Raw genomic sequence first — 144,179 nt, forward strand, 5'->3', positions numbered from 1 at the left:
TCTCTTTGAGACTCAATCTTTAACTTAAATGCCTATAAAATAAAAATGTAAAAAGCTGGAGGTGGGGGTGTGGTCTTTAGAATTTGGACACCCAGAACCCATGTTGATGCTTGGTGAATGCAGCAGCCCAGGTGTAACTCCGGTGCTCAGAGGGTGGGGATCCTGGAGCAAGCAGGCTAACTAGGTTAACTGGACCCACTAGCTCTAGGTTAAACTGAGAGAACCTGCACCAATGAACAAAGTGGCCGATCACAAACTAAGAAATTGTCCTACAGATGACTTTAGCCCATGTCAAGTTTACATAAAACTAGTCAGCCCAGAACGCTGCACAAATGCTTCTAGCCCAGTTCCCAGCAGATCCTCTATTCCCCTCTGAAACGGAAACAGACCTCCCGAATCTGCTTTTGCTGGAGAGCATCTACTGTTCAGGTTGGCCTACCAGGTGGGTGAGACTGTGGCCTCACTGCCTCCATTTTCCTCTCCTCTGTCTCTTTTACTTTTCCTGAAATAGCGAGATGTCCTTGTCCTTTACTTCCCCCATGAGTCACCTTGGCACCCTTGCCGCACGGGGTCATCCTTCAGAAGATAGTGATGATCCGTGACAGTTGCACCTGGGGCAGGAGTGATTGATCACCTTGTAGGTGTCAGGTCCCTCTAGTCAAGCATGGCGGTGAGGCTGGCACCTTTAGGACTGCTTTGCAGAGTGAGAATCGAGGCAGCGATGAATGGGACCACACCCTGGCCAGATTAATAGTGCTATAATTGTGCCAATTTTGCCTCCCTCACTCTGTTGTTTCCCCATTTAAACCTAAAGCTAAAGTCAGCATGCCAATGACAGGCTTAGAGGACTCTTGAAACCTTTATTTGTTCTTCTTTCCAAACTCTCTCACTTTCACAATTACTTGGCTCTTTAATTGATTTATTGTGGAACAGAGGCTGAGCCTAGCTCGCTCTTTCTCTCTCTCTTTTCTTTGAGACAGGGTCCCACTCTGCAGCTCTGACTGTCCTGATCTCACTCTGTCAACCAGGCTGGATTCAAACTCACACAGATACACCAGCCTCTTCCTCTTGAGTGCTGGGGTTAAGTGTGTGTGCCCCTATGCCAGGCTGAACCTAGCTTTTGGGGGCTGCTGGAGCTCAGACTTTGCCATAAAGAATTTCCTAGAGGCTGTGGAGATGGCTCAGTGGTGAAAAGCGCTTGTTGCTCTCGCGGAGGACTCAGGTTAGGTTCCCAGCACCCACACGGCAGCTCACAACCGTCCATGACTCTAGTTCCAGAGGATCTGATGCCTTTTTCTGACCTCCATGGGAACCAGGGCACAGACACATGAAGGCAAAACACCCATACATAAAATATAAGTAAACATAAGAAAGTGAAACAAAAAACCCAAACCAAGAGCTTGGTAGCAAACCTTTGTGGACCCAGCCTCCTCCATTACTGTTTGCGTTTCCTTCCAGCAGTTTGATCTCCAAATTCCCTCCAAGAAGGCCCTGCTCCGGGACCTTCCGCATTTCTCCCACAAGGCAGTGCAGAAGGCCCTCGAGCCACCTGTCCCAGTTTGTCACAGCATCAGCCCTGCTCTGTGCTGCTGGCCTTTTGTCTTCTGTTTCTTGTTTCCGTGACCAAACATCTGGGAAGAAGCCTTGGATAGAATGGCAAGGAAGAGTATTGGGAAAGGCATGCACAACAACGAAGCAAGCCTTTAGGTCTTAGGATATAGCACATTCCAGTTTTCTGGAGGGGGAGATGGTGTTGGACAGATGTCCTCCCTTTGTCCGTAGTGTGCCAGCTCTCTGAATGCGCTAAGATCAGTGGTTCTCAACCTTCCTAATGCTGTGACCCTTTAACGCCTCTTGTTGTGGTGACCCCCAACTGTAGTTAATTTTGTTGCCATGTCATAACTGTCATTTTTGCTACTGCTATTGTTCAGGTAGAAGTTTCACCCCAGCCCTTGGCATCCGTATATCCAAAGAGTCTGGAATGTTCAGGTGGAGGCTCCACTCCAAGTCCCCTCCCCTCTCCAAGCCCTGTTGTTTCTTTGAAAACCCACCAAATGATGACCCCTCGCTCTGTCTCCCTAATGCTGGGATTAAAGGCGTGCACCACCACTACTCAGCAAGTTACTTTTTAAAAATTGTTTTTATTGAGCTATATTTTTTCATCATTCCTCTCCTTTCCTCTCGCCTCCCCTCCTACCCTTTCCCATGGTCCCCATGCTCCCAATTTACTCAGGAGATCTTGTCTTTCTACTTCTCATGTACATTAGATCCATGTATGTATGTCTCTCTTAGGGTTCTCATTATTGTCTGGGTTCTCTGGGATTGTGAATTATAGGCTAGTTTTTCTTTGCTTTATGTCTAAAAGCCACTTATGAGTGAGTAATATGATATTTGTCTTTCTGGGTCTGGGTTACCTCATTCAATATAATGTTTTCTAGATCCATCTATTTGCCCACAAATTTCAAAATGTCTTTATTTTTTTCCAGCTGTGTAGTGCTCCATTGTGTAAATGTACCACATTTTCCTTATCCATTCTCCGGTTGAGGGGCATTTAGGTTGTTTCCAGGTTCTGGGTATGACAAATAATGCTGCTATGAACATAGTTGAGCACATGTCCTTGTGGCACGATTGAGCATCCTTTGGATATATACCCAAAAGTGGTATTGCTGAGTCTTAAGGTAGGTTGTTTCCTAATTTTCTGAGAAATCACCACACTGACATCCAAAGGGGTTGTACCAGCTTGCATTTCCACCAGCAATGCAGGAGTGTTCCCTTTTCCCCACAACCTCTCCAGCATAAGTTGTCATCAGTGTTTTTGATCTTGGCCATTCTTACAGGTGTAAGATAGAATCTCAGAGTTGTTTTGATTTGCATTTCTCTGATGACTAAGGATGTTGAACATTTTCTTAAGTGTCTTTCAGTCATTTTAGATTTCTCTGTTTAGGTCTGTACCCCATTTTTAAATTGGATTATTTGTTTTTTTGATGACCAATTTCTTGAGTTCTTTGTATATTTTGGAGATCAGCCCTCTGTCCGATGTGGGATTGGTGAAGATCTTTTCTCACTCTGTAGGCTGCCATTTTGTCTCGTTGACCCTGTCCTTTTCAGCAAGTTACATTTTAGTAACGAACACTACAGTCGAGATTAGTCATCAGAGCCAGGCATGGTGGCGCACTCCTTTAATTTCAGCACTTGGGAGGCAGAGGGAGGCCGAACTCTGAGTTCTAGGCCAGCCTGGTCTATAGAACCAGTTCTGGGACAGCCAGGGATATATAGTGAGACCTTGTCTCAAAAAACCAAATCAAATAAACAGATAAAAAAAATTAGCCATCACGTCTTCTGTTGTGTGAATATATCTGTCTGAAAGAGGTGCAGGAACAGCCTCAGGTTAAAGTCCACTGTCATGTTTTGGAAAAGAAGAAAAAAGATGGACATAGCCCTGGATGACTCAGACCGGGCTGAGTGACACAGCCTTCTTTTCATACTTCTTCCCCCTCCACAAAGCACTCTGTGTCCCTGAGCCCCTCAAGATGGAACTTTGAAGCCACAGCGCCCCTTCTTCTCAACATTGCTGACCCTTGAATAAACTTCTACCAACTATTGTCTCCTGATACCGGAGACAATATTGGTGTGGTAGGAAGTCAGGTTTCTAATTCCAGAATAATAGATTTCATTAACCAAGGTCTCTCTCTGTTGTTCCTGTGACTTCTTGTCTCTGTCTGTTTTAATGCCCCCACCAGTACTAGGTATTGTACCTAGAGCTTGAATGAGCTTTATTACATGGTCACCCAGCTCCTCACTGGTAAACTCTAGACAAGCACTCTATCACTGAGCCATGCTTGGGCCCCTCACTGGTAAATTTTATATAAGTGCTCTGCTCTTCCACTGAGTCACACCTCTAACTCCTCACTGGGGGATTCTAGGCAGGGCCTCTACCACTGAGCCACACCCCAGCCCTTCATGGTGGGGGGAGCCTTCTAGGCAGGGGCTCAGCTCTCTTTTTACATTTTGTTTTGAGACAAGGTCTCACTAAGTTGCTCCAGTCTGGCCTTGAACTTGCTAAGATCCTGCCTCAGCCTCCCAGATATCTGGGATTGTAGGTCTGCACCAACAGACCTGGCTTCTGAGACTGAGCCTCGCTCGCTATCGCAGCCCATGCTGGCCTTGAAGTCAGAACCGCTTGCTCCAGCCCCCCGCGTGCGAGCAGAGGTTCAGATGTGTTCCATCACGCCTCGGTCTCTTTTCAGCATCTTAATGTGTTTCTCTTTGCCTCTCTCCCTGGGCTTCTTCGTGCCTGTTCAGGTTCTGAACTGGACCTGTGATCTCCCTGTAGGGATTAAGAAGTTAATATCCCACGTCAAGATTATCTATAGGCCTCACCCAGACCAGCCTCGGGCTCTTCAGAGCATGTCCCAACTGCTGATGGCTTTGGGGAGACTCTTTTCAAGGCAGGCCTCTCTCCCTTAGTGCTGCCTGTGGCTGGGAGCCAGATTCACTGTGCCTGCAGCTTGGAAGGAAAGCTGTCCTCAGCAGAATGTCAAGTTGTCAGGGTCGGTACTGAGCTGTGAAGCTTCATGCCTGAGATGATTTCCCCACCCTATAGGGAGAAATTGCAGATCAAAGGAATTGGCCTGTGTTTGTGTGGGTAGGGTATGGGGTGTGGGTGTGTGAGAAGTGAGAGTCTATCTTCCTACATCTTACTGCCTCCACATATGGTTCTTATCTTTACTCATTATCTTTATATTGCTGTTGTTTCCAGGAATTATATTTAGAGGCCTGCACATGCTAGGCAGGTGCTCTACCACTGAGCCACACTCCAGCCCCTCACTGGGGGATGCTAGGCAGGTGCTCTACCACTGAGCCACACTCCAGCCCCTCACTGAGGGATGCTAGGCAGGTGCTCTACCAGTGAGAGAAGACCCCAGACCCTCACTGGGGAATTCGGGGCAAGTCCTTTACCACTGATTCATGTCATCAGCCCCCACTCCCTAGGTAGATTCTGGGCAAGTACTCTATCACTGAGCCACACTCCAACCACTCACTGGGGGATTCTGGACAAGCTCTATACTGTTGAGTAACATTTCAAGCCTTTTTGCCCCCCATGGAAGGTGGGGACAGGGTCTCATTATGTAGCCCTGACTGGCCTGGAACTCACTCTGTATACCAGGCTGGTCTTGAACTCATAAGTATCTGCCTCTGCCTCCCGAGTTCTGGGATTAAACACATGGGCCACCACACTTAGTTTCTAATCCTTTTTAATTTTTGAGACAAGATCTCACAATGTCATCCAGGATGGCTTTTGAACTCACTCTGTAGCCAGGCAGGTTTTGATCAGTGATCCTCCTGCCCCAAACTCTGGAGTATCTGAGATTGTGGACCTGGATTTCCAGGTCTTTTTCTTTGCTCTTTCCTCCTCTACCCACATCTTTGCTGTTCTCTCTCTCTCTCTCTCTCTCTCTCTCTCTCTCTCTCTCCTATTTCCCTTTCTCTGTATTTCTCCCTTTAAATCTTTGCCTTTAATACCAGAACTCATGAGATAGAGGTAGGCAGATCTCTGTGAGTTTGGGACCAGCCTGGTCTACAGAGTGAATTCCATCCAGGACAGCCAGGGTTACACAGTGAGACACTATCTGGAAAAACAAGCAAACAAACAAAAACAAAAACAAAAGAAACTAAAAAAGCAAAACAAATAACAATAATAAAATCCCAAAAATCTTTGTGTTATGTGTATGGCTGTCTTGCCTTCATTTATGTCTGTGTGCCACATGCTACTGCCTGTGGAGGCCAGAAGAGGGTGTTAGATCCCCTAGAACAGGAGTGAACAGTTGTGAGCCACCATATGGGTCCTGGGACTCGAACCAGGGTCCGTTGGAAGAGTAGCAAGTGCTCTTAACTGTTGAGCCAACTCTCTAGCCCCCGTTTTTCTTTATCTGTCTACTTTCTTCCGTGGCTGACACTGTTTCCCTCTGTCGCTCTGCATACTCTGTCTATTAAAAGGTGGTGGTTAGAACTGCGGTTTCGATGGTCATCGCATCAGGGTTTAGATCCCAGATCTACTCATTTCTGATGCTGTGATCTGGGAAAAACCACCTCAACTTTCTGGGTCTCAGTTTGGTCTGTGAACAGATAATGACAATGCCTCTTTGTTCCATAGGGAGAGTTTCCTTAGGAAGCACTGTGTAAGCCATCACAATTGTTTCTCAGCCCCTTAGTTCTCTGACTTCAATCCCACAGGACCCCTGCTTGCTATGTCTCCTGGTAACTTTCCCCATCTTTCTTGGTTTCTCTGCCTCTCTATCTTTAGGCCGCCACATTCTTTGCTTTCAAGCTAGCCTTCCGAAAACATTAGCCCTCCCCCTTTTGTTTGCTGTACTGGAGACTGGATCATGTGGGCATCATACACATGGGCAAGGAGCATCCGCGAGACATATCTTCAACACTTTAAAAAAACTTAACTAAGGACAATGTCTGGTTAGGCTGGCCTTGAACTCAACCTGAAGCTCACACAAAGTCTTTGATTTTACAACTGGTGACTCCAGGAGGGGTTTAGAGTAGGCAAGACTTAGGAAGGCCGGGCTTAGGATGGGCATGTCTCCACCCCTCTCAGCATCCAGATCTCATCTTCACCATAAAACAATGGTTTTCAACCTTCCTAATGCTGCGACCTTTTGATACAGTTCCTCACGTTGTGATGACTCCCAATCATAACATTATTGTCATATAACTGTAATTTTGCTACTGTTATAGATCATAATGTAAATATCTGATATTCAGATGGTCTTAGGCGCACCCCCTGAATCGGTTGTTCAACCCCCAGATTGAGAATCACTGCCATAAAGAGCTTTTCTCCTTTATTAATTTAATCAAGTCAGGTATAAATCTATTGTCAAGATATTTATTAGGAAATGATACAAAAAGCCCAGGAAAGGGCACATTACAGAGTAGGTTCTATGGGTATAAGACTGCATTTCCCCTTTGCCACGTCATTTTTTCTTCGAAGATAGGTTTAAGATAGGAGGGTAAAGGGGTTAGGAAAGAGAATGTGGTAGAGACCCTGATGGAGGCCCACGACAGTGAAACCAGCTGAGAGAGGGACAGAGCAGTCCCTGGGAGCGGTACTCAGCGAACCTGCCCACATAACTGGAAAGGCCTTGGCATATTGCCCAGCCCTGAGCTAAGCGGGGTCAGGTCGATGTCCTCAGGCTCCACCAGCGGTTGCAAGGTGAAGTTCTGCAGAATGGAGGTGAGGTATATGAAGAGCTCCATGCGCGCCAGAGGCTCCCCCAGACACAGTCGGCGTCCTGCGTGGGTGGGAGGGCCAAGAGCAAAGGTGAAGTAGAGTGTGGGGCTGTGCTCGCATATGCTCAGAGGAAAATATGTGGGTTTGAAGATAACGGCTGGGGATATCACCGACAAAGTCATCAATGTTTTGGGGGAAATGAAGCCGAAGTGGCTGCCAATACGAGTGCAGCTGGTTGGGTTCAAATCCTGTATTTGAACGTTCCTACAGCTGGGACACAGCTGGGGTGCAATCAATCCGGTATCATCTGGCTATGGAGTCCAACTCTCAGCCACTGCCCCTTCCCAGAGGCAGCAGGGCACATAAAAGGCGACAGGGTCACTTATCTGACATTTTACCTCATTTGGTCCTCTCTGCTGAGTAAATAGGAGTACTGCCCTCTTTCCCCTTCCCCGCCCTCTTCTTCCTCCCCTGCTGCTAGCGGGCAAGGCAGAGTTAAGGAAAATCAGAGCCAGGCTCGCCACCTAGTGGAGAGTCTGAAAATCTTTTTAAATTCATGGGCTTCCACTTGGGGGTTACAGGAGCCAAACTGGAAAAGGGGAATCTCTGTAAGGAAAGCTAAGAATGGGATGGGATCGAGAGGGTTTTCAGAGTCGGATTAGGAGTATGGTTCAAAAGAGCGACTCCATCCTTACCTGCCGAAAACGGCATGAAGGCAGGGCCCTTCTTGAAGGATTGATTGGCATCCAGAAAATGCTCGGGATTGAACTCCCGAGGCGTCTTGAATTGTTCGGAGTCATAGTGCACGGTGTTAAGAAGCGTGATGACATCTGTGCCCTGTGTGGATGAGGAGACAGAGTCAATGCAGACCTCCTGAGGATTTTACTATTTTTATTTTATGTGTCTGAGTGTTTGCCTGCATGGAGATACGTGTGCCACGTGGGTGCAAGTGCTAAGGAGGTCAGGAGAGAGAAGCTGGTCTCCTGGAACTGGGACTGGGGGTTGTGATATGGATGCTGGGAATCCAATCCGCATCCCCCGCATCCTCTGGAAGAGCAGCCAGTGCTCTTAAAACTGCTAAGACAGCTCTCCATTCTGGAAGAGGGTTGTTCTGTCTCCTTCAAACTCAGATTTCCATGCTGCAAAGATGGAACTTCTAGGGGCTTGAAAAGGGTGGGCACAGACTCCATCCAGGGTTCCTAGAGAGAGGTGCTGATAGCTGCTGTTGAGGTCTGAGAAACCATTGGCCCAGAGCTTTGAACAGATGTAGGGTTTCTGAGGGAGGGGTCCTCCAAGAATGGTGGTTTGGCCTCAGAAGATAGATGTTTAGATGAAGTCCCAGGCCCTGGTGATTCTGGGGAGGGTCCAAGGTAGAGGTTTGAGATAGGGAAGGAGTATGGAGTTCTAATCCCTTCTGGTGTGAGAAGGGTTTCTGGGAAAGGACTGTGTTTCTAAGAACCTGAAATGGCTAAAGCGGCCAATGCTTCCAATCCCAGCACACAGGAGGTAGAGCAGGACCATCCGGGGTTCAGGTTCACTCTTAGTCACATAGGGAGTTTGAGGCCAACCTGGGCTACAAGAGACTTTGTCTCAAAATGTACAAAACAGGGCTGAGGAGATGGCTCCGGTGTTAAGGGTACAGGCTGCTCTTGAAGAGGACCTGAGTTTGATTCCCAGCCCCAACATGGTGGTGCCCAGCCATATGTAACTCCAGCTCCAGAGAACACAACGCCCTCTTCTGGCCTCCTTGGGCACTGCATGCATTTGGCGCACAGACATACTTTCCAAATAAAACACCCAGCCATACACATAAAAAATCAAATTAAAAATTGGAAAAAATGTTTAAAAATTTTTAGAAACAAGCAACTTCTCATGTCTGCAGCTTTACTCTGGGTGTTGATTGCTAAGGTTAAGGGTACCCCTTAGCCAATTACAAGATCCTGAAATACCTATTCCTAGGTTACCCCTGCACACCTTGGGTATCGGGAAGCCACGGAAATGCATGTCCTGAATGACGCGGTGAGGCAGATTCATGGGGATGACGTCTGCGAAGCGCTGTACTTCATGGATCACTGCATCTGTGTAAGGCAGACAGGGTTATGCTGGTGGGGGGTTATCAGATGTGCGTTTGTGTGGGTGTTGTTGGCTTTCTTGGGTTGTGGTTTTCCTTCTAGTACTTTCTGTAAGGCTGGGTTTGTGGATACGTATTGTTTAAATCTGTTTTTGTCATTGAATATCTTGTTTTCTCCATCAGTGGTTAATGAAAGCTTTGCTGGGTATAGTAGTCTGGTCTTGCATCCATGGTCTCTTAGTGTCTGCAGCACATCTATCCAGGGCCTCTGGCTTTCATGGTTTCCATAGAGAAGTCAGGTGTAATTCTGATAGGTTTACCTTTATATGTTACTTGGCCTTTTTCCTTTGCAGCTATTAATATTCTTTCTTTGTTCTGTGTGTTTTGTGTTTGATTATTATATGGCAAGGGATTTTTTTGATCCAGTCTATTTGGTGCTCTGTAAGCTTCTTGTACCTTCATAGGGATATCCTTCTTTAGGTTGGGAAAGTTTTCTTCTAAAATTTTGTTTAATATATTTTCAGTGTCTTTTTTTGCATTTTTTAAATTGATATTTATTGAGCTCTACATTTTTCTCTGCTCCCCTCCCTGCCTCTCCCCTCCCACCTTCCATCCTCCCCCAAGGTCACCATGCTCCCAATTTACTTAGGAGATCATGCCTTTTTATACTTTCTACTTCCCATGTAGATTAGATCTATGTAAGTCTCTCCTAGTGTCCGTATTGCTGTCTAAGTTCTCTGGGATTGTGGTTTGTAGGCTAGCTTTCTTTGCTTTATGTTTAAAAACCACCTATGAGTGACTACATGTGATAATTGTCTTTCTATGTCTGGGTTACCTCACTAAAATAATGTTTTCTAGCTCCATCCATTTCCCTGAAAAATTCAAGCTGCCGTTATTTTTTTCTTCTGTGTAGTACTCCATTGTGTAAATGTATCACATTTTCCTCATCCATCCTTTGATCGAGGGGCACTTAGGTTGTTTCCAGGTTCTGGCTATGACAAGCAAAGCTGCTATGAACATGGTTGAGCACATGTCCTTGTGGCATGATTGAGCATCCTTTCGATATATACCCAAAAGTGGTATTATTGGGTCTTGAGGAATTGCCACACTGACATCCAAAGGGGTCGTACCAGCTTGCATTCCCACCAGCAATGCAGAAGTGTTCCCTTTTCCCCACAACCTCTCCAGCATAAGTTGTCATCAGTGTTTTTGATCTTGGCCATTCTTTCAGGCATAAGATAGAATCTCAGAGTTGTTTTGATTTGCATTTCTCTGATGGATAAGGATATTGAACATTTTCTTAAGTGTCTTTCAGCCATTTTAGATTCCTCTGTTGAGAGTTCTCTGTTTAGGACTGTACTCCATTTTTTTTTATTGAATTATGTGATCTTTGGTTAGAGTTACTCTGAGATATTTTATGCTATTTGTGGCTATTGTGAAGGGTGTTGATTCTCTAATTTCTTTCCCAGCCCTTTTATCATCTGTGTACAGGAGGGCTACTGATTTTTTTGAGTTAATCTTGTATCCTGCTACATTGCTGAAAGTGTTTATGAGTTGTAGAAGTTCCTTGGTAGAACTTTTGGGATCACTTATGTAAACTATCATATCATCAGCAAACAGTGAAGGTTTGACTTCTTCTTTTCCAATTTGTATCCCCTTGATCTGCCTTTGATGTCTTATTGCCCTAGCTAGGACCTCAAGAACTATATTGAATAGGTATGGAGAGAGTATACAACCTTGTCTCGTTCCTGATTTCAGTGGAATCACTGGGAGTTTCTCTCCATTTAGTTTGATGTTGGCTCTTGGCTTGCTGTATATTGTTTTAATTATGTTTATGTATGTATTCCTTGTATCCCTGCTCTCTCCAAGACCTTTATCATGAAGGGCTGTTGTATTTTGTCAAATGCTTTTTCGGCATCTAATTAGATGATCATGTGGTTTTTATTTTTCAGCTTGTTTATATGGTGGATTACGTTGACAGATTTTTGTATGTTGAGCCATCCCTGCATCTGTGGGATGAAGCCGACTTGGTAATGGTGGATGATCGTTCTGATGTGTTCTTGGAATCGATTTGCTAGTATTTTATTTAGTATTTTTTGCATCAGTATTCATGAGTGAGATTGGTCTGTAATTCTCTTTCTTAGTAAGATCTTTCTGTGGTTTGGGTATCAGGGTAATTGTAGTCTCATAAAAAGAGTTTGGCAATGTTCTCTCTGTTTCTATTGTGTGGAATAATTTGAGGAGTATTGGTATTAGTTTGTCTTTGAAAATTTGTAGAATTCTGAGCTGAAACCATCTGGTCCTGGGCTTTTTTTGGTTGGGAGATTTTTGATGACTATTTCTATTTCTTCAGTAGTTATAGGTCTGTTTAATTTGCTTATCTGGTCTTGATTTAATTTTGGTAAGTGATATTTATCCAGAAAGCTGTCCGTTTCCTTTAAGTCTTCCAATTTGGTGGAGTACAGGTTTTTAAAATATGACCTGATGATGCTCTGTATTTCCTCCATGTCTGTTGTTATGTCCCCCTTTTCATTTCTGATTTTGTTAATTTGAATATTCTCTCTCTGCCTTTTGGTTAGTTTGGATAACGGTTTGTATATTTTGTTGATTTTCTCGAAGAGCCGACTCTTAGTCTCATTGATTCTTTGTATTGTTTTCTTTGTTTCTATTTTGTTGATTTCAGCTCTCAATTTGATTGTTTCCTGCTGTCTAGTTCTCTTGTGTGAGTTTGCTTCTTTTTGTTCTAAAGTTTTCAAATGTTCTGTTAATTCACTAGTGTGGGATTTTTCCAGCTTCTTTATGTAGGCGTTTAGTGCTATGAACTTGCCTCTTAACACTGCTTTCATTGTGTCCCATAAATTTGGGTATGTTATGTGGTCATTTTCATTGAATTGTAGGAAGTCTTTAATTTTCCCCTTTATTTCTTCCTTGATTCATTGATAATTCAGGTGAGCATTGTTTAATTTCCATGTGTTTGTGGGTTTTCTGGAATTGGTATTGCTGTTGACTTCCAGTTTTAAAGCATGGTGATCTGATAAGGTACATTGGGTTATTCCATTTTTTTTTATTTGTTGAGGTTTGTTTTGCTACCTAGTATGTGGTAAGTTTTTGAGAAGGTTCCATGAGGTGCTGAGAAGAAGGTATATTCTTTTCTGTTTGGATGGAATATTCTACAGATGTCTGTTAAGTCCATTTGAGTCATAACATCTGTTAGTTCTCTTATTTCTCTGTTCATTTTTTGTCTGATTGACCTGATCAGTGGTGAGAGGGGGAGTGTTGAAGTCCCCTACTATTAGTGTGTTGGGTTTAATATATGATTTAAGCTTTAGAAGTGTTTCTTTGACATATGAGGGTGCCCTTGTATTTGGGGCATAGATGTTCAGTATTGAAATTTCCTCTTGATGGATTTTTCCTGTGACTAATATGAAATGTCCTTCTTTGTCTCTTTTGGCTGATTTTAGCTTGAAGTCTATTTTGTTAGATATTAGGATAGCTACACCCACTTGTTTCTTAGGTCCATTTGATTGGTATATTTTTCCCAACCTCTTACTCTGAGATGATGTCTGTCTTTGAGGTTGAGATGCATTTCTTGTATGCAGAAGAGGGATGGATTCTGTTTTTGTATCCAATCTATTAGCCTGTGCCTTTTTATGAGTGAGTTGAGTTCATTAACATTAAGGAATATTAATGACCAGGGGTTGCTATCTCCTGTTAATTTAGTTTTCATCGTTGGTGATGTTAATTTGTGCATTTTTTTTTCTCCTTCAGATTTGCTGTAATGAGACCATCAATTGTTTGTGTTTTTGTTGGTGTAGCCATCTACCTTGGGTTGGAGTTTTTCTTTTAGTATTTTGTGTAGGGCTGGATTTGTGGCTAGGTATTGGTGAAATCTAGGTTTATCAAGGAATATCTTGTTTTGTCCTTCTATTGTGATTGACAGTTTTTCTGGGTATAGTAGTCTAGGCTGGCATCTGTGGTCTTTTAATGTCTATGTAATGCTTGACCATGACCTTCTGGCTTTTATTGTCTCCACTGAGAAGTCGGGTGTAATTCTGATCGGTCTACTTTTATATGTTACTTGCCCTTTTTCCTTTGCAGCTCTTAATATTCTTTCTTTACTCTGTATATTCAGTGTTTTGATTATTATGTGGCAAGGGGACTTTTTTTTGGATCCAGTCTATTTGGTGTTCTGTAAGCTTCTTGTATCTTCATAGGCATATCTTTCTTTAGGTGGGGGAAAGTTTTCTTCTATGATTTTATTAAATAAATTTCCTGTGCCTTTGAGTTGAACTTCTTTTTTTTAAAGATTTTTATTTTCTTTTTAAAATTTATTTATTTCTTATGTATGCAATGTTCTGCCTGCCTGTATGCCTGCAGACCAGAAGAGAGCACCAGATCTTATTATAGATGGTTGTGAGCTACCATGTGGTTGCTGGGAATTAAACTCAGGGCCTCTGGAAGTGCTCTTAACCTCTGAGCCTCTCTCCAGCCCTGAGTTGAATGTTTTCTCCTTCTTCTATACCTATTATTCTAAGATTTGGCCTTTTTATTTTGTCCTATATTACATGGATATTTTGGGTTAAGCTATTTTTAGATTTAATGTTTTTTTTTTAACTGATGAGTCTATTTCCTCTATTTTATCTTTAGCACTTGAGATTCTGTCTTCCATTTCTTGTATTCTGTTGTTCATACTTGCATTTGTGGTTTCTGCTCTTTTTCTCATGATTTTTGTTTCTATAATTCTTTGACTTGTGTTTTCTTTATGTTTTTTATTTCAGTTTTCAAGTCCTGAATAGTTTCCTTTATATGTTTGAGTTCTTTTTCTTAGTTTTCTTTACTTGATTTGCTGATATCTTCCATTTTTTTGTTTGTTTTTTCCTCCATTTCTTTAAGGTAATTTCTCATTTCATCTTTAAGAATTTCAAACATTCTCTTGAGGTTATTTTTTAGATCATTTTCTTCTGGTTCATCCATATTTGGTTGTTCAGGTCTTACTTTTGTAGGGTCTTTAGGTTTTACTGATATTGTGTTGCTCTTTGTGATGTAGCATGTGATCTTACCTTTTCTACTCATCTTTTCCTCTAATAGGTATGGTTGGGGCAGTCTGAGATTCTGTTGAATAAACTTCTAGGTGCCAGTGAATCCAAAGCTCAGATGGTTGTTCCTTGTGGTACAGTCAGTGTCACAGTTCTAGTTACCCCATTGGTTATTTCTGTTCCTGGAGGTAGCTCAGTGTTCCTGTGCTTTGGTCTGCTTCCTTGGAGTTTGCTGTCTCAGGCCTACTTTGGCCTAGGCTGCTGGCTTTGATCTGTTTCTGTAAATCTTGGTCTGAATCTCCTCTTGCACAAATCCCTGGCTTGGAGTTGAACCTGTTCTGGTGGTGATCACTGGCTCTGGATTTGGTTGCTGGGTCAATCCTAATCCTCCCATGTCCTGGGACTGGGTTTGCTCCTGGCTTCTGCTCCAGGTGGAGCTTGTTTTCTCTGTGTCTTAGGTAACTGGTTCAGTCCCACTCTGGCACCCTCCATGTGCATTTGTATTTTGCCTGTATGTATGTATGTGTGAAGGTGTCAGATACCCTGAAACTGGAATTACAGGTAGTTATGAGCTGCCATCCATGTGGGTGCTGGGGATTGAACCCAGGTCTTCTGGAAGAGCAGCCAGTGCTCTTAGCCGCTGAGCCATCTCTCCAGCCCCAGCCACACAGTCAGCCGCAGACTCTATTTTCTGTGTCTTTGAGCTGGACTTCTTTTCCTTCTTCTACCCCTATTATTTTCAGGTTTGGTCTTTTCATGGTGTCCCAGATTTCCTGAATGTTTTGTGTTAAGAATTTGTTGGATTTAGTGTTTTCTTTGATCAATGAGTCTTTTTCCTCTATAGAATCTACAGCACCTGAGATTCTGTAGGTTATCCTTGTCTCTATGGTTCCTGTTCGTTTACCCAGATTTTTCACTTCCAGAGTTTCCTCAGTTTGCGTTTTCTTTATTACCTCTATTTCAATCTTCAAATCTTGAACTGTTTTCTTCACCTGTTTGATTGCTTTTTCTTGGTTTTCTTCGGTTTCTGTGAGGGATTTATTAATTTCTTCCAGCTTTTTGTTTGTCTTCTCCTCCATTTCTTTTAGGGTGTTTGTCACTTCCTCTTTAAAAGTCTTCATCATTTACATTAAGTAACGTTTAAAGTTGTTTTCTTCTATATCTTCTGGGTTAGGATGATCCAGTCTTCCTGTTGTGTGTCTGCTGGGTTCTGGTGGTACCATGTTGCTTTTTAGGATGTTTGAGGAGTACTTGCATTGGCGCCTTCCCATCTCTTCTTTCAACTCTTATATCTACAAGAATTGGTCTCCACTGAGCTCTCAGGGAACAATGTGTTCAGGGTGGTGTAGATGGCTGTCTTGCAGATAAGCTCCCTGCTGGCTGCTAGGAATGTGTAAGGCACCTGGCAGGGAGCCTTGGCCTTTCTCCCATGTGGAGGTTTTAGGGAGTGGGGGGTCTGGGGTCCCAGGGCCACTTTTGTCTCACCTCTTATGTTCACCAAGAATTGGTCTCCGCAGAGCTCACAGGGAAGAATGCGTTGGGGCAAGATGTTACATTTTCCTTATTATTTTTTAACTTTAAAAACTTTATGTATTTATTATGTTCCCCCTTTTATTATATAAACTGATGGGTTTTACTCAGGCATTTTCATTTTACTTTGTTTTTGAGATTTATTTATTTTTATTTATGAAGACAGTGTCTCTCTATGTAGCCCTGTCTACTCTGGAACTCACTATGTGGACAAGGCTGACCTTGAACTCATGGGGATCCTCCTGCCTGTTCCTCCCGTGTGCTGGGATTAGAAGTGTGCACTACCACACCTGTCCAGAGATTAATTTATATTTTACGTTTATGGGTGTTTTGCCTCTGATGTATGTAAGTACCTATAGAGACCAGAAGAGGGCGCTAGAACTCCTAGTACTGGAGTTAAAGACAGTTGTGAGCCCCCGTGTGTGTGCTGGGAATTGAACCTGGGTCATCTGTAGGAGCAGCCAGTGCTCTCAGCCACTGAACCATCTCCCCAGCCAGTTTTTGTTTTTGTTGATCTTCTGCCCTAATTCCTTTCCTCCTATTGGCTCCCTTTTAGCCCCCATTTGTCCCCAGTGGTCCCCTTTTCCTTCTCTTTTCTTTCTCCTCTCTAACTCTTCCTTAAGGCCTCTTTTCCTCTTCATCGTTTCCTTTGTAGGTCCCTGACCTCCACCAGCTCAACAGATAAATGAAAATTAAAATCTAGGATATGAACTGGTATTTATTTGTCTTTGTGGGTCTGAAATGTTTTGCCTCATGTGATCAATTCTAGTTACATTCATTTTCTGCAAATATCATCATTTCAATTTTTTTATTTAAACAAACTTATTACATTTATCTAAAATTTTTATTATATTTATTTATTTGTATATGTGTGCGTGTGTGTGTATGTGTATGGGCACATATAAAGAAAAAAACGAAAAAAAATTTAAAACATTTGGAGAGTGAGGAAGAGACTGTATATAAGCCCCTGGCTTCCAAGTGCATGCACACACATGTGCACACCCACCCACACCTACACTTATGCCCATACCCATGCATTTACCCACACACATATATCCCTACCCCACACCACACACATATACTTGTAAAAAAAAATTAAAAAAATTTCAAGCTTCTCAAGGGAAGGTTCTGGTAGTCTGATTGGAGTATGTGTGGACTTCTGATCCTGTTAAGAAAAATAAGACACGGGTTTAATGTTTCTCAACACCCTCTACCCCACCCCAACTTGTTAGAAGACAGCCAACATCTAAGTTGTGTTTGAAACCTGAGATCCATGGTTTGTTATGAAACAGGCAGTGGTGCTGTGGAGTTTGAATTTCTTCCTGCTTGGCCTTCATTGCCTGTCTGCAGAAAGGGGAATAGGGCAAGGAGAAGTGGGGGATATGCGGGGTGGGGGAGCAGAGGGCAGGGGTGGGAGAACCCTAGAGCACAGCTAGGCAACTGCAAGCCATATCTGCTGGGATTTTATTTGTTAGTTGAGCCAGGGTGAGGAGTGTGCAGCTCCACAGGGAGGCTTGTATCACAGCAGCTGGAAGGGAGAATGAAAGAATGGGGTGGAGGTGATGAGGGAGAGAGAGCCAGGAGCAAGATAAAGTCCTCCAAGTGGACCCTCAGGGACCCACTCCCTTCTAAAAGGTGCCATTTCCTAAGTCTCCATCCCTCCCAACAGCCCATCAGATTGTGAATTCATCAGTGAATTGATCTGCAGATGAAGGCAGAGTTCAGTGAACCAGTTGTTTTCCTATCTTTGACTGTTGCTTTCCTTACCCATAATTAACATGTATTAACTATCCATATAATGGCTTTATTATGTTTTATTAAACAAATATAAAAATTATTTTTATTTTATGTGTATGAGTGTTTTGCTTGCATGTATGTCTGTGTGCTGTATATGTGCCTGGTGTTCATGGAAAGCCAGAAGAAGGTTTTGGATTCTCCTAAGACTGAAGTTATAGTTATGAGCCACCAAGAGGGTGCTGGGATTCAAACCTGGGTCCTCTGAAAGAACAGCCAGCACTCTTAACCACTGAACCATCATCACTCCAGCCCTCTCATGATGACATTTTCATAAATATATACTAAGTGTTAGGATCATTCTGCCTCATCACTCACCCTCTCTTGTCCTCTCCCCCTGATCTTCCTCTTTCCCATTAGTCTTGGGGACCAAAGTCTTAACACATAGGCCTTTGGGAGGAACATTGTAGACCTAAACCACGCAAACTTGCATACAGATTCTATGTAGGTGCTGTGGAGGTTCTGTGTTCACAGATAAGCATAAGTGAACCAAGAATGTTAAACTCACACCTTGCATTATTCTCAGAACACCCAGTTTTTCAGAGCAGGAAAGAGAAGCACAGAGCGGGCAATTATTACCTTGAAGATATAGCACTGTCACTTAGAGGAACTGGTATCCAACTATGTCAAATTGAGCACTAGAATTCACACTCAACCAACCAAGGACTCATCTAAGTTGTTTAAGTTGTTTCTTCCCCAACTATAAACACCTTGGGTTTGGAAGCCTTAAGATCAAGAGGGAGAATAGGAAGAAGATGAGGGATTGACTGTGTGTGTGTGTGTGTGTGTGTGTGTGTGTGTGTGTGTTAGGAAGAGTGAGTGTACACTGTGATGAGAAGAAGAGGTTATTGCTGACATCCTGCCAAAAGAAGGTGAAATAGTCACTTTTGGTGTGCACAGGGTTGATCATGAGCCAGGAAGGTTGCATTTAGAAGGGTGAGAAGGTGGCTGTTACGGGATCAAATTTGCTCCTGGATCTTCCAGCATGAGCATCACCTGGAATGTGCAAACAGTGATGCTGAGTTGGGATTGCTCTCGCTGATCCTGGAGGGGCCCATGTGGGCTTGGGAGGCACTGATGGTCAGGTCATCAGAATTACATGCTCAGAGGTATGCCAGGCTAGCAGTCTTAGTGGTTACACATATTGAAAAGAACTCAACACCTCTGGACACTGAGACCTTTAGGGAGGAGCAAAGAGCAGAGGCAGACACAGGAGGATGTTTGTGAGCTTGCAGTGCAGAGTGGTTGGGTGAGTAGAACCTGGCAGGTATTGGTCCAGCAAATGCTGCCTTCTGGCCAGTGCCTGGGATGCTGGTGGTCCTGGGTTCCTGCTCTCTCCTCTCCTGTATTGAATAATAAGGAGAAAGCAGCTGGGGGAATTTGTTTCTCAATGCAGGTGACAGCAGCAAAGGTTCTGAGTGTTCAGACTGGCTCCTATGATCCTGCACAAGAGGACACAACATTAGAAGGGGAAAGGGAGTTTGGAGACAGAAAGAGGTGCTCTTGGCCTTGCTGGTTTCCATGTGAAACGGTGGAAACCCAGTTTGACTTTACACAAGAGGCTGTGTAAAGTCCTGTGACATCTTGGATGAGACAGTTGTGAACTCAGGAGACCCTTCTCTTTGATGGACTCAGTGTCCTATGAAGCTGGCTGGATGTTATTGGCTGGAAGGTGAAGAGTATGATTGAGGCGAGGGTTAGATCTTAATCTTATCCAGATGTTGTGACATGACCCTGAACAGGTGATGCTATTGTTTGAGCCTTCTGGATCCTTTGACATCTTCTCCCTGGCTATTTCAGTGGAGCGTGTCCTAGTAAAGGCATGAAGCTTACCAACAACAGATGTGCTCAGTAGACTGCAGCTGATTTATTTCTGGGGCTATGGAGTTTACGAACGTAGATCTGGCTGGGATTTCCTTCATGGTGTCCCCTGACTTTCACCTCCTCTAGTCTAACCATCCCAGAGTCTCCCCTTTTGGAAGGGGAGAAAGGAGAGGGGGGCATTTCAAGGAGGACTCACACCGACTCCTTCTTCATGCAGCCGAGGACACCTCACTGCAGCCAAGGGCAGGAAGCTTTCCTTCCCGATGGACAGACAGGAAGATGGACAGCACGGGAATCAAGAGGGAAATTGGAGAGGAGGGAAGAAGACTAGCAGGTGTGGGAAGGGGAGGAGAGAGAAATGGAGACTACGGGGTAAATACGGAAAAGACGTGATAGGTATGATAGGAGTGAAAGGAAGAGACTTCATGGAACTAGGAACCCTGTGCAGCTAGTTACCCCAGCTCACGGAATACAAAGCTGAGGCCACATTGGCAGCTGACAGCTGCGGGGAAAGAGAGCTGTTCTCTTTAAGGGACTGGCTCTCATAGGTCGACCATGCTCCAGAGAATTCCCATTCATCCAACATAAATGAGAAGCACCAAGATGGATGGCCTAGAGGCTAAGAACACTTGCTGCCCTAGAAGAGGACCTGGGCTCCACTCTCAGCATCCACACGAGAGCTCACAACTGACTGCAGTCTTCTCCCAGGGGATCCAGCTCCCTCTTCTGACTTCAGTGGCCACCAGGAATGTACATGGTACATACACATAGTTGCAGGCAAAATACTCATACACATAAAATAATCAGATAAAAAGTGTTAAAAGAGGACACAGAGCTGAATGGGTAGCAGAGCTGAGGTGGATCTGGGAGGAGTTTGGGAGAAAAGAATAAATAAGATAAATACACATGAAATTATAAAAGAACCAGCACAAAGATGAAGACCTCAAAGATTATGAGAAAAAGAAAGACTGACAACAAGCAGTATACAGTGACATCAACAGAGAAGCCATGAGAGCTAAAGGAAGAGACAGAGACGTGGGCAGAGGCTGATGTTGGGAGACAGTAACTGACACACACAGGACTAGAGTCAGACAGGAGAGAGACAGATGAGCTGGCTGCAGACACCAAGAGACGCTGCAGACAGGAAACCAGAGACCTCCTCTTCTCTCCTGGTTCTGGTCTTGCCCCACCTTCCCCGTCACTCATGTCTCCCTCGCTGTCTCAGACACTGAGTTTTTCTTCTCTGCGTCCAACACTCTGTGTTTCTGATTCCCCTGACTCTGCTGGTGCTCATGGGTGGTGCCTCTATGGCCGTCCATCCTGTGCCTCAAGCTTGGTGCCCAGAGCTGAGTGGAGTTTATGTTCAGGACCCAACAGGTGGTCTCCCCATGTCCCAAGTTCAGCATCTGAACAGCAGGGAACCCTCCTGGGCCCCATGGCTGAACTGTCAGGGTCCCAGCGGCTGCGCTCAGAGAGCTCAGAGACGCAGACAACTGAGGCAGCCCGGGGATGAGTCCTCTTCCTCCTTCATTTCTCCAGAGCTGGAGCTGATGTCACTGACAGATGATGCTCAGAAGAGAGACTTGCCAATCACTCCTTCACAGATGTCCTATATGAGCTGTGCAAACACTTACTTCTCGTGAAGCCTATCTGAGCACGACAGAACTTTACAATGATGGTGTCTTCAACCCGGTGGACCTTTGGCTTCTTCAGGTCTGGGATTCAGTTTTGTGTTTATGGTTCTCTCTCTATCTATCTATCTATCTATCTATCTATCTATCTATCTATCTATCTATACTTCTCTCTTTCCGTTTGGTTTAGTAAATGATTCCATGTTTAATAAACAAACAGTGGAAGATCCCTGTACTGGGTAACTGCACCATAGCTTTGAATCTTGGCAGAAGGAGCCTGCCCTGACTGTCTTTGGGTAGACTCACATTCCCTTTCAAAGGATCCTTGACCAAAAGAGCTGAGCAGCATTGGGATGTGGGCTGAGATGATGTCATTACCAACCTTTACTTAGTGTCTTCTCTTGATCCAGAGTGAGAGAAAAGAAAGGACTTGAGGAAGAACCTTGCAATCATGGTATTCTGGTCTACCCGCTCTGAGCCGCACTTCTCTTTTTCATGCCCTTTTCTCTGACTAATGTGTTTGTCCTCTAACAAGCAGCCTGCACTGTCATGCAGAGAACATGCTGCCAGAAGCAGAGACTCAGCTGAGTTCCATCCTGGAGCAATCTCCTCCTGAGTCCTCCTGGGATGTCAAATTACTGTACCTATTTGAGTAGATCTGTGTGTCGTTTTGGTTTTGTAGAGAGCTCACCAGAACTGACACTTGCCAGCTCAACTGACAAACAGAACTGAGATGTAAATGAAAGAGGAGCATAGTTTGGACATTGCTCTCGACGTCATGGAAATAAGAAGGACTGGGTGCTGCAGCCATAACTCAGCAGCTGAGAGCACCTGCTACTTTTTCAGAGTCCTGGTTTAGTTCCCAGCATCCCATGGAGGAACACAAGATATCTGTAACTCTAGTTTAAGTGACCTTCTTCTGATCCCCTCAGGCACTGCACATACATGGTGCACAGATGGATAAGGACACACACATACATACCAATAAGGAATATGCAAATAAATTTGAAATAAGACACATAAGAAGACTATGATGTGATAATTTACTTGACAGGAAATTAAATAATATAAAGTTACAAACAAGTTTTTTGAAATGTACAAAAAATTCTCAAACTGATTCAGAAAGAGATAAAATATATGTACAGACCTGTATATAAAAAAGTAAAAATAAGAATAGCAAACAAGGCCATCTAAAAAAATATCTAAGACTTGGTGGCTTCAAAATTGAATGCAATCAAACACGTTTAGAGTTATGAACACCAACACTTGTCAGTTTTTCCAATTAATCCAAGAGGCATTATTTTCTAATTCAGTCTATGTTTCACTGCCCTGATACCAAAGCCATTATCAACCTGTAATACAATAAGTCTACAATGTCTAAACAAGGTAAACTTAAAAACACTCAGTAAAATACAAGACATTAAAGTTTAGCATCATATAGAAGGGATTATACAGTTATATGACAACGTTACACAGATAATGACAATTTTTTTTCCTGGGGACACGGGGTTGTTCAGCATGAGAAACTTAGTTGAGTGACAGAGTAAATAGTAGAAGAAAAACCTCAAGTGCTTCTCTGATGAAGAAAAAGAATGTGACAAAATCTGAGATTCTAATGGGGCCAGGAAGATGGTTCAGTCATTGAATCACAGCACCCATTTTGCTCACCAAATTGTTCACAACAATTTGTAAATCCAGTTCCAGGTCATCTGATGCCCCATCAGGCATGCATGTGGTTCACAGGCACATATAAAGATAAAACACTCATACACACAAAATAATTAAATAAAAAATTTGTCTATTACATTTCTGTTAACTAATGTGTTGGTGCAGAATTTATCATAGTTTTCTCTTATAATACTTATTTCAAATTTATTTATTCACTTATTTTTTATTTTTATTTATTTTCTCTTATATCCCATCCACAGTTTCCCCTCCCTCCTCTTCTGGAAGCCCCTTCTCCAACTTATCTTTTTCCCCCAGATCCATTCCTCCTTCATCTCCCTTCAGAAAAGAGCAGGCCTCCCAGGGATATTAACCAAGTAAGTTATAACAAGTTACAATAAATGAGGCACATCCCATGTATCGAGATTGGACGAGACAGCCCAATAGGAGGAAAAGCATCCCAAGAGCAAGCAAAAGAGTCAGAGATAGTCCCCACCCACTGTTAGGAGTCCCACAAGAACACCAAGTTACACAACCATATATATATGCTGAGGACCTAATGCAGACCCACACAGGCTTCATGATAGTTGCTTCAGTCTTTGTGAGCTCCTATGAAACCTCCTTAGCTGATTCTGTGATCCATGCTCGTGTGGTGTCCTTGACTCCTCTGGCTCCTACAATCCTTTCTCTCCCTTTTATTTGAAATTCCCTAAGCTCTGCCAAATGTTTGGCTGTGGGTCTCTGCATCTGCTTATATCAGTTGTTGGATGGAAACTCTCTGATGCTTAGCTTGGGTCTGTGAGTATAGCAGAATATCATTAGGAATCATTTTACTGACTCTTTCCCCCCTGTCCTGTTTGGTTCTATCCTATGTCACTGGGCTGTCTGACTTTTGGTTCCTGACCCTCCGTACAGTGCCAGGTGTGGGCTTCCTCTAAAGGCAGCTTGGGTCTCAAGCTGGACCAGTCTCTGGTTGGCCACTTCTACAAGTTCTGCATCACTTTTACCCCAGCACAAATTGCTCAGCGGTTAGCAGTGCTTACTTATTCTTCAATCGACACACATGTGTGTGCCCACTTATCTGTCTGTGCTCATGTGCATGAAGTGCCCAAGGAGGCCAGAAAAAGAGTTAGCTCTCTTGGAATTAGAGTTACAAGGGCTTGTGAGCTGCCATACAGGTGCAGGGAGCCAACCTGGTCATCCGCAAGAACAGTAGGTGCTGGGTCACCCCTCCAGGCCCCGCTTCTTATCTCCATGGCATCAAGAACAATGCTCCTTTTATTTCTGATTCAGTCCTTGACATCTCAGCTCTCTTTCCCAACCGTTTTGCTGGCAGATGCCAATTCTTTGGATCTTTCTACACGATCAAAACCTCACACAGCTCCATGCAAATAATAACAATTTCACATTTTAGAGATATAAGTATCATTCTCCACTGTTTATTTAGTGAACCAGGCATCATGACACACACCTGTGATCTCAGCACTCAAGAAACAGATATGGAAGCATTTGAGTTCAGGAATTTGAGAGCAGCCCGAACCAAAGGAAACACAGTATTTAAAAAAACCCAGAAACTTGAACTTGCTTTGTCTTTGGTACTGGTGTTTTTGTGTATGCTTTCTCTGTGCAAAGAATCAGGCAGGATGCCTCTCAGGCTTACTCACCATGTTCCGATTCTCCTTCTCATATTACTTTCTCTTGTGGCTTCTTCCACCGTGCACCAAGCTTGTGTTGTTTCTCTTTGCCTGATTTACCCTCTTCACAATGGTGCATACAGGAAAACATCGACGGCATACGACGAATACACCGAGTTTTCATTTCTTCACCACAAAGGATATTTTAAGTGGAGGCTTTAAATTTCCACATGCTGATCAATTTTTCAGTTATTGATTTCTAGCTTCACTCTTATGGCAAAAGATGATATTTGTATAGTTCTGACATGTTCAAGTGTATTACATCTTATTCTGTGGGCTTGCTTGGAATCAAAAGTGGGGTTTGTTCCCCATGCAGAAGGCATGTTCTGTCCAAGGTCAGTTTAGATGTGTGTGCTCTTAGAGCAGATCTTGGGAGGATGCAGGAGAAGATTGCTCCAGGATGAAGTGACTCAGCTGAGTCACTTCTGCTGGCAGCATGTTCTCTGCATGACAGTGCAATCTGCTTGTTAGAGGGCAAATACATTATCCAGAGAAAAGGGCATGAAAAAGAATAGTGCAGCTTAGAGAGGGTAGCCCAGAACACTGTGATTGCAAGGTCCTTCCCCAAGTCCTTTCTTTTCTCTCACTCTGGATCAAGAGAAGACACTAAGTAAAGGTTGGTAATGACATCATCTCAGCCCACGTCCCAATGCTGCTGCGTCCTTTTGGTCAAGGATCATTTGGAAGGGACTGTGAATCTGCCAAAAGACAGTCAGGGCAGGCCCCTTCTGCCGAGGTTCAGAGCGGTGGCACAATTACCCAGGGCAGAGACCATTCACTGTGTGTTTATTCATCACGGAAGCATTTACAAAATCCAGCAGTGCAGGTGCCATGCAGTTGTACGTGAACGTGTCAGCCCTAAAGAAGTATCATTGCTGTAAGACCGTCACAAAATATTAAGAATAATGATAATGAATACTAATAATAGTCTTTGAGAAGCAAATGTTTTCACGACCGTTATTGGACAGCTGTGAAGAAGTGACCGGCAAGTCTCTCTTCTGAGCATCATCTGTCAGTGACATCAGCTCCAGCTCTGGAGAAATGAAGGAGGAAGAGGACTCATCCCCGGGATGCCCCAGTTGTCTGCATCTCTGAGCTCTCTGAGCTTAGCCACTGGGACCCTGACAGTTCAGCCATGGGGCCCAGGAGGGTTCCCTGCTGTTCAGATGCTGAACTTGGGGCATGGGGAGACCACCTGTTGGGTCCTGAACATAAACTCCACTCAGCTCTGGGCACCAAGCTTGAGGCACAGGATGGACGGCCATAGAGGCACCACCCATGAGCACCAGCAGAGTCAGGGGAACCAGAAATGCAGAGTGTTGGACGCAGAGAAGATAAACTCAGAGTCTGAGACAGGGAGGAGGCATGGGTAAAGGGGAAGGTGGGGCAAGACCAGAACCAGGAGAGAAGAGGAGGTCTCTGGTTTCCTGTCTGCAGCGTCTCTTGGTGTCTGCAGCCAGCTCATCTGTCTCTCTCCTGTCTGACTCTAGCCCTGTGTGTGTCAGTTACTGTCTCCCAACATCAGCCTCTGCCCACGTCTCTGTCTCTTCCTTTAGCTCTCATGGCTTTTCTGTTGATGTCACTGTATACTGCTTGTTGTCAGTCTTTCTTTTTCTCATAATCTTTGAGGTCTTCATCTTTGTGCTGGTTCTTTTATAATTTCATGTGTATTTATCTTATTTATTCTTTTCTCCCAAACTCCTCCCAGATCCACCTCAGCTCTGCTACCCATTCAGCTCTGTGTCCTCTTTTAACACTTTTTTTTCAGTCTTTCATGTGCTTTTATTTTCTTCCTTCAACCATAATAATATGATATCCAAATTTTGTCTTAACCGGTGGATCTGTAAACACAGGCTTATCCATCCCACTTACAGGCAAGGCAAATGCTGCTTCTTGAAATGGTCCTACCATGGACCCTCTGGTCATCCAACCCAGGTCACCCCCTTGCCTGGCTTTATCTTCACTGTACTGTGTGGCCACTTCATTGAACCTCATTCCAGACTTTAACTTTTCCGTGGCTTCCATGATTTTGCCATGTTTTTCACATAAAATGTGTCTGACCTTTACTGCATTGCCACCACCTTTAGGGCCCTGAGCCTTCTTGTCAGCACTGTCACTCCCAGAAGCGGCACCTCCTTTCCCCCCTTTTCCAGAACCACCTTTCCCCTTCGGCGGCATCTCTAAGGCTTGCGGTTGAACCCTCTTTTAACACTTTTTATCTGATTATTTTATGTGTATGAGTATTTTGCCTGCAACTATGTGTATGTACCATGTACATTCCTGGTGGCCACTGAAGTCAGAAGAGGGAGCTGGGTCCCCTGGGAGAAGACTGCAGTCAGTTGTGAGCTCTCGTGTGGATGCTGAGAGTGGAGCCCAGGTCCTCTTCTAGGGCAGCAAGTGTTCTTAGCCTCTAGGCCATCCATCTTGGTGCTTCTCATTTATGTTGGATGAATGGGAATTCTCTGGAGCATGGTCGACCTATGAGAGCCAGTCCCTTAAAGAGAACAGCTCTCTTTCCCCGCAGCTGTCAGCTGCCAATGTGGCCTCAGCTTTGTATTCCGTGAGCTGGGGTAACTAGCTGCACAGGGTTCCTAGTTCCATGAAGTCTCTTCCTTTCACTCCTATCATACCTATCACGTCTTTTCTGTATTTACTCCGTAGTCTCCACTTCTCTCTCCTCCCCTTCCCACACCTGCTAGTCTTCTTCCCTCCTCTCCAATTTCCCTCTTGATTCCCGTGCTGTCCATCTTCCTGTCTGTCCATCGGGAAGGAAAGCTTCCTGCCCTTGGCTGCAGTGAGGTGTCCTCGGCTGCATGAAGAAGGAGTCAGTGTGAGTCCTCCTTGAAATGCCCCCTTCCTCCTTTCTCCCCTTCCAAAAGGGGAGACTCTGGGATGGTTAGACTAGAGGAGGTGAAAGTCAGGGGACACCATGAAGGAAATCCCTGCCAGATCTACGTTCGTAAACTCCATAGCCCCAGAAATAAATCAGCTGCAGTCTACTGAGCACATCTGTTGTTGGTAAGCTTCATGCCTTCACTAGGACATGCTCCACTGAAATAGCCAGGGAGAAGATGTCAAAGGTCCCAGAAGGCTCAAACAATAGCGTCACCTGTTCAGGGTCACGTCACAATATCTGGATAAGATTAAGATCTAACCCTCGCCTCAATCATACTCTTCACCTTCCAGCCAATAACATCCAGTCACATGGGACACTGGGTTCAGTGAAGAGAAGGGTTTCTGAGTTCACAGCTACAGTTTGTAAAGGTGCCCCGTTCATTTAGGCCTGACATTTCATCTCCTCTTCCAGTCCCTGGACCAATTAAGCGTCTGTGCTGTGCATTTTATGTCTATTGTATAAAGAGGTTTGTCTAAAAGACTGAGAGCAGCCAGCGCTATATACCAACATACTTAGTGGACAACTGGTCAATGTGATCATTGTGTGTGGATTTTACAATCTAATTTAACTAAAAGCTAACTTGAAACTTTTGGGGCCATTGTGACATTTGTTGGTATCACTACTTTATCAGACCAGGTCAGTCCCTCTGCCTGCTAGGACTTTACTTACTTTCTGATTCTTGCAGTGTCTCAGGGACATGCGACTGGGACAAGCTTTTCTATTTCTTCCACTTGTGGGCAGAGGAAAGCCTTGGTTATATGTTATACAGTGTCAATCTTGGCCTTACTTTGTGGCTTCCTTAAGAGCTCTTGGTACTGGGAGACAGCATAGGGTCAAAGCTAAGAGCACTTAGACCTAGGGGTTGACCGCAGGATCCTACTGGACAGTCCATATATATCACTTGCCAGGAACTCCATACCCTCATGCCTTGATCCTATATTAACTCCACATCTTCAGACGGTAGCCGAGAAATCTCCCTTCTAAGATGGTTAATCCTATGTGCCTTCTCACCAAAGTGTCCAACTCTATAGCAACATATCCTGTGCCATCAAAACCCTTGGATTCTTTCCTAAAACCCCAAATCTATGTCTGTGAAGTTTCTTCTCCATTTAAGACCCTCAACCCTCTTTTTGGATGCTTCCCAAGCAGATACAACTACCTCTTTAATTCTGGAAGTTTCCTATTCTGCATTCTTACTCCATTACGCTACTCTGGCAGTTTCTTCTGTCCTAGAGTCTACTACATGTAAACCAGTCATAAGCAAGGCAGTTGCATGGCAGGGTAATAGTTGGGAGGAAAAATGAGATCATTATTAAATAGGAGCAAAAGCCACCCTTCCAGCCTCGAGTATAAAGACACATTGTCCTGATCATTACATGCCTGTCCCTCCACTGCCACCATGATGGTCTCCGGGATGCTCCTGGGGGCTGTGCTTACCTGCTTCAGTGTTATAATCATAATATCTGTGTGGGGCAGAGAAGACTGTTTGGAAAGATGCCTACAGTACCCATCCCATTGGTCTTCATTGGGAACTTTCTGGAACTGGACACAGAGAAGTTTTGTGATTCCATTTCAAAGGCAGTTCTGGGCAGAGAGAAGCGTGAGTTTGGGGTGTGAAGCACGCCTGGTGTGTCTGAGAGTCCAAGGCAGAAGCCCGACCATGCCAGAGTGCGGACATAGGATGGGGATTCCAGGGGAGTGACAACCAGCTCCTAATGCATCCAGTTCCCTGACATCAGGACATTGGCAGTTCAAAGCGTGACCTCTCTAACTCCTCACATCACTCCCCTCAGATCAGGGAGCACTATGGTCCTGAGTTCACCATCCACCCGGGGCCTTGTCCTGCTGTGGTTCTGTGGGGATACGATGCAGAGAAGGAGACTCTGGTCGACCAGGTTGAGGAATTTAGTGGCCATGGAGAGCAGCCTTTCTGCCACTGGTTCTTCAAAGTCTATGGTGGGGAAGACAGCAGGCAGGAAATTAGACCAGACAGACATGTGACTACAAATTCCATAGTTTCCCTTCCCCCGACTCACCTGCCCACTCCAAGCCCTTTTTCTGGTCTTTGATCCACTTGCCTGCATAGCGTTAATTTGCTCTGTGGTGTTTGCTGGATTGTTTTAGAATTCCTACATCCTATTCTCTCAGCATTTCTGTGTTTCTCTAGGTGTCTGCCTGGTTTCTCTTGCTGAGTATCCCTTCTCTAATCTCACAGACTCTTTTTTTCCACATTAAAAAAATTTTTTTTTTTGAGACAGTTTCTCTGGGTAACAAGCCTGGTTGACCGGGAACTCATTCTGTACACCAGGCTGGCCTTGAACTCAGAGATCAGCCTGCCTCTGTTTCCTGAGTGCTGGGATTAAAGGTGTGCGCCACCCCTGCCTAGCTTAATTTTTTTTTCTTATTTTGGTTTTTGTATTTTTGTTTCTATGCTTGATGTGTCCCACACCACGTACCACGTGACTCCCTGGTGTCTGTGGAGGTCAGATGTGGGCATCAGATTCCCTGGGACTGGAGTTATAGACTGCTGTGAGCTAACACATGGATTCTGGGAATTAAACTCTGATCATCTAGCAGAACAGCCAGTGATCTTAACTGCTGAGTCATCTCTCCAATCCCTTGTTCTCTTTTTCATTGTCATGCCTCTGACACTCACTCAAAGTTGGATTTTTCTCAAGTTTTCTATCTTTCTTCTTCCCCCTTTTACACACTTCACCCACTCCAGCTCTTTGCCCAACTCCACACCTTCCAGCATCTGGTCAGAGATGCTATATTGCCAAAATGTGCCTCTCCATCCTCTTCCTGTGCTTGTGTTTGGCTCCCCAGGTGCTCTGGGTAGCCGGCCAAGCAACTCAGGTGCTTCCCCACCACCACTGCAGAACTTCAGCTTTGGCAAGCATGATGTCAAGGAGTGGATCATAGAGACCAGTTTTCTCACACAGGCCTTATGGGACACAAATGGTGAGGTTGGGGTCATGGAGTACATGAGACAGATAGGAGAAACAGCAGATTCTCAAGAGTTATGTGTTGACACAGACAGTGGGGACTTTGGGAAAAGCACTCCATCTCTGTTGCACACACTGCCATCAGCTGAGTCCTGCTTCCCCAATCTTCTTCCCTTTCAACCCTGGCCCTCCTCACAGGTGCTAGCATAGATCCCACCTTCTACAGGAGCTAGACAATCTTTAATGTCATCAGTTCCGTTGTGTTTGGGGACTGCTTTGAGTACAGTGGCAAGGAATTCCTGTCCCCATTAGGCATGATGCTGCAAAGTTTCCAGGTCACATCTACTTCAGCTGGACCAGTCATCAGTTCAAGTAGCTGGAGCCCTGATCAAATCCTCTCCCGGAATCCTGGAATTGCCAGCAGTGCCTCATTGCACATCCTTCTTTGGACATACCTTTCAAATATGCATACATTTTGAACAACTAAACAATGAGATCAAACCTTAAGAAAGGCACCAATACAGAATCTCCATGGCAACTGATTATCTCAACAGATGCCAACCAAATCAGAGTGTGAAACTAGAAACATCTCTTCCATGCAGCTTTCCATCTGGGGCAGGCGTCCCCTTCCCAGTTACCTTAACCTCTGACAGTTGCCACTGCTGAGTCATTCTGGATGACTTCATACACAGAGAAGTGGCTGCCTCAGGTCCCTCATACATACGTGAACATCTGACTCTACAAAATCCAATCTACCACAACCGTATGTTCATACACATGTCCTAAACTGGCCCATTGAATTACCCAGACACAGGGTTGGAGAGATTGTTCAGTGGTTAAGGGCATGTAGAGGACCCAAGTTCAATCCCCAGGACCCATTTTAAGTGGCTCACAACAGTCCATGACTCCAGCTTTAGGGGCACCCAACACTTTGGTACATGCAATATGTACACCCACCCACACAGAGATACATATGCATTAACTATGCATATTAAAAAAATAAATACCACAAATGCTTTTGAAAAAGTGTTACCTTCCACACAGAGGAGTGAAAACCCGAACAGTTACCTCAACTGAGACTCCGAACACATAAGGACCTAAGTTGATTATTTATGCATACCCACAGGGGTGTTGACCTGGACATATTATCTACACACAGCCACAATGTGTTCTACTGCCAGGGCCTTATTTGAACCTTAAGGGAGTACTCTAGGCAATGTACTTGGGACAAATGCTTGCGTCCAAGTTTTCTCCACTGCAGTACTGGAAAACAACCTCACTTGATGCCTAAACACATGCACAACAACCCACAACCAAAACACCAACAGTGATCTGGAAATCTGTGCCAGCCTGGCCTTCCTGAGTGTCAGTCACCTGTGTGGTTGCCCCAACAATGGCAACACCAAATGTCTTTCCATCTAACCTCATTTGAATATGTACATCGGTTTCTGCAGTTTCTGCCTTTATCAGTCCTAATATCTGATGCTGCAGGGATGACCCAGTTCATGTTAAAGCAAATTGTGAATAAGTCCACATGAAACATCCCTGTGTTCCCTTCAACCAGCAACTAAACATCTGGAAACCAGGGGAGGCTTTGAAGCCTTCTCTCCTCCTCTCAGGTCCTATGTCTTTGGGTCCTGATGCTGACAGATGTCCTTCCACCATTTCCTCTCTCCCATCACAGCTCTTTGAGGTATTCTATTCAGGGATGAAGCACCTGCCAGGATCCCAGTACCAGGCCTGGGCCTATAAGGAGTTGCAGGAGCTGGAGGACTTCATAGTTAGGAAGGTGGAGCGGAGCCAGCACACCCTGCATCCCACGTCCCCCCTGGACTTCATCAACTCCTTTCTCATCCACATGCAGGAGGTGCTCCCCGTAGTCATGGTGGGTAGCTCAAAGCCTGGGGTTGGGTGGGACAGGAGCAGAGGGTCATGCACATTAGCCCCCAGTGTAGTAATCCTTACCCTCTCATCACGGTTAATGACACTCACCCATCTACCGAGCCTTTTTGCAGAGTAAAAGTGTGTGCAAACATGCACACCGGCCACTCCCACAGTGCCACCAGGTGCCAGGCACTGGTTTTCACCGTTTGACAATATTCCCCCATTTAGAACCAATACTGGCCTGGGAGCACATTCTGTTCTGACCCGAGGTCTCATTCACCCATTTATGCCCTGGCAACGCCTAAGCAGTTCTCCAGTTGTTCCTGTCCTGGCCACCATAGATGCTTGTGTTATTCTCATATCCAAGGCTCCACATTCTTCCTTTACACTATCTATCCAGCATTTTTGGGGGTCTGTTTCTTCACCTTATCCTATGCACTCCTCCAAGCTATCTTCGAGTATCTGCTGTCATCCATTCTCATAATATGGATGAAGTATCTCAAGTACCATTGCCGTATCCTGTAGTTTACTTCCTTCTGTAGATGGAGATGTTTCTTAATGCCATTGTTGTGTAGCCTATCTCTTCCCAGAGAGATTAGGTTGCTTCTCTGTGGTCAGGTTTCAGGGAGCAGAGGGGTCTGGCTGAAACCTGGTCTCTTGTTCCAAGGCAGGGTCCTTCAATCAGCATTCTCACTAATCTCCCCTACCCTGGTCTTCAGATACACTCATGTGAATAGAGGTCCTGGCTTCAACATGTGATCACAGTGGGCCTCATGCTCACAGGCATGTCCATTCCCCATCTTTGAAAAATAAGATAAGGATTTATGTAATCTGTATTTCCAAAGATTGAAAGTGAGGCTGGGGAGAGGCTTAGAGGCTAAGTGTGCTCATTGTACAGTCATGATGACCCAATTTTGAATCCCCAGAACACATGTAAAAAGTCATGCATGGCCATGGGTGTGTGTAACCTCAGCGTTGGAGGGTGGAGACACGTGGAATCCAGGAACTTGTTGATCAGTCAGCCAGGTTCAACCCCAGACCGGTCTCAAAGGAATAATGCAGAAAATGACAAAATATACAGCGCTCTGCTCTGGTTGCCTCATGTATACTCATGGGTACGGGCACCCACATGCACACATGTATCCACAAATAATCAGCTCACAGATGTTTATACACACAAACAAGGAGTAAGATGGAGCCTCTCAAAGTTCCCACCCTCTACCTCACAGGAACCGCCTGGATGTTTCATCACTTCTTCATCCCTATCTTCTCTCTCCCTTTCTTACCCCTTTCTTCTTTCCTCTCTTTTAAAACATCATTACTATTTAATCAACTTCCAACTAGGTTGATATCAGAGGGACAGAGATTCACTAAGGGGAAGACCAAGGAAGAAGTTCTTGGGAAGATCTAGCACCTGGGAGGACCTGGTTGATCATGGTCTCTCTTCCCACCTTAATCTGAACCTAAGATGAGTGAAGCCAAAGGGGACTTCCAGTAGTGCCCCAAGGAGTGATAATGGACATCATAAATGCCATTCTCCCTATAGGAGAAGAAGAACCCTCAAACTCTCTAAGGAGTGATAATGGACTTATCACAAATGCCCCTCTCTGTGTATGAGAACTCCCAAACTCAGTTTCACACGAGGAACCTGTTTTTGACCACACCGAACCTTTTCTTCACGGACACAGAGACCATCAGCACTACCATGCGTTATGGCTTTTGCACATGAAGAACTCTGACAATGCAGGTAAAGTTAAAGAGCATAGTGAAGAGGAAGCCACATGTGCCTGACGAGCTAGAACCTAACCCCAGAGCTCCCAGATCTCTGGGTCCTCAGAAAGTTTCTGATATGCAGAGACGGGAGGAAGACTGATCTGACAGACACTATCTGAGGGGCGTTTCCAGGTTCTTAACATTGTTTTCAAAGAATTCTGAAGAAGTAAAATAGATGGCAAGGCCTTGAGGAATTTTTATGTGTCAGGGGGAAAGCAAAAGGAATAGCTACACTGCAGAGGATTAGCGGGCTGAGCAGGATTTGCAGAGGAGGGCTTCCTTTTGTGGGTTCAGGAGGAGGGAGCATTGGTTGGTAGGGGTAGGGTGTGGGTGGTTTTGTGTTTTGATTGGCAGGCTTGAGTTATGTAAGCCTTTGTTAATTAGGTATGTCATTTCCCACAATGCATGTGGTTTTAATCATGGGCATGTCCAATCACATCCAGGCATAAGATGGAAAATTAGTTGTTTCCCCTAAAAGTTTACTCAAAGACACAATTTGCTTTACTCAGCATGCACTTAAGACCTGTTCAGGCTGGATTGACCTACTGGCTCTAGTTCTGGAATATGTTCAACGGTGTTACAGTAGTGATGTTCCATATCATTGGGATGCACGTGGCTGGTTACCTTGTTTAAAGAAGGGTGTGTCTGGAGCTCAGTGTGGGTAGGGGACCTGGGGTGCTAGTCTATGCCTGCAAATTACCCATCTTAATCTAAGTCTCATTAACTGTTAAAACACTGGGAAGGCCTCAACCAATTCGTAAACTATTCTCAATCATACAAGGTCCCTTGCCTGTTCTCAGGCCATTCTGTAAGCCTCTTTTGCAAATGCATGTGATTGATTCTGGCCCATGAAGGTTAATGGAACCTTACTCCATCACCACATACGACCAACATCTACAGCAAATGGTCTACAACATGTCAACCATAATTCCACACCACCATTCAGATATGCATAGTTAACCTATATTCCCCTTTTAGACACATAAACACATCTTCCCTCCTCAGCCAAGACGCAGAAGGAAATTGACCAGGTGATTGGCAGAAATCAGCCACCCAAGTATGAGGACCATTTAGAGATGCCCTACACTGAGGCTGTCATCCACGAGATTCAGAGGTTTGTAGCTGTGATTCCTTTTGGTTTGCCTCGTAGCACCACCAAGGACATCAAGTTTCGGGACTTCCTCATCCCCAAGGTGCTGCCCTGCTCTGCCTGAAGGAAGCTGCAGTCCATTCCTCCAGTCCCAAGTGTAGTGTGGAGCTGCGGGCAGACCTGCTTTTCGTCCTGCCCGGCTCCCACACAGCTAGCTTAGCCCCGGAAATAACAACACACAAATTGTACTCATTTAAACACTGACTGGCCCATTATCTCTAGAGAGTTAGTTACTGGCTAACTCTCACATCTTGATTAACCCATTTCTAATAATCTGTGTAGCACCACGAGGTGGTGGCTTACCGGAAAAGATTCAGCATGTCTGACCTGGTGGCTGGCTCCATGGCATCTGCCTCATTGCCCTCTTCCCAGCATTCTGTTCTGTTTACTCCGCCTACCTAATTTTCTGTCTTATCAAAGGGCCAAGGCAGTCTCTTTATTAACCAATGAAAATAACACACAACAGAAGGCCCACCTCCATCACCACAGCCCCTCCTCAAGTAACAATTGGCACTCTGATGTGGTCAACTAAATCCATGTAAAACCTGAGAGTGTTGAAAAACAAATTCTAGACAATCTCTCTCTCTCTCCATATCCATATCTATATCATCTCTATATCTATCTATCTATCTATCTATCTATCTATCTATCTATCTATCTATCTATCTATAGTTTTTCTTTATTACTTAAAAAAGAATACCAATCCAAATTCCCACTCTCACCCCTCCTCCTAGTCCCCTACCTCTTCCTCCACAGACCTTCCTCCCACCCCTCCAACCCTAAGGGAGTGCCATGCACCCTGCCCTGTGGAAAGTCCAAGGCCCTCCCTATTACATCTAGGTTGAGCAAGGTTTACATCCAAAGAGAATAGGATCCCATGAAGCCGGTATCTGCAGTAGAGACACATCCCTGTGTCACTATCAGTGGCCTCTTAGTCTGCCCCAACTGTCAACCCCCTTCAGGGGGGCTTGGTTGTTCCCACGCTCATTCACTCCCAGGTCAGTTGGAGTTGGTGAGCTCCCATTAGCTCAAGCAAACTGTCTCAGTGGATGACCCCCTCATGGTCTTGAATTCCTTGCTCATACTCTCACTTCCTCCTCTCTTCAATTGGATCTTGGGAGCTCAGTCCAGTTCTCCGATGTGGGTCATTGCCTCTGTTCACATATGTTGTTGGACAAAGGTTCTATGGTGATATTTAAGATAATCATCAGACTAACTACAGGGTAAGGTCAGTTCAGACACCCTCTCCTCTATTGCTTAGGGTCTCAACTGGGATCATCCCTGTGGGTTCTTGGGCATTTTTCTAGAGCCAGGTTTCTTGCTAACTTCATAATGGCTCCCTCAAACAAGATATCTCTTTTCTTGCTCTCATATCTGTTCTTCCTCTATCTCGACTATCCCATTCCCTCAAGTTCTCCTCAATCCCCCTTTTCATCCCCTCTACTCCCCGCCCCCCTCCCAAATTTTTGTCTGATTCCAATTTCCAGGTGGGTCTATATATGTTTTTCTTTGGGTTCACCTTATTACTTAGTTGAGAGAGAGAGAGAGAGAGAGAGAGAGAGAGAGAGAGAGAGAGAGAAAGAGAGAGAGAGTTTAACACAGCTTTTTTCTTATTTATTTTTATTTTTTTTTATTGTATGAAAAAAGAATTTATTTTCTTTTTTTTAAGTAAATTTTATTAAATTATAAAAGTTTCCATTTCCGCCCCTCTTCCCAACACCCTCCCACTCCCCCCACTCCCTCTCCACCTCCCTCTTCGTCCCTTAGGGTAGTCAGGGTTTCCTGCCCTGTGGGAAGTTCCAGTTCATTCCCCCTCCCTCCAGGTCCAGGAAGGTGAGTGTCCAAACAGACTGGATCCCCAAAATCCAGTATATGCAGAGGAAACAGGTCCCAGTATCATAGTCAATGGCTTTTCAGAAAGACTTTGGGCCAGCCACAGTCAGAGAATCCGGCCAAATTCCGAGAATCTGGTTAGATCACCTCCTCGTTCAGTCCCAGTCCAACTGGCCTTGGTAAACTCTCATTAGATCCGTTCCCTTGTATCAGTGGGTGATAGCATCCCTCGCAGTACTGATTTCGTTTTTCATGTTCTTCCTCCTTCTGCTCCTCATTTGGACCTTGGGGGGCTCAGTTCGGTGCTCCAATGTGGGTCTCCGACTGTATCGCCGTCCTTCGCCAGATGAAGGATCTATGGTGATAAGCAAAATATACATCAGTATGGTTATGGGCCACGGCCAATTCAGGCACCCTCTCCTCTGTCCAGAGAACAATCTGGGGGATCTCTCCCTGGACCTGGGATCCCATATATAATCAAGTCTCCTGTAAACCCTAAAATGACTCCCTTAGTTGAAATATATTCTTCCCTGATCCCATATTCATCCTTCCTCCCTCCCCCCCCATCCCAGGCCACCGAGCTTTCCCCATTCCTCCCCTACTCCCTTCTCTCTAACACTCTCCCCTTCCATCAACCCTCCCACCCCCCATGCACCCGAGGTTACCTGGGACTCTTGTCTATTTCCTACCTCCTGGTGGATAGCTAAATAATCTTCATCAGGTTCATCTTCTTATTTAGCTTCTCTAGGATCATGAATAATAGGCTCAAAGACCTTTAATTATGGTTAGAATCCACTTATGAGTGAATACATACCTTGTTCCTCTTTTTGGGTCTGGCTTACCTCACTCAGTAAAGCATTTTCTATTTCCATCCATTTGCATGCAAAATTCAAGATGTCATTGTTTTTTACCGCGGAGTAAAACTCTAATGTTAACACAGCTTTTTGCTGTTTGCTGGCAGTATGCCACAGAGAAATTTTCCTGGCTCAGCAGCTGCAGCAGAAAAAAAAGTGGCAGTTTTAAAATGCTGACTTTCTGGGCTATGCTGCTAGTGCAACCTCTCTCTCTTACAGGAGACAAACATTTGGATTGGGTTTGTGAGCAGATTGCTGTAGCTTGATTGACGGCAACATGGATCAGCTTTGTGCCTGGACATGGGGCAGAGGCACAAGGAGCTCTGCCATGCTGTACTGGGCGGGGCAAGCCCGCATTAACTGTATTTGATCTAGGAATGTAGCAGCTTAGATTCTTAGATGCTTAGCATTTTAAAAGCACAAAGCAAAATTGTCCCTGGACAGTAAAGAATAATAGATTCACAATAGGACAGATTCAGACATAAAAGACCTCTAAATGGGTCACAGTGTTGGATAAATGTAAGTGGACTTGGGAGAGAAAAGATAGAGAGTCAAAATAAAATTAATGCTTTTTTAAAAAGGGTAAAGTCTTTAAAGAGACAGAGTACAGATAATGATAGATTAAAAGGTGTAAAAAAATAAGCCATGTAAAAATGGAAAATTCACAGAGAGTCTGGATTCTGTATAATACTGTGTTTTCTTTGAATTTTTTGACTGTCAAGTAGCTAAGTACAGAGAGACATTTCATTGTATGGGCTGCTAAGCTGAACCAGCATGTATATTATAAAGGTATCATGACTTCAGAATTTGGATCTAAGAACATGTTGCTTGGGAAAAGAGGTTTTTCTTTTGTTTTCACAGAAGATGAGAACTTGTGGATTGTCTCCAGGCGAATATGGTTTCATGGACCAAGACCTCTTGAAAAGTTGCCATGAACACCCTCAAAAACTTACTTTGCTCAACTGGTGACTGAGATGAAACTAGCACACAGGATAGACCATGAAATACCTGATTAACAGTGCCCCCATACAGCACGAAGAAGTTTAGAAAGAAAAAGCTATGCCCATATTCCCAAATATTATTTATAAATTTAAATAATAAAGGCAATCTGATATAGATATGAATAATTTACATTGGTATAAATCTTGGTTTATTGATATAAATTTAAGGTTAATCTTATTATATGTATATTTCTGCTCTTGATTGAGGTGTTGTGATTGGGTAGTTCATTTAGAAAATGTAATGAATAATTAAGGAATATAGGTTAATAGATAATCCTCTATAATAGTCAAGTTTGTAGTCATGTTAGTTAGATTTTCTAGATGTACAGAGAAGTATTTCAGATGAATAGGGATTCTTCAGATCTTCAGAGACCTTCAGAATATGGCATTTAAATGTTTTAAAAATTTAGAACTTTTCATGACAGTGAGACATTTTGCTCCTGGCATCACCGAGCTATTTCAAGAGGAAGATGGGCATCGAAGAGGCTCTTTAGCCATTTGGGCAAGAAACTGCTCTTGCATGGACTGCTTCACCTGACCATGCAGTACCCACAGAGAGAGGACTGCTGAACTTTCCTAAAGTTGAGATGGTCCTTCAGAGCTCCTGCTTCATGAAAGAGTCTGCAAGACATTCTTCAGGACACAGAAGAAAGTGATTGAATTGTCTTTGAAATTTCATGGAAAAGTCTGCTGGATACTATGGGCCTGTAGGCTGAAGATGGATGCCCCAATGGTACAGAAGAACTTTGGGTAAATGTCCAGGCAGCGAGATGTCTCTGTCAATTCTAGAGTTTTGGAAGTTGTTTATAGTGCACTTCCAGTTTACATAGGTAATATTATATCCTTCTGAAGTTTTTGATGGAGTTGAAGAATTTATAGTTATGATAAAAGATAAAGTAGATATAAATATTGTAACTGTAGTTCTTGCTTGATAACTGTTTTGTTATATGTAATTTACTGTGTTAAAGTTAAAGCCTTCCATTTTGTTTAAACAGAAAAGGGGAAATGGTGTAGGAGTTCCTTCTGTTTGTGTGTTGCTTTCATTGGTTAATGAATAAAGAAACTACCTTGGCCTATTTGATAGGCAGAACTTAGCTAGGCAGAGAAAACAGAACTGAATGCTGGGAGGAAGAAGGGCAGAGTCATAGAAGCGTGGATCCTTTGCTTGAGATGGACGCTGGTTAGCATCTCCGGTAAGCCATTGCCATGTGGCGATACACAGATTAATGGAGATGGGTTAAGCTAACATGTAAGAGTTAGCCAATAAGAAGCTGGAGCTAATGGTCAAGCAGTGTTTTAATTAATACAGTTTCTGTGTGATTATTTCAGGTGTAAGCTAGCTGGGTGGCTGTGACAAACAAGAGGCCCTCTCCTTACAACAGTACACCCCTACTCTCAGTTTTCTATACTGTTGTTCCTTCTCAAACAACAGTTTCTCCCTCATCATGCCCTTTAAACTGAGCTGCCAAGAGTCTCCTTGATCCTGGGTCTCCCTCAGATTTTCCAGGAATCAACTCTATGTTTAGGAAACTCCTGTTGTAAGGAACATGAGCCCATTTCCCTAGAACTTGTTACCTATGCTGGAGTCTCCTGTCCTGCAAGCATTCTGCCAAGGCAAACAAACCCAAAGCCTCCAAAACCCTCTGTCTCCAGGAGTGAGAACCTCCCAGTCCTACCACCTCTTGAATTGATAGGCTCATTCCCCAACAACTTGTCCCAGGAGACACAGACCCCACACCCCTCAAATGATCTTTCTCAGAAAACACGAACTGCCACTTCTCCAAGGGAACCTGTCCAAGGGATGTCAACCTCACGTTCCCTGATGATTCTCCCTCAGCACACTCTGTCCCCTTTCTCCTCTTCTTCCAATTCTGAGATCTCTGAGGATGCTCATTACTTATCTGGCCTCATCAGTGCTTGCTGATCCTCTCTTTCAATGAATGGATGTTTAGCCTATACTGAGTTCTGTGCTGAAGGACCCCAGTTCTTCCCCAACCCCAACGACTTTAACCCTAGCAGTCCCTGGATGACGAGGGGCAGTTTAAGAGGAGCAATTCTTTTGTGCCCTTTTCCATTGGTAAGAGGTCCCTGCTCACACCCACAGGGCTAACACTACCTGATTCCCCTCTCTCAATTGTAGGATTGGACCTGTCTCCAGTGGGGAACTTACTGTGGAAGTCTACCTTCCAGCCAACCAAGTGCAATTTCCTTGTGAACTCGGACCAAATGAGAGGCATTATCAAACCTCTTTGAGAGATATGAAAAATTCAGACTCACTAAGTTCGAGTCACCCAGATAAATTTTAGTAGGTGATAGCAGAGCAGCCATATTTGAGAGTCTGTTGGAGGAGCATCTAGTCTTCTCACTGTGCCTGCCTGTCATGGATCTCCTTCATTTGTACAAGGGGAGCGGAGGCTCAGAGAGGTCTTTCAGACCACAGTTCTGCAGGCCCTTCTTTTTCAGAAACCAGCTGCCAGTGTGGCATAGCTGAGGTGGTCATTACAATTGGTTTCACTTCCATCCTCTACCCTGTCTCCTCTCCAGGAGAGTGGTACTGTTTTGGAGAAAGCCTGACTAAGATGGAGCTTTTCCTTTTCTTCACAACCATCATGCAGAACTTAGACTTCAAGTTCCCATAGGCACCTCAAGACATAGACGTGTCCCAACAATATGTCGGCTTTGCTCAATCCCTTGAAAGCTCACCTTGAGCTTCCTGCATCGCTGAGTGGGAACTCTGTGGGGCAGTGACAGTGATCTTGTCCAGAAAGGGGGAGTGGCTAATGGAGTGGGGCCAATAGGGTGGGACTTAAGGACAGCCTGAAAAGTAGAGGATATTCTGGGGTCCTGATTGTTGCATACAGACAGGGAGCAGAGCAGAGTATTCATCTTCCTGAAGTTGGGTTCTTCAAAGGTGGAATGAGAGGCTGGGTTACCTGTCTCTAGTATCTGAGCACTGATTGTTAATAATTAAAGCTTTTGTTGGTTGTGCAAGGATTTTGTGAGAATTTCATTGGACAAACAATACACTGTTGGATCACTTAGTCCTCAGAAACCCACATGGGAAAGGGAACTGCATTCTTGTTTATTCTACAGATGACAAAATTAAGGTTTAGAATGTTTATGTCATTGGCCTGGCTTGGACTGACTCCTGTAATTCCTTTACTTGGACATTAAAAAGTAGGGGTATTGCCATGAGTAAGGTTAGTCTGGGCTATATAGTGAGTTACAGGCTAGCTAGTGCTATATTGTGAGAATCTAACTCAAAGATAAAAAGCAACAAAAGGATCTTTTAGGTAGTATAGTTGACTAGAAATATTTTTGTGTGGTTAGTTGAAGACCGGTCAGGACAAGGAAACTTTAGACTCCATTCTAAAGGGAGATAAAGAGGGGAAGAGCTTTGGAAGTCCGCGAGGGATTATAGATCAACTGAAATCACAGAAAGACTGAAGGATGGTGCATCGAAATGAGAAAAAAGCTAACTAAAAAGCAGTGCCTGCTGAGTGACTCTGCAACAGGGGGAGGGGAAGCAGAGACCTCATTTAATTACAGCTCAGAGACATAGGAAGCATGGAAAAGTAGGGCAGCAAGATTGGTCCAGCTGAATTCAAAGATATTAAAATGGGTGAAAGGTCAGATGAGAATATCAAAAATTTATTAGCAAAAATGATTGATGACTTAAAAAAGGATATGATTGATGAATGCAGTGAAGAAATCAGCCTAGTGCCTGGGGGAGGAAAGCCAGGCCTACGGAATTAGCATTATAGATGAAAAACACAGCAAGGCACCTTCCTAGAACTGGATAGGCAGGGGGAGGACCTTGGACTTCCCACAGGGTAGGGAACCCTGACTGCTCTTTGGACTGGAGAGGGAGGGGGAGGGGAATGGAGGGAGAAGAAGGGAAATGGGAGGAGAGGAGGTGAAATTTTTTAATAATAATAATAATAACAATAATAATAATAATGATAATAAAACCTGAAAAAAAAACACAGCAAGGTGAAGAAGAAATTCAGCAAGGGAAATGCAAAACAAACACCATGATAAAGATGTTGGGGATGAAAAGCTTAGTAAATAAAAGCAAATAAAAATCACAGTGGAAATAATCAGTAATATACTGGACCAAGGAGAAGGAAGAATATCAGAGATAGAGGACAAGGTTGGGAAAATATTATATTCAGGGCTTAAGTGATGACTCACTGTCTAAGAACAACTCTTGCAGAAGACCTGAGCCTCTATGGTGGCTCACAACCTCCTGTGACTTCAGTTCCAAGGAATTCAATTTTCTTTCCTAGCTATTTCAGGCACCAGTAATGTACTCATTGCCCTTATTCACATGTAGGCAAAACACTCATATAAATATGAATAAATCAAATAGATCTAAAATGTTGTATTCAAACATCAGTAAAGAAAAGAATGAACATGGACTACACTTGCAATAACTTTGAAATGTTCAATATCCAACAGACAAAACCCGAGAGTCCAAGAATATAGAAAGGAGTTGAGATAAAAGCTGAAAATATAGAGATTCTGTCAGCAAAATTATGTAAGAAAATTCTCCAAATGTTACCAAACATCAGAAACATTTGAAACTCCAACACACATGAACATAGAAGAAACTGTCCACAACATATTATGATTAAGATTTCGAAAGTTCAAAACAATATTAAAAGCTATAAAGAAGACACTGAATGTACCTAGAAAGGTAAACACATCAGAATAACATCAGATTTCTCATCTACAGCTATAAAATCCATGGAGCGGGAAATTAAAGCAAATAACTGTGCAATATGATTTTTACACCCAGCAATAATATCCTTTAAAATGAAGGTGAACTAAAGCCATGTGAACATAGACAAACTAAGCTCTTCATAATTGCCAGCTCAGCATTACAGAAGAGATTTAAAGGGCTATCACACAAGGATGAGGAAGAACATCTCAACCATAAAAGTCCATGGCAGAATAAAATTTATTAGAAGATAGATGAACAAAGTAACCCATTATGTTCAGAAGATATCAATAAGGAAGAAAGTGAAACTAACAAAATTATAAAAATGAGCAAATCTCTCTCAAAAAAACCTTTAATATAAGTGACCTACCATTTCCTCCAGTCAATCTCTCCATATCCAACTACTTGCATGAAGAAAAATTATAATAATTAATAAAAAGAAAAAGAGAAGCCTTATCAGCAGAGGGGGCACTCTAGTTGAGTTTGTTAGAAAATGGTCTCAAATCACCAATAAAAAGGACAATGATTATATGGTGAGACTGAAAGGCGCATACAACATTCCCATGTTTGCTACTCTATGTTTCTCAATAGCCAAGACATGAGATCATCCCAGATGTCATCAGCAGATGAGTATATAAAGAAAGCATGATGCACACATATTTCATAGAATCTTACTTAGGGACAGATAAGAATGAAATTATCATATTACAGAATATGGATAGAACTAGAGAACTCTCTCTCTCTTTCTCTCTCTCTCTCTCTCTATATATATATATAAAACAGGAAAATGGGAAAAGGACTATGGGAGAGGGAAAAGACTCAAAGGAAGTGGAGAGTTGGGGAAAAGGACATATTAGAATTCATGTGACATGAGAGTGGAAGGGAGAACTGTTTGTGTGGTGGAGGGCATGAACATACATACATGCATGTTGGTCATCAAACTAGGAGGGGAAACCACAAAAAAGGAGGGAGAGATCTATAGGTCTTAAGGTGGTGAAAGCAGAGGGTTTCCATCTAACTCCTCAGTGAAATTTCATGAGCTGAACACTAAAATCCCACTGTCCTACACAACACATGTCCTTTGTTATGCCCTAGCTGTGGGATTTTGGGGAAATTTGAAGGCACCCTCTGATCCTATGGACTACACAGACTGACCTGGGGTTATAAGATTGAGTGACTCATGAGTGTGTCGGCTTGTTTTATGACAACTTGACGTGAACTAGAGTCACTGGAAAGGAGAGAGTCTCAATGAGAAAAATGTCTCCATAAGATTAGGTTATAAGCACGCCTGTAAGGCATTTTCTTAATTAACAATTGCTAATGGAGGACTCAGCCCATGGTGGTTGGTGCCATCCCTGCACTGGTGGTCTTGAGTTCTATCAGAAGGCAAAGCTGAGCAATCCATGGGAACCAAGCAAGTAAGCAGCATCCCTACTTGACCTGTGTATCAGCTCCTGTCTCCATGTTCCTGTCTTTTTGAGTTCCTATCTTGACTTTCTTTGATGATAAACTGTGATATGGAAGTGAAGCCTCATAAACCCTTTCATCTCCATGTTGCTTTGGCCATAGTATTGGTTTTTTAAATTATATAATGTTTTTATTGATTGTTTGGGAATATTGCATCGTGCACTCTTATCATACTCATTTCCTAGTCCTCCTAGGTTCACACCCACCCCTGTTACCTTGCCTTGCCAAAAAAAAGAAGAGAAAAAAAATATTGTGTGCTCAAATACTCACTGAAGCATGGTCAAACTCCTAGTGCCCAGCTCCTTAAAGAAAACTGAATCTTTCCTCACCAGAACCCCACCAAAAGCCATCAGTTGTGGAGATCTAAACTTCAGCATCCTTATCACAACTTTTTTTTTTAAAAATTGTATTTATTGAGCTATATATTTTTCTCCACTCTCCTCCCTCCCTCTTCCCTTCCCTTTTATCCTCTTCCATGATCACCATGCTCCCAATTTACTCAGGACATCTTGTCTTTTTCTACTTCCCATGTACATTAGATCCATGTACGTCTCTTTTAGGGTCCTCTTTGTTGTCTAGGTTCTCTGGGATTGTGAATTGCAGGCTGCTTTTTCCTAGGTTTATGTCAAAAGCCACTTATGAGTGAGTACATGTGATAATTGTCTTTCTGGGTCTGGTTTACCTCACTCAATATGATGTTTTCTAGATCGATCCATTTATCTGCAAAATTCAAGATGTCAATATTTTTTTCTGCTGTGTAGTTCTCCATTGTGTAAATATACCACATTTTTCATATCCATTCTCTGATGAAGAGTCATTTATTTTGTTTCCAGGTTCTGGTTATGACAAACAATGCTGCATAGTTGAACACATGTCCTTGTGGTACAATTGAGCATCCTTTCTTTGGGTATATACCCAAAAGTGGTATTTCTGGGTCTTGGTGTGGGACAATTGTCTATATTCTGCCAATTATGTTTTAAATAAATGGTGATTGGCCAGTAGCCAGGCAGGAAATATAGGTGGGACAACCAGACAGGAAGTAGACGTGGGTCAATGAGAACAGAAGAATTCTGGGAAGAGGGAAGCTCTCTCTGCAGTCCTACCCAGACACAGAAGAAAGAAGATGTGACCTGCCCTGCTGAAAAAGGTACCGAGCCATGTGGCTAACATATACTAGAATAATGTGCTAATATAAGTTATAGGAGTTAATAAGAAGCCTGAGCTAATGGGCCAATCAGTTTATAACTAATGTAGACCTCTGTGTGATTTCTTTGGGACTTAATGACTGCAGGAACTGGGCAGGATAAAAAACTCAGACAACAGGGTCTTGAGGAAGGTTGTTTCCTAATTTTCTGAGAAATTGCCATACTGATATCCAAAGTAGTTTTTTACCAGTTTTCACTCCCACCAGCAATAGAGGAGTGTTCCCTTTACCTCAGATCCTCTCCAGCATAAGTTTTCATCAGTGCTTTTGATCTTGGCTATTCTTACAGGTATAAGATGGAATCTCTGAGTTTTTTGATTTGCATTTTCCTGATGACTAAACATGTTGAGCATTTCCTTAAGTGTCTTTCAGTCATTTTATATTCCTCTGTTGAGAGTTCTCTCTTTCGGTCTATAGCCCATTTTTAAATTGGATTATTTGTTCTTTTGATGACCATTTTCTCGAGTTCTTTGTATATTTGGACCTCAGCCCTCTGTCCAATGTGGTGTTGGTGAAGATCTTTTCCCATTCTGTAGGCTGCTGTTTTGTCTTGTTGGCAGTGTCCTTTTCTTTACATAAGCTTCTGAGTTTCAGGGGGTCCATTTATTAATTATTTCTCTCGGTATCTGTGCTACTGGGGTTATATTTAGAAAGTGGTCTCTTGTACCAATGTGTTCAAGTGTACTTCCCACTTTCTCTTCTGTGAGGTTCAGTGTGGTTGGTTTTATCTTGAGATCTTTGATCTATTTGGACTTGAATTTTGTGCCTGGCATCAGATATGGATCTATTTTCATTCTTCTACAGCACCATTTGTTGAACAGCTTTCTTTTTTTTTCATTTTATATTTTTTCATCTTTGTCAAAATTCAGGTGTTCATAGGTACGTGGTTTTATATGGATATATGAGAAGGGATGGTAGGTAAGAAATTCCTAGAAATGCCTCCTCTAGGAATGGAAAAAGTAGTCTCAGTCTTTGGATTATGTGGGAGATATGCAAACGTCGACATTGGACCAATGAATGTAGATCAACAGAAGACAAAGCAATCTGATACCATCAGGAAACTCCTTCAGGGGCCTCTCAAAGGCCCCATGTCAAATATGGCCCAGTCATTCCCAGTCACTGTGGAGAACATATCTCATTAGGCAAATTAGCATAACAAGTGCCTACGTAAAAACTATACTGTTTTGGATGATGAAATAGACGTGGAGAATGAATCAAAAACTCCAGTAGGAAATAGGAAATGTGTATTTTGGCAGACTTCTATAAATGATCAAAGACCAAAGCTAAGAGTGCATAAATAGCATTGTCATTGAGGGATTACTGGACACAGGTGTGAACATGAGTATCATTACTCCAGAATCTTGGCATCTGGATAGGCCTCTTTAAGAGGCAGATATTTAATTCCTGGAAATTGGAATCCTATCTGAAGTGAAACAAGCATAAGATGTTTGACTGTAGAGTGCCAGAAGGACAGAAAGAAAGGCTGAGACCATATGTAGCTAATATTTCTGTGAATCTATGGGGTCAGGATCTGTTGCAGCAATAGAATACCCAGATTAACATTTCTGCAGCCCCCAAACCTGGGTAGGATTTTATAAGGTATTATAAACAAAGGTCACCAGCCATCCAGGTTGTATATGAACACAAAACAACTAGCAAACCTTCAGAGATACTTACAGCCCTACCTTTAAAATGGTTAACTGAGAAACCAATATGGGTTAAACAATGGCCTTTAACAGAAGGAAAATTGTAGGCCTTATAACAGCAGATACAGGAGCAACTAGATGCTCACCATATTGAAGAAACAACCAGCCCTTAGAATTTGCCTGTATTTGTTGTTAAAAAAATGTAGAAAATGAAGAATGGTGACAGATCTAAGGGCTGCCAACAAGGTACTTCAACCTATGGGTCCTCTACAATCTGGAATTGCTCTGCCTTCTCTATTACTAAAAGGATGGCCTGTCATAGCTATTGATCTAAAAGATTGTTTCTTCATTATACCTATACAGAGAAAAATTTGCCTTCATAGTGTCACTTATAATAATTCTCAGCCTCTTAGGAGACATCAGTGGACTGTCCTCCCACGGGGAATGCTCAATATCCCCACCCTATGCCAATACTTTGTAAGTTAGCCATTGGAAATAATACATAAACAATTACTACTACATGGATGATATTTTACTATCTAATTCAAACATAGATATTTTAGAAAAAATAAAGTCTTGCCTAAATGGGGATTACAAATTGCTCCTGAAAAAATGGAGGTTCAGTCAATTGCTTAGGTTATAAAATAGGTTTACAGAAAATTAGAACACAAAAGGCACAAATTAGGAGAGACTGATTGTGGACACTTAATAACTTTCAAAGATTGTTAGGAGACAGTTCCAATTTATGACTCAATGTTGGGATAACACCTGATCTAATAATTTATTTAAACAAAACCTTAGATGGTGAGAAAGACTTAAGTAGTCCCAAGCTGAAGCTAAGAAAGAGTTGTCTGTTGTTGAAGAGAAATTACAGGAGGCTCATGTTGATAGGGTGGATCCAAATCTTAATTGCATTCTAGTCATATCACCTTCCAGAATTTCTCCTACAGAAATTTTAATTCAGAGGGAAGATAGTATCTTAGAATAAATGTTTTTATCACATAAACCAAGTAAAAAATTAAAAACTTATGTGAAAAAAGTCTCTGAATTAATTATAAAAGGAAAATTGAGACTTTGTTAAATTGTAAAAATAGACCTAGCAGAAATTATTGTGCCTTCTACTACTGATGACATTAGAAAATTAGGGGAAGACAATGAACCCTGGCAAAGACCTTGTGTTAATTTTTAAGGAGAGATTAATAGCAATTTCCCCAAAACTAATAGAATTAATTTTGTAAAGAGAAGTAGAATTCTTCCCCAGATTGTACGTGATGCACCAATAAGTGGAGCCTGCACATTTTATACTGATGCAAATAAATCAGGAAATGTAGGTTACAAGTCAGAAGATTTAAGTAAGGGCAAAAAATACCCTTATAATTCTGTCAAAAAAAAAACAGAGCTATATGTTATTTTCATGGTAATAAGGGATTTTAAAGAACCTCTCAATATAGTTACTGACTTGCAAAAAGTTGTCTTGCATACTAAAACCACTGAATTTATACCAGATGATGCAGAATTGACTTAATTATTTATTTAGGTTCAAGATATAATTAGGGCTTTGCCAATGCCACCCTCCCCTGTTGTTGCTTGCTGTAGCCACGGTCAAACCCACCATGTTCTTCCACATCTTCTCCAATGGTGAGCCCTTGGGCCGTGTCTCCTTCAAGCTATTTGCAGACAAAGTTCCAAAGATAGCAGAAAACTTTCATGCCCTGAGCACTGGAGATAAAGGATTTGGATATAAGGGTTCCTCTTTTCACAGGATTATTCCAGGATTCATGTGCCAGTGTGGTGACTTCATACGCCATAATGGCACTGGCGGTAGATCCATCTATGGAGAAAAATTTGAGGATGAGAACTTCATTCTGAAGCATACAGTCCTTGCATCTTGTCCATGGCAAATGCTGGACCAAACACAAATGGCTCCAAGTTTTTTATCTGCACCACCAAGACTGAGTGGCTGGATGGTAAACACATGGTCTTTGGAAAGGTGAAAGAAGGCATTAATATTGTAGAAACCATGGAGTGTTTTGGGTCCAGAAATGGCAAGACCAGCAAGAAGATCACCATTTCCAACTATGGACAACTCTAATTCTTTTGACTTGTGGGCTTCTTACCCACTAAACCATTCCTTCTTTATGTAGCTCAGGAGAGCACCCCAACCTCACTTGCTTGTAGTACCTGTAATCTTTGCTCTCACTGAAGTTCTTTGGGTTCCATATTTTCCTCATTCCCCTTCAAGTCTAGCTGGATTGCAGAGTTAAGTTTATGATTGTGAATAAAAACTAAGTAAGAAAAAAAGATATAATCAGGAATAGACTTTGTCCCATATACATAGCACACATCTGATCCCATATGGGTCTGTCAGGTCCTTTAGCACAGGTAATGCAGAAACTGAACAATTGTTGATTGGAAATGTGCTGAATGCCTCAGAATTTCATGAAAAACATTATATCAATAGCAAATGTTTAAAGAGTTTTCTATTACATGGCAACAAGCTAAAAAGATTATAAAGAGATGTCTTACTTGTTCTTTTTATAAGCAAATGCCATTACCAAAGGGTGCTCAAGGGAATGAAATCTGGCAGGTGGATGTGTTCCACTTTACAGAATTTGGAAAATTAAAAAATACATACACCACACCATTGACACCTATTTAGGTTTTCAATGGGCAACTGCCTTGAGCTCAGAAAAGGCTGATTGAGTAATCATGCATTTATTAGAAGTTATGGCCACCATGGGTATAGCTGCACAAATAAGGACAGATAATGGTCCAGCATATGTCTCTAAGAAAAGGAAGCATTTTTTTGCTTATTACAATATTAAGCATATTACAGGTAGATATACCAAACAATACTACAGGTCAGGCAGTTATAGAAAGCTCAAATCGAACTATAAAGGATATGTTAAACAAATAGAAAATACCTCAAGAAATAGATTGCATAATGCTTTATTAACCTTGAATTTTCTTAATGTTAATGAGAAAGAAACAATGGCAGCAAAGAGACATTGGATAATAGAGAAAACTTTTGAATTAGATCAACCAGTGCATTTCAAGAATGTGTTGACCTCAGAATGGAAACCAGGAGATGTGCTATGTTGGGGAAGAGGTTTTGCTCTTGTTTCTACAGGAAAAGAAAAGCTATGGATACCATCAAAATTAATAAAGATTCAATTTGAAAAGAAGAAACCTCTTGAGAAAGAGAAATAACAGCTCATCCACAGAGGTGACAATCATACAGTTGGTAATAAAATCTCATAAGGGTTGGGGCAGGGTTCTGTTCTTGTCTTTGTAGGAAAATGCTCATCTTAAAAAATTTAAGAGACCCTGGACATTTGGATGCCTAAAGAGGAAAAAATAACTATCCAGAATGGATCACGAACAAAAAAGAATATAACTTATGAAAACAGGCCATTTGAGGGTAAAAATTCATATATATATATATATACATATATATCTCTCACACATATATACATATATACACATATACATATACACACATACATATAAAATAGTAGATTATATATATTAGCATATGTATCTATATATAGTAGATATAAATATATATTTTTTATTTAATATAAATATATATATGTTTATATATACTCAAAAGTAGAGTTACAAACTCACTTAAAAGTCAGAACTGACTTTGGACAATGGCTATCCTTCTCTAAATCTAAGCATGTTGTTAAAAGAAAAATTCAGAGTTTCTGTCTCATGTCAGGAGCCATCTAGTATGGAACAGAAAGAAGAAAGATTTTTGAAAATATTTTTAACTCTTCTTCATACCTATTTTGTCTGTATCATATCTTTTGTTGAATATATGTCTATATGAATAATGTTTAAGTTTTCCACAATGAACAATAGATTTTTCTACAATAATCATTGAAGTTTCCAGGAAGAAGATGGGGCCCCACAACAACTCCAGCTGGTTGATATGATGTCATGATGCTGATAGAGCTATTATAAGACTTATTTTAGGTACCAGCTGATCAAGATGGTTCCAACTTGGTTAACTAAAATGTTTTTTTTTTAACAACATACTGACCAGAACTCCAAAGAAAAACTTCAGAAAAACCCTATTGACTGCTCAGAGATCATTTGCAACTATACCAGACAGTAATCTTAAAGCTTAACCACCACTTTAGGTTTACAGGATCCTGTAGAAAGAACATCGCCCCCCCCCCCATGACAGCTGGAAGTAATTTTAGATGATGGCCTTTCTCCCATCAAAATCCTCAGGGTTAGGGACATCATGTAGGGGTTGATTATTACTGGTATAGGACTGGGAGTTGGGGTGGAAATTATGTAGGTTTAGAGATCTCTTTGATTAAAAAAAGGGAAATTAAATGGGATAATAGGTAGATTAGTGTGAGCTTACACTAATAACAATAATAATGAGTAATAGTGTGAATACTTGTGAGCTATTATTTATAAACAATTTACATTGATATAGATTCTTGCATATTGATATAAATTCAATTATATTTGTTATATTGAATATGTCCTATTTCTGTTTACAATATTTGTACACCTATGCAGTTATTTTGTCTGATTGAATGCATGCATGTTTCTACATCTGATTGATATTTTGTATATTGATACAATTATAAGATATATTTATCATATTGTATTATATATTTCTATTTCAGATCAAGATACATATACATTATTTATATTTTGAGGTCTTTGTCCTCATTTGCTGAACAGTTGTTTAAAGATTGTTTAGTATTCTACTATGAGGTCTTGGTCTTTAAGTTATACAGATATTAAGTATTATTGATCAATAGCCATCCATGTTTGTTATACTTTTATCTAATCAGTTTTTTTAGATACATAGAGATTGTATTCTGCATAGATAGGTAATCTTTAACCACTTCAAAGAACTGTAGACTATGGTATTTAAATAACTTAGGATTCTATTGACGAGAGACATGATTGCTCCTGGCAGCACCAATCTATTCCTGAGAGAATGTTGAGTGCCAAAGACACTTTATTTGGACCTTGTTTTCTTCTTGGCAAAACTGTCCTTTGGGCATAGAACTGCCCATGTTTTGGCCACTGACAAAATGCACAGTGTCTGGACTGAACAAGCAGGATACAAGAAAAAAGAATGCCAAACCTTGCCAAGACAGGGCAAGATGGTTTTGACAATCTCCCTGCCTCTGAAAATGGTCTGTCAGTTACTCTAGGCCTTAGCTAAAGTTGATTGCTTCAACATTGCAAATGAGACTTTGGGTTATTGTCCAGGTAGCCAGTTGTCTCTGTCATGTACTGCATATTTTGGAAACTGCTTCTTTGCACTTCCTGTCTGCTCAAATAATATTACCTCCCTTTCCAGACTTTCAATGGGATTGAAGATTAGATAGTCATAGTTACTTTCCTCTTATGATTTATGCAAGTCATTCCTTTTCTTCTTTTTTTCCTTCTTTCCTTCTTTCCTTCCTTCCTTCTTTCTTTCCTTCTTTCCTTCCTTCCTTCCTTCCTTCCTTCCTTCCTTCCTTCCTTCCTTCCTTTCTTCCTTCCTTCCTTTTTTTTTTTTGAGACAAGGTTTCTCTGTAGCTTTGGTGCCTGCCCTGGAGCTAGCTCTTGTAGACCAGGCTGGCCTTGAACTCACAGAGATCTGCCTGCCTCTGCCTCCCGAGTGCTGGGATTAAAGGTGTGTGCCACCACCTCCTGGCTTATTCAAGCCATTTCTAATTCAAGACTTAGACTCCTTAGGCTAGAATAATTATCTAAACATTTGGCATATGTTTTATGCTTAATATTGTTTATACTGGCTGCAATTCTAATTTTATACTTGATATGTGTTCTTATTGTATATAATTTTGAATTGGGTTTGGAACTCTTTTATTTAGACAAAAGGGGTGGGTGATGGGGAACATCCTTCAGCCAATGGCCTTTGAGAGGCTGGACCAGGTGGGGCATGACCTTTGGGTACCAAAAAACCCACAGAAGAGAGCCCACTTGGCTTCTTCTTCCTGAGCGCACACATGGATCCTGGTCCTGTTTCCTCGTTGTTATCTGCGAGTTTCCCTTATGATAAATAAAAGCCTTAATATAGCCTGTTCAGAGCTAGTATGGAATTATTTGACTCGCATCTCCCCCATTGGATGCGTCCCACTTCAGGCATGCACCACTACGGCTAAGCAAGTTACTTTTTAGTAACTAATACCACAGCCGAGGGTAGTCATCAGAGCAGATCATGGTGGTGCACACCTTCTATCCCAGCACTCGGGAGGCAGAGGCCGGCCGAACCCTGTGAGTTCCGGGACAGCCAGGGATATATAGTGAGACCTTGTTTCAAAAAACCAAACTAAATAATAAGTAAAAATAAAAAAAAATTAGCCGTCACGTCTTCTGTTGTGTGAATATATCTGTCTGAAAGAGGTGCAGGAGGCCTCAGGTTAAAGTCCACTGTCATGTTTTGGAAAAGAAGAAAAAAGACGGACATAGCCCTGGATGACTCAGACCAGGTACTTTTCATACCTCTTCCCCCTCCACAAAGCACTCTGTGTCCCTGAGCCCCTCAAGAAGGAACTTTGAAGCCACAGCGCCCCTTCTTCTCAACACTGCTGACCCTTGAATAAACTACTACTAATTTTTGTCTCCTGATATTGGCCTTGGTGTGGTAGGAAGTCAGGTTTCTAATTCCAGAATAATAGATTTCATTAACCAAGGTCTCTCTCTGCTGTTCCTGTGACTTCTTGTCTCTGTCTGTTTTAATGCCCCCACCAGTACTAGGCATTGTACCTAGAGCCTGAATAAGCTTTGTTACTTAGTCACCCAGCTCCTCACTGATAAACTCTAGACAAGCACTCTATCACTGAGTCATGCTTGGGCCCCTCACTGGTAAATTTTAGATAAGTGCTTTTCCACTAAGCCACACCTCTAACTTCTCGCTGCGGAATTCTAGGCAGGGGCTCTACCACTGAGCCATACTCCAGCCTTTCACTGCTGGCCTTTAGCATGTACTTTGCCACTGAGCCACACCCCAACCCCTCACTGGGGGATTCTAGACAGGGACTTTACCAGTGAGCCCCAGCCCCTTACTGGGGGATTCTAGGTAGGAACTAGACCTTCCTAATGCTGCGACCTCTTGATATAGTTCCTCACATGGTGACTCCCAGTCATAAAATTGTTCTCATTACTGCTTCATACCTGTAATTTTGCTATTGTTATAGATCATAATGTAAATATCTGATATACAGATGGTTTTACGTGTACCTGTGAATTAGTCGTTCGACCCCCAGATTGAGAATCACTGCCATTACAGACGTTTGTTTCTCCTTTTTTAATTCAGTCGAGTCAGGCACGAATCTATTGTCAAGGTATTTATTAGGAAATGATACAAAAAGCCCAGGAAAGGGTACATTACAGAGTAGGTTCTGTGGGTATAAGACTGCATTTCCCATTTGCCACGTCATTCTTTCCTCAAAGACAGGTTTAAGATAGGAGGGTAAAGGACCAATATGCCAGGCCCAGGGGTTAGGAAAGAGAATATGGTAGAGACCCTGATGGGGGCCCACGACAGTGAAACCAGCTGGGAGAGGGACAGAGCAGTCCCTGGGAGCGGTATTCAGCGAACCTGCACACATAACTGGAAAGGCCTTGGCAAATTGCCCAGCCCTGAGCTAAGCGGGGTCAGGTCGATGTCCTCAGGCTCCACCAGCGGTTGCAAGGTGAAGTTCTGCAGAATGGAGGTGAGGAATATGAAAAGCTCCATGCGCGCCAGAGGTTCCCCCAGACACAGTCGGCGTCCTGCGTGGGTGGGAGGGCCAAGAGCAAAGGTGAAGTAGAGTGTGGGGCTGTGCTCGCATATGCTCAGAGGAAAATATGTGGGTTTGAAGATAACGGCTGGGAATATCACCGACAAAGTCATCAATGTTTTGGGGGAAATGAAGCCGAAGTGGCTGCCAATACGAGTGCAGCTGGTTGGGTTCAAATCCCGTATTTAAAAGTTCCCACAGCTGGGACACAGCTGGGGTGCAATCAATCTGGTATCATCTGGCTATGGAGTCCAACTCTCAGCCGCTGCCCCTTCCCAGAGGCAGCGGGGCACACAAAAGGCGACAGGGTAACTTATCTGATTACCTCATTTGGTCCTCTTTGCTGAGTAAATAGGAGTCCTGCCCTCTTTCCCCTTCCCTGCTCCCTTCCTCCTCCCCTGCTGCCAGCGGGCAAGGTAGAGTAAGGAACAGCAGAGCCAGGCTCGCCACCTAGTGGAGAGTCTGAAAATCTTCTTAAATTAATGGGCTCTCACTTGGGGGTTACAGGAGCCAAACTGGAAAAGGGGAATCTCTGTAAGGAAAGCTAAGAATGGGATGGGATCGAGAGGGCTTTCTGAGTCGGGTTAGGAGTATGGTTCAAAAGAGCGACTCCATCCTTACCAGCCGAAAACGGCATGAAGGCAGGGCTCTTCTTGAAGGATTGATTGGCATCCAGAAAATGCTCAGGATTGAACTCCTGAGGCGTCTTGAATTGTTCGGAGTCATAGTGCACGGTGTTAAGAAGCGTGATGACATCTGTGCCCTGTGTGGATGAGGAGACAGAGTCAATGCAGACCTCCTGAGGATTTTACTATTTTTATTTTATGTGTCTGAGTGTTTGCCTGCATGGAGATACGTGTGCAACGTGGGTGCAAGTGCTAAGGAGGTCAGGAGAGAGAGGCTGGTCTCCTGGAACTGGGACTGAAGGTTGTGATGTGGATGCTGGGAATCCAATCCGCATCCCCCGCATCCTCTGGAAAAGCAGCCAGTACTCTTAAAACTGCTAAGACAGCTCTCCATTCTGGAAGAGGGCTGTTCTGTCTCCTTCAAACTCAGATTTCCATGCTGCAAAGATGGAACTTCTAGGGGCTTGATAAGGAGGCCAGGGTGGACACAGACTCCATCCAGGGTTCCTAGAGAGAGGTGCTGATAGCTGCTGTTGAGGTCTAAGAAACCTTTGGCCCTGAGCTCTGAAGGGACAGATGTAGGGTTTCTGAGGGAGGGGTCCTCCAAGAATGGTGGTTTGGCCTCAGAAGATAGATGTTTAGATGAAGTCCCAGGCCCTGGTGATTCTGGGGAGGGTCCAAGGTAGGGCTTTGAGATAGGGAAGGAGTATGGAGTTCTAATCTTTTCTGGTGTGAGAAGAGGTTCTGGGAAAGGACTGTGTTTCTAAGAACCTGAAATGGCTAAAGCGGCCAATGCTTCCAATCCCAGCACACAGGAGGTAGAGGCAGGACGATCCGGAGTTCAGGTTCACTCTTAGTCACATAGGGAGTTTGAGGCCAATCTGGGCTACAAGAGACTTCTGCCTCTAAATGTTCAAAACAGGGCTGAGGAGATGGCTCCGGTGTTAAGGGTACAGGCTGCTCTTGAAGAGGACCTGGGTTTGATTCCCAGCTCCCACATGGTGGTGCCCAGCCATATGTAACTCCAACTCCAGAGAACACAACGCCCTCTTCTGGCCTCCTTGGGCAGTGCATGCATTTGATGCACAGACATACTTTCCAAATAAAGCACCCAGCCATATACATAAAAAATCAAATGAAAAATTGGAAAAAATGTTCAAAAAATTTTAGAAACAAGCAACTTCCCATGTCTGCAGCTTTACTCTGGGTGCTGATTGCTAAGGTTAAGGGTATCCCTTAGCCAATTACAAGATCCTGAAATACCTATTCCTAGGTTACCCTTGCACACCTTGGGTATCAGGAAGCCACGGAAATGCGTGTCCCGTATGACGCGGTGAGGCAGGTTCATGGGGATGACGTCTGCGAAGCGCTGTACTTCATGGATCACTGCGTCTGTGTAAGGCATGTTCACGCGGTCCTCCAGCGATGGCGTCCGGGCACGACCCACCACGCGGTCAATCTCCTCCTGTATGCGGGCTGGAGGTGAAAGAGAAAGGGAGTGGAGGATGGTTCCTGAGGAGCATTGGGACTGGAACAGATTTGCACCAGTGGACAGGAAAGGCTCAAGTCAAAGCTTCCCTAGCTCCATGCTGTAGCCTATAATCATTGCATGGGGGAAACTGAGGCAGGAAGATAGCTGCGAGTTCTGGCTAGTCTGGGTTTCCAAGCGTTCGTTTTTAATGAGAGGGCAAACGAGGGTCCTTGCAAGGTTTCTGTGCATGGGTTATATAGGTGGGCTTCAGGGCTACTTGGATCCTAGGATCCTCTTTTGAGGCTTTTGGACCCAGTTGGGGGGGGCTGGGCAGGGGAAGGCTAGAGATCTCCCACAAAGCCAGGGAGACACCAGGAGGAGGAGCCTGGAGGAGGCGGTTCACATGTGTTAGAGGTCATGTTATGCAGGAGAGGTCAGTGTCCTCAGCAGACCTTGTGGCTGGGTCTTAGGGATGGGGTTGAGAGGACGAGAGCAGGATTCAGAGGCCTGACAGTCACGTGCGTTGTGGGCGGGGCCCAAACTACACAGGCCTGATTTGAAAGAGGATTACCATGCAGGGTCTGAACCCTGAGGATCATCCTGGCATGAGCCTCTCAGTGGGTTTGTCTTGTATAAGAGGGTGCATTAGCAGAAGGCTCTAATAACCCTCGGGACAGGGAGAGTGTTGAGCGGCCCTTTGATATCCCTGTACCTTGTATTTTGGGATACTTCATGAGAATAAGGAAGGCATGGCGCATCGTGGTGCCCACGGTCTCTGTGCCACCGAACAGCAGATTGTGCGTGGTCATCAACAGGGTATCCATTTGGAAGTGGCTCAGTGGGTCTTTCTTCTCCTGTGGGGTCGAAAGGGGCCATGAGCCAGGGCCTGGGGGAAGCCTATACTTTGGAACCTGTGTGACCAACTCCAATACTACCGCTAAGAGGCGTCAGTTCTGTCCCTCTCTTGAGCTGACTTTTCTTCCTGGGAGCAGAGGAGTGTGCGGTGTGTACAAGGAGAGATAAAAAGGGGCAAGTCCCTTGGTGAACACCTTGGCAAACTACAACAGCTTAATGATTTGTTAATTGGCAGTGGCTCTGGGCAGCAGTCCAGCAGGTACCACATCTTCTCCTCAGGAAATAAGTTTCCAGACTCTGTTCAAGCTGCGATCCCTGTAAGTTTAAGGCCCCGGGGCAGCAGGAGGGGTTCGGATTTTGATATTGTAGCTACCTGTGCCATCTTTGTGAGGAAGCAATCAATGAAGTCTCGGGGAGAGTTGGGATCCAGAGAGGCCTGGTGTTCACGGACGCTGCGGGCGATGAGCTCTTTCATGCCTCTAAAGTTCCGGAACATGCGTCTGTGGGGCCCAGGCAACCAGTCCAGGAGACTTGGGAAGATGTTGTATAACTGGGGGAAGGAGCAGAGTTGGCAGGACTTCGGTAAGTAAGGCACTCAACAGGGTATGTGATTGGGGGCTCATGGGCTAAGTAGGGTCGTCAGATCAAATAGGCTTTGCCCAGGTCTTGGCAGGGGCTGCCAAGTTCTGCAAGGGTGGAAAGAGAGTGGGAGGGAGGGGGCGGGGTGGAGGAGGGCGACTGAACAGCTGGGGGCGGGGTAATAAAGTGGGGCGGAGCAGGCCAGTTACATCTCTTCTCTGTTGCTTTTACTTAGATATTTTTCTTCATCACTGGCTGGTGGGGTTCTCTTTACTAAGTCCAGGTTGACCTGGAACTCGTGACAATCCTTCAGCCTCAGTCTCCTTAGTGTTGAGATGATAGGCTTATTTCTTCTCTCCAGTCCCTGCAGCTTCTTTCTCCATGGTTGGACCCTGTGGGAACCCCCTACCCGCATCTGGTTGACCTCAGAGTACTGACCTCGCCCCAGGGGCTGCTCATTATCTGGAAGTTGTCGTTGATGAATCGGATAATGGTGAGCAGACGCTCATCGTCATATTCAAATCGATTTCCAAAGATAACGGAGCAGATAATGTTGGACACTGACCGGCTCAGGATAAACACGGGGTCGAAGGGCTTGCCTGAGGTGGATAGGCGGAATGGGTCAGTGTCCAGCTTTGGCAGGATAACATTGGCAGCAGCCAAACCAAATGCTGTCACAAGTCCCATTAACTCAGCATCCACCCACCCATGACACTGTATCTCTCAGTCCAGAACACACACATGTGGCCACTCAGCGTGCAATAAGACAACACTCCCAAAGTATTTGACAATGGCACCCACAACACAGAACTCACCTTATCCCAAGGAACAAGAATTCTAATAACATAAGCACAGGTTGTTCTTGGACACGTTACACCACCCACAATACAGGGTGTGCCAACATTAGGTATCACAATAAACACTCGCTTACAAAACCACCTTAAGTACAGCCAAAGAGCCTGCAATGGCAGCAAGCACCTGTTTCCCCAGGTGAGAGGGTGAGGCAGGAGGATGGCTGCAACTCTAAGTTCAGCCTGGGCTATAGCTCAAATGGTGTCAAAACCAGACAACTGGGGAGAGTTGTCTCGGGGAGGCTACATCAGGCTGCTTGCCTATAACTGCCTCCAGAGTGTCTAAGACTTCCTTTTGGCCTTTGTGGGCACCCTCGGTTGGCACACATTCTCACAAATACATGTACACATAAATAAAAAGAAATTAAGAAATTAAATTAAAAAGAAAATAGGTATTTGGTTACAATGTTTAGATCTACAATTTCAGGTCCTGGGAGGTGGGGACAGGAATCAGCTGCCTAGTGAGTTTGAGGCCACCTTGGACCTCGTCCCCACGAAAGAAACAAAAACAAAACACCTCTAACCAACCAGACAAACCCAACATGTGCCAGCACAGTCAGCACACAAACATCCCAAGACACAGTCACAGTGTGCTGCCTTGTGATGTCAGCACAGAGCTCCATCCTCCTGCCTCACAGCATGTAACAGTAATTCACAGCAGCTCACTGGATAGTACAGAACACACTCTGACATCCTAGACACATATCTAGGCCACAGAAGAGGTGACACACAGTAGGTCACCATCAGCGATCAGCAGGCTACACAGTGCAGTCTGACACATAAGGGCTGAAGACAACCTTACTTCAGTCTATACCACAAACATACAGTTTAACCTCTAGCTAACAGCCAAATATCCTACAGGATACAATAAGAGCAACAAATGCTAGGTCAGGCGTTACAGCTGTAATTCCAGCACTTGGGAAAGCTGAGGCAGGAGGTTCATTATGAGTTCCATGCCAGCCTGGGCTACAGAGTTTCTGTTTTGAAAATGAACAAATAAACAAACCCAACATTTCAACACAGTGTCTAAGACATAAAAACACAGTCTGGAAAGCAAGATCTGAAGGTAGCCTTTGACTCTGCTTTGATTCTGGTGTGGACTCTGAAGTCTTTCCTGTCTCTAAACCTCAGTTCTCATCTGTATAACGGGCTTGGTGCCAGTCCCCTCCTCATGGAGCTGTTATGCAGAGTCAGGGAATGCGTTACTGGGAAATCTATAGCCGAGGCCTGATCCATCTCTGGGTCCACTACTGTGGTAGGCTGAATAATGGACACCACAGGTGTCCATATCCCCACCCCAAGAACCTTACTTTAGGTGTGATGTTATTAAGAGTTTTGTAATAGGGGCTGGGGAAATGGCTCAGTGGCTAGTAATATGTATTGCTCTTGCAGAGGACTTGAGTTCAGTTCCTAGTACCTACGCTGGGCAGCACACGATGCCTCTGGCCTCTTCAGGCAGCTGAGTTTATGTGCACATACCTCCCCCAGACACATGATGAAAAAGATCATACAAATCTCGAAAATTTATTTTGTAATAGCAAAATTATCCTAAATTACCTGGGTGAATCTCAGGAAGGTCCTTATAAAGAAAAGTTAAGTGGGCATAAAACAAAACTAGGTGGTGGTGGCACATGCCTTTAATCCCTGCACTCAGAGGCAGAGGCAGGCGGATCTCTGAGTTCAAGGCCAGCCTGCTCTACAGAGTGAGCTCAAGGACAGCTAGGGATACACAGAGAAAAATCTGTCTTGAAAATAAAAAGTATTTTGGGGAAAAGAGGAGGAAGAATAAGAATAAAAATAAGGAGAGAGAGAGAGAAAGAGAGAAAGAAAGAGAGAAGGAAAGGAGAAGAAGAGGGAGAGAGCAAGAGAGTCCTACTGATCCACTGTTTACTTCAGACCCATAGACCCGTATGAGAGAATGAATCTGGCTGGGCATGGCATCTCACACCTTTAATCCAAGAACATGGGAGATTGAGGCAGGAGAACCGTTAAGAGTCTGAAGCGAGCCCGTGTTACAGAGTGACAACCTAGCTAACAGAAACAGGAAAACAAAGAATTGGTGTTGTACTAAGCCACTACTACATTTGTAGAAATTTAAAAGAGTTAAAATTTAATGTATTTTTTGTGTGATGACTTGCAAATGGAGGCCAGAGAGCATGCTCTCTCCTTCCACCATGTGGGCTTTGGGGGTTGAACTCATGCTGCCAGGCTTGGCAGTGAGGGCCTATGTCTGTTGAGCCATCTCACTGTCTCCATCGTGGTGATAGGTCAGAGAATCAAGAAACCAGTACGAGCAGCTATGAGTTCACTTACATCACATGCAAACCCTTTATCATCATATGTTATATTATCATTATTATTTTTTCCAAGCCAGTAAGATTTGGAGAGCAGGGAAGAAGGTTGCTATTTTAGCATTTCACATTTTACTTTCTTCTGTAAAATGGAGCAGATAAGGAGACTTCATCGGCTTATATAGTTTTTTTTTCCTCCCTCAGCATCTTGCTGTGCAGTGAAGAATGGCTCTGAATTCATGATCCTCCTGTCTCAGCCTTCTGAGTACTAATGAATTTTCAAAGAGAGTTCCTGGAGCTGCAGGTGACTGATTTTGTTTGAACTTTGTAGTGCTGAGATGGAACTGAGGTCTTGTGCACACTAGGCAAGTACTTCATCCCTGTCCCAAGTCCCCAGACTCTTATTGGGGGATTCTAGGCAGGTGCTCTCACACTGAGCCACACCCCAGCCCCTCACTGGGGGATTCTAGGCAGGTGCTTTCACACTGAGCCACACCCCCAGCCCCTCACTGGGGGATTCAAGGCAGGGGCTCCACCACTGAGCCGATCCGCAGCTCTGTGGTGGTAGTGTTTTCTTTCTTTAAAGTTTTTTCTTTTATAAAGTAATATAACTAAGAAATAGAAGGGTGAACCACATGAAGTCAATAGGAAACGCCCAAAGATGGATTGTTCTGGTGGGATGTCTGAAAAATAGAAAGTACCTGCTACATATGAACGTATGCTAGGGGCTTTTCAGAGTCTAGGGTGAATTAATATTTATGGCTGCTATTCTGAAATTAAAACTGAAGTAATTATAAACCCCACGAGAAATAAAATGGTAAAACCAATATATATATATATACATACATACGTATATGTGTATTTAAGTTTTAGTTATGTGTTGTGTGTGTATCTCTCAGTGTATGTGCACATGTGTGCTGATATCCATGCAAGTCAGAGGGGATGCAGGATCCTTTGGAGCTGGAAGATGCAAACTACCTCGTGGGTGATGGGAACCGAACTCAAGTCCTCTGCAAGAGCAGCGGGTGCTCTTAATCTCTGGACCATCACTCCAGCACACTTGCCCCTCACCCTCTGCCATTTTTTTAAATTTTTTTTGAGACATGGTTTCATGTATCCTAGGCTGGTTTCAAACTTACTACTTAGCCAAGGATGATCTTGAACTCCTGGTCCTCCTGCCTCCACCTCCTAAGTTCTGGGGTTACAGCTATGTACTACCACTTCCAGGCTCAGCTGTGGTGATTTTACCCAACATTTTAAGTTAGATTTATTCATTTTATTTTTTGTGTGTGTTTTCCTGAGTGTGTGTGTGTGTGTGTGTGTGTGTGTGTGTGTGTGTGTGCATGCATGATGCCTGTGAAAGTCAGGAAGGGCACTGGATTTCCTGGAACGGGAGCTATAGGTGTTGATGAAACACCATGTAGGTGCTGGGAATTGAACCTGGGTCCTCTGCAAGAACACCTGCTCTTAACTGCTCTGCTACCTCTCCAGCCCAGCTGGGCTCTGAGTGCTGCAGGCAACACAACAGAGCTGTGACCATAGGGGGACCTCCGAGACTCCCATGCCCATTAACCCCCAGGAGGGACAGTTCCCACCATGGGCGGAGAGAGGCCTCCAAGAGTTTCTGTTCACACCCAGGCTCTGGAGCTCAAAAGTAGGATGGATGCGACCCCCGGGGCGTGGTCTGACCTTCCGTTTTCCGTAGCACCTCCAGCAGGAAGCTTCCCTCTTCCAGGATCCGCTCCTCGATGCTTCTTTTTCCCATCCCAAAGTTGCGCAGGATTTGAACCGAGAACCTTCTGAGGACCTTCCAGCGCTCTCCATTGGAGAAGGCAATGCCTGGGGAGGGGAAGGAGAATGGCAAACTCAACAGCCAATCAGCCCATCCTGAAAACACAGCTACTGATTGGAATCATCTCTTCCTGATGGCCTGTCGGGTGAGGGTTCAGCCTGGGTGGTGGTGGCACACGCCTTTAGTCCCAGTACTTGAGAGGCAGAGGCAGGAGGATCTTTGTGAGTTCGAGGCCAGCCTGGTCTATAGAACAAGTTCCAGGACAGGCTCCAAAGCTACACAGAGAAACCCTGTCTCGGAAAAAAAAAGTGTTATGCAAAAAAAAAAAAAAGAAAAAAGATTCAGTTTAGAATCTCATCTCTGATTTTTCCATCAAGGCTTTCCTGACCCTCGGGGTTGGGCCAGCTGCCTCCTTTGGGTTCTACAGGGTTCTGGACTTTCCTTATTGGGTCACCTTGCCTCCAGATTCCCCTCTAAAGACCTGGTCCTTTCAGGCTATCAGAAAGGCAGGGTAAAGATCTGTAGTTCGAGCCACTGTGACCTTGGCATTGTCACCAGAACTGCTGATGATTGCTTATCGACAACTGAGTGCACAAATAAGAGAGATGAGCAAGAAAAGTAAATACTAGGACACTGGGAGCTCACCCCAGTGAGACCAGAACAAGCCCTGTCTCTGAGCCTTTGTACAACCCTCTGCAGAAGTCAGTCTCTTCCCTGTTTTTCATTTTTGGTACTAGGATTGATTGAACCAAGGGCTACGCAGATGCCAGGCAAGTACCCTGTCATTGAGCCACATCTCAGACACCCTTTTAACTTTTGTTCTTGACAGTGTCTTCCTATGTAGCCCTGGCTGGACTGAAACTCATCATGTAGACCAGGCTGACCTTGAACTTGCAAAGATGCCTGTGCTTCTGCCCATCAAATGCTGGGATTACAATGATGAAATGCCATGCCTGACTTTTGTTTCTACCTCTACTTTTATTATTATTATTTGTTACATTTATTTATTTTACGTGTGTATGTGTGTGTGTGTGTGTGTGTGTGTGTGTGTGTGTGTGCACATGTGCCATGAAAGTCAGAGAATAACTTGCAGGAATCAGTTTTTTCCTTCTACCACATGGGCTCCAGGGATTGAACTTAAGTACTTAGGTTTATCAGCAAGCACCGTTACCTCCTGAGCTGTCTCACTGGCCCCACATTATTATTATTACTACTACTACTATTATTACTACTATTACTATTACTTATTAATACCAGCGGTCTCCCCCATCTGTTTATTGAGGCAGTGCCTCTCACTCGAGTCCAGAGTCTGCCAACCCAGTTACAATCACTATCCAGCTCCAGGCATCCAGCTCTGGGGATCTCTGCCTCCCATGTGCTGGGATTGCAAACAATACTATGTCCACTTGGCATTTACGTGAGTGCTGGGGATCCGAACTTCGAACCTCAAGCTTCTGCAGCCAGTGTTTAATCCTCACAGTCATCTCCTCAGCCCTAGAACCCTTTCACCCCATCTTGACCTGACTAGTCATCTTTGTCACTTTAGGTATCAGATAGGAGGGCCTCTGGGGCAGGAATTCCTCCCTGGCTAGGTCAGGCACTTCCTTTGGGGTCCTGCAGCTCCCCAGCCCAGTTCTGACAAGGCTGGGATATCACAGTCTCATGATGGTCTGTGTTTCTCATTGAACTCAGAATCATGGGGTAAAGTCTTTGATTTCTTTAAAGAAAAATGTTGATTCCTTTTGACGTAGTCGAGAATTAGTTATTGAGGAAGAGAGAAGGAGATGAAGGAGGATGAGGACCACCAGGGTAAGGAGATAGATTGGTGGGTAAGCTGCTTGCCACAACAGCATGAAGATCTGAGTTCTATACCTAATACCCATGTTTGCTGGGTGTGACCATGACTGTATTCCCAGTGCAGGGTGATGGAGACAGGTGCAGACAGACCCTATCTCAAAAACCATGCAAACAAACATCCCTTTCCCCAAATAAGATGGAATTTGAGATGGGCAACATGGATGTAGGTCTGCTAGAGATTGGGATTGGGTTGAGGTAGACAGGAGGGGACAAAGGCTACTCGGCTACTTGACTGAATGGAAATTTGATGATGTGATTTAGACAGAGTAAGGTTTGGGGTGAACCAAGGATGGGATCAAGCAGATATGGAGGTTGTTATGGCTGTTCACTTCATGGTGGAAATGGGAGTTGGGGGCGGGATAGATTCCACTCCCCGCTCAGGATCATTTCTGCCTCCTTGATGAGGTCGTTAGTGAGATCTGCAGTTCTGAATGTCATGGAGATGACATCTCTCACCCTTGCTCCCTGCCTAGATCTGCAAAAGTCTAGAGGAGAGAGGAGATGGGGGCAGGCTTACCATCGCCCTTGGTGAAGTTGAAGAAGACCGGGTATGAGCCACGGCCACTGAACTCCTCCCCTTTGTCCACGAGAGCCTCCTTCACAGTTTGGTATCCGCTGAGCACCACCACTCGCCTAGGCCCCAGGTACACGGTGTACACGGACCCATACTTCTTACTGAGCTGGAGGTAGGAGAGAGCATTTACTGGGGGCTTGGTGGTCATGGGGCCTCTTTCCCTCCCCATTGCCCTTTACCAAAGGCGAGTCCCCTGCACCTTGGTGAGTGAGGTCAACAGGTCTTGGGAGCGAAGTTGCAGCAGGTTTCCCAGGATGGGGAGAGGTTTGGGTCCTGGAGGCAGCTGGCCCTTGCCCCATGAGGTGAAGGTCAGGGACAGAGAGATGACAGCCAGGAGAAGAAGCAAGATGGCTGTGCTCACACCATCCATGCTGAAGGCAGCTGCAGTGCCTGTGGGGGGAGGGGGGCAAAGGGAGAGGGTGAGAGAGTGGAAGCCCTCGGTTATATTCTTCTGGAATTTTCCTCTCCTGGGTGCAGACAATAGGGGTAGTGGAGAGAAGGAGACGCAGAGTGAGATCAGAGGGCTAAGAGGGAGAGGAGGAAGGAAGGGAGAAGGGTGTTCAAGGATGCAGACAGATTGCCAAAATGTAAACATGAGAAACGAGGGTGCAGACAGGGGAGACAGATGCTACCTAAGAAACAGAGATGGAGAAATAACAGATAATGGAATGGGAATAAGTGCAATCCATGTCTTATCAGTTTATGTAGCTGTATTATCTATCTATCCACATACAGATAAATAATCTATCTGTCTGTCTGTCTGTCTATCTATCTATCTATCTCTTATCTATCTCTCATCTGTCCATTTTAAACCATCTATCAAAGCACTGGCTCTCACAAAGAGAAATAACAAAAGACAGACAAAAAGACGGGTACAGACAAATTAAGACTTTTCTATAAAAGAAAGAAAGAAGAATAAAGTCAGAGGAGAGAGGCTGACAGACGAGAGAGTGAGTGAGCAAGTGTGTAAGACAGAGAGAAGAAGAGAGATGGAGTTGAAAAGACATACACACACTTTCTTTTGGCTCATTTAGTAAGACAGGGTCTCACTCTCTAGCCATGCTGGCTTCAGATTTATACCAGTCCTCCAGCCCCAGCCTCTTGTGCTGGGATTACAGGCAAGCACTGCTGTCCCTAGCCTAGTTCAGATATGCATACCCAGAAACAGCGACAGGCTAAACACAGTGCCCCATGCCTTCAATCCAGCACTAGGAAGACCACTAAAGGTTTAAAGCTTGCCTTATCTAATACAGTGGGTTTTCAGTCAGCCAAGGATTATGCATCAAAACCTTGTCTCAAACAAAACAACCCCTTCAAATAAAAACAACAACAAAAACAAAATTAGCTCAAATCAAACCAGACAATAACCAAAAAAAAAAAAACAAAAAACAAAAAATCAAACCAAAACTACCCAGAGATAGATACTACAAAATAAAGGCTCCTAAAAGACATACATTAAAACCACACACATGATATTGCTATTTGTCATGTTAAGAAGAAAAAAAATGAATAAAAAGGAGGGACTGAGGGGAGGTTGAGAGCCTGAGAGCCTAGCTCCTCACAGGGCGGAGGGAGGAGAGATGGAATGGTAGACAACCTGAGACAGACACCAAAGTCCCAGAAGAGTTCCTCCGAGATGAAGTCAGTGCCCTCTCTTGGGAGCTACCCCTCACCTGTGTCCCAGTATTCTGCAAGAATGTTCTGGAGCTCTTGTGTGTGCTGGGGTATGGGGAGGGGGGCGCCTGCTCTTAATTTGTCCTTTTCCACGCCTCTCCTCTGCCCTGCCCCCTTGCCTGGTTCCTCCAGTGTACTTAGTCCCCTCCTACCAGCCCGGCATACCTTTCCTGTAGACCCTGGGCTCTCAGCCAGCTGGCATGGTGGGGCAAGTGGGGGCCACACCTCTAGAGCCCTCTGTTCTTGACTGGGGCCTCCTGACCCAAAGGCTGACCTTAAATCTCCTCGCTGTGGTCGGTGCTTGGTATTTGCCTTGGAATAGGGCAAAGGCTTCTCAACTCTGGGCCTGGTTCTCAAGGAAGAGGAGGTGGGGTTATGGGGTGTTGGCCAAGCAAATAATGGGCCAGGGAGGAAGTGTTGAAGATCCAGTCCTGGACCGAGTCCTGTTTTGGGCCTCTTCTGTTCTATGTTTGTAGGTTCAAGTCCAGTTTTGCCACTCTAGCCAAGGGACCTTGTGTTAGGCCGGTTCCCTCCCCATAGAGTTCTCATTTCCCTGGACCCTCCTTGACTTCTCCTTGTCTTGTGGTCCGTCTCTAGAATTCGCTATGAATTTTCCTCTGTCTCTCTTGGTCTCACAACAGAGGATCCTGAAAGACATGTATTAAGATGACACACATGATATCGCTGTCTGTCAAGTTTAAAAACATTAAATAGAGACTAACAGCAGAGAAAAGATGGGTCCATTGAAGCCAAGGGTCTGGGAAACCCTCGGAAGTTCACTCAATTTTGTTGTACTTGGGGGGGGGGGGAAGAGCAAGCGCTCAGAGGCTCCCTTTCTCTTTAAGATTTATTTTTAAATTTTAATGATGCATATGGATGTGGTCTGTGCAAGTGAGTGAAGTTGCCTGCAGAAGTCAGAAGGCATTGGATCCCTTGGAGCTGGAATTATAGGCAGTTGTGAGCCACCAGATATGAGTGTTGGAACCAAACTGGACCCTCTGTAAGAGTGGTCCAGGCTCTTAACCGCCAAACTGCCTCTCTAGCCTGTCTCTGCCTCTCTAGCCTGTCTCTTTTTTAGAGACAGAGTCCCATGCAGCCCAGAATGTCTTAGAACTTGCCATGTAGCCAAGGGTGACCTTGAACTCTGAATCTTTCAGCTCCCACCTCTGAGCTGATGGTACTACAAACATGTACATCCACATCCTGTTATTTGTGGGTGCTGAAGATAGAACCCATGCTTGCTGCATGCCAGACACTCTACTGACAGAGCCAAGTCCCCAGCCCTGCCTTTCTTTCTCTCTCTCTCTCTGTTTCTTCTAGGTTGCTGCCTCTTCTCATTTCTCTCTTTCTGTTTGGCTCATGCTTCTGTGACTGTGAACACAGTTGGCTGAGGATGAAGGAGAGTTAGGGAGAAAGGCTGGGCCCCAGAAAAAGGACTCAAATCCTGCTCTCCCTCCCTATCTTATATAAGGTCCTCTTTCAACTCTCTTGAGTCCCCCCCCCACCCCCACTACCCATGTCTGTTCTTGGCTCTCAATTTGGAAACTGGTCCAAATTTCTCAACTTCTGTCCAGGTCAGAAAAAGAGCGTGTTAAAGCCAACACTGGAGCAGGCAAGGGAGAGGTGTACTGCAGCCAACGGTCTGGGAAGCCCTTGGAAGCACACCCAGCTTTGCTGTCCTTGTGGGAGGTGAGAGAGGAGGCAATTCAATCCCTCAGGTCTCAGGCACATGGTGAGATGGAGGTGGGGTAGATGGTATTGTTGCTACCCTAGAAAGGCTGGTTAGGGCAGGTTCTGGGAGATGGGTGAAAACTTCCTTGTGGGATTATAGGCCTCCTGTTTCCCATGGCATCAGGGTGGGGGTGGGGGAGGGTACAGTGCTGAATCCACTCCAGTCCCTTGACTCTGAAACTGGTTTGAGAGGCATCTTGAGTGATGGCCTCACAGAGGGAATCCAGGGTTCATGAAGGATTGTTTTCAGGGACTTTTGTTCTTCTTGTGTTCTGATTTGCCAGCCTGCTCCAAATGCAACTTGGATACAAGGAGAAATATACTTTAGTCTCTGAACTTGGCACTGTTAATGTTTTGGGGCTACTAATTCATGTGGAAGGCTGTGCCGTGTGCGGTAAGAGTCTAGGTTTTTAGATGTCGAATTCATTTCTCCTTTCGTCCAATCATGATAGCACCAAGTGGCCTTTGTTTGCTTTTTTTTTTGTTTGTTTAGTTTTTGTATTTTTGAGACAGGGTTTCTCTGTAGCTTTGAAGCCTGTCCTGGAACTTGCTTTGTAGACCAAGCTAGCCTTGAACTCACAGAGATCTGCTTGTCTCTGCCTCCCTAGTGCTGGGATAAAAGGGGTGCACTGCCACCAACACCCAGATTTGTTTGTTTGCCTTTGTTCTAAATATTCTTTTTAGACTTATTCTATTTTATACATATGAATGTTTTGTCTGTTTGTATTTCTGTGTACCACATGCACGCCTGATGTCTGAGGAGGTCAGAAGAGAGTGTTGGAACCCCTAGAACTAGAGTTATGGATGGTTGTCAGCAGCATGTGAGTGTTGGGAACTAAATCAAATCTATAAAAGCAGTCTTTATAGCCCCAGGTATATCCCTTTTCTTTTATAAAGATTTATTTTATAAAGATATATATTTATTTATCTTATAAATAAATGTGTGTGTGTATTCTATCTGCATGTACACTTTTATCCCAGGAGAGGACAGCAAATCCCACTAGAGATGGTTGTGAGCCACTACATCGTTTCTACATCATTTCTGGGAATTGAACTCAGGACCTCTGGAAGAGGAGTTAGTGCTCTTAACCACTGAGCCGTCTCTTCTCTTGATGTTGAAACTCAAACACAAGGCCTTGTGTACGCTAGCCAAGAACTCTACTGAACAGAGAGCATGCCCCCAGCCCCTCACTGGGGGTTCTAGGAAAATACTCTACCAATAAGCTATGCATCCATCCTATCACTGGTGGATTAGACTTATTCTTGTATTTTTAAGACTTTGAGGTGCATTGTTAGGTTATTTATTTAAGAGCTCATAAATATTTATTTGTTTGAAATAGGGTCTTACAGTGTAGCCCTGGCTAGCCTTGAATTCACAGAGATCTGTTTCTCTCTGCCTTCCATGTGCTGGAATTGAAGGTGTGCACCACTTGGCCTAGTGATTTGGCCTTAGCAATATTTATTTTATTATTTTTAATTGTGTGTGTGTGTGTGTGTGTGTGTGTGTATGTGTGTGTGTGTCTATGTTTGTATATGTACATGAATCCCAGAGGCCAGAGGCATCAGATTTCCTGGAGCTGAGTTACAGGTGGTTGTCAGCTGCTTGTTGTGTGTGCTGGTCACCATACTTGGGTCTTCTACAATAGAAGGTTTTTTTCCTAATTAAATTTTTTTCGTACACTATATTTTGATCACGTTTGTCTGCTTCCCCAAATTCTTCCCTGATTCTCTCCCTCTCTCTGCCCACCCAATTTTACATTCTTTCTTAAAAAGCAAAAACAATAACAAAAAGTAAGAAACAACCCCACCTGTTGACAAAACCCATAAAACCAAAAATCAAAATTAACAGAAAAAGATCAGTGAGACAAAACCAAACCAAAACAAAAAGCCCCCAAAATAACCTCCCCACCAAAGAAGCAAAAACGCAAGATGAAACAAAAAGACCACAGAAATGGAGCTGAGTTCCTTGTGTGCTGGACAACCATGAACTCCTTTGGCCGGGTTTTCTTCCTTCATCGGTTATGACGCAGAGCTTTGCTAAGTCTGGCTTGGTCCTTGTCTTTCACATCTTGAAATACATACTTCTTAGGCCCTTCTAGAGTCTGAAGTTTGAGCTGAATCATCAGCTGCTATTCTGATGGAACTTTTCTATAATTGGCTTTGTGCATTCCTCCTTCTCTTCCTCCTCCTTCTCCTCCTCCTTCTCCTCTTTTTCTCCTCCTTCTCCTTCTTTTTATTTTATTTTATTTTTTGAGATAGGATTTCTCTGTGTAGCCCTGGCTGTCCTGGATCTCATTCTGTAGATCAGGTTGGTCTGGAACTCACAGAGCTCTACCTGCCTCTGCTGGGATTAAAGGCATGGCCACCACCTCCCAGCTGGTAATGACAAGTTGTGGTGGATTTATATTGTCTTGTTTTCTCATGTTACTTATGTTTCTCTGATAGGACCTGGCTATCTGGAGTTAGGTCACTGGTTGAATATATTAACTTTTAAATATTGATTTATTAAAAATCACCACATTATTTTACAGATGGTGTTTGCACTATTAGAGAGGGACTTGGGTAGGGGCTGGAGTGGCACAATGGTTAAGAATGTGCACTGCTCTTGCAGAGGACCCGAGTTCAGTCCCCAGTACTCATGCAAGCTGCCTTACAACTGCCCGAAACTCCAACTTTAGGAGATTCAACCCTCACTTCTGGAGTTTGGGGGCAGCTGCACTCATGTGGGTGCATGTGTGCACACACATACAATTAAATAAATGTTAGAAAAATAAGAGGGACTAGGCTGTAGGGCAGTGGTATTATTTTTCTTACCTAGAATTGTTGTTGGGGCCCCAGGCATGACCCCTAGTGCTAACTTCCTGTTAAAACAGTATCTGAAAAATCAATGACTACCAAAGGCCAAGCACATAGTGATAGGCCAGGAACAAACAATAAAATCGAATCACTTTTTGCATATCAAGTTTTAGGATGTAAAGGGTTGCTGATAGTAGCAACACTAACATTTGAGTTGCTTTAATTATGAGTGGAAAGGTAATAATAACAAAAAAAAGAAAGAATAAAGTGGGAGTTGGAGAGATGGCTCTGCTCTTCCAGAGAACCTGGGTTCAAATCCTAGCACCCATAATTTGACTCATAGCCATCTGTAACCCTAGTTCTAGGCAATCTGCTGCCCTTACCTGATCTCCAAGGCCACCAAGTATATACAGGCATCTATTCACAGGCATACACATAGGCATACTCACTCAGGCACATAAAATAAATAATTTAAAAATAAAGAAAAAAAACTGTATCAGCAATTCAAAATACCAAACTCAACTCAAATCCTAAACAAGCAGATAAACAAGCACACAAACAAAAGCCCTTATTGAAGTGGTTCTCAACCTGTGTGGGTCATGACCCTCTGGAGGGGACTGAATGATCCTTTCACAGGGGTCCTATATCAGATAGTTACATTACGATGGATAACAGCAACACAATTACAGCTATGAAGTACCAACGGAATAGTTGTTTGGTTGGAGGTCATCACAACATAATTGTACTAAAGTGTCACAGCATTAGGAAGGTTGAGAACCACTGCCTTATTTTAATGTTGCAGTTTAGTATTGGGGTAACAGAGAAAAAGTGGATGGGGTAAATATATGTGTAGAAGAAGCTGACGGGACAAAGGAGGGGCAATGAGGCAGTCTTGGCTGGAGGTTGATTGAAAAGGGAAGAGTGAAGAAATACGGTCAAACAACGTCTGTCATATTTAGCTCTCAGGAGGCTTCGGTACAGATACCCTACAAGCCTGACCATCCTCTGTTCTTGGTTAGAGGAAAATGGGACAGGAAAGAGTAAGAAAGAGAGAGAAGGGGATGTAGGAGGGTGCATCAGAGAGCGAGAGCAGGCTGGTTTGTTCTTTGATTTGTTGGTCTCTGTCTTGAGGGGTAGAGTGCTATTGTCCTGATTCAGTTCTGAGTTTCCCAAGAAAGCCACAGAGGAGTCCAGGTCTATATGCATGCTGGGTGCAAGAGCTCCAGCACCGAGCTGGCCTCTGCATTGGTGAGATCATTTGGGTCTCCAGATGGCTCTATTGATGTCGTGTGGAATGTGGAAGTCCTTCAAAGAGCCATCCCCAGAATTTTAAGTGAAATGGATCATGGTTTGGAAGCCCTGAACACTGGAACAGCCACAACAGGGGAAGTCCTTTGGAACTAAAGTCTACAGGCTTCAGCCATGCTGATGGCTATAATGAAGGGAAGCGCAGACCCTCTGGAAAACTGAAGGTTGTGTGTGCATCCCAAAGAAGCTGAAGTTAGTCTAATGTCTCCACCATTTGCTAAACCAGCTGCAAACCTACCATAGTGGCTTATGCCTGTAAGCCCAGTGCTCAAGAGGCTACGAAACAATATCTTGTTTCAAAAGCAATCCATCCATCCGTCCTTCCATCGGTCCATCAATCCACCCACCCTCCCCACAGACAACTAAAGTTAATGGATGTCCTAGAAGATGACTCCTGGAGTTCTACAATAAAGCCATGTTTTCAAGGACAGTGACTTTCATGGCAAGCACTGGTAGTAGTGCTTTAAGGGGTTACTCTGGGTCTTGCTCTGTGCTCCTGTATTTACTGTAGGTGTTGGTTTTGTGTGCAGTGTTTTACCCCACCTTTCCCCTCCTCAGGATGAAGAGGTAGGTATGTGACATCGTGAAAGCCAGGCAGGGAAGTGACAGGAGGGACTCTAGTTCACACCTGCTTGTCTGCCTTCCTGCCTTCATGTCTTCTCCTCCTCTTCATTCTCCTCCTTTTGTGCTTGAGATGGAACTCAGGGCTTCCTACGTGCTAAGCGCACTCTCTACCACCAAGCTACATTCCAGTGCCTCTCCTTGATGAGAGGCTTGACCATTCTGTGACCTGCCAGCTCACTGTTCTTCCCCAGAGACCCAAGCCCCTGTTTGAGCCTTGAAAGTCAGGCCTTAATAAAGGGATCTAGGTTGTCCTGGCTGTCCAAAACACTGAAAGAATCTGGCCTGGCCCTCAGCCAGACTCCTTAAGCCTTTATATAAACCCCATGATTGCCTCCCTCTACCTCTCTCCCTGCAGACACACCTAGGTCTTTTTTAAAATCTTGTTTATACAAGACAAGAAGGTACAGGGTGCTCAGGAAATAAGTCCCTTAATATCTGCTTTGAATGCATCTCCCTGGCAGTTAATACATCTCTGGCATTTCAAAGGGACCCATTTGGAAGAATCGAGGCCTTCTTTTGTGGCATTTCTACAGTACTAATTTTGTGGCAACTCTGTCCACTAGGGGCTAGGGAATAAAACATATTGCAACATAGTTCTTCAGAGGATTGACAACTTATCAGAAGTGTGTGAGGATAACAGGCTGTCTCTTTCTCTCTGTTTTCATTCACTTATTATTATTATTATTATTATTATTATTATTATTATTATTATTATTATTTGTTTGTTTGTTTGTGGTATTGGATACCGAAACCAGGTCTTGTCCATGCTAGGCAGGGGCTCTACCACTAAGCCACACTCCCAGCCCCTCACTGGGGGATTCTAGGCAGGGGCTCTGTGACTGAACCATACTTTCACTGGGGGATTCTAGGCAGGGGCTCTGTGACTGAACCATACTTCCCAGCTCCTTTCTGATGGGCTCTAAGCAAGCATTCTACTACTGAGCTGCAGCTCTTTTTCTGAACCCTTGAACTCATACCAGCTTATAACTGCTGTTTCCTTCTCTGAGCTTCTTGCTTTACTCTTTACCTTCTTATAACAAATATTTTTAAAGGATGTGGAAAAGTGAGAAAGATGATGACAAATGTCCATGATGACATCATCCGGATCTTTAACCTATCACCAGTCTAGTGTATCTTTCCTTTGTGTATTTCTCCTCCATCTTTAGCTACTAAACTACTATACATTCTTTATCTGTTCAGAGATGATGTCTTGCTATGTAGCCCATCTCCAGTGATCTTCCTTCCTCAGCATCAGGACTACAGATACACTTGTGCACATGTGCGTGCACACACACGCATGCATGCACACACACATGCACACACACGGAACAGCTCTGGTTATCTGCACAAGATCAAGCTAGACAAAATTCTAGCATGGATGCAGTAGGAGCCCCTGAGTCTCCCTATTAGGGCAGCTATAGGAGTTGATGTTTGCTGAAGGAGGAAGAGTTACTCTTCTAGGACTGCAGCCACTAGGAGGTTGTTTGTGTCTCAGTAAAGGACAAAGAGTGGGTTCGTTATGTATTTGAAGGCTTGGTCACCAATTGTCGGTGCTGTGTGGGGAAGTTTAAGAGGTGAGACCTTATTGAGGAAGTATGTCACTGGAGGTGGGCTTTGAGAGTTTCAAAAGCTTTCCCCCTTCCAGTAATTCTCTCTCTGCTTCGTGACTGACACTGAAGATCTGAGTTCTGAGCTTGCTGCTCCAGCTGGCCTTGTAGCCATGCCGGCCAGTTCCCCACCATGATGGTCTCTTATCCCTCTGGAATCTAAGACCGGATAAACTCTTCTATATGTTGCCTTGGCCTTGTTTTAGCAGAGCAGCAGGAAAGTAACTAATACAGTGCCTGTGGATGGATAAGAAATTGTGGGTTTAAAGATTCCTTTTTATTTTGTATGTACATTGGAATTTATCTGCATGTATGTTTGTGTGAGGGTGTTGGGTCTCCTAGAACTGGAATTACAGACAGTTGTGAGCAGCCACGGGAATGCTGGGAATTGAACCAGGGTCCCCTGGAAAAGAGGTCAGTGCTTTTAACTTCTGAGCCATCTCTCCAGCCCTAAGCAACTGTGGTTTCAAGCCAGATGTGGCACATTCAGCAGCACCATCACTTAAAAGTCTGAGGCAAGAGGATTAGATAGCTAAGCCACTTTTATTTGGTTATAGACATCATATAAGTCAATCACTTCTGTGTTCCTTGGTCTCTATTTCTGTCAGAGGAAGCCTTATGAAACAAAAACAAAACAACCCTATTGAATTATTGCAAACTAACACTAAACAAAAATGTTAGTAATATTATGTAAATTCCAGGCTGTATTTCAATTTCCATAACTGACTAAAAAAAGTTCTAAGTCTTCTGTAACAAACCAGGAAAGTCTTCTGCCCCCACTACCTCCATGGTTTTCCATCTTGCTCTCTTTTGACCCACACTGTGGTACTTTCTTTTCCATCCGCACGGAAGCTGCTCTTCTTTCAGCTACCCCAGGCTTCCAAAGTGCTAAATATGAAGACAAGTTAGGTGGCTCAGGCCTGGAATCACAGCTGCTTGGAGGCTGAGGCAGGAGGATGAGAAGTTCAAGGCCTGCTCAGGCTACAGAATAGGTTCAAGGCCATCTGGGAATCGTAGGGGTAGAGCCCCTGCCTAGAATCCCCCAGTGAGGGGCTGGGTGTGGCTCAGCAGTAGAGCCCCTGCCTAGAATCCCCCAGTGAGGGGCTGGGTGTGGCTCAGCAGTAGAGCCCCTGCCTAGAATCCCCCAGTGAGGGGCTGGGTGTGGCTCAGCAGTAGAGCCCCTGCCTAGAATCCCCCATAGAATGCTTGCCTAGCAACTGCAAATTCCAAGGTTAAATCTCCAGTGAAAACATGGTGGCCGCTGCAGTTCCCAGGTTGCTAATCTGATCTTTAGGCAGCATTTGAATTAATTCATCTTCTTTCTTGTTTGGAAAAAAAAGTTCTGGTTGACTTTTTATTTTCCTTTTTGTTCTGAGACAGGCTCTCAATATTTTGTAGTTCTAATTATCCTCAACCTAGTGATCCTTCTGACTCCACCACCTGAGTGCTGTTATCACTGGTGTTACCAAGCCTGGCTAGATAACTTTAATTATGGTAAAATACCGAAAGCATAAAATTTGCTACTGCAGTCATTTAAAATATATAATTAAAAAATCTAGCTGGGTAGTTGTGGCACACACCTCTAATTCCAGCACTTGGGAAGCAGAGGCAGGCAGATCTCTGAGTTCCAGACCAGAACTACAGACTGAGTTCCAGGACAGCCAGAGCCATTACAGAGAGAAACCCTGTCTCAACGCCCCCCCGCCCAGATACACAGACACACACATTCTTTGAGGACTTTATGCAATGTATTTTGATCATATTGACCCTCATTCTTTCCCTCACTCCTTACCAATCCCCCCCCCCCCCCGCCTCCCTAGTAGCCCAACTTTGTGTTCTCTGTTTGGCTGTTGTTTTGTTTTGAAAGAACCTATTGACACCATCTTGTGCTGACCATACTCAAGGGTGTTGGGCCATCTACTGGAATGTGGCTGATCTACCACCAGCCACACCCTTAAAGAAAACTGGCTCTCCATCTTCCAGATGCCATTCACTAGAGGTGGGGGCACGTGAGCCTCTTCTGCTTCCGTGCTCCACGGTTGACTGGTTTGGTCTTGTACTGGCAGTCACGGGTGTCATGCTCTCAGGCGTGCAGCAGTTCTGTCATACCCCTGGAGATTTAACCTTGGCGGTGGGTCTTGGAGACATTTTGTTTGTGGCAGAGTACGTCCTGGAGACTTAGTCTCCTGCTCTTTGACCAGTGTCTAAGTTTTTTGTCTTGTCCCCTGGCCCATTTTCCAGTGCTCAGTCCTGTGGTAGGATTGCCCTTCGGTGTTGTGTAAGCCATTACCAGAACCCTTAACCTCTTGCCAAACTGACATCTGATACTAGTTAAACACAGCTTTCCGTGTCTCCCTCCCTTCAGCCCTGGAGAGCAGCCATTCTGCATTCTGTCTTTATGAATTTCACTGCCCTAGGACGTGGAATTGTATACTGTTTGTCTCTTTGGGAGGCTGCTTTGTCTGTGAGTCTTTTGACTGTGTGTCTGTGTGTGTCTGAAGAGTTCAGAAGAGTGTTGGATCCCCTGGGCCTGGAGTTACAGATGTGAGTTACCAGGTGGATGCTGGGAATGAGCCCCACTCCTTTGATAGCAGTAAGTCTCTTAACTGTTGAGTCATCTCCCCTGTCTTTGAATTTTTGGGCAGGGCCTCGTGTAGCCGAGGTTGGCCTTGCCCCCTATATCCTCCTGCCCCTACATCCCGTGTGTGCTCCCAGACATGGTTGTAAATTTCATAGATCCTTTTTTTGGGGGTGGGGGTGGTTAGGCTGAAGAAATTCCTTTCTATTTTTAGATTTGGAATTAAAAATACTTATTTATTTTTATTTTATGCGTGTGAATGTTTTTCCTGTGTGTTTATCTGAACACCACTTTCATGCAATGTCTGAGAAGGCCAGTAGAGGACATCAGAGCCTTTGCAGCCGGAGTTCTGAAGGCTGTGAGCTGCCAAGTGGATGGTGGGAACTGAATTCAAGTCTTCTGCAAGATCAATGAGTGTTTTTAACCATTTCTCCCAGGGCCCTTGGGAATTTTTATAAGGAGTGGAAGACAGATTTTTTTTTTTTTGACAAGGTTTCTCTGTGTAGCCTTGGCTTTCCTGGAACTCACTCTGTAGACCAGGTTGACCTTGAACTCAGAGGTTTGTTTTTCTCTGCTGCCAAGTATTGAGATTAAAGGCCACCACCACCAGGCTGAAACTAGATTTTTTTTTGGTCACATGTTTCATCTGCACCTATTGGGAGATCACATTGGACTTTTTCAGAGTGTTGCTGGTTGAACAAGGATGGCCAGGAACACACTGAGCTCTTGAGTTTTTGAGTCAGGGTCTCACTAGAAAGCCCAGGCTAGCCTTGAGCTCATGACACTCCCCTACCCCCCACTCCCCCCACCCTTACTGCCTCCTCCTCCAGAGTGCATAGGCTGTAGGCATATATCACTTGGCTTCTTGTTATCACTTACTTTGCTTTTTTTTTTTTTTTCCTGACAGAGTTTCTCTCTGTAGTCCTGGATGTCCTGGAGCTCATTTTGTAGACCAGACTGGATTCGAACTCATACAAATTCGCATGCCCCTCTTCATTGTTTCTTTAAAAATGTGTGGAGTTAAAGGCAGGCAGATCTTTGTGAGTTTAAAGCCAGCCCAGCTTGGTCTATAGAGCAAGTTCCAGGACAGCCAGGGCTACAGTAAGAAACCCTGCCTTCGAAAAACAAAAACAAAAAAATGCCTGGAGCAGGCTCTTAACAAATTGCCTAGGCCGGCATTGAACTCACAGGTTTCCTGCTTCTACCTCCTGAGTGCTGGGTTTGTATCACCACACCAAGCCTGTTTTCAGTATTATAATTATGTTTATGTTTGTGACTGTGTGTGGATATGTGCGTGAAAAAGGATCAGATTCCATGGGGCTGGCACGGGGCTGGAGTTACAGACAGTTGTGAGCTACCACGTGGGTGCTGGGGATTGAAACGGGGTCTTCTGCGGGAGCAGCCAGTGCTCTTGACAGCCGAGCCATCTCTCTCGTCCCTATTTTCATTTTTGATCTTTTTAAGACAGACTTTGGCTACACAGCTCGGGTTGGCCTCTAACTTGCATTCTACCGCTTCTGTCTCCCAGGTGCTGACACAAGCGCGCTCTACCTCTGCTTCTGAAATGCCTTTGGAAACACTGGGACTCGGGTAATGGGAGACGCTAGCATAGGTTCGGCACACTATTAAAAGCATGTTCAACAGTTTCTAGGCGTTCTCAGTCTAGATGTAATGGTTACAGCATGTGACCCGAGGCTGAGGTTCACAAGTTTAAGGCTTGACTGGGTTGCACAGTGAGTTCAGAATCAGCCTGGGCAACTGAGCCAGAAATTAGCTGAAAATCAAAAAGACTGGGTCTCTAGCTCAGGGTAGAACAAAACCCTGGCTTCATTGTCTTGAAATGTAATAATTTTCCCCTACGTATTTGATGTTTTTTTCTTATTAATTTTTAATAATTTTTAAATTTTAATTAAATTTTAATTTTTTTCTTATTAATTTTTCTTTTATGTTTGTATTGTGCAAAGTCTGTACTGTATTTGTATTGTGCATTATTTTGTTAATTCTTATTAGAGTTTCTATTTTGATATAGTTCATAATTAATAGTTGTGAAAAATAGGCTCTCTAATTAAAACTTAGAAGCTGGCTGGAGATGTAGTTCAGTGGAGAAGTCCTGACCTGGCACAAAGTGCTGGTGAATGCTTGGTCTGATCTCCAAATATATAAAGAACTCAAGAAACTAGACATTAAAACTCTAAATAACCCAATTAAAAAATAGGGTACTGAACTGAACAGAGAATTCTCAACAGAAGAATTTCAAATGGCCAAAAGATACTTAAGGTCACGTTCAACTTCCTTAACTATCAGAGAAATGCAAATCAAAACAACTTTGAGATACCATCTTACACTTGGCTAAAATCAAAAACACCAGTGATAGCCTATGCTGGAGAGCATGTGGAGTAAGGAGAACGCTCATCCATTGCTGGTGGGAATGCAAACTTATGCAAATTTGTGTGGAAATCAGTGTGGCGGTTTCTCAGAAAACTGGGAATCAACCTACCTCAGGATACAGCAATACCACTCTTGGGAATATACCCAAGAGATGCCCAATCATACTACAAAAGCATTTGTTCAACTATGTTCATAGCAGCATTATGTGTAATAGCCAGAACCTGGAAACAATCTAGATGCCCCTCAATGGAAAAACAGATAAAGAAAGTGTCTACACATTAGAGTACTACTCAGTGGTAAAAAACAATGACATCTTGAAATTTGCATGCAAATGGATGGAAATAGAAAACACTATCCTGAGTGAGATAATCCAGACCCCAAAATAAGAATATGGTATATACTCACTCATTAGTGGATTCTAGTCATAAACAAAGGACATTGAACCTATAGTTCGTGTTCCTAGAAAAGTTAAGTAATAAGGTGAACCCAAAGAAAAACATATATAGATCCTCCTGGATATTGAAAGCAGACAAGACGACAGGCAAAAGTTGGGAGCATGGGGGTGGGGGTGGGGTGGGGAAAGGAGAGAGGGGGAGAGAGAAGGGAGAAGGGGGAGGGTTGGGGAGAGCTTGAGGGAATGGGATGGTTGAGATAGAGGAAGGACAGATATGGGAGCAGGGAAGAAGATATCTTAATTAAGGGAGCCATTTTGGGATTGACTCTAGAGGTGTCCCAGGTGTCCACAGGGATGTCCACAGCTAGGACCCTGGGCTGTGGAGGAGAGGGTGCCTGAACTGGCCTTGTCTCGTAGTCAGACTGATGACTATCTTGAATATCACCATAGAACCTTTGTCCAGTGACAGATGGAGATAGAGACAGAGACCCACATCGGAGCGCTGGACTGAGCTCCCAAGGTCCAGTTGAAGAGCAGAAGGAGGGAGAATATGAGCAAGGAAGTCAGAACTGTGAGGGGTTGGTCCACCCACTGAGACAGTGTGCCTGATCTAATGGGAGCTCACCAAAGACAGCTGGATTGGGACTGAACAAGCATGGGATCAAACCGGACCCTCTGAACGTGGCTGACAATTGGGGCTGACTGAGAAGCCAATGATAATGGCACTGGGATTTGTCTGTGCTGCATGTACTGGCTTTTAGGAATCCTAGTCTGTTTGGATGCACACCTTCCTAAGCCTGGATGGAGCGGGGAGGGCCTTGGACTTCCCACAGGCAGGGTACCCTGCCCTCTCTTAGGACTGGAGAGGGAGGAGGGGAGGGTGAGTGGGGAAGTGGGAGGGAAATGAGAAGAGGGGAGTAAGTGGAAATTTTGAATGGTATTATTTATAAAGCAATAAAAAATAAAAAAGTAAAAAACCCGAAAAAATAAATCTTTTTTCATGATAGTAGATTTTGTAAATTCCTTTCAATCTTCCGAGTTTATTTTCATAACCTGAGGCCATGGTGTTGTGTGTTAGGCTCTGTTCCTTCTCCTTCTCCTCTTCCTCCTTCTTGTGAGGCTTGGATGGAGCCAAGGCCTCACACATGCCGGTGTCTTAGTCAGGGTTACTGTTGCTGTGATGAAGCAGCCTGTTCGTGTTGGGGAGGGAAGGCTCCTCAGGCTCACACTTCCACATCCCTGGTCATCATCGAATGCAGTCAGGGGCAGAAACTCAAGCAGGGCAGGAACCTGGGGGCAGGAGCTGATGCACAGGCCATGGAAGGGGTGCTGCTTACTGGCTTGCATCCTGGCTTGATCATTCTGCCTTCTAGAACCCAGAAGCAGCTCCAATGGGCTGGGCCCTCCTTCATCAATCACTAATTAAGAAAATGCCCTACGAACCTGCCTGCAGCCTGATTTAATTTGGGCATTTTTTTCAATCAAGGCTCTCTCCTCTCCAGTGACCCTAGCTTGTGTCAAGTTATTACAAAACTAGCCAGTGTATCAGGCAAGCCGTCAACCACTGAGCCACATCCCTAGCCCTTCAGAGGGGTTCTGAGCAGGGGCTCTACCGCTTAGACATGTTCCCAGTCTGCAAGGTTTTATAACATCTTGCATATTATTTCCCCCCCACAATTTTACCCTCATTACTGATTTTTTTTTTACCATGGGAAGTTTCATCTCATAAGTATAGAGAACAGCTTTTCCTTCAGCAAACAGTCAGCTAATATATAACTTCCTTCAGCAAGCAGTAGGCTAATATACAACTTCCCGCTGGGATTCATTCACTGGTGACTGCAGTCTTTAAAAATTAACAAAATACAGATGCACATAGATTTATTCCTAAAAGTTATTTTGTGCTTTCTTTCATTTTGGAAAGGATCTTTGTTGGTTTAGGTAAGGTCCCATTCTGCAGCCCAGGCTGGCCTTGAACTCCTGATCCACTGGCCTCAGCCACCAAGTGCTGGGGTTATAGGCGCGTGCTGCCCCACCTGCCTTTATTTTGTGTTTTCTATGCCTTGTCTTTCTTTTTCCATTCAAACCCTCTCACTTTTGTACCACTTTATTAGACATGGGGTTTTTTTTTTTTATTTATGTCTAGACCCTCAGTCATCCTGGAATTGTTTATTTCTTTTACCAGTTGTCTTTAGCACTGTAAACATCTTATTAGATGAAAATCTTTGCATTTTCCTGAGCATCTGGCGCGCTGCTTGATTCTGAGCCTTCAGAGCAAATCAAGGAGGAATGGGGGGGAGGTCTTCAGTCTATCTGTGATTCGGCACAGAGTAAGGCAGTTGCTGGCTCCCCATTTGCTTAGTTTCTGGGTTCATTTGCATCCACACTGCCCTCACACACCTAGGTGAGTTCATGGAGCAGTCACGGAGAGTCACCAGAATAGGATCAACGCCCCCCCCCTTAGCACAACTGGGGTGTCATGTGGGCTTGGCTTATTTGCCAAGGAACCCTGGCTAATGTCAGCAATGTGAGCGCCAGGTGCTCTGTAGGGCTGGGGGATTTGCTTTGGCGGCTGGTGCTGAGCCAGAGTAGGTCCCTGTTGTCTGAAGAAAGAGGAAGCAAAGAGAGAAGAATTTGAGGAATCTGATGGTGCCAGGGACTTTGTTCTTTGGGATTAAATGAAATAATGCTGAGCTGCTTGACGAGGCACTGTGATTAATCCCATCGTATGTAGGAGGCAGGTTGATCCAAGTTCTAGGCCAACATGAAAATACTGACTGGTTTTTATTTGTGTGTGTATGTATCTCTGTGAGTGCTTGTGCATGCAGAGAGGGCAGAGGAGGGTGTGATATCTCTGGAGCTGGAGTTATGGGCGGCTGTGAGCTGCTTGACCTGGGCTCTGGAAACTGAACTCCAGTCCCCTACATGATCAGCAAGTGCCCTTCATCACCGAGTCATCTCTCTTGTTCTGATGCTGTCTCTGAAATGTTTTCAGAACTGTGGGGAGCGCCCAGCACATGTCTCTGCAGGCACCTGTGATTCCAAAGCTGTTGTCCGCGTGGCCATATCTTTGGCTTTTACTGAAAAGTAAGAAGCCATGTTCCTCATCACTCCTGCAATGCCATGAGGAGTCATGCGGAACCCCAACAAAAAATCTACACCCCATCTCTCCTGAGGATGGCATCCTAGGGATGCCAGAAGCTTTGGTTGACAGTGGATGTTGGCTCTGTTGCTGAATGAGAATGAATAATACCAGTTCGTACAAGTAAGACCAGGGGAGCTGAAGGGCGAGTTTGCCTTTATTCCCTGGTGCTGTTTACAGACGCGCCTGATTTTTCTGTTAGCTTTCGGGTTATAGGGATTAACCTTTCTTTTCCCATCTCTGTCACTTCTCCCTGGGAGGCAGTTTGCCAACCATGAATCTCCCCTTTTCAAACAAAACAAACTTCAAAGGATCTGGCTCCACCATCTCCTCCCTCACAAGCTGTGGCTGAAGATGTTTACCGTGATGGGTGGAGAGAAATGTCAGCTTCTTGGGAGAGATTTGCTCCCATGGAGAGGTCATGGCGTTGCCTGTAAACATGAGTGCACAATAGTCTCAGCTTCTGTGTTTTAGGTGTCTGCGATTAACAGCAGGGCTGTCCGCGATTAACAGCAGGGCTGTCTGAAGTGCGCGGATTCTTTCATTTAATTTTTTTTCTTTTACAAAAGTTTATTATTTCACAATCACACACACATATCTTGTCTAAATTGAGTTTTTTTTTATAGTATGTGCATTGGTATTGTGCTTGCATGTATGTCTGTATAAGGGTGTCGGATCCTCTGGAACTGGAGTTACAGATAGTTGTGAGCTGTCATGTGGATGCCGAGAATTGAACCCTGGTCCTCTGGAAGAGCAAACAGTTCTCTTAACTACTGAGCCATCTCTCCGGCCTGGTCACATCCTCTCTATTTCCTCCCCTTGTATGTATCTTCATCTTCCTCCAAACTTTTTCGCTCCTACTTTCATGTCTTTGTGAGTGTGAGTGTTTATGAGTGTGTGTTGTGTGTGAGTTGTGTTGTGTGAACGTGTGTTTACGAGTGTGTTGTGTGTGTGAGACCCACTGCATTCAATTAGGATTTCTCATTTGAGTGTGGGTGGGGAGCTATTTACTTGAGTGTGGACACTTAGCAGAGACTACATCACTGAGGTGTATCTAGCTCCTCAGGGAGGGGAGGGATTGTATTACCCCGCCCCCATCCATGATGGAGTGGCCACAGGCCCCATGGTGTGTCATGTTTAGTGAATTCATGGGTACAGCATCTGTGTCATGCGCAGAAGTCCTTCCATCCTTTCCAACTTCTCCTTCATGTTGTTCCCTGAGCTTTGCGGGGTGTCTGGGGAGCAGGTGTCTCATTAGGGCTGAGCACTCCCCAGTAACTTATTCTCAGCTTTGCCCAGTTGTGCGTCTTAGCTTATTTTTCCTCATTAGCGTATATTCATTATATCAGGTGATGGGTTTCATTATGACACTTTCTTTAAAAAATGGTTACTTATTTCATGTGCACCATGTGTGTCCTGGTTCGTGAGGAGTCCAGAAGAGAGTGTTGGTATAAAATGTCTGACAAAAGACTGAAAATTAGGGTCAGAGCCATGAGCATCAAAAGCTAACCAGAAACAAAAATGTTCATTTCTTGTGATGCAGAAGACAATGACCGAAGCAGTTTGATAGAGGGCTTAGAACAAGGTCCAAGCCTATAAATCTCAGTCTTTTGGAGGTTGTTGTACAGGGGTCGTCTGGGACCACCTGTATGTCAGATGTTTAAATTGAGATTCACAACATAAGCGAAACTTCTGTTATAAAATAATAACAGAAAAAATTCTGTAATGGGAGGATAACTATAACATGAAAAACTATATTAAAGGTAAAAGCATTTAAATATTAACTAATGGTTTAAAAATATATTTCCTTGTTCAAAGTTTATTCAGGCTTAAAAATGTATGCTTAGGGAGCTGAAAAGATGGCTCAGCAGTTAAGGGCACAGACTACTCTTCCAGAGGACGTGGGTTCAATTCCCAGCACCCACATGCAGCTCATAACTGTCTGTAACTCCAGTTCCGAGGGACCAGGACACTCTCACCCAGACATACATGGAGGCAAAACACCAATGCACATAAAATGAAAATAAATAAATCATTTTAAAAAATGCATGCTTAGCCTCCTTGTCTTTGCTAACTTTGTTGGGTTTAAGCTATTTGGATAAACTGAGTAATAAATTTTTTGTATTGCTACTAAGAGGTTTAGACCTCCTCTTCTGGGAAAAAAATGTTGTTTCTATACTCAATGGCCTTGTTAATGATAGAGAACAAAACACTCACAGGGAAGCTGGCTGAAAACTTGCCCAACTTGTCTCCTTGGTTAACAACCTTGCTTCCAGCTCTAACAGGCCCCTAATGATCTTATTGCTTCTTATCAACAGATAAGGCTTTTGTTCGAGATGGGTTAATACTGTTCACCTGATGGTAGTTGAGATCCCAGTATCACCCCCTTGAGCCCCTGGACAGATAGGACCCATGATTGAGTCCTGACATTGGTACTTGTGAAAGGGGGAAAAATGTAGGGCTTAGGGCAGTTTTCCCAGGGCAACATGGTACACACTTGCCAAGACAGGTTCTATAGATCCGCAGGAAGGTAGACTTGAGTCTCAGTTTGCCCTAGGGCAATGCTAGCTCTTAGACTCCCTCCTGTTCCCATTTCACCCTGGGACCTGTTCCTTGCCTTTGCAGGAGACAGCGTTAACAGCTAGATATAAACTTGTTCTTACCCTTGGAATGGCTAATTCAGTTTCTTTATTAGATTCAATTCAAAATCATTGCAGAGTGTGGAGTTCTAGTCTTGTGAAAGGTGCGAACTTATTATAGACTGTTAGGAAATACAAGTTAGTCATCTTTAAAGTACCGATATGATTAGTTACAAGAATAAGCCTTATTTTGTTTCTTGTATATGGTTTCAAAGTCAAACTTAAAACAAATAACGAGAAATAAAGTTTCTCTAATCAGATACACCTAGGCAGCCCTCATACTTCAGAGATCTGCAGAATATGACATTTAAAATAATGATTAAAAAGTTTATTATATTAGACAGAGACCCCAAGATCCTAGCAGTAACCCAAGGTCTCCAAAGAAGATTCTGAGACACCATGATGTCTCCACTTGGATTAGGACGATGCTGACCATTGGGCGAGATGACCCCCAGTGCAACACTGGCTGCCAGGACCTGGTCCAGACTGTGGACAAACAGCAGAACCTTGGAGAATCGATTACACCACTTTTGTCTAGACAAAATAAGGTCAGTCTTTTCCATGTCCCTCTTCCACAGAAAAAGAAAAAAAATTCACCTTATGGACCTGGCTTAGACAGTAAGACTGCTGTTCTGGATATTTCTGCCTCCAATACTATGGAGACCTGGGTATGACTAACTGTATATGGACTCTGGTCCCTGTCATTTTTAATAGATTTGGAAACTCTTTGGTCTGTACTCAGATATACTTTATCCTTTTGAGATCTCTAATAGTATTAATGGCTAGCGCAGTTATAATGTCAGCTTAACAACAAAAGGTATCCAGATCCTTCCACAAAGTTATAGCCAACTTGTTAGCTCATTCTAAAGCTACCATACATGGTTCTCTGGACAGTAGAAAAATATACATGTTTCTAACCAAAATCTGTAGTTTTTGTTAGGACTCAAAGATATGAGTCTATTCCTTCTGTTTATAGATACCTGTTGTTATCTGCTCTTTTTCTAAATTTTAACTTATGTTCCTAGTTTAAACTTATCTCAATAGGCTTCCACTTGGCTGGCCGATGCATTTAAGCATCAGTTGCTGACTACAACCTTCTCTGAATGGCAGTGAGCCCTGAACTTTCTGAAAGCTGATGTGGACCAGTCCAGCTAATATGAATGTTCCCTGTCCCTTCAATAAAGTGTGATGAGTGCCCCATTGCCTAAATTCCCTCCCTAACTTTGGCTAGCCTTTCAACCTGCTTGGGTCCTGATAACAATGCCTCAATGTCAGCTTGAAGTAGTTGCAGAAAGGAACATGCCATCCCATGCTCCCTGCCCAAAATAGGTTAAAAGGCTGAGACAAGGAACTCCCTGGCATGGGGACAAGATAATTACCTATAGAGCCTGTTGATATACTAGGAAAATAGGTCCAGAGTTGTCAATTAATGGATTTATTAATTTAAGTAGTTCCATACCTTCTTAAAACCAGGGGCAAGCAGGACCCAAGATAGGGTCCTGTTATTGGTGCTTGTGATGGGGTAAGCCATGATAAGCTAAATATGAACAGATCAGCCAAAGGAAGTTCTTTACTTCCAACCATATCACCAGCCAGAGTAGGACTCAGCCATCGATAATGGAGGTCTGAGTCTTAGTAGTTTACCCTGAAGCAATACCTGGTTGCAGGAAGAACCACAAACTGAGATTACCAGAGCACCACCCAAGAACAGACCATCCAAAGGAAATGCCTAATGTTCCAACCACTGTAGATAGGATCACCTGCCAGCACACACTCATCAGGACACCCCTAGACAAATGTCAGCCAATCAGGGGTCCTGAACCTCAGAAGCCCTTACCCCCACATTTACTACTATAAAAATCCAACTCTAACTGAGCTGGGGACTCTCCATTTATTCCAATACTTTGGACATGCAAAGACCAAGTTTGCAAACTTGCGTAAAATAAAGGCTCTTTGCTTTTACATACGGGACTCGGTCTCCTTGTTGGCTTTTGTGGGACTTTGCGGATTTGGGCATAACATTGAGTCCCTTGGAAGTGGAGTTGCAAGCAATTGTGAGCCACAAAGTGGGTGCTGGAACCAAATTTGGGACCTCTGGAAGAGGAATGAATGAGTACCCTTAACCACTGAACCGTGTCTCTAGCTCCTGGGATATACTTTTTTTTTTAATGACTGGCAGATCACTTGGTTTACTTATACCAATATCACCAATCACAGGAGTAATACATGCTAGAACTTTTCAGCTTCGCTCTGTATGGGACTACCACTGTGTATATGGTTGTAGTGAGACTAACGTGACGACTAGCTTTAATTGTCATCTTGACACAGTCTAGCAACAACTGGCAAGAGAGTCTCAGGAAGGGTTGTCTGGGTTTGTGTTTGCCTGTGGGGCATGTCTGTGGGGACTGCCTTACCTAATATAAAGGATACAGAAAGCCAAGCCCACTGTGGGTGGCACCATTCCCCAGGCAAGTGGTCCTGCCCTGTATAAGAGTGGAGAAATCGAGCTGAGCACAGGAAAGCAAGTGGACATGAATACATGTATTTCTCTCTGCTCTTGACTGGGGTTGTGATGTGATTGGCTCTTCTATGCAATAACGGACCGCACTCTGGAATTGTAAGCTGAAACAAACCCTATTCTCTCCCAAGCTGTTTTTGCCAGGGTGTTTGATCACAGCAACACAAACAGGACTAGCCCACGGGCCTTCCAAATCCTTGTCGAGCAACTGCATTTCAAGGTAAACCACCACTTAGCTGTTCTAGTCCCTAGACTGGAGCAAAGCAAGCCGCCCTTTCTGTTTTCGGTGTGCGCCTTGTGTTGTCGGAGCCCAGTGTCACTTCTGCTGCTTTAGCACTAGGTAGTGCTCTGTACCTAGGTTTGCCTATATTCTACCATCCTCTTAGAGCTATATAAAGTTGGGGCTTGGTAAGCAGGAGTTGGAGATGGAGAAAATGCAGGTGTCTGCATCATCCCGGGCTCCACGAGTAACCCATAACAAACCCATTTTACTCATGCTATCCTAGTAAGAGGAAATATATCAATTTTTTCATCTATCAAAAAAAATGATGCCGGGTAGCGTTTCGTTAATGAAATGTCGTTACATGGCACATAGTGATTGTGATAACGTTTAGGTTGATCGCGGTCAAATCTGGGTGATGATTACTGCAGACTTCTCTCAGCACTCTGTCGGTTCCCTACAATGTCATAACACCATATGGGGACGAGAAGACATTGGTGTGGCTCTTAAGGAGATAGCTGGCTCTTTTTAGGAGACGTCATGGTGATTTCTCTAATGGGAGCTGAGGTGGCCCTGGAATCTGGCAGGAGGATGTGACAGAGTTGGACAAGACTTTCTCCCCAGAGCTCTGGGATTAGCACTTTTGTCAGCTCAATGGCAGAAATAGAACTTCAGTGAGTGTGATCAGGGGTCCTGTGGGACAGGCCAGAGTGGACATGCCTGTCCCGCGCTACCGTCTGGCCAGCAAGAACGACGCGGGGCACTTAGGATCCTTCTGCAGAAAAACTTTAATGCGTCTTGAGAGAGAGCATAAGCTTCCAAAGCGGAGACCCAGAATGAGGGAAACCCGTCCCTTATATAGGAAACAGTCCTCGCTTTGGACGTGTCACTCTTGGATTGGTCTGCTGCCCATCAACCCAGATGATGCCTCGGGAGTAGGCAGGGACAGCAGCAGTGGAAAGTTATTAAAGGCGTGTGCTACAACACCTTGAACTCACAGAGATCTGTCTCTGCCTCCCAGGCATAGGGATTAAAGGCATGTACTACCACACCTTGAGGTCACAGAGGTCAATCTGCCTCTGCCCCTTGAAGTCAGAGGTTAATCTACCTCTGCCTCCCTTGTGCTGGGATTAAAGGTGTGTACTGCCACACCCTGAAGTCACAGAGGTCAACTACCTCTGCCTCCTCAAAGCAATGGAGAATGTGGTTGCGGCCTTCCACACATGCCGGGTTCAGGCTTTATTTTTTTTATCATTACTATATTGCATTCATGTGTGTATATACTATGCTGTCTAAGATATATACTTGAGATCAGATATCTATGTAACATAGCCTGGTTTCAAATTCCTAATCCTCATGCCTCAGCTTCCTGAGTGCCATGGCAGTGGCATGTACACACACACACACACACATACACACACAAAACTAAAACCTTTTTTTTTTGAATATGGTTCTTACTGTGTAGCCCTGGCTGGCATTTGATGCCAGCATTTAGGAGGTAGAAGCAGTCAGATCTCTGTGAATTTGAGACTAGCCTGGTCTACACAGTAAGTTCTAGGCCAGACAGGCCTCCACAGTGATAGCTTGCTTCAAAACAAGATCAAAATAAAAGAAGCTGGGAAGTGGTGGCGCACACCTTTAATCTCAGCATTCAGGAGGCAGAGGCAGGCAGACCTATGTGTTTGAGGCCAGCCTGGTCTATAAAATTAGTTCTAGGACAGATACACAAAGAAACTCTGCCTTGAAAAACCAAACCAAACCAAACCAACCAACCAACCAACCTACCAAACAAACAAACAAACAAATAAAAGAAGAATGAGAAGAAGAGAAAAAAAGAAGAGGGAGAGGAGGAAGAAAAGAAGGAGGAAGAAGAGGAGGAGGAGGAGGGAGGGCAGTCAGGAGGGCTTATTGGGAAGAAGAAGCAGTTTCATTCTGCTTCCCTTCTAGATTATTATTATTATTGTTATAATTGTTTTCATTATTATTATTTGGTGTTTTTTTGAGACAGGGTTTTACTGTGTAACCTCCATGGCTGTCCTAGAACTCTTTCTGTAGACCAGGTTGGCCTTGAGCTCACAGAGATCTGCCTGCCTCACAAGTGCTAGGATTAAAGCTTTGTGCCACCACAGCCCAAAAATTTATCTTATTTTTGATTACGCTTATGTGCACGTGTGTCTGAGTGTGGGTGCCTGCAGGTGCCAAAGGCCTTGGATCCTCCCTGGAGCTGGAGTTACTTGTGGTGGAGAGATACCCAGGAGGGTGCTGAAAACTGAATTCAGACCTCCGGAAGAGCCGTATATGCTCTTAATTGCTGAGCCATCTCTCCAGCCCAGAGACTTTGTTTTCTCTCCTATGTAATGCTGATAACAGTAATCTCAAACAACAGGCACAGCAATCTCAGGACTCTGGATGCTGAGGCAGGAGGATCATGAGTTTGCCACCAGCCTGGGCTATGCAGCAAGACACAGTCTCACCAAGCCAATCCAAGTCACCCCAAACAACAGAAAACCCCCAATAGTAGTTGACACCGAATATGGCAGCTGCTCTTGATGTGCTGAAAGGAAGGAAAAAAAGGCAAATTCTGTCTTGATAGTATAACAACACAAGAATCTCTTATTTTATCATGGAGGTGAGAAAACTACACAACTGAATGGGGTAGGAGAATTCCAGAGGAAGATGTTACATTTTCATTTTTTTTAGCTTTAAAAACTTTATGAACCAGGTGGTGGTGGCGCACGCCTTTAATCCCAGCACTCAGGAGACAGAGGCAGGTGGATCTCTGTGAGTTTTAGGTCACCTGGTCTACAAGAGCTAGTTCCAGGACAGACTCCAAAGCTACAGCAAAATACTGTCCTCGAAAAAACAAAACAAAATAAAAAATTTATGTATTTATTATGTTCCCCTTTTTTATTATATAAACTGATGGATTTCATTCAGGCATTTTCATTTTACTTTTTTTTGAGATTTATTTATTTTTATTTATGGAGACAGTGTCTATGTAGCCCTGTCTACTCTGGAACTCACTATGTAGACAAGGCTGACCTTGAACTCATGGAGATGGAGATCCTTCTGCCTGTTCCTCCCGTGTGCTGGGATTAGAAATGTGCACTTCCACACCTGTCCAGAGATTAATTTATATTTTATGTGTATGGATGGTTTGCCTTTGATGTATGTAAGTACCTATAGAGACCAGAAGAGGGCGCTAGATCTCCTAGTACTGGAGTTACAGACAGTTGTGAGCCCCCATGTAAGTGCTGGGAATTGAACCTGGGTCATCTGTAAGAGCAGCCAGTGCTCTCAGCCACTGAACCATCTCCCCAACCAGTTTTTATTTTTGTTGATCTTCTGCCCTAATTCCTTTTCTCCTATTGGCTCCCTTTTAGCCCCCATTTGTCCCCAGTGGTCCCCTTTTCCTTCTCTTTTCTTTCTCCTCTCTAACTCTTCCTTAAGGCCTCTTTTCCTCTTCATCGTTTCCTTTGTATGTTCCTGACCTACAACAGCCCAACAGATAAATGAAAATTAAAATCTAGGATATGAGCTGGTATTTATTTGTCTTTGTGGGTCTGGAATGTTTTGCATCATGTGATAATTTCTAGTTACATTCATTTTCTGCAAATGTCATGATTTTTTTAAAAAATTTCTTTAAGAAAAGCTCTTTACATTTATCTATAATTTTTATTACATTTATTTATTTGTGTATGTGTGTATGAGTGTGTTTGTATGTGTGTGGACATATATGTTATGTGTTATGGCACACATATGGTGGTCAGAGGTCAACTTATGGGGGCTGTGTCTCTCTTTTCACCATGCAGGTCCCAGGGATGAAACCCAGGCTTTGGTTATCACTAATTCATTAGATTTCTGATAAGAAAATGATTATGAATCAACAATCTCTGACACAGGGTCGGGAGATAATTCCAGTAAAGAGCTCTCTATGTAAACATGCACAAACATGAACTGTGAACTTGGATCCTCAAGTACCCAGGTAAAGGTGGGTACTCTGTGCAGCTCACTAACAATCCAGCTGCTTAGGAGGCAGAGCAGATGGAATCCCCAGAGCAAGCTGGATAGCCAGACTAACCAAATTGGTACATTTTGGGTTCAGTGAGAGACCTCGCCTTAGTAAAATAAAGTGGAGAGTGACCCGGGCTGGAGAGATGGCTCAGTAGTTAAGAGCACTTCTGGACACGAGTCCAGTTTCCAGCATCCATGCTGGGCAGCTCCCAAGGTCCTGTAACTAGAGCTCTAGGGAATATGGTACCCTCATTGGGTGTCTGCACATATCTACACACATGTGGAACACACACATGCACACACACACACACACACACACACATACACTTACACACATATAAATAAAAAAAATGAAAAAAAAACTTAAAAAATTGGAGGGTGATTGAGGAAGAGACAGGATGTCAGTCCCTGGCCTCCATGTGCAAGCACACACATGTGCACACCCACGCACACCTACACTTATGCCCATACCCATGTATTTACCCCCACACATACATTCCTACCCCACACCATACACATATACTTGTAAAAAAATTAAAGAAATTTCAGGCTTCTCAAGGGAAGGTTCTGGCGGTCTGATTGGAGTATGCATGGACTTCTGATCCTGTTAAGAAAATTAAGACACGGGTTTAATGTTTCTCAACATCCCCCACCCCACCCCAACTTGTTAGAAGACAGCCAACATCTAAGTTGTGTTTGAAACCTGAGATCCATGGTTTGTTATGAAACAGGCGGTGGTGCTGTGGAGTTTGAATTTCTTCCTGCTTGGCCTTCATTGCCTGTCTGCAGAAAGGAGAATAGGGCAAGGAGAAGTGGGGGATATGTGGGGTGGGGGAGCAGAGGGCAGGGGTGGGGAGAACCCTAGGGCACAGCTAGGCAACTGCAAGCCATATCTGCTGGGATTGTATTTGTTAGTTGAGCCAGGGTGAGGAGTGTGCGGCTCCACAGGGAGGCTTGTATCACAGCAACTGGAAGGGAGAATGGAAGAATGGGGTGGAGGTGATGAGAGAGAGCCAGGAGCAAGATACAGCCCTCCAGGTGGACCCTCAGGGACCCACTCCCTTCTAAAAGGTGCCATTTCCTAAGTCTCCATCCCTCGCAAAAGCCCATCAGATTGTGAATTCATCAGTAAATTGATCTGCAGATGAAGTCAGAGTTCAGTGAACCAGTTGTTTCCCTACCTTTGACTGTTGCTGCCTTTTTCCTTACCTCATAATTAACGTATATTAACTATCCATAAAATGACTATACTATGTTTTATTAAATAAATTTAAAAATTATTTTTATTTTATGTGTATGAGTGTTTTGCTTGCATGTATATCTGTGTGCTGTATGTGTGCCTGGTATTCTTGGAAAGCCAGAAGAAGGTTTTGGATTCTCCTAAGACTGGAGTTATAGTTATGAGCCACCAAGAGGGTACTGGGATTCAAACCTGGGTCCTCTGAAAGAGCAGCCAACACTCTTAACCACTGAACCATCATCACTCCAGCCCTCTCATGATGACATTTTCATAAATATATACTAAGTGTTAGGATCATTCTGCCCCATCACCCTCTCTTGTCCCCTCCCCCTGATCTTCCTCTTTCCCATTAGTCTTGGGACCAAAGTCTTAACACATAGGCCTTTGGGAGGAACATTCTAGATCTAAACCACGCAAACTTGCATACAGATTCTATGTAGGTGCCATGGAGTTTCTGGGTTCACAGATAAGCATAGGGGAACAAAGAATGTTGAACACAACAGGGTTGTCCCTTTAAAGGGAGGGATGTATAACCTGTTTTCTGCCCAGAAAGCTGGGAGAAGATGTGGCTAATAACCTGGTGACCTTTGTGCATTGGTGTGGTTGATGCCACACTGGATGCTTCCCAAGACCCTTATCGTGAGCTCGTTTCTCTGTCAGTCTACTGATCTCGTCTGTATGGAGGATGTCACATGCACTTTACAAAGAGTAACAGTGTAGTCACATCTTAAGTTTTATTGTGCACACGGGACTAAGTTAGCATCAGAAAAATTTTCACCAAGTTGGGCTGTGCCTATAAAGGCTGAAAATGAACCGCCTGGAGTCAAACTCCAGGAGTTTGAACCAACATTGACTACTGGGTTGTCTTGAACTGAACTAGCTTATTGCTTCCTGTGGATCATTGCTCTTCTGTCCTGGAACTCTCTTTGTAGACCAGGCTGGCTTCAAACTCACAGAGATCTGCCTATCTCTGCTTCCCAAGTGCTGGGATTAAAGGTGTGTGCCGCCACAACTGGCCAAGATACATTTCTCTTTGAGTGTTGCAGACACATTTTGTGAGCTGGGCATAGTGGCACATACTTTCAGTCTCAGTAGTTAGGAAATAGAAGCCTGAGAATTTCAACTTTGAAGCCATCCTGGGCTAGGTTGTGAGAAGAGAAAGAGAGGAAGAAGATGAGGAGGGTGAGGAAGAAAAGGATGATGATGTGGAGGAGGAGGAGCAGGAGGCAGCGCTGTATGATTCTAGGCCTAGGTCAGGTTATCTTGTGCCCTAGTTCATTTCTGTTGCTGTGGTAAGGTACACTGACAAAAGGCACTTAAGGGAGAAAGGGTTTATTTATTTATTTTTAAGTCCACGTCAAGTCGACAGTTAAAACTGACCATCACAGCTTGTTACTCAGGCATAATTTTACCAGCATCCCATGGCACCTAGAACATGGATGGGGAAGACATGATTGTGTTTCCAGCTCAAGTCCCTCAGGAGTTCCTGATACACATGTTCTGAGCAGACTGGGAGTGAGGCTAAGACTTCTGCAGGGATCCGAGCTCTGAAGTCAGGACACCTCTCTTTATGGACCCTGGCCTTCCCAAATCCTCAGCTGTGTCCTTAGCCAGGATTCTCTGTTGCATCCCATTGAGCTTCTGATATTTCCTATACTTCTCTAGCTGTTTCACAAGGGAATAAAAATCTATTATTTGTGATCAGGGCTCTGCCCTAAATGGGATGTACATATCACATCCCTCACCGAAGGGCTCAGGGATTGCCAAAGAAGAGGGGACAGAAAGGTGGTAAATACAGAGGTGGTTGGTAGCACCAGGAAGCAGTGTTGTCCACACTCAACAAGGCAGTTGCACGTATGAACTCACCATGATTGTGACAACACACACAAACCCTGACCAAGCTTAAGCTATACAAACAAGCACAAAGATAAGAGGGTGGGAATGGAACTCCCATCAGTCACTGAGGAGCTGTTGGCATTTGATAGCTGTTGGAAGAGTAAGAGTCAGCTTCCTTTAATGATGGGACCTCTGGAGGTTTCTCACACGCCAGGGCAGGCCCCACTCCCAAGGTTAGCTGACCAACACAAACTGGACTCAATTCAGTAAAAAAGAATAGGAAAACAGAATGTTGAATGGGAAAGGATGGGAGGGAAAAAAAAAAGGTGGTAATGGGAAGAGTCGGGAGGATGTATCTGTGCTCAAAATGCATTTATGTACTTCTCAAATATTGATAAAAATATTGTTAAAAAATCCAGTCTCTGTTGCTGCATCATTCCCAGAAGCAGAATTGTAGGAAATGGAATGTAAGTGGTTGAGATAATTAACTATTTTCCTTTACCTGGCACCTAGCATGGTGTGGAGAACACACACACACACACACACACACACACACACACACACACACTCACATACACTCACACACACACACACACACACAGAGAGAGAGAGAGAGAGAGAGAGAGAGAGAGAGAGAGAGAGAGAGAGAGAGAGATTTGGGACTTAGCCATGTAACCCAGTCTGACTTCACACCCATGGTCCTCCTGTTCCTACTTTCTGAGTTCTGGGAATACAGATATATGCTATCATATGTGGGAAGGGAGAGACTTGGACTTGGCTTTGGAACCTGATGTTACTGCTCACGGAGTAGGAAGTGACTTGACCTATCCAAATTGCAGTATCTTCTCCTGACAGGTTCCTACATTGCGGGGGTATTGTGAGAGGAATTTGGTGTGAAGTGGGTCCTGGAGGAAGCATCTTCCCAGCAGAGCTGGAGAGCATTGACAGTGACCCCAGCCCTGCTCCTCTGCCCTTTGTCTTCCTTAAGAGTCACGTTTATGGGCACAGCACAGCACTCCTGGAAGCCTTGCTCATTTAAACTATAAGGCAAATGGCTTACTGTGGAATGTTGCACCTAAGCATTACAGTCTACAGTGTTACAGACCTCCGGGGAAGATGGCAGGATACACCCCATGAGCAGCAGCTGTCATTTGATCCTGCTGTCCATCACCAGGTGGTCTTTGGAGCTCAGCGTGTGTCCTGTTCAGATTCTGCTGAAGGTGAAGGTGAAGATGACAAACTTCCGATTTTAGGCACTCATCAGGTATCACCACTTCACCTTGCATTATTCTCAGAACACCCAGTTTTTCAGAGCAGGAAAGAGAAGCACAGAGCGGGCAATTATTACCTTGAAGATATAGCACTGTCATTTAGAGGGACTGGTATCCAACTATGTCAAATTGAGCATTAGAATTCACACTCAACCAATTGAGGACTCATTTAAGCATCTCCGCAATACACGCTCAGACACTGGGATGTGGCTCAAGGCTGGAGCTTTTGCTTAGAATCCCCCTATGATTCTGGGGGTGTGGCTCAGTGGTAGATTCCCTGCCTAGTGTCTTCCAGAGAGAGGCTGGGAGTGTGGCTCAGGGTTACAGTGCTTCCCCAGCATGCTAGGACCCTCATCACTATCCTGAGCACTGTGACATAAACAAACACAGAAAACAAACCAAGCAACCTATCAAAACACAAATGTACACTATCATAGTAACCATCAATTTCTCCAGACATCAAACAGAAAATGTAAACAGAAAGTCGAGGTAAAATGCCCAGGCCACTGGTCCCAGAGTACATAGCTGTTAACTGGAAGACCTCAGGCCATTTCCTTTGTACTATTTGTGGAATAACTGAATAGTAGCTTGATTGCTGTGGGACAATGGTCATTTATCCTGTCACTTGTATTATTTTTTAATAAAATGCTGATTGGCCAATAGCTAGGCAGGAAGTATAGGCAGGGCAACCAGGCAGGAAGTGGAGGCAAGGCAATGAGAACAGGGGAATTCTGGGAAGAGGAAAGCTCATTCTACAGTCATGACCTAGCCACAGAGGAAGCAAGATGTGACTGCCTTGCCAAAAAAGGTACCAAGCCAAGTGGTTAACACAGACAAAAATTATGGACTAATATAAGTTACAAGAGTTAATAAGAAGCCTGAGCTAATAGGCCAATCAGTTTATAATTAATGTAGAACTCTGTGTCTTTCTTTGGGACGGAATGACTGCAGGACCGGGTGGGACAAAAACCTCTGTCAACAGAATGGCATTCGGTCAACACTTGATTGCTTTCGTTTTTATTTTTGAGAGAGATGGAGAGAGAGAGAGACAGAGAGAGAGAGAGAGAGAGAGAGAGAGAGAGAGAGAGAGAGAGAGAGAGAGAATTCATTCTGCCATGCAGTTCAGGCTGATCTGGAACTCAACAATCCCCCAGCTTTAACATGCTCAGTACTGGGATCACAGGTATGTGTCATGGCCCCCAGATATACATTGTGGCTATTTTTTCTTTTTCTTTTAATCCATCTGCCTGCCTATCTGTCCGTCTGTCCGTCCGTCCGTCCATCCATCCACCTATCTATCTATCTATCTATCTATCTATCTATCTATCTATCTATCTATCTATCTATAATCTACCATTTATTTATTCTTGATAATTCCATATATGAATACAATGCATTTAGATCATATCCACCCCACACTTCCAATTCCAGTACATCCCATACTGCATTCTTCTCTTGACTTCATGTCTTCTTTTTATTTTTGAAAAACTTATTTTATTTTAACTTGCATGCATTTGTATTCGTGCAGGTTCAGGAGGCCCAGAAGGCCAAAGAAGGGCACTCAATCTACTGGAGCTGGAGTGACAGGCCAAGTGAGCTGCCTGACATGGTTCTTGGAATGAAACTCAGCTCATCTGCAAGAGCAGTGAGGTCTCAACTGCCAACTCATTTCTCCAGCACCCTCCACCTTGAAAAGACATCACAGAGTACAGTTAGTGTTGTCTGTATGTGCACAGGTATAGGATCATCTCCTGCAGCATGAATGTCTTACCATGAACCACACTATTAACATACAATTGAGCCTCCTTTAGCAGCTAGCATCTGCACCAGACTCTTCAGTTAGGGGTAGGTTTTATGAGTTACTCCCTTGCAAATGTTGCAGTGTTGGCTACCTTGATCTTGTATAGGTCTTGTGCATGTGTGATATCCTGAGTGCCATGTTCTTGTTATGACCAGAACTCACTGTTTTGCAGATATCCTCTCCAAATTCTCACTCTTAAGTATTTCTGCTGCTTCTTCTGGGATGTTTTCTTTTTTTTTTTGCCTTGGGAAAAGAATGTGGGCATGATACAGATATCCTAGTTAGGGCTGAACACTCATTCTCTATATTCTGACCATCTGTGAAGCTCTGTATTAACTGCCATTTAGACAGTTAATATAGATATAAAGACAAGTCTCTGATGAGGGGTAAGAGATGCATTTATCTCTGGGTATTAGGATTAAATTTTGGAAAATGATTTTACACAATTCACCTTTAGCAAAATAGTAGAAGGACCAATGGTCTTCCCAACCAAAGATTCTGGGCCAGGTTTATAGCATCAGATATACTTTCCTCTTGCAGAATGTGTCATGTTCGATTAGAAGGCAGTTGGCTACCCCCATTACATTCATGTCATTATTGCACCAATGGGCATATCTTGCTGGGCCAGCCATTATTGTAGCTGCATAGTTCATTGCTAGGTCATACTACTGATGACTTTTTATCCCAGCAGCTTGTAAAGAATCTTATAGTATTTTAAAAGCCAACAAGGAGTAAACTTATGGGTTCAGGTCAAACCCAGCTACACAATGGCCATTATAAACAAATACTGGTTTCAAATCTTATTGTCAAATACAGTAACATTACATTATAACTGTTTCTTCCCTGCCCATAAACACCTTGGGTTTTGAAGCTTTAAGATCAAGAGAAAGAATAGGAAGAAGATGGGGAATTGACTTCGTGTGTGTGTGTGTGTGTGTGTGTGTGTGTGTGTATGTGTGTGTGTATATGTGTGTGTATGTGTGTGTGTGTGTTAGGAAGAGTGAGCATACACTGTGATGAGAAGTTATTACTGATGTCATTCCAAAAGAACATGAAATAGTCACTTTTGGTGTAGACAGGATTGAGCATGAGCCCGGAAGTTTGCATTTATAAGGGTGAGAAGGTGACTATTATGGGATCAAATTTGCTCATGGATCTTCCAGCGTAAGCATCAGGTGGAATGTGCAGTCAGTGATGCTGAGTTGGGATTGCTCTTGCTTATCCTGCAGGGACTCATGTGGGTTTAGGAGGCACTGATGGTCAAGTCATCAGAGTTGCATGCTGACTCAGAGGCATGTCAGTCCAGAAGCCCTGTGGTGACACATGTTGAAAGCATTCTAGACTTCTGAATTCTGAGACCTGCAGGAAGGGGCAAAGGGCAGAGGCAGACACAGAAAGCTGTTTGTGGGTTTGGGGTGCAGAGTGGTTGGGTGAGTAGAACCTGGCTGGTATTGGTCCAGCAAATGCTGCCTTCTGGTCAGTGCCTGGGATGCTGTTGGTCATGGGCTCCTGCTCTTCCCTCTGCTGTATTGAATAAGAAAGAGAAAGAAGATGGGGGAATTTGTTTCTCAATGCAGGTGACAGCAGCAAAGGTTCTGAGTGTCCAGATTGGCTCCCGTGATCCTCCACAAGAGGACACAGCATTTGAAGGGAACAGGGAGTTGGGAAACAGAGGGAGATGCTCTTGGCCTTGCTGGTTTCCATGTGAAACGGTGGAAACCCAGTTTGACTTTACACAAGAGACTGTTTTGCTTGGCAGTGTCCTGGGACATCTAGGATGAGATAGTTCTGAACTCAGGAGACCCTTCTTTTTGCTGGACCCAGTGTCCCATGTGGCTGACTGGATGTTATTGGATGGATGGATGGATGGATGGATGGATGGATGGATGGATGGATGTGAAGAGTATGATTGAGGCTAGGGTTAGATCTTAATCTTATCCAGATGTTGTGATGTGACCCTGAACAGGTGACGCTATTGTTTTATCCTTCTGGGACCTCTGACATCTTCTCCCAGGCTATTTCAGTGGAGCATGTCCTAGTGAAGGCATGAAGCTTACCAACAACAGATGTGCTCAGTAGACTGCAGCTGTTTTATTTCTGGGACTAGTGGAGTTTATGAGCATGGAACTGTCAGGAGGAGATTGCTCCAGGATGGAACTCAGCTGAGTCACTTCTTCTGGCAGCATGTTCTTTGCATGATAGTGCAAGCTGCTTGTTAGAGGACAAACACATTAGCCAGAGAAAAAGGCATGAAAAAGGAAAGTACACCATATAGTGGGTAGCCCAGAACACCAAGATTGGAAGGCCCTTTCTCAAGTCCTTTCTTTTCTCTGACTCCGAATCAAGAGGACACACTAAGTAAGGCTTGGTAATGACATCTCCGCCCACATCCCAACGCTGTTCTGTTCTTTTGGCCAAGGACCCTTTGGAAGGGACTGTGAGTCTACCAAAGACAGTCACGACAGGCCTCTTCTGCTGAGGTTCAGAGCTATGGCACAATTACCCAGTCCAGGGATCTACCAATGTTTGTTTATTAAACATAGAATCATTTACTAAACCCAAAAGAGAAAGAGAGAGAGAGAGAGAGAGAGAGAGAGAGAGAGAGAGAGAGAGAGAACCATGAACACAGAACTGAATCCCAGACCTGAAGAAGCCAAAGGTCCACCGGGTTGAAGACACCATCATTGTAAAGTTCTGTCGTGCTCAGATAGGCTTCATGAGAAGTAAGTGTTTGCACAGCTCATATAGGACATCTGTGAAGGAGTGATTGGCAAGTCTCTCTTCTGAGCATCATCTGTCAGTGACATCAGCTCCAGCTCTGGAGAAATGAAGGAGGAAGAGGACTCATCCCCGGGATGCCCCAGTTGTCTGCACCTCTGAGCTCTCTGAGCTTAGCCACTGGGATCCTGACAGTTCAGCCATGGGGCCCTGGACGGTTCCCTGCTGTTCAGATGCTGAACTTGGGGCATGGGGAGACCACCTGTTGGGTCCTGAACATAAACTCCACTCAGCTCTGGGCACCAAGCTTGAGGCACAGGATGGAAAGCCATAGAGGCACCACCCATGAGCACCAGCAGAGTCAGGGGAACCAGAAATGCAGAGTGTTGGACGCAGAGAAGATAAACTCAGAGTCTGAGACAGGGAGGAGGCATGGGTAAAGGGGAAGGTGGGGCAAGACCAGAACCAGGAGAGAAGAGGAGGTCTCTGGTTTCCTGTCTGCAGCATCTCTTGGTGTCTGCAGCCAGCTCATCTGTCTCTCTCCTGTCTGACTCCAGCCCTGTGTGTGTCAGTTATTGTCTCCCAACATCAGCCTCTGCCCACGTCTCTGTCTTTTCCTTTAGCTCTCATGGCTTCTCTGTGATGTCACTGTATACTGCTTGTTGTCAGTCTTTCTTTTTCTCATAATCTTTGAGGTCTTCATCTTTGTGCTGGTTCTTTTATAATTTCGTGCATGTTTATCTTCTCCCAAGCTCCTCCCAGATCCACCACAGCTCTCCTAGCCTTTCAGCTCTGTGTCCTCTTTTAACACTTTTTATCTGATTATTTTATTTTATTTTTATTTTTTCTCAGAGTTGTTTTGATTTGCATTTACCTGATGGCTAAAGATGTTGAACATTTCCTTAAGTATCTTTCAGCCATTTGAGATTGTTCTGTTGAGAATTCTCTATTTAGTTCTGTACCCCATTTTTTAATTGGGCTATTTAGAATTTTGATATCTAATTTCTTGAGTTATTTATATATTTTCAAGACTAGTCCTCTGTCTGATGTGGGGTTGGTGAAGAACTTTTCCCATTCAGCAGACTGTCTTTTTGTCTTATTGACTGCGTCCTTTGCTTTACAGAAGTTTCTCAGTTTCTGGATCCCATTAATTGTTACTCTCAGTGTCTGTGCTACTGGTATTATATTTAGGAAATGGTCTCCTGTGCCCATGCATTGAAGATTACTTCCCACTTTCACTTCTATCAGGTTCAGTGTGGTCAGATTAATATTGAGGTCTTTAATCCATTTGGACTTGAGTTTTGTGCATGGGGATAGATATGGATCTATTTTCATTCTTCTTTATGTTGACATCCAGTAACGCCAGCAACACTTGTTGAAGATGTTTACTTTTTCAATTGTATACTTTTTGCTTCTTTGTAAAAAATCACGAGTTCATAGGTGTGTTCATTAATATCCGGGTCTTCGATTTGATTTCATTGTTCAACCTCTCTGTTTTTATGCCAATACCAAGATGTTTTTATTACTGTAGCTCTGTAATAGAGTTTAATTTCAGGGATGGATGGTGATGCCTCTGGAAGTTCCTTTATTTCAGCTATCTTGGGTTTTTGTTTTTCCATATGAAGTTGATTATTGTTATCTCAAGGTCTGTGAAGAATTGTGTTGAGATTTTGATGGGGATTGCATTGAATCTATAGATTACTTTTGGTAGGAGTACCATTTTTACTATGTTGATCCTACCTACCCAAGAGCATGGGAGATCTTTCCATTTTCTGGTTTCTTCTTCAATTTCTTTCTTCAAAGACTTAAAGTTTTTGTCAAAGATGTCTTTTATTTCTTTGGCTAGTGTTACCACAGATATTTTATTTTATTTGTGGCTATTGTGAAGTGTGACATTTCTCTGATTTAGGAGGGCTACTGATTTTTTTGAGTTGATCTTACATCCTTCCACATTACTGAAAGTATTTTTCAGCTGTAGAAGTTCGCTAGTAGAGTTTTTGGGGTCACTTTTGTATACTATCATATCTACTGAAAATAATGAAAGTTTTACTTCTTCCTTTCCAATTCAAGTCCCTTTCATCTTCTTTTGCTGTCTTATTGCTCTAGCAAGAACTTCAAAAACTGTGTTGAATAAACATGGAGAGAGTGGACAGCCTTGTCTTCTTCCTGATTTTAGTGGAATTGTTTAAGTTTCTCTCCCTTTAATTTGATGTTGACTGTTTGCTTGCTGTATGTTTCTTTTATTATGTTTAGATATGTTCCTTATATCCCTGATCTCTCCAAAACCTTTATCATGATGGGGAGTTGGATTTTGTCAAGTGCTTTTACAACATCTAATGAGATGATCATATTTTTTTCTTTCAGTTTATTTATATGGTGGATTACACTGATAGATTTTCATATGTTGAACCATCCCTGCATCTCTGGGATGAAGCTGACTTGATCACAGTGGATTATTTTTTTTGATGCGTTCTTGAATTCGTTTTCCAATATTTTGTTGACTTTTTTGCATATATGTTCATGAGTGAGTTTGGTCTGTAATTCTCTTTCTTAGTTGAGTCTTTGTGTGGTTTTGGTATCAGGGTAACTGTAGCCTCATGAAAAGAGTTTGGCATTGTTCCTTACGTTTCTATTATATGGACCACTTTGAGAAGTATTGGTATTAGCTCTCTATTGAAGTTTTGGTAGAATTCTGCACTGAAACCACTCTTCCCTGGGCTTTTCTTCTTTTTCTTTTTCCTTTTCTTTTTTCTTGTTGGGAGGCTTTTGATGACAGCTTCTATTTGATGTAATTTTAGTATGTGGTACCTATCCAGAGATGGTCCATTTCTTTGATATTTTCCAACTTTGTGGAGTACAGGTTTTTGTAATATGACCTAATAATTCTCTGTATTTCTCAGTGTCTGTTGTTATGTTCCCCTTTTCATTTCTGATTTTGTTAATTTGGATGTTCTCTCTCTGCCTTTTGATTAGTTTGGATAAGGGTTTGCCTATCTTGTTGATTTTCTCAAAGAACCAGCTCTTTGTGTCATTGATTCTTCGTACTGTGAGCTTTCTCCACTTTGTTTATGTAGGCACACGAATGACCTAACAGCACACCTGAAAGCTCTAGAACAAAAAGAATCAGACTCACCCAGGAGGAGTAGAAGACAGAAAATAATCAAACTGAGGGCTGAAATAAACAAAATAGAAACAAATAAAACAATACAAAGAATCAGTGAACTTCTGTCTTAGCACTGCTTCTACAGTGCCTCATAGGGTTGGGTATGTTGTGCTTTCATTTTCATTGGATTCTAGGAAGTCTTTAATTTTTTTATTTCTTCCTTGACCCAGGAGTGGTTCAATAGAGCACTGTTTTTTAAAATTGAATTTTGTTGAGCTGTACATTTTTCTCCGCTCCCCTCCCTGCCTCTCCTTCTCCCTCAACTTTCCCCTCCAGGACCCCATGCTTCCAATTTACTCAGGAGATCTTGTCTTTTTCTATTTACCATGTAGATAAGATCTATGCATGTATCTCTTAGGGTCCTCATTGTTGTCTAAGTTCTCTGGGATTGTGAATTGTAGGATGGTTTTCTTTGCTTTATGTTTAAAAACCACTTATTAGTGAGTACTGTCTTTCTGTGTCTGGATTACCTCACTCAAAATAATGTTTTCTAGCTCCATCCATTTTCCTGAAAAATTCAAGATGTTGATATTTTTTCTGCTGTGTAGTACTCCATTGTGTAAATGCAGCACATTTTCCTTATTCATTCTTCAGTCGAGGGGCATTTAGATTGTTTCCAGGTTCTGGCTATGACAAACAAAGCTGCTATGGACATAGTTGAGCACATGTTCTTGTGGCACGATTGAGCATCCTTTGGTTGTATACCCAAAAGTGGTATTACTGGGTCTTGAGGAATATTGTTCCCTAATTTTCTGAGAAATCACCACACTGACATCCAAAGGGGTTGTACCAGCTTGCATTCCCACCAGCAATGCAGGAGTGTTCCCTTTTCCCCACAACCTCTCCAGCATACATTGTCATCAGTGTTTTTGATCTTGGCCATTCTTACAGGTGTAAGATGGAATCTCAGAGTTGTTTTGATTTGCATTTCTCTGATGACTAATGATGTTGAACATTTCCTTAAGTGTCTTTCAGCCATTTTAGATTCCTCTGTTGATAGTTCTTTGTTTAGGTCTGTACTTCATTTTTTTTTTATTGGAATATTTGTTGACAAATTTCTTAAGTTTTTTGTATATTTTGGAGATCAGACCTCTACCTGATGTGGAGTTAGTGAAGATCTTTTCTTATTCTGTAGGCTATCATTTTGTCTTGTTGACTGTGTCCTTTGCTTTACAGAAGCTTTTCATTTTCAGGAGGTCCCATTTATTAATTGTTTCTCTCAGTGTCTCTGCTGCTAGGGTTATATTTAGGAAGTGGTCTCCTGTGCCAATGCGTTCAAGTGTACTTCCCACTTTCTCTTCTATAAGGTTCAGTGTGACTGGCTTTATGTTGACGTCTTTGATCCATTTGGACTTGAGTTTTGTGTATGGTGGTAGGTTTGGGTCTATTTTTATTCTTCTACATGTTGATATCCAGTTATGCCAGCACCACTTGTTAAATATTCTTTCTTTTTTCCATTTGATACTTTTTGCGTCTTTGTCAAAAATCAGGTGTTTGAGGGATTAATATCCATTTCTTCAATTCGGTTCCATTGGTCCTCCTGTCTGTTCTCATGCCAATACCAAGCTGTCTGTAGCTTGTGATGGGTGATGTTTTTCTGATTTTTTTCTTAGCTCATTTTTTTTTATCTGCGTAAAGGAGAACTACCTATTTTTTTTTGTTAATCTTGTATCCTGTTACATTACTGAAGGTGTTAATGAGTTGTAGATATTCCTTGGTAGAATTTTTGGGGTCCCTTATGTAAACAATCATATCATCAACAAATAGTGAGAGTTTGACTTCTTTTTTTTCTATTTGTATCCCCCGATCTCCTTTTGTTGTCCTACTGCACTAGCTAGAAAGTCAGGTACTATATTAAATAGATATGGAGAGAGTGGACAACCTTGTCTTGTTCTTAATTTCAGTGGGATCACTTTGAGTTTCTCTCCATTTAGTTTGATGTTGGCTTTTGGTTTGCTGTATATTACCTTTATTATGTTTAGGTAGGTTCCTTCTATCCCTGCTCTCTCTTGTATTTTGTCAAAGGCTTTTTCAGCATCTGATAATATGATCATGTTGGGTTTTTTTTCATGTTGTTTGTACAGTGTATTACATTGTCAGATTTTTGTATGCTGAACCATCCCTAAATCTATGGGTGAATCTGATTTGATAAATGGTGGATCATTTTTCTGATGTGTTCTTGTTTTCGGTTTGCCAGTATTTTATTTAGTATTTTTGCATCAAAGTTCATGAGTGAGATTGGTCTGTAATTCTTCTTCTTACTAATGTCTTTGTGTGGTTTGGGTATCAGGGTAATTTTAGCCTCATCAAAAGAGTTTGGCAGTGTTCTTTCTGTTTTTATTGTGTGGAAAAACTTGAGAAGTATTAGTATTAGTTCTTCTTTGCAAATCTTGTAGCATTTTGTGCTGAAACCATTTGGTCCTAGAGTTTTTTTGTTTGGGAGACTTTTGATGACTGCTTCTATTTCTTTAGCAGTTATAGGTCTATTTAATTAGCTTCTCTGGTCTTTATTCAATTTTAGTAATTGATATTTATCCAGAAAGTTATCCATTTCCTTTAAGTTTTCCAATTTTGTTGAGTACAGGTTTTTGAAATATGACCTGATAATTCTCTGGGTTTCCTTCGTGTCTGCTGTTATACCCCCCTTTTCATACCCAATTTTGTTATTTGGATATTCCCTCTCTGCCTTTTGGTGAGTTTTGATAAAGGTTTTCTATTTTGTCGACAAAGAACCAACTCTTTGTCTCACTGATTCTTTGTATTATTTTTCCTTGTTTATATTTTGTTGATTTCATCTCTCAATTTGATTATTTCCTGCCATCTATTCCTTCTGAGTGAGTTTGCTTCTTTTTGTTCTAGAATTTTCAAATGTTCTGTTAACTCACTAGTGTGGGATTTTTCCAATTTCTTTATGTAAGCATTTAGTACTATGAACTTTCCTCTTAACACTGCTGTCATTGTGTCCCATACATTTGGGTATGCTGTGTAGTCATTTTTATTGGATTTTAGGAAATATTTAATTTCTTCCTTTATTTCTTTTTTGACTCTTTGATGTTTAATGCGAGCATTGTTTAATTTTCATGTGTTTGTGGGCTTTCTGAAATCAGTGTTGCTGTTGAATTCTATTTTTTTTAAAACGAATGACACTTTATTCAGTCATTTTCTTTACAACTGAAACTCTGGGAATTCAAAATTAACATCCTTGCCCGTGAGCTTCTTTTACACACCAGAAAACGTTTCCACCTTGTGCTCCACGTTGTTCTGCTGTGCTTTGTCTAAGCGAACCTTTATGAGCCGGCTGCTGTCCAGTTTCACATGGATCCTCTTGTCCACAATCTCACTCGGGAAGACCAAGTCCTCAAGGATGGCATCGTGCACTGCAGTGGGCGTGCGGCTTCTGGGGCTCTTCTGCTTATTTTTCGTACGTCTTTTCTCAGTTGGCTTGGGCAGAATCCTCCTCTGAGCAATGAAGACTACATGTTTCCCGCTAAACTTTTTCTCCAATTCACGAACCAGCCGGACTTGGATTTTTTGGAAGGATTTCAGCTGAGGAACTGGTACAAAAATTATGATGGCTTTCTAGCCACCACCAACTTTAATTTCCTTGACTGAGGTGATGTTGAGCTCCCGCAGCTGTGCCTTGAGATCCGAGTTCATCTCCAGCTCGAGCTGCGCCTGAGCGATGCCGGACTCGAACTCGTTCGACTTCTTACCATTGGGCCTGACGATCTTTGTGCTTGAGCTGAACATGGTTTGCCTGACGGAGTGACGGCTTGGAAAGAGCTGAATTCTAATTTTAAGCTTTGGTGAACCAATAAGATATATGGGCTATTCTTTTTTTTTTTTTTTGGTATTTGTTGAGGTTTGCTTTGTTTCTTAGTATGTGGTCAGTTTTAGAGAAGGTTCCACAAGGTGCTGAGTATAAGGTATACTCTTTTCTGTTTGGATGGAATATTCTATAGATGCCTGTTAAGTCCATTTGAGTCATAACATCTGTTAGTTCCTTATTTCTCTGTTAATTTTTTTGTCTATCAGACCTGTGCAGTGGTGAGAGTGTGGTGTTGAAGTCTCCCACTATTAGTGTGTGGGATTTAACGTGTGATTCAAGCTTTAGAAGCATTTATTTTACATATGAGAGTGCCCTTGTATTTGGGCATAGGTGTTCAATTTCAAGATTTCCTCTTAATGTATTTTTCTCCTGACAAATATAAAATGTTCTTCCTTCTCAATTTTGATTGATTTTTGGTTTGAAATCTATTTTGGTAGATATTAGGAATGCTACACCAGCTTGCTTCTTAGCTCTATTTGATTAGAATTTTTTTTAACTCTTTAATCTGAGGCAATGTCTGTCTTTGAGGTTGAGGTGTATATCTTGTATGTAACAGAAGAATAGATTCTGTTTTCATTTCCAATCTGTTAGCCTGTGTCTTTTTATTGGTCAGTTGAGTCCATTTATATGAAGGGATATTAATGACCATTGATTGCTAGCTAGCTCCTGTTATTCTAGTTTTTGTTTTTAGTGATGTTATTTTGTGTGTTTTCCCTTTCTGGGGATTTGCTTTTGTGAGATCTATGTGTTTTCTATGAATGTAACTAACTTCCTTGGGTTGAAATTTTCCTTCTAGTATTTTGTGTATGGTTGGGTTTATGGCTAGGTATTGGTGAAATCTGGATTTGTCATGGAATATCTTGTTTTGTCATTCCATGGTAATTGAAAGTTTTGCTGGGTATAGTAGTCTAGACTGGCATCTGTGGTTTCTTGATGTCTGCATAATGCTTGACCAGGACCTTTAGGCTTTCATTGTTTTCATTGAGAAGTCAGGTATAATTCTGATATGTCTGCCTTTATATGTTGTTTGGCCTTTTTTCTTTGCAGCTCTTAATTTTCTTTCTTTATTCTGTATATTAAGTGTTTTGATTACTATGTGGCAAGGGGACATTTTTTGATCTAGTCTATTTAGTATTCTGTATGCTTCTTGTAGCTTCATATGCATATCTTTTTTTTAATTTGGAAAAGTTTTCTTCTATGATTTTGTTGAACATATTTTGTGTGCTTTTGAGTTGGGCTTCTTCTTCCATCCCTATTATTCTTAGGCTTTGTCTTTTTATGGTGTCTCATATTTCCTGGATATTTTGTGTTAAGCTTTTGTTAGATTTAATGTTTTCTTTGACCGATGAGTCTATTTCCTCTATTTGTATCTTCAGTGCCTGAGATTCTCTCTTTCATCTCTTGTATTCTGCTGTTTATGCTTTGTGGTTCTTGATCATTTTCTCATATTTTCTATTTTCAGAATTCTCTTGTTTTGTGTTTTCTTTATTGTCTCTATTTTGATGTTCAAGTCTTGAATAATTTCTTTCATCCGTTTGATTGCTTTTTCTTAGTTTTCTTTAAGGGATTTGTTGATTTCTTCCAATTTTTTGTTTGTCTTTTCTTTCATTTCTCTGAGGGAATTTTTTTTATTTCCTCTTTAAGGGCCTCAAACATTCTCCTAAAGTTATGTTTTTAGGTCATTTTATTCTGCTTCATCTATATTGGGGTGTCCAAGTTTTGTTATTGTAGAGCCATTAATTTTTTGTTGGTGTTGTGTTATTCTTTGTGTTGTTGAGTGTGTTCTTATCTTGTATACCCATCTTTTCCTCTGATTGAGGCTGTTGACACTATGTTTCTGATGGTCAGTCTTCCAGGTGCCAGTGGACCCAAGGCTCAGATGATTGCTCTTCATGGTGCATTCAGGTCTATGGTTCCAGTCACCCTGGAGGTCACTCGGTGTTCCTTGAGGTCACTCATTGCTCCCGGGGATCATTGTACAATACCGGGGTTCATTCAGGCCTGTTCCCATGGAGGTGTTTTGCTTGGTACTTCTCCCACTGAGGTCATTCCTTGGGCCTTCTCCAGCAGAGGTTGCTGGTTCAGGCCTGCTCTGGTGGAGGTTGCTGGCTCAGGCCTGTTCCTGTTTATGTCCCTGGCTTGGCCCTGCTCCCATGGAGGTTTCTTTCATGGGCCTGGTCCTGCAGAGGTATCTGGCTTGTGTCTGCTCCCTTGGAAGTCCCTGACTGGTGTTCAGACCTGCTGAAGCCTTTGGCTCAGGCCTGCTCCCTCAGCAGTGACTGTTTTATACCTGCTCCTGTGGAGGTCATTGCCACAGGCATGCTCTGGTGAAGGTCTCTTGCTGTAGGAAATCTTTCATCCAGTAGCCTTTAAATTACCCACCTACACGGGCGTGGCCCCTTATACTACATATGCCAATGTAAAGCTTGCCCACTTTCTCTCTCTTCCAGGTGCTGGATTTGGTTGCTGTTTCTTGTTTGAGCAGAGGCCTGTGATCTGTGAGTCTTACCCCTAAATAAATAACCTTTTTTATATGAATTCTGAGCTAGTGTAGGATTTCTTTTTGGAGTCCATCTTCATTTGATGTCCCACATGGATCCCAATTCCACACGTACTGGGTGGACTGGTCTAAAAGGCCTAAATGGTCCACAACACAGAATCCACCTGGCACGCTTTCACCTACTAAGTGGTTTTTGTAAACCCCTGCCACAGCGGAGCTAAGCACGGTGACTTGGAAATTTCCCAGGCTCACGCACCTTCCCCTAATCCCACGACCATGCTCCCTGCTGCACAGCGACTTGCACAGCTTCTGATTTGTGCTCCCTGCTCGTGAGTTCTGGGCTCCTTGCTCCTGGTATGGAATTGGTTTGATTGCTTGTAATTTGCCAAGCAGAGCATATTTGTCAGTAATTAACTAGGCACCAAGGCAGAAAACCAAAGCTGCACGGGACTATTTGTGCTACCACTGGTTGCACCACTGCCACGCAGCTGCAACTATGTTACCTGCTGGATAATACAGATTATTACACCTAAAACAATTTACCAAATCTCATAACAAAGGTAACTATTTAATTAATAAATAAATCAATAAACTTGAAAGTTCTATAATTTCAGACAATTATGCAAAATTATGCAAAAATCGTGCAAAATTTTAATAACCTTTTTGTTCATATTATAGATTATATTCTGCAAGGCTTATATGGTTATTGTGACACATCCATTTATTGGATATTTGCTGCGGGAGCACCTTCTACTCCTTCAGCCAATAGCCGCCGAAATACCAGCCCACTGGGGCATGGTATATTTCTCTTTAAAAAAGAGCAGCAAGCCTCGACTTGCTCTCTTGGTTCCAGCGCTTGGTTCCGGCTCCTGCTCCAGTGACTAGGCTCCTTTCCTGATGGTTGGTGTTTTGTAAGTTTTACCCCCCAAAATAAATACCCCTTTAAATCCTAACTGGTGTGGGATTTCTTTCGCACATTATCTGATGCCCAATGTTTGGTTTTAGAACCACCCCATAACCCCCATCCCCTGGCTTAGCTGCCTGCTGTCAGCTTGGCTTGGCCAGCTCAGCTTGGCCAGATTGGCTTGGCACGAGCCCTCCCTCAGCCGTAACCTCCGTGCCTCCCGGGATGCACAGGTTCGGACAGTCTCTGCCGGCCTAATTTGATCTATTCTAAGCGGGGTTTTAAATTCCTCCTTGCAACATGAGCCACAGAGCTTGCAGTGCAAGCACAAGCAGTTGCCGAAGCTAAAAACCCTTTAGGAAAAAAAATCTCCCTTTGAAGTTCCAGCAAGCTGTTTGAAATCCCTGCCATCCACCATAACTGATTGGGAGCGCTGCAAGCAGCTTGACCCTTAATCCCAGCAAAAGGACACGGGGCCCACAGCACTTGGCCTCTTTAGCAACAGCGCAGTGGCTGTGTCATGACCCTCTGCATTGGGTTGAACAGAGCGGCAGGGCAGGCGAGCCCCTCCAGGGTAGGCCAGGCTGCCTTTATTGGCCACTAGAAGCTCTCTGACTTTTTGTGCTCTGAGCCAGGCCTCTGTATTTTCTCTCTGTGTACATCTGACCTCCCAATTGACTCATTTTCCCCAGTTTTTAAACAAATAGAGCAGATTTTAAAACAGGATTTGTTGTGACACCTGCAGCGGTTCCAGTTGTGACTCAGAGACATCGCCATCTGGTGTCTGACAGGTAAAATGGCAGGTTTCTTTTTTAATGGAACTCTAGCTGCGGCTTTTGCTTTCACCTTGGTAGAAATCACAAGTGGCCTATATGCCTATGGAGGTGCCTCGATTTACTGGTTATTATGTTTTAGTTTCCTTCTTAATGTTATATCATTGTGAAAATATGTGGCATTAATTGATAGGATTAATACCATGATAGGCAAACTTGACTCCTTATCTAAGGGTACTAAGAACTTACCTGAAAGGGTCCAAGTTGTTGAATTTGACTTTGAGAAGTTATCACAGAGTTTTGATAAGGTAACAGACAGAATATACCTCCAGGATGGCAACTTACATCATATCCAGGGGCAGTTCAAGGAGGAGATATTATCTTTAAAAGGAAACATTAAGACCTTGGAATCACAGGTACAGAATAAGGACCAAAAAATTGATACCTTAGTGAAATCACTAGAAACACATGCAGGTCAGGAGATTCAGGATTTAAGAGAGACAATGATACAAAGATTTGAAATGATTGAAAAAATTATTGGAACTGATGAACCGGCTGAGAAGATACAAGGGCAGGATACAATGCCACCACCAGCTGTTAGGACTGGCTAACCCAGGGTTTTAGCGACATACCCTGTAATTTATTCTGACAAAGCATCAACTTCTAAAGGCTCAAAGGGAGACAAAGAAGCTAGATGGATGCCAGTAGGAATGAATGACCTAAAAAAAAATTAAGCAAGCCATCGTTAATTATGACTTGCACTCTACATCTGTTAAGGAAATGATAAGGACTTGGGCTGCTAATGACAGGGCTATCCCCCATGGTTTCTCACAGTTAGCCTCAGCGGTCCTTGAAGATGGACCTTCCTTGATGTTTGAAGTTTATTTCAGGGAAGAATCCAAACATATGGAACAGCAAGGAAGAGCAAAAGGTGTGGAGGTTTTACTGGATCAAATTCTTGGTGTAGGAACTTACACTGATCCACAGGTCCAAGCTCTTTATGATGATGAAGTAGTGTCCTTATGCCACAAGGCAGCTTTAAATGCCTGGGATAGATTACCAGAGCCAGGAAGAATGGTAGAGTCATATACTAGGGTTAGGCAGGGACAGGGAGAACCCTACACTGACTTTTTGCAAGGATTAATTAAGGCTCTGAACACAGGAGTAACAGACCCAGAAGCTAGATGACTAATTCTTAAATTGCTGGCTTTTGAAAATGCAAACTTAGACTGCAAAAAGATAATTGGGCCTTTAAGGTCTATATCAGCACCTATGGATGAATGGATCTAGCATACCATGAATTTTCAGACCTTTAATTATGATGACAAATCTTGGGTAGGAGAAGTGATTTCCAAAGCGATGAGGGGACATCAACCCGCCAAATGTTTTAATTGTGGTAAATTTGGAATCTAAATAGGGATTGCAGGCAAGGTATTTTGAGGAATAACACTTCATCTGGGAATGGCAGGAATAGGAAACCTCAGCCTTCAGGTATATTTAGGAGGTGTGGTAAAGGACGACATTGGACAAATGAATGCAGATCAACAACAGACAAGACAACCCAATACCATCGAGAAACTCCCTGAGGGGCCTCTCGCAGGCTCCCAAGCCAAAAATGGCCCAGTCATTCCCAGTAACCGTGGAGGACATGTCACACCAGGAAAATTAAAAACTCTAGAAGTTTCTGTACAAGATCATAAGGTTCTAAATGATGCAACTTTGGAGAATAAGTCAGAAATTCAATTAGGAAATAGGAAGCATATATTTTGGCAAATTTCTATAAATGATCAGAGACCAAAGCTGAGAATACATGTAAATGAAATTGTGATTGTTGGCTTGATAGACACAGGAGCAGATGTGAGTATTATTACTCCAGAATCTTGTCATCCAAATTGGCCCCTTCAAGAGGCATATGTTCAATTACTAGGAATTGGAACTATATCTCGAGTTAAACAAAGCACAAGATGGGTTGACTGTATTGGGCCAGAAGGTCAAAGAGGAAAGTTAAGGCCATATGTAGCTGATAATACAATAGATTTATAGGAGCGTGACCTGCTACAACAATGGAATACTCAGATTAACATTCCTGCAGTCTCAGGAACTCATAATTCTGGGAAGGATGTAATAAAGTACTATGCACAAAGGTCATCAGCCATTCAGGCTGTACAAGAACATAAAGCAACTAACAAACCTTTAGAGGTACCAACAGCCCTACCTCTAAAATGACTAAATGAGAAGCCAATATGGGTTAAAAAATGGCCTTTAGCTGAAGATAAATTGCAGGCTTTAGAACAATTGGTACAGGAGCAATTAGATGCTCGACATATTGAGGAGTTCACTAGCCCTTGGAATTCTCCTGTGTTTGTTGTAAAAAAGAAATCTGGCAAATGGAGAATGGTGATGATCTAAGGGCTGTCAACAAGGTAATTCAACCTATGGGCCTCTACAGTCTGGACTTCGTCTGCCTTCTCTGTTACCCAAAGGATGGCCTCTTATAGTTATTGACTTGAAGGATTGCTTCTTTACCATACCATTACAAGAAAAAGATAGAAAAAAATTTGCCTTCACGGTGCCTACTTATAATAACTCCCAGCTTACTAGGAGATGCCAGTGGACTGTCCTCCCACAGGGAATACTCAATAGCCCTAGCCTGTGTCAATACTTTGTAAGTCAGCCGTTGGAAATAATACATAAGCAATTCCTATAAATCTATAATATACCATTACATAGATGACATTTTGCTATCTGATTCAAACATAAATACTTTAGAAAGAATGTTTGAGGAAGTAAAGATAATTTTGCCTAAATGAGGATTATAAATTGCTCCTGAGAAGATTCAAAGAGGAGATTCTGTTAATTACCTAGGTTACAGAATGGGTTTACATAAAATTAGGACACAAAAGGCACAAATTAGAAGAGACTGGTTACGGACTCTTAATAATTTTCAGAGATTGTTAGGAGACATTTCCAGTCTATGATCAGCTGTTGGGATAACACCTGATCTAATAATTCATTTAAACAAAACCTTAGATGGTGACAAAGATTTGAATAGTCCCAGAAAGTTAATAGCTGAAGCAAAAAAGGAACTGATGATGGTTGAGGAAAAATTACAGGAGGCACATGCAGATAGGGTGGATCCAAATCTTAATTGTATTCTAATCATATTACCTTCCAGAATTTCTCCTACAGGGATTTTAATGCAGAAGGAAGATACTATTTTAGAATGGATCTCTTTACCACACAAACCAAGTAAAAAATTGAAAACTTATGTAGAAAAGGTCTCTGAATTAATTATAAAAGGTAAACTGAGACTTCATCAACTAGTAGGTACAGACCCAGCAGAAATTATAGTGCCTTTCACTACTGATGAAATAAAAAAGTTATGGGAAGACAATGAACCATGGCAAAGGGCTTGTGCTAATATTTTGGAAGAAATTAATAGCAACTACCCAAAAAGTGGTAGACTTAACCTTATATATTTTTTTAAAGTAATTTTATTAAATTATAAAAGTTTCCATTTACGCCCCTCTTCCCAACACCCTCCCACTCCCCCCTCCCTCTCCTCCTCCCTCTTTGTCCCTAAGGACAGTCAGGGTTTCCTGCCCTGTGGGAAGTTCAAGTTCCTCCCCCCTCCCTCCAGGTCCAGGAAGGTGAGTATCCAAATAGACTGGATCCCAAAAATCCAGTATATGCAGAGGAAACTAGTCCCAGTGTCATTGTCAATGGCTTCTCAGAAAGACTCCAGGCCAGCCACATTCAGAGAATCCGGCCACATTCAGAGAATCTGGTTGGATCACGTGCTTGTTCAGTCACAGTCCAACTGGCCTTGGTAAACTCTCATTAGATCCGACCCCTTGTATTGGTGGGTGATAGCATTCCTCGCAGTCCTTCGTCATTTTCTTCGTCCTTCTGCTCCTCATTTGGATCTTGGGGGGCTCAGTCCGGTGCTCCAATGTGGGTCTCTGTCTGTATTGCCATCCATCGCCAGATGAAGGATCTATGGTGATAAGCAAAATATTCATCAGTATGGTTATGGGCCAAGGCCGGTTCAGGCACCCTCTCCTCTGTCCAGAGAACAATCTGGGGATCTCTCCTTGGACCTGGGATCCCATATATAATCAAGTTTCCTGTAAACCCTAAAATGACTCCCTTAGTTGAAATATATTCTTCCCTGATCCCATATTCATCCTTCCTCCCTTCCCCCCATCCCGGTCAACCGAGCTTTCTCCATTAGACTTAACCTTATAAAGAGAGCTTCTTGAATTCTTCCTCAAATTGTACGTGATGCTCCAATAACTGGAGCCCATACATTTTATACTGATGCTAATAAATCAGTATAAGGCATGTTACAAATCAGATAAATTTGTAAGGCAGAACAAAGCCCTTATACTTCTGTCCAGAAAGCAGAATTATATGCTATTTTTATGGTGCTAAGGGATTTTAAAGAACCTCTTAATATAGTTACAGATTAACAGTATACAGAAAGAGTTATCTTGATTGAAACTGCTGAATTTATACAAGATGATACAGAGTTGACTTCACTGTTTATCCAGGTACAAGACATAATCAGGAATAGACTTTGTCTGATGTACATTGTAGGTACACAGGTCTTTCCCCTTTTCTTTGTGGCGATTCACAGGGCCGTTTGACCTCTGGCTCCCTGGAGATTCTGCACTAGCCCTGGCTTGAGGGTATAGTTTAGAAAGAACTTGGCTCTCTTTTGTTATGGTAATTCCACCTGTGAACAAGGTTCCAGCTGTGGGCCCTATACGCCTGCCACGCCTGGCTCCCCCAGCTGATTCTGCCTGAGGTGCCGGGCACCTGTTATTTTATTCCACTGCTCCTGATGGGAGGGGGCCGTGCCCTTTTGAACCCTCTTGCCCACTGGTATAAATACCCGACTTGAGTTTAATAAAGGGGCCATTTACTCTTTGGTAAGTGAGCAGGTCTCTTTGTGTGTGTCTGTTTAAACCCTTAGGACAGTCGTCCATTCTCGTGGACTCGAGTTCAGGAAAGCGCGCGCCTGAATCGGGCCTGGGTATCCACAGAAAAGTGAAGAGGCTAACAGATGGCATCTCTGGGTGGGCTGAAGAAAGACTGAAGAACCGCGTTCTGCCATCTGTGGATCCACCACGAGAGCCCCAAGAGGTAAGGGTCCCCCCACGATCGGAAAACTGGCCAGTTTTGTAGTGTGCAATTGTGCACGTGTGATAAGGGGGTGAATGAGCTTGATGTTTAGAAGTATGGGTGCCAAAAGGTCTGATCCGGAGCTGAAGGCCAGTGGGCAAATCAGCTGCTAAATTTCATAAAGAGACTAGGCACCAGGATTAAATGACACTGCACTAGAGACTGCTTAGACTAATTTAAAACTCAGTCCCTGGCTCTCACATGCAGGGAACTTTAATTTTTACCAAGAGAACAGCTAGCTCCCGGCGGGAATCCATTCCCAAGGCAACAGGGCCCAATGTAGCTGGTGACTAGCAAAGTAAATAGCCGAGGGCCCATAAAAGTGCGGGCCTCGGGCTGAGAAAAGATTCAAAATATATTTGTAAGTTCTATTAAGAGTTTTTGAGAAACAAAAGAACAGCTTCACAGAGCTTGTCTTTCAGGGAGACTAGAAAGCTCCCATGCATGTTTGAATGCGGGTCACAGGACCGCACTCGGCCCCTCACCGTGGCTGAGGTTCTGCAAGGTGCACTTAGGAACAGAGAGACAGGCTGCCGGTTGGTGCGGGGAGGAGCACAGGTGGCTGGCGGGACCGTGACAGGCAGGCCAAGGAGGGGAGAGAAGCAGCGGCACGGCCGCACTGGCCAGACACAGAAAGGGAGCAGAGCCCACAAGCAAACGGCGGCGACGCAAAAGGCAGTCGCGCATATGCTGGCTCCCTCGCCCAAGGCGGCCGGTGAGCGGCAGGCCGCAGGAACCTAGGCCAGGGCACAATGCTGGTTGTGGCAGCACCTGGGTGGACAGATAAATAAAAAACGCTAGACGCGCACCCCAAGAGGAGGGCGCAGAGACTTGGGCACGCAGCCCACAAAAAGCCACAATAGCCAGGCCTTGGTGGTAGAAAGGATAGTTAAAAATCCGCCCGTCAAAACTCAGGTGGTAATTTGCAGATGGAGCGGAGCGGGCCTGCGTCCCGCCCCCCACTGTGCAGGGCAGCTTCGACAGTTTTAAGTTGGAGACTGTGATAGATTAAAAGATTCCTTGGTTTTACAGACCCAAAAGAGATTAGCTAATTCTTGAGATAGTTTGTTGCCTAATTTTCTAAAAATCCAAACTGTGCCAGTTTGCATTTCCACCAGTGGTGGAGGAGTTTCTCTTAAGTAAAAGTTATGAGCAGTATTTGATCTTAATATGTTATAGGAATAAAATAGCGTCAAGAATTATTTTGATTCACACTTCTCCAATAATTTAAGATGTTATATTTGAGGATTTTTAAAATGTCTTTTAGTCATTTTAAGTTTGTCTATTGAGAGTTTTCAGTTTAGGTCTGTTGCATATATTTTTATTTGATTAATTGCTCTTTGGAGGACTAATTTATGGAGTCCTTATGTTTTTTATATGGGTTGATGACTGACAAAGATTTTCCAAATCTGTAGCCAGATATGTTGATCCTATTAATTATTTCTCTAATGTTGGCGGGAGGCAATGTGCCCCCATAAAGGTAACAATTTTAATAATTCTATCCAGTTATGTAAGTGCTCACGTACTGGATCAGATAATTATTTTCGTCCCCTGGAAAAGTTCCAGGCGAAGCTGATTCTAAAAGATGTTTTGGGGCTGGCCATTCAGCCCAGTTCAAAGACCTGCTGCAATGGTGCAGGCCAATAAAAAATGATGTTTTGAGGTTGGCTAATTCAGCCCAATATTTAGGCCAGTTGCAGTGGCACAGGCCAATAGAATTTGCTCCTTGGAGACAGAGACCTACAGATCTCTATGTGTCCAAGGCCTGCTTGGTTATAGTTTCGATCCTAAACAGCTAAGCACATCGCTCCCAGAGACTGACGAGGGGAGCCAATTTCAATGGCGCACGCAGGCAGGATTTGCCTCAGCTAGCGTCTGACATGGACCAGGTCATGTACTAATGTACATGGTCTGGACCGGGTTTTGATTTGGGGAAGAGGAGCGGTTTGTATGTTTCCACAGGATGCAAAGCACCCCGTCCCCGAACGTCTGGTGCGGACCATGGATTCCTCTATTCAGAAACCTGAGGACGAGACGAGATCAAGAGATCCCACGGACATGGCGGTGGAGGCGGCGGCAGAGATGACAGATTCCTGAGAGATGATTCAGCGCCTGACTTTCCCAGCTTTCTATCTTTGCTCTGCCTTGATCTGTCCGTTTCAGCCAAGGCTGCTTGATCCCCTGAGGGGAAAACAGCTACTTCCCCTGCCCTGATTGCAGCCTTGGGTGCTCACGGTGAAAACCTTGCCAGATAGACAGAATTACCATAACTATTCAAGTAATCTAAATTCACAATTGGACGCTGTAGTTAATCTTTACAATCTGGGTGTGGATTTTGACCTCTGCTGGTCTCAGGATAAGATTTTGCTGCTTTTTCTTGGACCCCGGAATACAAAATTGCTAATTGGCTTTAATTTAGTTTGACTAGTCATACCAGGGGTCCCATTTGCTGGTGCTGTAGCCCTACTCAAGGGGCTCTATTCTGAGTAAACGTTTCAGATATTGTGCAAGCACTGTCTCTTCCAGGAATGCTTATGTATATGCTGGAGCGTCTTCACCTGGCCAATGGCTTCAGGTCCGCTACGGCCTGGCCCTAATAGGTATTTGCCTCGGAGTATCTTTCAGCATAAATGTGGCTGGACTCAATGTATTACTAGTGAAGCAATGACGGGTTTATTGCACGGGGGGGGGCGGTCTCGCCTAAGACAAGGGGTGCATTTGGACCTGAACACATTCCCGAAGATGGGTTTAGAGATCTCACCCAACTGCCGACAAGCCTAAGACAGCTACTAGTCATCATATTTTATATATATTTAAAGGGAGACTTGTAGGTACACAGGTCTTTCCCCCTTTTCTTTGTGGCGATTCGCAGGGCCATTTGACCTCTGTCTCCCTGGAGATTCTGCACTAGCATTGGCTTGAGGGTATAGTTTAGAAAGAACTTGGCTCTCTTTTGTTATGGTAATTCCACCTGTGAACAAGGTTCCAGCTGCGGGCCCTATACGCCTGCCACACCTGGCTCCCCCAGCTGAATCGGGCCTGGGTATCCACAGAAAAGTGCGGAGGCTAACAGTACATAACACACATCTGGTCCCATATGGGCCTGCCAGGTCCTTTAGCACAAGATAATGCTGAAATTGATCAATTATTGATTGGAAGCGTATTGCAGGCCTCAGAATTTCATAAAAAACATCATATCAATAGCAAAGGTTTAAAGAAAGAGTTTTCTATTACATGGCAACAAGCTTAGGAGCTTGTAAAGAGATGCCCTACTTGCTCTTTATGTAACCAAACACCACTACCTGCAGGGACTAACCCGAAGGGTACTCAAAGGAATGAAATCTGGTAGATGCATGTGTTCTACTTTGCAGAATTTGGAAAATTAAAATATGTACATCACACCATTGACACTTATTCAGGCTTTCAGTGTGCAACTGCTTTAAACTCATAAAAAGCTGACTCAGTTATCACACATTTATTAGAATTTATGGCCATTATGGACATACCTGCACAAATAAAAACAGATAATTGTCCAGCTTATGTCTCTAGGAAAAATGAAACGGTTTTTTGCTTATTATAATATTAAGCATGTTACAGGTATACCATACAATCCTACAGGTCACACAGTCATAGAAAGATTAAATCGAACTGTAAAGGATATGTTAGATGAACATAAAGGGGTGGAAAGTGCCCCCAGAAATAGATTGCATAATGCCTTATTAACCTTGAATTTTCTTAATGCTAATGAGAAAGGAACAACAGTGGCAGAAAGACATTGGATAATGGAAAAGTCTGCTAAACTAAATCAACCAGTTTATATCAAGGATGCGCTGACCTCTCAATGGAAGCCAGGAGATGTGCTGTGTTGGGGAAGGGGTTTTGCTCTTGTTTCCACAGGAGAAGAAAAATTGTGGATACCATCAAAATTAATAAAGGTTAGATTTGAAGAGAAGAAACCCCTTGGAAAGGAGAAATGACAGCATCTACAATGATAATAACCATACAGGTGGTAAGAAAAAAAGAATAGGGACAGGTTTCTGTTCTTATCTCCACAGGAAAACACTCACCTTTGAAAAATTCAAGGAACCCTGAATGTTTGAATACTGATAGAAGGGGCTATCAAGAAAACTGAATAGGTTCTGTGAGTATGAAGCTTGGGATATACTAAATTATATTTCTGAATTTATAGAGTTGGTTTTGGAGTTGGACTCTTGGCTCAGTCCCTCTCTAATTCCAAGCCTGATATAAAGAGAAAAACCCAGAGTTTCTGAAGTTTTTGTCTTATGTCAAGAGTGTAACATGAGGGCTGGCTTGTTGGGGTATCTGTTTCTGCCCAGTACCCCACAACCAGCAAGTCTCAGAGAAAATCAATCACACAGAGATCTCTATAAGTTATAAAGCTGATTGGCCCATTAGGTCAGGCTACTTATTAGTTCTTATGACTTATCTTAACCCATTATCATTATCTATGTTAGCCACACAGCTCAGTACCTTTCTCAGCATGACAGCTCACATGTTGCCTCTTTGGTGGTCTGTGCAGAACTGGCAGAGGAAGCTTCCTGCTTCCCAGAATTCTCCTGTTCTCATTGCATCACATCCACTTCCTGTCTTGTTTTCCCACCTATACTTCCTGCCTGGCCAATCAGCGTTTTATTAAAATACATGATTGACAGAATACAGATAATTCTCCCACACCACAAGAGCCATGATATGAGACAGAAAGAAATATAAGTTTAGAAAACATCTTTGCTTTTCTTCATATCTATCATACTTTTCATTGAATATGTCTATTATACCTTACATTGAATATATGTTTATATGTATATGTCTATATAATTAATGTTTAAGTTTTCCACAATGAACAATGAGTTTTTCTTGCACTGACATTTGAAGTTTCCAGGAAGAAGATGGGGAATTTTAAAAGACATTGATCTTGAAATTTAACTATCATTTTACTTTCGCAGGATCCTCCAGAAAGAACATCGCCACTATGACAGCTGGAAGTAATTCTAGAGGACGATGTCCCCTCTCCCAGCAAAGTTTGTCCTTGGGTTTAGGGACAATATTTAGGGATTGATTATAATTAGTATACGGTTGAGGGTTGGGAAAGGAATTTTATAAGCTCAGGGATCTTTTTTAAAAAAAAGAGGAAAAATTGGTTAGATAATAATGGTATTTGTGAGTTGTTATTTATAGATAAGTACATTGGCATAGATTTTTGTATATGGATGCAAAGTTAAATTATATTGAATATTATATGCATGTATGCATGCTTCTACCTCTGTTTAAAACATTTTTATGTATTGATATATATATATATATAGTATTGATATATGTATACCATATTGCAGTGTACATTTCTACCTCTGATTAAGATACTTTTATATTGTTTATGTATTGATATTCATTGTTTCCATTTGGAGGTCATTGTCCTCGTTTATTGCACAGTTGTTTATTCTCTTGGTCTTTAAGTTAGATAGGTGTTAAGAATTGCAGATCAATAGTCATTTATGTCTGTCATATTTATGGTTAGACTAATCAGGTTCTTTAGATACATAGAGATTATATTCTGTATAAATAGTCTTCAACCTTTTCGAAGAGCTGTAGAAAATGGCATTTAATTTAATCTTAGAGTTCTGTGGTAGTGAGACACAATCACTCCTGGCAACACTGACCTATTCCCGAGAGATTGTTGAGCACCAAAGACATGCCACTTGGAGCTTGTCTTCTTGACAAAACTGGCCTCTGGGCAAGGAACTGCCCATACCTCAACTACTGACAAAATACACAGTATCTGGAAATGGATAAGCAGAACTGTCAAATCTTACCAAGACATGGTAAGACGGTTTTGAAAAATTGCTTGCCTGTTAAAATCTGGAAATGGATAAAATCCGAAAATGGATAAGCAGAACTGTCAAATCTTGCCAAGACAGGGTAAGACAGTTTTGAAAAATCTCTTGCCTGTTAAAAATAATCTGTCAGTTATTCTAGGCCTTAGTCAAAGTTGGTTGCTTCAATGCTGCAAACGTGACTTTGGTGATTGCCCAGGTAGCCAGTTATCTCTGTGATTTGTTGCATTGTTTTGGAAGGTGTTTGATTGCACTTCCTAATTACTTGGGTAACATTATTTCCCTTCTTGGATCTTCTATGGGGTTGAAGACTAGATAATTGTAACTACTTTCCTCTCATGACTTGGTCAAATTTATTATGCAATATTTAGGCTAGTTAGGATAGGATATTTGTTCTTATTGTATATAATTTTGTAGTAGGTTTAGAACTCTCTTACTTAAACAAAAGGGGAGGTGCTGCAGGAGCACCTTCCACTCCTTCAGCCAATAGTCACTGAAATTCCAGCCCACTGGGGCATGGTATATTTCTCTTTAAAAAAGAGCAGCAAGCCTCGGCTTGCTCTCTTGGTTCCAGCGCTTGGTTCCGGCTCCTGCTCCAGTGACTAGGCTCCTTTCCTGATGGTTGGTGTTTTGTAAGTTTTACCCCCCAAAATAAATATCCCTTTAAATCCTAATTGGTGTGGGATTGCTTTTGCACATTAGATATTGGGACTCAGTTTTGTTTTTTATAGTATATCCTAAGAAAATGGTTTTATAACAGAACCAAGAATGAGTCACTTTTAGAAATGATGCAGTGGGGAGGCCAGCAGCATGCCCTTGGCCTCCTCTGCCTCAGCCCTGTCAGGACTCCGGGGTTTTCTGGGCATCTTAAGCTCCCTGCCCTTCCATGGCTCCCCCAGTGCCACCCAACTCCATCCCCACAGCTTGCTTGCTCAACAGCCCAGAGGAAGGTAGCAAGCAGGCAAGTGCCCTTGCCCCAGTCCTGTGCCCCAGCTCCATGTGGAGACGAAGGGCTGGGAAGATGAATGGCGGTGGCAAAGCTAAGTAGAACAGCCCGAGTGAGGCCAACCTTCAGGAGGAGGAGGTCCAGACCCTATTTGTCAGTGGTCTGTCCCTGGACATCAAACCCTGGGAGTTTTACCTGCTCTTCAGACCATTCAAAGGCTATGAGGGTTCTCTTACAAAACTCACATATTAACAGCCTGTAGGTTTTGTCAGTTTTGACCATCGCTCAGAAGCAGAGGCTGCAAAGAACGCTTTGAACAGCATCCACTTCAATCCTGAAATCCCACAAACACTATGACTAGAGTTTGTTAAGACAAACACAAAGATGGCCAAGAACAAACTCGTAGGGACTCCAAACCCCAATACTCCTTTACCCAACACTGTACCTCAGTTCATTGCCAGAGAGCCATATGAGCTCACAGTGCCTCTACTTTACCCCAGTAGCCCTGAAGTGTGGGCCCCATACCCTCTGTACCCAGCTGAGTTAGTGCCTCCTCTGCCTTCTGCTGCTTTCACCTATCCCACCTCACTGCATGCCCAGTGTTCTCTCCAGAGGCGAAACTCAGCACACCTGTCTTTTTTCCACTTCTCCAGCAAATTAGATTTGTCTCTGGGAATGTGTTTGTCACATATCAACCTACTGCAGACCAGCAGAGGGAACTCCCATGTTGAATTTGTTAGCAGATCCCCCGACCCTTATTTTACAAAGAAGAGAACTATTTCTTGATGATATTTGAGAGATTTCAATAAAAATTTCAAAAAGATACAGTTTTTATAGACTAATAATGAACAGCTAACTGAAAAAAATTAATACTATTGAAAAGGATAACATTAATTTGAGAAGCAAAATTCAATCCATGTCAAAGGGTACTAAGAAATTATCTGAAAGACTTCATACTGTTGAGTCTTACAAAATCTGCTAAAAAGTAATGATAGGTTAGCAGATTGAGTATCTCTCCAGGAAGGAAATCTGAATGCTATCCAAATAGTGTCCAAGGATAAGGTATTATCTTTAAAGAAAAGACTGTGGGATCACATGTACAGAATGAGGACTAGAGGGTATGCGCTTCAGTAAAATCACTAGAAATATATACAGGCCAGGAGGTTCAGGCTTTACATAAGACAGTAGTAAAAAGATTTGAAATGATTGAGGAATTTTTTTATAGCTGATGAACAGGGAAAGAAGGTGCAAGGACAGGATTTAACATTGCCAGTATCTGTCAGAGATGAATTACCCAGGATTTTAGCTTCTTACCCTGTAATGTACTCTGACAAAACATCAAGTTCTAAATGCTCAAAAGGATCTAAAGAAGGTAGATAGATCCTTATAGGAATGAATGATCTAAAAGAAATTAAGCAAGCAGTAGTAACTTATGACTTGCATTCAGCTTTTGTTAGGGAGATGGTAAAGACATGGGCTTCTAGCATTAAAGCCATGCCACATGACTGGCTTAAGTTAGTTTCAACAGTCCTGGATGATGGGCCACAATTAAATGTTATTTGTGAGAAGAGGCAAAAATTTTAGAACAACAGGGGAAAGCAAAAAGGATTTGAGACGTCCCATTATCAAATTCTTGGTGAGGGCATTTATGCTGACCCATACGTTCAAAGTCTTTATGATGAACAAATCTTGTCCCTATGTCACAAAGCAGCCTTAAATGCTTGGAACAGGATTCAAGAACTAAGAAAATGAATTGAATCATATACCAGGGTTAAACAGGACCAGAGAGGATGCTTTAGTAACTTTTTACAAAGATTAACTAAGGCTGTACAAATAGGAGTAACAGACTTAGATGCTAGATGAGTTCTTTTGAATCTCTGGTTTTTGAAAATGCCAACGTAGAATGCAAAAATATACTTGGGCCTTTAAAGGTTAGATCAGTACCAATGGATGAATGAATTCTGCATACAATGAGCATTGAGACATTTGTCTATTATACTAAATCTAGGAGAAACAATTTTCAAATGTATGAGGAGACATAAAATGCCAAATGTTTTAATTGTGGTAGAATTGGACATCTGAGAAGGGATTGTAGACAAAGAATTTCTAGAAATAATGTCTCCTCTGGCAATGGCAAAAATAAAAGGCATCAAACTTCTGGATTATGTAGAAGGTGTGGCAAAGACTGACATTGAACCAATGAATGCAGATCAACAAAAGACAAACAAGGCAACCCAATACTGTTGGGAAATTCCTTGGGGGGCCTCTTGTAGGACCCAGAGACAAAAGTGGTCCAGTCATTCCCAGTCACTGTGGAGGACATGTCTCACCAGGAATATTAAAAAAATCCAGCGCCTTCTGTAAAAAACCATACTGTTCTGGATGATGGAATAAACATGGAAGATGAATAAAAAATTCCAGTAGAAAATAGGAAACATATTCTGGCAAACTTCTATAAATGATTAAAGACCAAAGCTAAGAATACCTATAAATGGCACTATAATTGTGGGTTTGATAGACATGGGTGAGGATGTGAGTATCATTTCTCCAGAATCTTGGTCTCCTCTTCAAGAGGCAGATGTTCAATTCCTAGGAATTGGAACTCTATCTCAAGTGAAGCAAAGCAGGAGATAGGTTGAATGCATAGGACTAGAAGGACAGAGATGAAGGCTGAGGCCATATGTGGCTAATACTGAAGTGAATTTATGGGGTAGTGATCTGCTGCAGCAATGAAATACCCAGATTAACATTTCTGCAGTCCCCAAAACTCATATTTCTGGAAAGGATATTATAAGGTACTGTACACAAAGGTTGTCAGTCATTCAGGCTACACAAGAACACAAAACAACTAGCAAATCTTTAGAGGTAACAACAGCCCTATCTTTAAAATAGTTAACTGAGAAACCAATATGGGTTAAACAATGGCACTTGGCAGAAAATAAATTGCAGGCTTTAGAACAGCGGGTACAGGAGCAACTAGATGCTCACAATATTGAAGAATAAACCAGTCCTTGGAATTCTCATGTATTTGTTGTTAAAAAGAAATCTGGTAAATGGAGAATGGTGACAGATCTAAGAGCTGTCAACAAGGTAATTTAACCCATGGACCCTCTACAAGTTGGAATTCCTCTGCCTACTCTATTACCAAACGAATGGCCTCTATAGTTATTGATTTAAAAAATTGCTTCTTTATACCTTTACAAGAAAGGGACAGAGAAATATTTGCTTTTACAGTGCCTACTTATAATAATTCTCAGCCTACTAGAAGATACCAGTGGACTATCCTCCCACAGGGAATGCTCAATAGTCCCACCCTGTGTCAATACTCTGTAAGTCAGCTATTGGAAATATTATGTAAACAACTTCCTAAATCTATAATTTATCATTACATTGATAATATTTTGCTCTGATTCAAATGTAGATACTTTAGAAAAAATATTTGAAGAAGTAAAGACAGTTTTTGCCAAAATGGGGATTACAAATTGCTCCTGAAAAAATACAGAGAGGAGATTCTGTCAATTACCTAGGTTATAAAATAGGTTTACAGAAAATTAGAACATAAAAGGCACAAATTAGGAGAGACCAATTATGGACTCTTAATGACTTTCAAAGATTGTTAGGAAACATATCCAGTATACAACCAGCTGTTGGGATAACACCTGATCTAATAGTTTATTTAATCAAAACCTTAGATGGTGACAAAGACTTAAATAGTCCCAGGGAATTAACAGTTGAAACTGAAAAGGAATTGATTGCAGTTGAAGGAAAATTACAGGAGGCACATGTGGATAAGGTGAATCCACATCTTAATTGCATTCTAGTCATATTGTCATCCAAAATTTTTCCTACAAGAATTTTAATGCAAAGGAAAAATACTATCTTAGAATTGATCTTTTGACCATATAAACCAAGTAAAAAAATTAAAAACATATGTGGAAAAGGTCTTTAAATTAATCATAAAAGAAAAATTGAGACTCTGTTCACTAGCAGGAATAGACCCAGGAGAGATTATTGTGCCTTTAACTACTGATGAAATTAAAAAAATTATGGGAAGACAATAGACCTTAGCAAAAAGCTTGTGCTAATTTTTTAGGAGAGATTAATAGCAATCATCCCAAAAGTGATAGAATTAACCTTTTAAAGAGAACTATTTGGATCCTTCACCACATTGTACATGACACACCAATAACTGGAGCCTGAACATTCTATACTGATACATGTATACTGATACATGTCCCACGCTACCGTCTCGCCCGCAAGAATGATGTGGGACACTTAGGATCCTTTTGCAGAAAAGCTTTAATGCATCTTGAGAGAGAGAGCATAAGCTTACATGGTGGAGACGCAAAAATGAGGGAACCCATCCCTTATATAGGAAACAGTCCTCGCTTCGGGCATGTCACTCTTGGATTGGTCCTCTGCCCATTATCCCAGATGATGCCTCGGGAGTAGGCAGGGACAGCAATGGAAAGTTACCAAGCACATGTGTGTTATCTTGTTCACCTTGAAACAAGCACCACCTTGTGATGGAGAATGTGGTCGCGGTCCTCCACAGATACATATAAATCAGGAAAGACAGGTTATAAATTAGAAGATTTAACTAAGGTGGTACAAAACTCTTATAATTCTGTCCAAAAAGTAGAATTATATACTATAATCATGGTACTTAGGAATTTTAAAGAACCTCTCCATATAGTTACTAATTCACAATATGCAGAAAGAGTTGTCTTGCATGTTGAAATCACTGAATTTATACCAGATGGTAAAGAATTAACTTCCTTATCATACAGGTTCAAAATATAATCAGGAATAAGCTTTGTTGCATATACATAACACACATCCAACCCCATACAGGTCTGCCAGGTCCTCTAGCACAAGGTAATGTAGAAATTGACTAATTATTGATAGGAAGTGTGTTGAAGGCCTCAGAATTTCATTAGAAACATTATGTCAGTAGAAAAGATTTAAAGAAAGAGCTTCCTATTATATGGCAACAAGCTAAGGAAATTACAAAGAGATATCCTGTTTGCTCTCTCTACAACCAAACACCATTACCTTCAGGGACTAACCCAAAGTGTACTCAAAGGAATGAAATCTGGAAGATGGATGTGTTCCACTTTGCAGATTTTGGAAAATTAAAATATGTACACCATACCATTGACACTTATTCAGGTTTCCAATAGGCAACTGCTTTGAGCTCAGAAAAGGCTGATTCAGTAATCATGCATTTATTAGAAGTTATGACCATCATGATATATCTGCACAAATAAAGACAGATAATGGTACAGCATATGACTCTAAGAAAATGAAACAGTTTTTTGCTTATTATAATATAAAGCGTTTTACAAGTATACCAAGCAATCTTACAGGTCAGGTAGCTATATAAAGATCAAACTGAACTATAAAGGATATGTTAAACAAAAAGAAAGGTATAGAAAATACCTCCAGAAATATAGATCACATAATGCCTTATTAACCTTGAATTTTTTTTAACACTAATGACAAAGGAACAAGAGCAGCAAAGAGACATTGGATAATAAAAAATCTTCTGAATTAAACCAGCTGGTGTACTTCAAGAATGTGTTGACCTCACAATGGAAACCTGGAGATGTGCTACATTGGGGAAGGGGTTTCTCTCTTGTTTCCACAGGAGAAAAAAGGTATGGATACAATCAAAATTAATAAAGAGTCAGTTTGAAAAGGAGAAACCTTTTGATAAAGAGAAATGATGGCTCATCCATAGAGGTGACAACCATACAGATGGTAAGGAAGCCTCATAAGGGTTGGGGCAGGGTTCTGTTCTTGTCTTTGCAGGAAAATATTCATCTTCAAAAAGTCAAGAGACTCTGGATATCTAGATCCATAAAGAGGAAAAGATAACTGTTAAGAAAGGATCACTGAACAAAGAGAATTATGACTTATGAGGACAGGTCACCTGAGAGTAAGAATCACTACATATATATATATATATATATATATATATATATATATATATATGTTACCTACTATAATAATAGATATGACTCACTCAAAAAACAAAGCTGGCTTTGGAGTTGGATAATGGCTCTGTCCTTCTCTAAATCCAAGCATGTTGTTAAAAGAAAAATTCAGAGTCTCTGTCTCATGTCAGAAGTCATCTGGTATGGAACAGAAAGAAGAATTTAGAAAAAAACTTTACTTTTCTTCATACCTATTTTTGTCTCCATCATGCCTTTCATTGAATATATGTCTGTATAAATAATGTTTAAGTTTTCCACAATGGAGCAAGGAAGGCAAGATCAGAGGGAACCTTCACCCGTTGATGGATGGAGATTGAGACAGAGACCCACACTGGAGCACTGGACTGAGCCCCCAAGGTCTAAATGAGGAGCAGAAGGAGGGAGAACATGAACAAGAAAGGCAGGACCGTGAGGAGTGCGTTCACCCACTGATACAAGGGGACTGATCTAATGAGAGTTCACCAAGGCCAAGTTGGACTGGGACTGAACAAGCACGTGATCCAACCAGATTCTCTGAATGTGGCCAGATTCTCTGAATGTGGCTGGCATGGGGACTTTCTGAAAAGCCATTGACAATGACACTGGGACTTGTTTCCTCTGCATATACTGGATTTTGGGGATCCAGTCTGTTTAGATGCTCACCTTCCTGGACCTGGAGGGAGGGGGGAGGAACTTGAACTTCCCACGGGGCAGGAAACCCTGACTGCTCTGGGGGATGGAGAAGGAGGAGGAGTAGGAGTGGGGGGAGTGGGAGGGTGTTGGGAGGAGGGGCGGAAATGGAAACTTTTATAAATTAATAAACTTTTAAAAGTAAAAAAAAGTTTTCCACAATGAACAATGAATTTTCCTGAAGTAATCTTTGAGGTTTCCAGGAAGAAGATGGGGCCCCACATTAATGACTCCACCTGGTTGATATGGCATCATGATGAGGATAGCGCTGCTAGAGACCCGTTTTAGGTACCAGCTGCTCAAAATGATTCTAACTTGGTTAACTGAAATGGTGCACCTTTTTTCACAATATTCTGGCCAGAATTCCAAGTAGGATCCTCAGAAAAACCCTACTGACTACTCGGAGCCTTTTTGCAATTATACCAGACAATAATCTTGAAACTGAACCATCATTTTACTTTCACAGGATCCCATAGAAAGAACATCACCCTCATGACAGCTGGAAGTAACTCTGGAAGATGAAATACTCTCTCCCAGCAAAGTTTGTTCTCAGGGTTAAGGACATCAACTAGGGTTGATTATAATTGGTATAGGCTTAGGGTTGAGGTGGAAATTATGTAGGTTCAGATATCTCTTTGATAAAAAGAGGGAAATTGGATGGGATAATAGATTAGTGTGAGCTTACTCTCACTAACAATAATTGTGAGTAATTGAGTGAATATTTGTGAACTATTATTTATGGGAAATTCACATTGGCATAGATTCTTATATATTGATACAAATTTAAATTATATTGAATATGTTCCTATTTTCTACAATATTTGTACACCTAGGCAATGTTATTTTGTCATATTGTATGTATGTATGCTTCTACTTCTGCTTAAGACATTTTTGTACACTGATACAATTTTAGGATGCATTTATCATATTTCAATATACATTTCTACCTCTGATCAAGATACTTATACATTGTTTACATTTTGAGGTCATTATTCTCATTTGTTGCACAGTTGTTTAAAGATTGTTTAATATTCTAATATGAAGTCTTAGTCTTTAAGCTACATAGGTATTAAGAATTATAGATCAATACTTATCCATGTTTGTCATACTTATAGTTAGATTAATCAGGTTCTTTAGATACATAGAGATTGTATTCTGTATAGATAGATAATCTTCAACCACTTAAAGAGCTGTAGAATATAGATTTTAAATAACTTAGGGTTCTCTTGATGTGAGACACAATTGCTCCTGGCAGCATCAATCTATTCCCAAAAGAATGTTGAGCACCAAAGACACGCCACTTGGAGCTTGTTTTCTTCTTGGCAAAACTGTCCTTTGGGCAAAGAACTGTCCATATCTCAACCACTGACAAAATGCACAGTGTCTGGACTGGACAAGCAGGATACAAGAAAAAAGACTGCCAAACCTTGCCAAAACAGAGTAAGATGATTTTTGTTATGCTTTTGGTCCTTTAAGGGGCAAGCCACGCCCACTCCTGGCGACCCCTGACCTCTCCCTGCCATCTTGGATCACATACTTTCTGTCCTTTTGGGGTTGCGCGCATCTTCCCATTTCTCTCTTTCTCTTTCTCTCTCTCTTTCTCTCTCTCTCCCCCTCTCTCCCCCGCCCTCTCTTTTCCCTTCCCCTCCATAACCCCCTGAATAAATATTTCAATCTTACTCTACATGTTGTGTCTATCCGTGTCTCTGCCTGCCTGCACCTGCTTGCTGCATGGTGGGACCACTGCAAGCCGCTCTCCCGGGACACGGGGATTTTAAAGTATAAAATTGGTGCCGGGACATTTTTAGTTTTGACAATCTTCTTGCCTCTGAAAATGGTCTGTCAGTTACTCTAGGCCTTAGTCCAAAATTGGTTGCTCCAACATTGCAAATGAGACTTTGGGTGATTGCTCAGGTAACCAGTTGTCTCTGTCATTTGCTGCATGTTTTGGAATTTGCTTGACTGTCGAGGTCCAGCCTCGACATAAATTATCTCTTGGAACAGTGTAGAGGCATGGAAATAATTGAGGCACAGTTCACAGAGCAATATCAGAAGGAAGTTTCAGGTTTCATTTAAATCCTGAAGATTGCCAGTGTTTATTATCCAAATAGCTTTTATATCTAAAGGTAAACTGAGGGGGAAGTTTATTAGCATTCTGTTTCTGGGGTAATGGGACTTAAGCCACATCTGCAACTATGGCTGCTCTGTCTTGTAGACTGAATTAACACTTCTTCCCTGTATGGCCCGGGTCTGCCCCTGCTCCTTGGGTGCATCTTGAGGACAGTTTCTGGTCAGCCAGCTAAAACATTCTGTTTGTTCCTGTGCTCCCTCTGCCCCGCCTGGTGATTAGCTGTAGGGCATTGTTTCATCTTTGGATGGTAATTTCCCACCTTCCTGGGGGGAAATCCTTGTGCAGCAGCGAGATATTTAGGATTTCCCCAAAGTTGAATAAACAGCATTCGGCTGATCTCCTTTATGACCCAGGTCTCTTGTGTGTTCTTTCAATCTCCAGGCCCTTGCCCAACTGTACTGAGGGGGGTAACACTGTATTGAGTGTTACACTTCCACAGGTGATCTTCCATAATTACAAAGAAGAAGCAGAGTGACATTAGCATATCCTGACTCTTTGTTTAGGATGGCATCAGTTTGTCTGGAAAGGCTAGGTGACCACCTTCTGTGTGGCCAGGTGCAGACTGTAGCCTAAAAGTCTGGCCGTCATACAATGTAGAAATATGGGCCTGTATAATATGGCACTACACTTTATTGCACTTCCTGCTTAATCAAGTAATATTATCTCCCTTCTCAAGTCTTCAATGGGTTTGAAGACTAGATGGCTGTAGTTACTTTCCTCTCATGACTTGGTCAAGTTATTTATAATACAAGACTTAGACTCCTTAGGATAGGATAATTGTTGAAACACTTATTGCATGTTTCTTGCTTGATATTGTTTATGGTGGTTGCAATTCTAATTTTTATACATGATATTTGTTCTTATTATATATAATTTTGTATTAGGCTTAGAACTCTCTTATTTAAGCAAAAGGGGGAGGTGCTGTAGGAAATCCTTCAGCCAGTAGCCTTTAAGTTACTTGCCCACTTGGGTGTGGCCTCATACTATAAATGCTGATGTAAAGCACATATTCTCTTTCTTTCTCCCTCTCTCTCTTCTGACTGCTGGATTCAGTTGCTGTTCCCTGTTGGAGCAGAGGACTGTGATCTGTGAGTCTACCCCTAAATAAACAACCCTTTTTGCTCTCAATTTTGAGCTAGTGTGGGATTTCTTTTTAGCATCAATCTTCAGTCACTGGCTCAATTCTGCTCCTGTGGAGGTCACTGCCTTGGGCCTGCTCCAGCTGGGGTAGCTGACTCACACCTGTTCCCTCAGATTCCCTGGCTTAGGCTTGCTCCTTCAGGTGTCCCTGTTTGGCACCAGGGCCTGCTCCCTCAGTGGTGGTTTCCTTGTACCTGATCTTGTGGAAGTCATTGCCTCAGGCCTACTCCAGTGGAGGTTACTGGCTCAAGCCTGCTTCTGTGGAGTTTGCTGCCATGGGCCTCTTCTATTTCTTTTTAGTTGTTATGGATATTCTTTAGGCTCTGTGGATCCTTTTCCACTTCTGGGTCACCCTTTGGGCCCTCCATGGGTATTTCAGACTACTCAGGGCTCCACAGCAGGTGCATGGTGGTGACTGCCATCTTTGTTTTTCTCCAGTCATAGTGTTTTATCACAGCAACAGGGACCCTGAAAAGACAATTATATATTAGGTGTTTCTGGCCGATTCTGAGGAGCTCAGTGTGTGAGCTATTTGGAAACAGGATATGATTAAAGTGAGATCATTCTGGAATAGGGTGGGTGTGCTGGCTACTCTTCTGTCAAACTGATGCACACTCAAGTTATCTGAAGGGAGGGGACCTCAATGGAGACGATGTAGGACCCCACTGTCCCTCGTCTGCCATGTGGTGGCATGGGTGATGGAGAGATGACCTCTTCCCTTTACCCCTTGATGCCTGCAGCAGGCAGGAGAGCTCACCCTGGGTCATTAGAGTAGGACAGCTGACCCCACTGCTCACCAACTGTGATACACGCAAGAGTATGCCCTGTCCACTTATAACATAGGCATGTATGTGCACACACAACAAAATAAAAGTAAAATAAGGTACATATATGATGACCCACAAATACATATGATGTCATGTGCTCCTAAGGCAGAAGTTGGAGTGATTTGGGTGTAAGACCAAGAATGGCAGACTTTCTAATCATTAGATGTGGGAAAGAGGGGAGGGAAGAAAGAATTCCCATATGCAATTCAGATGTGGTTTTGAACTATAGTTGTGGCTGAACCTTGGTTTTGAAATTCCAGTGGCCAAAACTATGATTCAATATATCATTAGCTTTAGGCCACCATGTGTGCTCTTTGTTCCACTCACTCTAAGAAAGGGCTACATGGGAATGAGGGCAGTGAGTAGCACACAGAAGATATTCAATCTACTGTTGCCTAGGTTTAGTCTGGAAGAAACAGGTGTGTGTGTGTGTGTGTGTGTGTGTGTGTGTGTATGAATATATGTAGGTATATGTGTATCTGTATACATGTGTATATATTTGTATGTATGTGTGTATACATGTATGTATGTGCATATATGGTTTTCTGTATTTATGCGTGAATGTATATGTATATGTGTATGTATTTGTATGTGTGGATATGTGTGTATACATGAGTGTTTTTGTGTATGTGTATATGTATGTGTGTATATAGGTTTCTGCATGTATGTGTGAATGTATATGTATGTGTGTATATGTGTGTATACATGTGTGTATATGCTTGTATATGTATATATGTGTATGAATGTGTGTGTGTATATATGTGTATGAATGTATTTGTATGTATGTGTGAGTGTATGTATTTGTGATATATGAATGATTGTGTAACTGCATGTGTGTGTGCATGTACATGTGTGTGTGTGAATACACGTGTGTATATATCTATGTGAAATTGTGTGTATTTGGGTTTCTGTATATATGTGTGAGTGTATATGTATATATGTGTGTATATATATTATATATGTGTGTGTATGTATATATCTGTGTGTATGCTTATGTGTGCACTCACATGTGATCTTATTTTAGGGACCACTGTCTTGGTAGAAGAGGCTGGTAAATAAGCAGTTCTCTAAAGCATCACCATTTCTCCCCCTCCCCACTGCATCTGTCACTGCTGTGTACTAGAATTCTCCAGCCTCACACCCCTCCCAGAAGAAAGAACACAAATGAGGAGTGAGGCCTCAAAGAGGCTCAGGACAACCCCAGATGTGGGTAGTGAGCTAGGCCAGGATCCAGCACTGCTGGGCAGATGTTCCTACCAGACCTGAGAGTGTTCATTTTAGACAAGTTTGGACTGGGTATAGGTGGCCAGGATGTTATTTCTCTCATTAACACTGGTTACATTGATGAACTTACCTGTTGTTTTTCCATAGAGGCTGAGTTTTAATCTGCTGCTGCTTCAGTCAGCCATTGTGACTCCACAGTTACTGGCCTGCTTCTCTGGCAGCAGCCCAGCACTTAGGCTATGGTCTGGAGGAAATTCTTTTCCCACAAGCACTGGCTCTGTGTAGAAAGAAGTTTCTGTCCTGCCCTGTCCTGCAGTCATTCAGTCCCAAAGAAACACACAGCGGCTTATATTAATTATAAACTGTTTGGCCTATTATCTCAGGCTTATTATTATTTATCTCTTACACCTAAATTAACTCATAATTCTTGTCTATGTTTAGCCATGTGACTTGATACCTTACTCAGTAAGGCATTCTAATCGTGTTTCATCTATGTCTAGATGGTGACTGCATCTCTTTGCCTTTCCTCTCCCCAGAATTCTCTTAGACTGGTTGCCCCACCTACACTTTCTGCCTGGCTACTGGCCAATCATCATTTTATTAAACTAATATGAGTGACAAATCTTTACAGTGGACAAGAGCATTATCCCATAGCATTTCACCCTTGTTTTCAAAACAAGAACTTTAAATCTAATCTCCTTCATTTAGTTTTTTTCCTTCCAACCATCATCTATAACCACTTGTGACCAAGACTCTAAACAAATGCAAGTATCCATAATCACTTTTTTGGGAATGTCAGAGGCTGGGTTGTAAACCTGCAAGTTCAGAGAGGTTATGTAGCAACTGACTGATGTGCCATAGGTAAATTACCATTAAAAAATATTATATATGTGTTTTTCTCATGCCTGATCAAATGAAATAATTTGTTAGTTTTATAACTTAGTTTGGATAGGTGGGAAAACCAGACAGGAAATAGAAATGATTCAAGGAGAACAGGAGAATTCTGGGAAAGAGAAAGTTGGTTAATATAAGCTACAAGAGCTAATAAGTAGCCTGACCTAATGGGCCAATCAGCTTTATAACTTATGGAGATCTCTGTGTGATTTTTTGGGGGGCTAAACAGCTGGGAGAACTGGGCAGGACAGAAAACCCCCAACAAGCCAGCCCCTCACGTTACAAGTTTGGATTGAATCGTCATAGTATTTGATGAACTATAACCTCTCTATAATCAAGAGGTCTCTCTTGTTTGAATCTAATCTTTATAAATCTTGATGGTTTCCATAGCTTTTCTTCTGTGGAAACAAAAGCAAAATCTCTTTCCCAATGTAACATATATTCTGGTTTCCATTCTGAGGTCAATGCATCTTGAAAATATATAGGCTGATTTAATTCAGCAGTTTTCTATTATCCAATGTCTCTCTGTAACTCTTATTCTTTGTTCATTAGCATTTAAACATTTAAATTTAATAAAGTAATGTGTAATCTATCTCTGGGGATCTTTATTACCCTTTTCTGTTTATTATTATTTCTGTTTATTAAGCATATCATTTAAAGTATAATTATATCTTTCAATAACTACTTGTTCTGTAGGATTGTGTGGAATACCTGTAATATGCTTTATGTTGTAATATACAAAAAAGCTGTTTTATTTTGCTAGACACATATGCTGGAACATTGTAAGTCTTAATTTATGCAAGTATCCCTGTAAAGGTCATGACTTCTAATAAAGGTGTAATGACAGAAGCAGCCTTTTTAGAACTCAAAAGAGTTGCCCATTGAAATCCCGAATATGTATTTATGATACGGTGTACATATTTAAAATTTCCAAACTCTGCAAAATGAAACACATCTACTTATTAAATTTCATTTTTTGAGTACCTTTTGGATTACTTCCTACAGGTAATGAAGTTTGATTATTTAAAGAACAAGTAGAATATGTCTTATAATTTCCTTGGCTTGTTGCCAAGTGACCTTTCTTTAAATCTTTGCTGTTAACACAGTGTTTCTCATGAAATTCTAAGGCTTCTAGCATATTGACTATTAATAGTTAATCAATTTATCATTACCTTGTGCTAGAGGGCCTGGTAGACCTGTAAGAGATCTGATATGTGTTATATGCAAGGGATAATTTCTATGTCTTATTGTTATCTGTAATTGAATAAATAACAAAGTTAATTTTGAATCATCAGGAATAAGTTCAGTGACTTTAATATGTCAAACAACTCTTTTTGCATATTGAGAGTTAATAACTATATTAAGAGGTTCTGGAAAATCTAAAAATACCATGAGAATAGCATATAATTCTGAGTTTTGAACTAAATTATAAGGGTTATGAGCAATTTTACCTATTTTTCCTGTCTTATAACCTACACTTTCTTATTTTTTTCACCAGTATAGAATGTAGGGACACCAGAAGTTTTCCTCATACAATATAAGGAAGAATTCAATTAATTCTTTTTTAAACTCATGTCTCTTGCTATTTAGATATTTGTTGTTAATTGTCCACAAAAATTACTACAAACTTTTTGCAAATGTTCATTCTATGCCCATAAAGAGGTAATTTCAGCATTAGTGAATTTCTGTTGTGTCTACTCCTGTTAACTGGTGAAGTTTCAATTTTCCTTTTATTTTTTTAAATTTATTTATTTATTATGTACACAACATTCCTTCTGTGTGTGCCTGCAGGCCAGAAGAGGGCACCAGATCTCATTATAGATGGCTGTGAGCCACCATGTGGTTGCTGGGAATTGAACTCAGGACCTCTGGAAGAGTAGCCAGTGCTCTTCACTTAGCCATCTCTCCAGACACCTCAATTTTCCTTTTAGAATCAATTTATAAACTTTTTCTACATAAGTCTTTATTTTTTTATTTTGTTTGTGTGGTAAAAATACCCATTCTAAGATTTTTTTTTCTGCATAGGAATTCTTGTAGAGGTCATCCTTGTGAATTCTTGGGAATTTCTCTAGTACCAGGTTTCTCCCTAATCCAATAGTGACTGTTTCTATCAAAATCTCTTTCATTGCTCTCCCCATGACCTTTCCATTCTCTCATGTTTTCACCCCTCATCCTCTCACCTTTACTGATCCCCCTCACTCCCAGTTTACCCAGGAAATCTCATCTAATTCTCCTCCCCAGGGAGATCAATGTTTCCTCTTAGGGCCTTCCTTGTTACCTATCTTCTCTAGAGTTGTGGATTGTAGTTTGGCTATTCTTTGCTTTGTATCTAACATCCACTTATGAGTGAGAACACACTTTGTCTTTCTGAGTCTGCGTTACCTTATTCAGGACTTTTATTTATTTTTTGCTAGTTTTATCCACTTGCCTGCAAATTTCATGATGCCATTTTTTTTATAGCTGAGCAATAAATACTCCATTGTATAAATGTACCACATTTTATTTATCCAGTCTTCAGTTTAGGGGCATCTAGGTTGTCTGGAGGTTCTGGCTATTATGAATAATGTTGCTATAAACATTATTGAGAAAGTGTCCTTGTGGTATGATTGAGTATCCTTTGGGTATTTGCCCAAGAGTTGTATCGCTGGGTCTTGAGGTAAATTGATTCCCAATTTCCTGAGAAACTGCTATACTGATTTCCAAAGTGGCTGTACAACTTTGTACTCCCACTGGCAGTGGAGGAGTGTTCCCCTGACTCCACATCCTCTTCAATGTAAGCTGTCCTCAGTAATTTTGATTTTAGCCATTCTGACAGGTGTAAGATGGTATCTCAGAGTCATTTTGATTTTCATTTCCCAGATGAGTAAGGATGTTGAGCAACGCTTTAAATGCCTTTCAGTCATTTGAGATTCTTCTGCTGCGAATTCTCTGTTTGGATCTGTACCCAATTTTTAAAATTGGATTATTTGGTATTTTGATGTCTAGTTTCTTGAGTTCTTTATATATTTTGGAGATTAGCCCTCTGTCAGATGTGGGGTTGGCAAATATATTTTCCCATTATGTAGGCTATCATTTGGTCTTATTCATTACGTCCTTTGCCTTACAGAAGCCTTTTAGTTTCAAGAAGTCCCATTTATTGATTGTTGCTCTTAGTCAGTCTCTGTGCTACTGGAGTTATATTTAGGAAGTGATCTTCTGTGCCAATGTGTTCATGGCTACTTTCCATTTTCTCTTGTTTTAAATTTTTTTATTGCTTTATATATAATACTATTCAAAATTTCCACTTCCTCCCCTCTTCTCATTTCCCTTCCCTTCTCCCACTCCCTCTCCCTCCTCCCCCTCCAGTCCTAAGAGAGGGCAGGGTACCCTGCCCTGGGGGAAGTCCAAGGCTCCCCACTCCATCCAGGCTTAGGAAGGTGTGCATCCAAACATATTAGGATCAAAAAGTCAGTACATGCAGTACAGACAAATCCCAATGTCATTATCATTGGCTTCTCAGTCTGCCCCAGTTGTCAGCCACTTTCAGAGGGTCCAGTTTGATCACATGCTCGTTTAGTCCCAGTCCAGCTGGATTTGGTGAGCTCCCATTAGATCAGGCACACTGTCTCAGTGGGTGGACCAACCCCTCGCGATAATGACTTCCTTGCTCATATTCTCCCTCTTTCTGCTCTTCAACTGGACCTTGGGAGCTCATTTCAGTGCTCCGATGTGGGTCTCTGTCTCTATCGCCATCTGTTCCTTGGCGAAAGTTCTATGATGATATTCAAGCTAGTCATCAGTCTTACTATGGGACAAGGCCAGTTCAGGCACCCTCTCCTCTCCTCCACAGCCCAGGGTCCTAGATGGGGACATCCCCGTGGACACCTGAAAACGCCTCTAGAGTCAAACCTTATGCCAACCCCAAAATGACTCCCTTAATTAAGATATCTTCTCCATCTCAACCATCCCACTCCCCCAAGCTCTCCCCAATCCTCCCCCTTTCCCTTCTCTCACCTCCTCTTTCCTTCCTCTGACCCCACCCCACCCCCATTCTCCCAACTTTTGCCTGGAAATCTTGATTGTTTCCAATTTCCCGGAGAATCTATATATGTTTTTCTTTGGGTTCACCTTATTACTTACCTTTTCTCTGATCGCGAACTGTAAGCTCAATGTCCTTTATTTCTAGCTAGAATCTACTAATGAATGAGTACATACCATATTCATATTTTTGGGTCTGGGTTGTCTCACTCAGGATAGTGTTTTCTATTTCTATCCATTTGCATGCAAAATTCAAGATGTCATTGTTTTTTACCACTGAGTAGTACTCTAACGTGTAGATGTGCCACACTTTCTTTATCCATTCTTCCATTGAGGGGTATCTAGGTTGTTTCCAGGTTCTGGCTATTACAAATAATGCTGCTATGAACATAGTTGAACAAATTCTTTTGTAGTATGATTGGGCATCTCTTGGGTACATTTCCAAGAGTGGTATTGCTAGATCCTGAGACAGGTTGATTTCCAATTTTCTGAGAAACTGCCACACTGTTTTCCAAAGTGGTTACACAAGCTTGCATTCCCACCAGCAATGGATGAATGTTCCCCTTATTCTACATCCTCTCCAGCATAGGTTATCATTGGTGTTTTTTTATTTTAGCCATTCTGACAGGTGTAAGATGGTATCTCAAAATTGTGATTTGCATTTCCCTGAAAGCTAAGGAAGTTGAACATATCCTTAAGTATCTTTTGGTCATTTGAACTTCTTCTGTCGAGACTTCTCGATTCAGTTCAGTACCCTAAGTTTGATTGGATTATTTAGAATTTTAATGTCTAGTTTCTTGAGTTCTTTATATATTTTGGAGATCAGACCTTTGTCTGATGTGGGGTTGGTGAAAGTCTTCTCCCATTCAGTAGGTTGCCTTTTTGTCTTAATGACTGTGCCTTTGCTTTACAGAAGCTTTTCAGTTTCAGGAGATCCCATTTATTCATTGTTGCTCTTATTGTCTGTGCTACAGGGGTTACATGTAGGAAGCCTTCTCCTGTGCCCATGTATTGCAGGCTACTTCCCACTTTCTCTTCTATCAGGTTCAGTGTGGTTGGAATTATATTGAGGTCTTTAATCTATTTGTACTTAAGTTTTGTGCAT

General features: G+C 42.8%; 1 protein-coding gene, 3 long non-coding RNA genes and 5 pseudogenes across 8 annotated transcripts; 5 read left to right on the forward strand and 4 right to left on the reverse strand.

Moving 5' to 3' along the window:
* Window positions 1-6,879: 6,879 nt before the first annotated feature.
* Window positions 6,880-8,234, reverse strand: LOC148123373 (uncharacterized). Its single transcript, XR_015737952.1, has 2 exons — window positions 7,936-8,234; window positions 6,880-7,301 (listed from the first exon to the last, which is right to left on the reverse strand). It is a non-coding gene; the product is annotated as an uncharacterized LOC148123373 (long non-coding RNA).
* An 18,008-nt stretch (window positions 8,235-26,242) lies between these two features.
* LOC148123374 (peptidyl-prolyl cis-trans isomerase NIMA-interacting 4 pseudogene) lies at window positions 26,243-26,682 on the reverse strand (annotated as a pseudogene).
* Window positions 26,683-28,780: 2,098 nt separating this feature from the next.
* LOC125404987 (cytochrome P450 2A8-like) lies at window positions 28,781-41,546 on the forward strand (annotated as a pseudogene).
* Window positions 41,547-49,474: 7,928 nt separating this feature from the next.
* Window positions 49,475-49,959, forward strand: LOC125404649 (peptidyl-prolyl cis-trans isomerase A pseudogene; annotated as a pseudogene).
* A 5,223-nt stretch (window positions 49,960-55,182) lies between these two features.
* LOC125404640 (cytochrome P450 2F2) lies at window positions 55,183-68,482 on the reverse strand. 3 transcript variants are annotated; one of them, XM_087907553.1, is made up of 10 exons: window positions 68,366-68,482; window positions 66,726-66,916; window positions 66,470-66,632; window positions 63,993-64,142; window positions 59,600-59,760; window positions 58,956-59,132; window positions 58,440-58,581; window positions 57,545-57,732; window positions 56,252-56,393; window positions 55,183-55,622 (listed from the first exon to the last, which is right to left on the reverse strand). In XM_087907553.1, exons 2-10 carry the CDS (start codon window positions 66,894-66,896, stop codon window positions 55,441-55,443), a joined length of 1,476 nt encoding a protein of 491 aa, XP_087763679.1. In that variant the 5' UTR covers window positions 66,897-66,916; window positions 68,366-68,482; the 3' UTR covers window positions 55,183-55,440. The 3 variants fall into 3 exon arrangements, with proteins under 3 accessions (XP_087763679.1, XP_087763677.1, XP_087763678.1); XM_087907551.1 differs by lacking the exon at window positions 68,366-68,482 and adding an exon at window positions 68,200-68,354; XM_087907552.1 differs by lacking the exon at window positions 68,366-68,482 and adding an exon at window positions 68,124-68,268.
* On the forward strand, window positions 59,040-66,557 carry LOC148123375 (uncharacterized). Its single transcript, XR_015738214.1, has 3 exons — window positions 59,040-59,164; window positions 62,508-64,240; window positions 66,426-66,557. It is a non-coding gene; the product is annotated as an uncharacterized LOC148123375 (long non-coding RNA).
* A 7,047-nt stretch (window positions 68,483-75,529) lies between the features above and the next one.
* Window positions 75,530-82,572, forward strand: LOC146896001 (uncharacterized). 3 transcript variants are annotated; one of them, XR_015738212.1, is made up of 3 exons: window positions 78,103-78,859; window positions 80,373-80,434; window positions 82,077-82,572. It is a non-coding gene; the product is annotated as an uncharacterized LOC146896001 (long non-coding RNA). The 3 variants fall into 3 exon arrangements; XR_015738213.1 differs by having other exon boundaries at window positions 78,110-78,859; window positions 82,090-82,571; XR_015738210.1 differs by lacking the exon at window positions 82,077-82,572 and having other exon boundaries at window positions 75,530-78,859; window positions 80,373-80,779.
* A 26,749-nt stretch (window positions 82,573-109,321) lies between these two features.
* LOC125405124 (small ribosomal subunit protein eS7 pseudogene) lies at window positions 109,322-109,935 on the reverse strand (annotated as a pseudogene).
* Window positions 109,936-126,248: 16,313 nt separating this feature from the next.
* On the forward strand, window positions 126,249-126,904 carry LOC125405137 (RNA-binding protein with multiple splicing pseudogene; annotated as a pseudogene).
* The last annotated feature ends 17,275 nt before the right edge of the window (window positions 126,905-144,179 follow it).

This window comes from Myodes glareolus, chromosome 1 (genome assembly GCF_982192425.1).
Source record: "Myodes glareolus chromosome 1, mMyoGla1.1, whole genome shotgun sequence".
NCBI lineage: Eukaryota > Metazoa > Chordata > Mammalia > Rodentia > Cricetidae > Myodes > Myodes glareolus.

Excerpts from the sequence above, each read along its gene's own strand:
- LOC125404640 (XM_087907553.1), bottom strand. The coding sequence starts at position 66,896 with ATGGATGGTGTGAGCACAGCCATCTTGCTTCTTCTCCTGGCTGTCATC. Across the intron at positions 64,143-66,469 it reads CAACTTCACCAAGGGCGATG|GCATTGCCTTCTCCAATGGA; the intron begins GTAAGCCTGCCC and ends TCCCCTCCCCAG. Across the intron at positions 59,133-59,599 it reads TGAGCAGCCCCTGGGGCGAG|TTATACAACATCTTCCCAAG; the intron begins GTCAGTACTCTG and ends TCCTTCCCCCAG.